The sequence below is a fragment of the Vigna unguiculata genome, chromosome 3, assembly GCF_004118075.2.
Source record: "Vigna unguiculata cultivar IT97K-499-35 chromosome 3, ASM411807v1, whole genome shotgun sequence".
Taxonomy (NCBI): domain Eukaryota; kingdom Viridiplantae; phylum Streptophyta; class Magnoliopsida; order Fabales; family Fabaceae; genus Vigna; species Vigna unguiculata.
The window spans coordinates 8848792-8992970 of record NC_040281.1 but is presented as its reverse complement, the minus strand read 5'-3'; the positions used below and the strand labels follow the sequence as shown (position 1 = coordinate 8992970).

The following is a 144179-nucleotide window of genomic DNA, read 5'->3' as shown; positions in this document are numbered from 1 at the left end:
AGGATACAACATGAACTTCTTGACTATTTTTGAGGAAAAAAAAAACTAGCAAGATAAACTCTTAAAGAGGAAATAATTCAAGATTTTAAGAGAAGAAAGAAAGAAGAGAAGTGAAGGAAAGTGTTGAATGAGTTTATGATGGGTAGAATAACCACCACTCACTAAGAAAAATTTGCAACAAATCCAAGATGCTCATCACCATGATATATGGAGAGCCACGAAAAAGGGAAAACTAATCGTTAAGCCATTCCAGATGAAGTCTAATGTGACTTGCGGAGAAAGTACACAATGATCATGCATCCAATAGAGTCGTTGCACAAAAGAATAACATCTCGCACTCACCCCTTATCTTTCTATGAGATTTATGTAATACTAATATTTATTTGAAGCACTGTTTTTATAACATAAAAGACACTCACTTTTTTTTTTCATATCAAATAGTTAACGTGTTAAGTTTTCAACTCATTTGTTTCCATCTTTTATATGCATTTGAATTTTACTATATCTAAACATTCAAAAGAAAACATACGGACAAAATAAAGTTAGAAGATTTATCAACTAACTTATGTGGTGTGTAACGTCCCATTTAATTATTGAACGAAATTAAAGGAAACGTCACGCGATAATAGTACTGCAGAGTAGTCTTGGGGTCCCTAACACAACCCCTACTAAACTAGGCACACCACGATGCCAACAAAAACAGGATAGCTGAATACGAATACAACGTAGAATGTAGCGTAGAAATACGGAAAGAAATACATGGGCCTTGGCCCTAAATAAACACAAGGAAGACTCCAGCCCGGATGGCTAAGCAGCGGAATCACCATTCGCTTGTTGACCCTGAGAACCTCGCCCAACTGCTCCCATCAACCAAGTTGATGATCATCGCAAGGAAAACGGCCACATACAACACAAGCATACAACAAAACGGGTAAGCTAGAGCCAACAACATATATCATGCAATCAAGCATATTTTCATCATCTCATCCACATAGCAACCAAACATGTTATGACTCTTCATTCAATACACTACGACTCGACTCGACTCATCCAGATACGTATAACTTGGTCGGATTCAGCGGATGCTTGCACTTGTGTGGGTACCTCTGCTCGAACCTGAGCTGCTCGATCCCTGAGCTTTGTAATACCAGTGTTATAATGAATCAAATCTCTCCCACCACAAGGTTAGCCCTTAGTGAGTTTCAGGCCTTCTGCTACTCCCACCACAAGAGTCAGTCCGCTCTAAGTGAGACTAACTGACTCCTCGGAGCGTCAGGATGCAACCTTACCTAGTTATACAGATGGGGCACCACCATGAACACCCACTAACAGGGGCCATGGAATTACGTCCCGACCACTGAAGCGCAACCCCGGAGGTCTCACCTAGAGACCCCAAGGAAATTACACGCTGACACGGACCAACATTCGTAAAATCAACAATAAAAGAATATTAAATAATATTATCAATTCCTTATCAACCCTTGAAGTTTAATCCTCATATCAATCACATCCCAAATCCATACCTCTGATCATCACCACCCCAATGAGTCTGGGGTCTCATCTCATATTAATCATGTGTTCCTTTGGTTCCAACCCATTCATTCATTTCACATGCCAATATCATACTCGACCCGTCATACTCAACTCATGCATCATGCCAAACATACCTCATGCTCCATTATATACATATCACCCATCATACAATCATACTCAACCAAAATAGATCACTCGGGAAACATAAAACATCCAATACATAGCACAGTCTCGCCCAGCACCTCGCTTAGGCTGAGGGGTCTCGCTCAGGCGAGACGTGCTCGCTCAGGCGAGCCTCCCCCTCGCCTAGGCGAGAGCGCCAAAAACTAGGGCATGGACAACACGGGATCTCGCTTAAGCGAGATCCCTCTAGCTTGGGCGAGTTGCCTGCTCGCTCAAAAATTGAGCGAGCCGCCCGGGCGACTTTTCGCGCAAAAACCTTAGGCGAGCTCCCTGTTTCATCTCGCCTAGGCGAGATGGACTCGCTTGGGCGAGATTAATAGGTCTCGCCACTGTTCTTCGCTGTACCGCCATGTTTTCCGGCCAAACAACACATGCAAGCTGTTTTCACACATCACAACAACAGATCCAACCATGAAATCAACAACCAACGCAGAAACAGTTCTAAAAAGACTCGAAACTAGAACCCTAGCTTCCCGTACCTGGAAAAGGTTAACAGAACCTCGATGCGGGACCTCGGAGCACAACAACTTGAAAGGCATACTTGCAAAACTGGCGAAAACAGCGGAGGACACGATTATTTTCGTACTTTAATCGGTGGAAAACGAATGTAAACCTCATAAGGTAAGTACAGTAGGTTAGAGTTACTTACGTGGAGCAGAAATCACAAGTCGAGCTCTTGTGATGGACTGGTTCGAGACGAAGAAACGAAACCCTAGCAGAGGGGTGGCGGCTGCTGGGTTCAAGGCAAGGGCAAAGTGTCTCTAAAATGTAGGGTACCCTAGGTTTAGGGCAGACCTAAGGGCATTTATGTTGGGCCGGCCTTAGGCCCAACTACAAGGGCGGCCCACTGACATTAGGGCTGAAACAAAAACAAATAATTGGGCCTCACATTCTCCCCAACAAGAAAATTTTCGGCCTCAAAAATAAAGACTCACCAGGTAAATAGATGTGGATGTGATTTTCTCATGTCCTCCTCTAACTCCCAAGTCGAGTCACCTGTCCTCCGATCCCAGATGACTTTGACAAGACTGACGGTCTTTCCACGACGTTCCTCAACCTTGCTATCTTCGAGAGCGATGGGTGGTACTTCCACTATGAGATCTTCCCTGATCTGTATATCTGATAAGTGCCAAAAATGAGTAATTTTCATATGAAATGAGGGCACTTATGTTCTCAATTTGTATTTATATCATGATTAATTCTCCTTAAACCTAGAATAGAATGAGCTTGCAAGTTCTTTTTGTTGAAATGAAGTCACTTGATCCCAGTTTTGGTAAATTTCAGGTACAATAGAGTAGAGAAAGGAAAGAACTTAGGAGGAGCAAAGGAGAAAGCAAGAAAGAAAAAAAATGCTGTCAAGGTCGCTCAAATTTAAGCATGCTCGCTTAAGCTAAACACATTGCCGCCATTCTCGCTCAAGCGACGCAGGAGCTCGCTTAAGCGAGCGCTCGTGCAGTGGAGACCTTCCTTTGCCGCCATTCTCGCCCAAGCGAGTTCAGATGCTGCCAATCTCGCCTAAGCGAGATCCTTTCTTCAGGTTGAAGTACTCTCGCTCGCTTAAGCGAGATGTTGGCTTCAGCACATCTCGCCCAAGCGAGAGGCTTTCTTTAGGATGAAGAATGCTGTCTCGCTCAAGCGAGACTTTGGTAGCTTGAGCGAGACTTCGTGGGTATATATTCTTCATGCATCAGAAAGTGATGGGGCAGCTGGGAATGGTGGGGAGAAAAACTGCAGAATTGCTGGAGCTGTGACCACGAGCTACAGAGTTCACATTTTCTTCTTCTTCTTCTTTAGCTCTTAGGATTTTGATAGCTACCATGAGTGGCTAATCTCTTTCCGTGGGATTGAATGTAATCTACTCGAACTTGGATGTAATCTGGTGATATTTATATATAGCATTTCTGTTTTACTCAGTATTGGTATTATTGTTCTACTCTTAATGCTTACTTCTATCTGATCAATAGATGTTTTGATTTTGATTTTTAGATCTGACTGGAAAGTATTTCTGAAAATCTGATTTGAACAATGACACTTGATATACTGTGATGCTAGGAATAGATCTCAATATATCAATTGCTTTTAACACTCGATCGTAATGCTGGATAGTTTATTGAATATGTGAGGAATCAATATTCAGGAAACTAATCTTATGAATTTTATACGCGAGGGATCGGTATAAATGATTTTTGAGTGTGCATCAATATTGGTATTTTCAGATGTTATATATTATATTCATCCAGATTACAGACAAGGGAGATAGATGAAATTCAATCCCAGTTTCTTTTACTGTATTTTTCTAAATTTTTCCGCTTTTACTGTATTAATTTTAAGCAAAAGTTAATGTCAAATCAAATTTAAAATCTTTGTATATATATGCTGATCGAGATAATTAATTATTTCAACTGAATCCGTTCCTCGTGGGTTCGACACTCTTACTTCAAATCATTATACTACAGTTGACTTTTGGTACGCTTGCCAAGAGAATCAACAAGTATTTTTGGCGCCGTTGCCGGGGAATGGTGTTCTTTTGAAATTTCTAGTTATCTCATCCAGCTTTGTGTATATTTTTCTTTATTAGATAGCTTATTAAATTTTCCCTTTGTACTAATCCTTGCTTGAGCTGTTTGATTTATGCTCTTAAGAGGTCAGGTTCCTGAAGATCGATTAGCATTTGACCCGGAGATAGAAAAGACAGCTAGAAGGAACAGAGGCAAAAACAAAAAGAAGCAAGGAAAGACAAGGGAAGAATCTTCCAGTACTTCCATCACATCTCAATCAGAAAACATGGAGAATCAGAGACCAGCTCCAGCCAGGAAGACACTTGGAGACTATGTTATGCAACAAGGGCCGAGATATTTTTCTAGCATAGCAATACCATCCACCACTAAAACTCTAGAGATGAAGCCAACTTTCCTCAGCTTGATCAGTTCTCATCAATTCACTGGAATGGATAATGAAGATCCATACACTCATCTCTCTACATTCTATGAATTGATAGGAACCATGGGCTTTCAAGCAGGAGATCTTGAGCATGTATACATGCGGTTGTTTCCTTTTTCTTTGGCAGGTAAAGCAAAGGAATGGCTTAAGTCACATCCAAATCAGAGTTTGAATAGCTGGAAGGATGTTGAGGAGAAATTTTTGAACAGATTCTTTCCACCATCTCGCTACATCAAAGCCAAAGCTGATATTTCAACGTTTAGGCAAGGACCAGATGAGGCATTCTGTGAAGCTTGGGAGCGGTTCAATTCCTTATTGAGGAAATGCCCAAATCACGGATTTGAGGATATTGCTCAGTTGAACATATTCTGTAATGGTCTGAGGCCTGACACCAAGATGATATTAGATGCAGCAGCAGGTGGAACAATGATGAGTGTAGATGCGGAGCAAGCAACAAGAATCATTGAGGCATTAGCATCCACAGATCATCAAGCTCAGCATAATAGGCAAACTGTTCAGAGGAAGGGAGTGCTTGATCTTAGTACTACAGATGCGATTTTAGCTCAGAATAAGATTCTGACTCAACAGATTGAAGCACTGACGAAGCAAATGTCTAAATTACCAGAGCAGTTGCAAGTTGTGCAATCTTCTCCTAGTCAACAACCCATGAGATGTGACTTTTGTGGAGGAGATCATCCAAATGGTCATTGTTCTTATCAGAGTAGCTCACAAGGAGAAGTTCAATATGTGAGCAACCAAGGAAGACCAGGAAATTTCTCCAACAATAACAACTTTTCACAGGGGTGGAGAAACAATCCAAATCAGAATTTTGGATGGAAGCAAGATGCTGGTCCTTCAAACAGACAACCTCCTTATCAACAACAGCAACAACATTATCCTTCGGTGCATGACAGAACATCTAAATTGGAGGATACTTTGGAAAAGTTTATGCAAGCTTCTTTGACCAATCAGAAGAATACAGAAGCTTCAATCAGAAATCTTGAGGTACAGGTTGGACAGTTGGCTAAGCAATTATCAGATCAGCAAGCAGGTCAATTTTCAGCCAACACACAGACTAATCCGAAGGAGCACTGTAATTCAATTACTACCAGAAGTGGTAAAGTTGTGGGAAGAGGGATTGGAGACAATCTGGGTGTAGAGGAGGAGGTGTTGGAGGAAAAAGAGAGAGAGAATGAAAAAAATGAGTGTGAGGGAGAGGAAGAACAAAATAAAAGAGAGTTTGTAAATAGAAGAGAAGAAAAAAATAAAAATAAGGAGAAAAAGAGGGAGAAGGGTGAGAAACAGGTACCCCAGTTGAAAAACCTTCCATACCCTCAAAACCCTTCCAAAAAGGACAAAGAGAGGCAGTTTGCAAGGTTCATGGATATTTTCAAACGACTGCAGATTAATATTCCTTTTTTGGATGCTATGGAGCAGATGCCAACTTATGCAAAATTCATGAAAGAGCTCCTAACAAAGAAAAGAAAATTTTTTGAAGAGACAGTGGAGCTGGAAGCAGGGTGTAGTGCTATAATCCAGAAATCATTACCTCAGAAATCCAAAGACCCTGGGAGCTTCACAATTCCAGTCACAATTGGAACATTGCCAGTAGATAAAGCATTGCTCGACTTGGGTGCAAGTATAAATTTGATGCCTCTGTCTATGCTACGGAGAATAGGAGATCTAGAAGTAAAGCCTACAAGGATGACATTGCAATTAGCTGACAGATCTTTGAAGTATCCATATGGAGTGGCAGAGGATGTTTTAGTTAAAGTTGATAAATTCATATTCCTAGTCGATTTTGTTGTGATGGATATTGAGGAAGACATTGAAGTCCCTCTAATACTGGGAAGACCTTTCATGAAAACAGCCAAGGTCATTATTGATGTTGATGATGGCAAACTAAAGGTCAGAGTGCAGGATGATGAAGTCAACTTTACTGTATTCGAGGCAATGCAACATACTAAAGACAAACAACAATGTTTCAAAGTGGATGTGATAGATGAAACTTTTTTATCAGCTAAAAAGCAAGTGACAAAAGCGAACCCTTTAAAAAAGGCTTTAGCTGGTGTTCATGATGATGAGGCAACAGGAGAAAAAAGAAAATTACAGCTGCCAGAATTGGAGGAAAGGAGACTCAGCGCTTATGAGTCCTCTAAGCTCTACAAGGAAAAGATGAAAGTTTATCATGACAAGAAAATTCTCAAAAGAGAATTTTATCCAGGCCAATCAGTGTTATGGTTCAATTCCAGGTTGAGATTATTCCCTGGAAAGCTAAAATCAAAGTGGTCAGGACCATTCCTTGTCAAAGACGTGAAATCCTATGGAGCCATTGAGCTAGAGGATCCTGAATCTAAAAAGAGCTGGGTTGTAAAGGGGCAAAGGTTGAAGCCCTATCTTGGTGGTGAGATTGATAGGCTCGCCACAATCATTCAACTTGATGAACCTTAAATGAAACAGGCGTCAGGCTCGTGACGTTAAACAAGCGCTTCCTGGGAGGCAACCCAGTGTTTTAAATTATGTTTTTGCACTTTAATTTCATCTTGTGTGATTAAATGTGTTTGTGTATGTAAGTATGTGTTTGTGTTTAAAGTTCTATGTTTATGTGTGAAAAGGTGAATTTTAGCATCCAATCATCTCAATAAGGCAAACCATGCAATTTTGGTTGTTTTCAAACAAAACTGGTATTTTAAGCATGGGAATGAGTTTTGGTGCCAAAATTGAGATCATCAAATGCTAAAAATTGCCTTGTTTTGGCCAAATTGTGAAATTTGAGTTTGATAGCTTGATTTTTAGTTTGTTGATGTGAAACCTCTTGGAATGATAGAGAATTGATTGAAGCATAGTTTGGTGTGTGTTTCTGAGTTATTTGAACTCAAAGGATCATGAATTGAGTGTGTGAAAGTTGAACCAAAAACTGAAAAGTGGCAAAATCAGTATGTGTCAAAACTGCACCAAAATCTCGCCCAAGCTAAACATGTCTCGCCTGGGCGAGATATGCAGAACCTGAGCTAACCAAGTTTGCTGATATACTCGCTTAAGCGAGTAGTATCTCGCCTGGGCGAGAATGCCCTGCACCAGGGGTGTTTTGGGCGAAACAGTCTCGCCTGCGCGAGACTTTTTATTTTTTCCTCTGACGCTCATCTCGCTTAAGCGAGAATGGCTCGCTTAAGCGAGAATTCGCGTTTAAGTGAGGGACAGTGGCAGATTTGTTCACTTTCTCTCTTCTCTCCAAACCCTCGCTCACCTTCTTTTCTCTTCAATTTTGAGCACGCCACAATTCAGTATTTTCTCTGCATTTTAGCTCCTAATTTTCGGCCTCTCTTTGCTAATTCCTTTTTAAGGTAAACTCTACTTCTCATTCTCTTCAATTTCACCAAGCATAATCACGTTTTTGTGTTTTTGTAAACCCTAGGTAGTATCCATGCTATAATTTGATGCGTTTTGTGTTTATACTGTGGGGTTTAGTTTGAATTGATGCTGAAATTGAAAAATGTGGGTTGCTTACGGTTGACTTGTTTCAAAATTTTTCACCATTTGAAAATGCACTCCATGTGTTTGATAAAATGCCATGTTGAAATTGTTCTTGTTTGTGATTGGTTAGTGAATTAAGCTTAATTGGTCATGTTTTTGGTGGGTTAATTCTCATACTTGCAGGTCAATGGCTAGAACGAAGACAACAGCTAAACATCCCGTTACTGAAACCAATAAAGGGAAGAGGAGAAGACGTGCAAGTAGCTCTTCTCCTGAAAGGCCAATAATCAACCGTTTTAGAGACCCGGAAAGAGAAGAACGTTATGAAAAGATAAAGAACTAGGTCTTTATCAAGGAAAGAAAGGTGGTTCTACTTCCAGATGAATATGATCCTTTCTTAAATGGCCTTATCAGGAGGAACTGGATGAAGTTGGCTGACCCGCTTCCCAAATTTGACCCAGAAATTGTCAGAGAATTCTATGCAAATGCTTATTCTGAGGACAATCCTGGTGAAAAGAGATCTAAAGTTAGGGGGAGGTGGATAAATTATGATAGAGCAGCCATCAGTGAATTTCTTGGTAACCCACTACCTTTACAACCAGGGCAACGCTGTGACTTCACAACAAGAAGGAGGAGTCATGAACCTTATGACGAAAATGCAGTGGCCCTCCTTATATGCGCTGCAAATCGATCTTATCAAGTCGGACCCAGTGGAAATCCTCTCAGAATTCTAAGAGGGGATATGAAAACCTTGGCCCAAGTCTGGACCACATTCTTACTTGCAAACATAGTGCCCATTGGTCATGTGTCAGACTTGAACGTGCCTAGATGTCATCTCCTTTATTGCATAATGAGGGAGGATCTCACTGTTGACGTCGCCACAATTATATCTGAAGAGATCCACAAATTTGTGAGATACGAAGTCAACAGTAGGAATGACAAGGCAAAAGGTGCTTTGGGTTTTCCGGCCTTGATCACAGCTCTTTGCCAGGAACAAGGGGTGGAGGTAGACCTAACTGAAAAGATAAGACCTGCAATTACCAAGAGATTCATTGAACATTTTTGTACTCACCCAGAGGACTTGGAGCAGCAAGAAGAGCCCTTCCCACGCCCGTGGTTCGGGTCACCCTCAAGAATACATGATCTCCTGCTGCAAACTCCAAAGGCCTCCTCCTGCGATCCGCATAAGCCTTCTGCCTACTCTACGAAGCCAACATCCTATCTCTCACCATTCTCACCTTCTCGGTGGTCTGTGCTAACAACTCCGGTCCAACCAACACTGCCTCTCCATCCTGATACCAACAGAGAGGAGTCCTACACCTCCTGCCATAAAGAGCCTCGTATGGCGCCATGCCAATGCTCGCATGAAAGCTGTTGTTGTAGGTGAACTCTATCAAAGGCAATACCTCGTCCCAAGCTCCCAGGTGGTCCAAAATGCAAGTCCTGAACAAATCCTCTAGTGACTGGATCGTCCTCTCAGACTGGCCATCGGTCTGAGGGTGATAAGCTGAGCTCATGGTGAGTTTGCTACCCATAGCACTCTGTAGCGTCTGCCAAAACCGGGACGTGAATCGCGGGTCCCTATCGGAAACTATGCTCGAAGGTACTCCATGCAACCTCACAATCTCTTTGACGTACAGCTGGGCCAACTTGGCCATGGACATCCTCAAGTTCATCGCCAAGAAGTGTGCACTCTTGGTCAACCGATCCACTATCACCCAGATGGTGTCATGTCCTCTAAAAGTCCGCGGAAGATGAGTCACGAAGTCCATGGAGATGCTGTTCCATTTCCACACCGGTACCTCCAACGACTGTAGAACGCCACCGGGTCTCTGATGCTCCACCTTCGCCTTCTGACATGTCAGACAGGCGGACACAAACTGAGCCACATCCTTCTTCATTCCCTGCCACCAAAAAGTTTCCTTGAGGTCCTGGTACATCTTAGTCATGCCAGGATGCAAGCTAAGACGACTCTTGTGTCCTTCCTCAAGGATCAACTTCCTCACCTCAGCATCATCAGGAATACATACTCTACCTCGAAACCTCAGTATGCCATCTTCGCTCACAGCAAAGTCTCTAGCCTCATCTGTCCCAAGTTGTTCTCTAACTCTGTTCAGACTAGCATCCAACAACTGCCTCTCTCTGATCGAGCCCAAGAAGTCACTAGATATAGTAAGGGTACTACACCTAATGGACTCGGACCCCAACTCCACCTGTAGCCTCATATCTTTGAATTTCTCTAGTAGCTCTACCTCTTTTATCATGAGATGTGCCGTATGTACCGTCTTCCTACTCAAGGCATCTGCCACTACATTTGCCTTTCCCGGATGATATAGAAGCTCGAAGTCGTAGTCCTTCAGGAATTCCATCCACCTCCTTTGCCTCATATTCAGCTCCTTCTGATCAAACAAGTACTTTAAACTTTTGTGGTTGCTGAACACCCGAAACTGAGCACCATACAGATAGTGCCTCCAGATCTTCAAGGCAAAAACTATCGCTGCCAACTCAAGGTCATGGGTGGGGTAATTACGCTCATGCACCTTAAGCTGCCTCGAAACATATGCCACAACCTTCTTTTCCTGCATCAAAACACATCCAAGTCCAAGGCGGGAGGCGTCACAGTAGACCTCAAACGGCTTTCCGACATTCGGGATCACAAGTATCGGTGCACTGGTCAGTCTCTTCTTCAGTTCCTGGAAACTCTCCTCACACTTATTCGTCCAAGTGAAAGGTTGGTCCTTCCGAGTCAGCAAAGTCAAAGGTGCCACAATCTTGGAGAATCCCTCTATGAACCTCCTGTAGTATCCTGCTAACCCCACAAAGCTCCTGATCTCTGTGGCTGATTTAGGGCTTTCCCATTTTACCACTGCCTCGACCTTCGTTGGATCCACTGCAATCCCCTGAGCAGATATCACATGCCCCAAAAACTGAACTTCGTCCAACCAGAACTCACACTTGGACAACTTGGCATACAACTGTTTTTCTCTCAAAACACCAAGCACCAACCTCAGGTGTTCTGCATGTTCCTCCTGAGTCCGGGAGTAGATAAGGATGTCGTCTATGAAGACCACGACAAACCTATCTAAGAAGGGTCTGAAGATCCTGTTCATGTAATCCATGAACACTGTTGGGGCGTTGGTCACACCAAACGGCATAACCACATACTCATAGTGGCCATACCTTGACCTGAAGGCTGTCTTCTGTACATCATCGGCCTTTACCAAAATCTGGTGGTACCCTGATCGCAGATCTATCTTCGAGAATACCGATGACCCATGTAACTGATCCATCAAGTCGTCAATCCTCGGGAGCGGGTACTTGTTCTTGATAGTCATCTTATTCAGTTGCCTGTAATCCACACACAAGCGTGAACTCCCGTCCTTCTTCTTCACCAACAACACTGGTGCTCCCCAAGGTGAAGTGCTGGGTCGGATGAACTGTTTCTCCATCAGGTCTTCTATCTGTTTCTTGAGTTCTACCAACTCTGCCGGAGCCATGCGATATGGGGCCATCGAGACCGGGCCTGTTCCTGGGACTAGATCAATAGGGAACTCCACCTCTCTACTGGGAGGCAACCCTGGTACTTCATCTGGAAACACGTCTTCGAACTCATGTACCACAGGTATGACTGATGGTCTCTCTCTCTCCCACCTCCATACGAGCGAAGATTATGAAGCACTGCGCGCCACTCTGAATCTCCCTCACCGCTCCCTGGGGAGACACTAACTCGAGATCCTCTGAATCGGGAAACAACAACCTCCTCTCCCGGCAGTCTATAAGGACGCGACTAGCCGAGAGCCAATCCATCCCTAAGATCACTTCCAAGTCTTGCAGAGGCAAGCAGATTAGATTCACCTTGTACCTGCGTCCCTCTACTTCCATTGGACACCGAGCACACAAAGACGACGTCGTGACCAATCCCGACGCCGGAGAAGACACCGCGAGCTCGCACTGTAGCTCGCGCAACGGCAGACCCAACCGTTCCACACATGCATAAGACACAAAAGAGTGTGTCGCTCCAAAATCATATAGCACACAACAAGAAGAACCAGCTATCAAGCAAGTACCCATAACCAAGTTACCTGAGCCTGATGCCTCAGCTCCTGACATGGCGTACACTCTGCTCGTCGCCTGAGGCCCGTTGCCTCTGTCTCTCCCCTGATGCTGATGGGGTGTCTGAACTGGAGGGCGTGCCGCTGCCCTAGCAAGGTTGGGACAATCTCTCCCAAAGTGGCCTTCCTTGCCACAATTGTTGCACCTGCGGTAACCCTCCCTGCGTGGACAAGCATGCCTCGGGTGGGGTCCTCCACATGAGTAACACCGAACTCTACCCTGCTGCGGAGGAAAGCTCCTAGACTCCTGAGGTTGATGGTGTGGTCTATCATATGGCCTCCTCCTCTCCTCATGTCTGGGCCTGGACCCAGCTGGTCCACCTATCCTTTGCGACGGCTGCAGCTGCTGTGGGCGCTGACCCTCCACCTCGCACTTCATCTTCTCCATCACCCTGGCCTTCTCTACCAGAGCAGCAAAGTCCTTGATGGACAAGGGTGCCACCATCAAGCGGATATCTCCCCTGAGGCCGTTCTCAAACTTACGACATCTCCACTCCTCATCAAGCGGTAGGGTATAAAAACGGCTGAGGTGTTTGAACCTCTCAGCATACTCTGTGACAGTCTTCCCTCCCTGGGTCAACTAGAGGAACTCCACCTCCTTGGCGTATCTGATACTGTCTGGAAAGTACTCGAAGAGGAATCTCTCCCTGAAAACCTCCCACGTCACTGGATCATCCCTCTCCTCCAGGATGGATCTAGTGCTGCTCCACCAATGCTCCGCCTCTCCCGTGAGCATATAGACTGAGAACGCCAATCTGTCCTCTGCAGGGCACATCTTGGCGTCGTAGATGCGCTCCATGTCCTTCAGCCATTGGTCTGCGGCGTCAGGACTAGTCTTCCCATCAAACTTTGCTGGGTGGTGCTTCAAAAAGTCCTCCAAGCTCCACTCCCTGACCGCAGGTCGTGGCTCAGGACCAAACACAGGTGTCGTCGTCCTGCTCTCCTCCATCTGGTGGAGGGCCTCCATATGCTGCCGATGGGCATCCTCAGCAGCTACCCTCGCAGCCTCCATCTGCTGCATCACTGCCTGCTGCTGCTCAAGCGACGCTGCTTGTCGCTGCATAGATGCCTCGTGCTGCTGCATCATCGCAGCACTCTACTGCGTCATAGCTGCTACCATCGCCTCTATAGCTCTGGCGATATCTGATGTGTCCCCCTGGGATGACTGAGAAGCTCGGCGAGGAGGTGCCATAATCCACTGGCACACAGAAAATCACTTGGTTAGACTCGATAAAGGCAAGAATTTAACTAAGAATACTCTGAAGACACAGAGAAAGCTAAGCGGACATCCAAGTCCACAGACCTAAGGAATGACCGCTCTGATACCATAAATGTAACGTCCAATTTAATTATTGAACGAAATTAAAGGAAACGTCACGCGATAATAGTACTGCAGAGTAGTCTTGGGGTCCCTAACACAACCCCTACTAAACTAGGCACACCACGATGCCAACAAAAACAGGATAGCTGAATACGAATACAACGTAGAATGTAGCGTAGAAATACGAAAAGAAATACATGGGCCTTGGCCCTAAATAAACACAAGGAAGACTCCAGCCCGGATGGCTAAGCAGCGGAATCACCATTCGCTTGTTGACCCTGAGAATCTCGCCCAACTGCTCCCATCAACCAAGTTGATGATCATCGCAAGGAAAACGGCCACATACAACACAAGCATACAACAAAACGGGTAAGCTAGAGCCAACAACATATATCATGCAATCAAGCATATTTTCATCATCTCATCCACATAGCAACCAAACATGTTATGACTCTTCATTCAATACACTACGACTCGACTCGACTCATCCGGATACGTATAACTTGGTCGGATTCAGCGGATGCTTGCACTTGTGTGGGTACCTCTGCTCGAACCTGAGCTGCTCGATCCTTGAGCTTTGTAATACCAGTGTTATAATGAATCAAATCTCTCCCACCACAAGGTTAGCCCTTAGTGAGTTTCAGGCCTTCTGCTACTCCCACCACAAGAGTCAGTCCGCTCTAAGTGAGACTAACTGACTCCTCGGAGCGTCAGGATGCAACCTTACCTTGAATCCTTACCTAGTTATACAGATGGGGCACCACCATGAACACCCACTAACAGGGGCCATGGAATTACGTCCCGACCACTGAAGCGCAACCCCGGAGGTCTCACCTAGAGACCCCAAGGAAATTACACGCTGACACGGACCAACATTCATAAAATCAGCAATAAAAGAATATTAAATAATATTATCAATTCCTTATCAACCCTTGAAGTTTAATCCTCATATCAATCACATCCCAAATCCATACCTCTGATCATCACCACCCCAATGAGTCTGGGGTCTCATCTCATATTAATCACGTGTTCCTTTGGTTCCAACCCATTCATTCATTTCACATGCCAATATCATACTCGACCCGTCATACTCAACTCATGCATCATGCCAAACATACCTCATGCTCCATTATATACATATCACCCATCATACAATCATACTCAACCAAAATAGATCACTCGGGAAACATCAAACATCCAATACATAGCACAGTCTCGCCCAGCACCTCGCTCAGGCTGAGGGGTCTCGCTTAGGCGAGACGTGCTCGCTCAGGCGAGCCTCCCCCTCGCCTAGGCGAGAGCGCCAAAAACTAGGGCATGGGCAACACGGGATCTCGCTTAAGCGAGATCCCTCTCGCTTGGGCGAGTTGCCTGCTCGCTCAAAAATTGAGCGAGCCGCCCGGGCGACTTTTCGCGCAAAAACCTTAGGCGAGCTCCATGTTTCATCTCGCCTAGGCGAGATGGACTCGCTTGGGCGAGATTAACAGGTCTCGCCACTGTTCTTCGCTGTACCGCCATGTTTTCCGGCCAAACAACACATGCAAGCTGTTTTCACACATCACAACAACAGATCCAACCATGAAATCAACAACCAACGCAGAAACAGTTCTAAAAAGACTCGAAACTAGAACCCTAGCTTCCCGTACCTGGAAAAGGTTAACAGAACCTCGACGCGGGACCTCGGAGCACAACAACTTGAAAGGCGTACTTGCAAAACTGGCGAAAACAGCGGAGGACACGATTATTTTCGTACTTTAATCGGTGGAAAACGAATGTAAACCTCATAAGGTAAGTACAGTAGGTTAGAGTTACTTACGTGGAGCAGAAATCACAAGTCGAGCTCTTGTGATGGACTGGTTCGAGACGAAGAAACGAAACCCTAGCAGAGGGGTGGCGGCTGCTGGGTTCAAGGCAAGGGCAAAGTGTCTCTGAAATGTAGGGTACCCTAGGTTTAGGGCAGACCTAAGGGCATTTATGTTGGGCCGGCCTTAGGCCCAACTACAAGGGCGGCCCACTGACATTAGGGCTGAAACAAAAACAAATAATTGGGCCTCACATGGTGATTGTATAAAATTTAGAATATTAAACCTATTTAATGATTTATTGTTTCTATAAAAGGAACTAATTTATTTTATGCAAGAAGTCAAGAGTTTAAAAGGTTTAAAATATGATTATTTTAGGCTTTTTTTTCTTGGGACTTAAAATAATTAATATTAAAAAAATTTAAGACTATTTTCTTGAAAGTCTAAAATAATTACTATAAAAAAATAATTTAGAGGTAACAAGGACTTTACTTACTTGAGCCCAAACCGGCCCTCGTATTACCAATAGTCTAAAAATGTAAGTACGATAACATAAAAAATAATATGTTAACATTAAATTACAAGCATATAAGAAAATTTATTACCAAAAAATTAAAAAAAAAATTGGAGTGAAAAATAAAAAGATTTTATTTGTAAACAGAGAACTAAATTAAAAATATAAAAAAATCGTGATTCATGCTATATTACAAATAAATTATAAAAAGTATTTGAATAAATTAAAAATAATATAACTATCGACAATTTAAAATATTTGTCATTATCTATATATATACTTCTTGTTAGATTATGGGTGTTATCAAAACTCGTTGCTCAAATAAATAGAATATACTTCTTGTTAGAAGCTTCTGTAATGGCTCGCTTTGAACTTCAGGTGTTTGAAGTGTTAAATATAGATTCAACCCAATAAAATAAACTAGTGTTTGATGCAAAAACAAAATAATAATTATATGTTAGGAACAAGGTAATAAAGGAAAGAATAAAGGAGAGAAAAATAGACACAGAGAATTTAACGTGGTTCGGCTACAATGTGTATGCCTACGTCCACGACTACACTAGGAAGTATTTGTATTTTTGGTGTATCTTAAAGCTTTACATAGAGTCTCTTATATAGTAAAATAGAGAACCACAACTCACTATTCTAAGCGATGTGGGACTAAATCAAGCACCATAATTCTAACAATTCTCCCACTTGGGGTTTGATTTACATTATCACCTAGTGTAGTGCCTTCATCATCAATTTTCTCGAAGGCCAGTTGAGGCAATGCAAAGCCTCAACTTAGTTGTTGTGACAGTCTTGGTCAACATATCAGTTGGATTCTCTGCACCTGGAATCTTCAACAAAATCAAATCTCCATCATTTATCAAGTTTCTGATAAAATGATACTTCAATTCAATGTGTTTGCATCTGGAGTGAAGAATTGGATTTTTAGCAAGACAAATGGAACTTTGACTGTCACTGAACAATGAAGGTTCATCTTGCCCTTTTCCTAATTCTTTTAGAAGATTCTTCAACCATATCATCTCTTTTGTTGTTTCTAAGATAGCTATATATTCAGCTTCAGTGGTTGAAAGGGAGACTCTTCCTTGAAGTTTGGACTTCCAACTGATAGCTGTGCCACCCAACGTAAAAATATAACCTGTTGTGCTCTTTCTACCATCCAAATCACCTCCCAAATCTGCATCAGAAAACCCCTGTAAAGTGAGATTACTTCTTTTAAAGGACAAATGCATCTTTGAAGTGCCCTTCAAATATCTCAATATCCACTTCACTCCTTCCCAATGCTCCTTTCCGGGATTGGATAGAAACCTGCTCACAACTCCCACTGCATGTGCTATATCAGGTCTGGTGCAAACCATAGCATACATCAAGCTCCCTACTGCAGATGCATATGGCACTTTAGACATGTGATTTTCTTCTTCCTCTGTTTGAGAAGATTGCCTTTTTGAGAACTTTAAGTGAGTTCCCAAAGGTGTATTCCTGGTTTTAGCATTTCCAACATTGAACCTGCTAAGCAATTTTTCAATATATTTTTCCTGAGATAAATTTAGAATACCTTTAGATCTATCCCTGGAAATTCTCATACCAAGAATTTGCTTGGCTGGACCAAGATCCTTCATTTCAAAATTTTCTGACAATTGTTTCTTCAACCTGTCAATTTCTGTCATATTAGCACCAGCAATCAACATGTCATCAACATACAAGGCAAGAATGATATAACTATCAATATATTTCTTCACATAACAACAATGATCTTCTTCACATCTGTGAAATCCTGAGTTTCTCATAAACTCATTAAACTTCTTATACCATTGTCACGGTGCTTGTTTCAACCCATACAAAATTTTATGAAGCTTGCATACAAGATTCTCTTTGCCTTGTACTTCAAAACCTTTTGGTTGTGCCATAAAGATTTCTTCCTTAAGATCTCCATGTAGGAATGCAGTTTTCACATCTAACTGCTCCAGATGAAGATTTTCTGCAGCTACTATACTCAAGATAACTCTGATGGTAGTCATCTTGACAACAGGAGAGAAAATTTCTGTGAAGTCAATTCCTTGTCTCTGTTGGAACCCTTTCACTACGAGTCTGGCCTTATATCGTTTGCTGCCATCTGGTTCTTCTTTTAACCGATAGACCCACCTGTTTTGCAAAACCTTCTTTCCTTCTGGAAGCTTGGTTAAAGACCATGTCTTATTCTTTTGAATAGACTTTATCTCATCTTCCATTGCTAGCTCCCACTTAATAGATTCACCTCCCTGCATAGCCTCAGCAAAATGCTCTGGCTCACCAGCATCAGTCAACAACAAGTAATGCAATGAAGGGGAGTACCTTTGTGGTGCTACAATGGTTCTGCTAGACCTTCTAGTCGGTAATTCAGGAGTTACTGACTCTACTATCTGTTCAGGTTCTGACCCAAACTCTGACTCGGGCTCTGACTCAGGCTCTACATTTGTATTCTGCCTTCTGTTGGCTACATCACTTTCTGAAATTTCTTCTAATGATACCTGCTCTGCCTTTTTATTTGCATTTGCAAATTCTGCAGTTCTGTCCTTATAGAACATGTTTTCATTAAAAGTAACATTTCTACTTCTGATAATTTTCTTGTTTTGGTCATCCCAAAACCTGTAGCCATACATGTCAGATCCATAGCCAATGAAATAGCATCGCTTTGCCTTAGGGTCCAATTTATCTCTACTATTAGAGTTCAACAAAATATATGAAGCACAACCAAAAACTTTCAGATGTGAAAGGTTTACCTCATTTCCAGACCATACTTCTTCAGGTAACTGATAGCCTAAAGGAACTGATGGTCCTCTGTTTATGAGATAGGCTGCTGTGCTTATTGCATCTGCCCAAAATACCTTGGGTAATCCTGACTGGATTCTCATACATCTTGCCCTTTCATTCAAGGTTCTGTTCATTCTTTCTGCCACACTGTTTTGTTCTGGTGTTCCTGGAACCGTCTTGATCATTCTGATCCCATTCTCTGAACAAAACTCCTTGAATTGATTACTGTCATATTCTCCACCATTATCAGACTTCAAACATTTAATCTTTAAACTTGTTTGAGTCTCAACCTCCTGTTTCCACCTTTTAAACACAGAAAACACATCAGATTTATTTTTAAGAAAATAAACCCATACCTTTCTTGTAGAGTCATCAATGAAGGTTACGTAATACTGTGAACCTCCAAGAGATTTCACTGGAGCTGGCCCCCAAACATCTGTATGCACTAGTGCAAGTCTTTCAACTTTAGACGACTTACTTGTTTTGGAGAAGCTAACCTTTTTCTGCTTTCCAAAGATACAATGTTCGCAAGGTCCAACGTCAACATGCTTCAAGTTAGGTATTTTACCTTTTGAGACCATGAGCTTCATTCATTTCTCACTCATATGCCCAAGTCTCTGATGCCACAAAGAGGAACTGTTGCCAACTTCTGCAACTGATATCATATCCTCATATGCAATCATGTAAAGAGATCCTCGCTTCTTTCCACGAGCAACAACAAGATTACCTTTCATTATTTTCCAGTGTCCATCTCCAAAGGTGGTGTAATGACCTTCATCATCCAACTGCCCTATAGATATTAAGTTTCTCTTTAAGGCAGGAATATGTCTGACATTATTCAAAGTCCACACTTCCATTAGAGGTTCTGATATTGATATCACCTCTTCCTATAATATCAAGAGATTTTCCATCTGCAAGGTAGACCTTCCCAAACTTTCCTGGAACATAGTTAGATAATAGTTCTAAAGAAGGTGTAGTATGAAATGACGCACCTGAGTCCATAATCCATGAATCAATAGAACTATCTAGACTACATAATAGTGCATCTTCAATTTCATCAGTTGCTGCATTTGTTGATTGATCACTATCTTGCCTCTTGTTGTTGTTGTTCTTCCTTGGAGCCCTACATTGATTTGTAAAGTGACCCCTTTTCTGACAATTCCAACAAGTGATATCATTCCGGAATTTTGGTTTTGATTTCTCTCTAGACTTTGATCTGCCTCGGCCTTGATTATGACCTTTCTGGCTACTTCTTCCTCTAGTTTCAGTACTCAATGTTGAACCGGAACTAGAACTGGAAGATTCCCCTGAACTTTTCCTGCGAACATCTTCGCTTAAGATCAAGCAACAACAAGATTACCTTTCATTATTTTCCAGTGTCCATCTCCAAAGGTGGTGTAATGACCTTCATCATCCAACTGCCCTATAGATATTAAGTTTCTCTTTAAGGCAGGAATATGTCTGACATTATTCAAAGTCCACACTTCCATTAGAGGTTCTGATATTGATATCACCTCTTCCTATAATATCAAGAGATTTTCCATCTGCAAGGTAGACCTTCCCAAACTTTCCTGGAACATAGTTAGATAATAGTTCTAAAGAAGGTGTAGTATGAAATGACGCACCTGAGTCCATAATCCATGAATCAATAGAACTATCTAGACTACATAATAGTGCATCTTCAATTTCATCAGTTGCTGCATTTGTTGATTGATCACTATCTTGCCTCTTGTTGTTGTTGTTCTTCCTTGGAGCCCTACATTGATTTGTAAAGTGACCCCTTTTCTGACAATTCCAACAAGTGATATCATTCCGGAATTTTGGTTTTGATTTCTCTCTAGACTTTGATCTGCCTCGGCCTTGATTATGACCTTTCTGGCTACTTCTTCCTCTAGTTTCAGTACTCAATGTTGAACCGGAACTAGAACTGGAAGATTCCCCTGAACTTTTCCTGCGAACATCTTCGCTTAAGATCAAGCAACAACAAGATTACCTTTCATTATTTTCCAGTGTCCATCTCCAAAGGTGGTGTAATGACCTTCATCATCCAACTGCCCTATAGATATTAAGTTTCTCTTTAAGGCAGGAATATGTCTGACATTATTCAAAGTCCACACTTCCATTAGAGGTTCTGATATTGATATCACCTCTTCCTATAATATCAAGAGATTTTCCATCTGCAAGGTAGACCTTCCCAAACTTTCCTGGAACATAGTTAGATAATAGTTCTAAAGAAGGTGTAGTATGAAATGACGCACCTGAGTCCATAATCCATGAATCAATAGAACTATCTAGACTACATAATAGTGCATCTTCAATTTCATCAGTTGCTGCATTTGTTGATTGATCACTATCTTGCCTCTTGTTGTTGTTGTTCTTCCTTGGAGCCCTACATTGATTTGTAAAGTGACCCCTTTTCTGACAATTCCAACAAGTGATATCATTCCGGAATTTTGGTTTTGATTTCTCTCTAGACTTTGATCTGCCTCGGCCTTGATTATGACCTTTCTGGCTACTTCTTCCTCTAGTTTCAGTACTCAATGTTGAACCGGAACTAGAACTGGAAGATTCCCCTGAACTTTTCCTGCGAACATCTTCGCTTAAGATCAAGCAACAACAAGATTACCTTTCATTATTTTCCAGTGTCCATCTCCAAAGGTGGTGTAATGACCTTCATCATCCAACTGCCCTATAGATATTAAGTTTCTCTTTAAGGCAGGAATATGTCTGACATTATTCAAAGTCCACACTTCCATTAGAGGTTCTGATATTGATATCACCTCTTCCTATAATATCAAGAGATTTTCCATCTGCAAGGTAGACCTTCCCAAACTTTCCTGGAACATAGTTAGATAATAGTTCTAAAGAAGGTGTAGTATGAAATGACGCACCTGAGTCCATAATCCATGAATCAATAGAACTATCTAGACTACATAATAGTGCATCTTCAATTTCATCAGTTGCTGCATTTGTTGATTGATCACTATCTTGCCTCTTGTTGTTGTTGTTCTTCCTTGGAGCCCTACATTGATTTGTAAAGTGACCCCTTTTCTGACAATTCCAACAAGTGATATCATTCCGGAATTTTGGTTTTGATTTCTCTCTAGACTTTGATCTGCCTCGGCCTTGATTATGACCTTTCTGGCTACTTCTTCCTCTAGTTTCAGTACTCAATGTTGAACCGGAACTAGAACTGGAAGATTCCCCTGAACTTTTCCTGCGAACATCTTCGCTTAAGATCAAGCAACAACAAGATTACCTTTCATTATTTTCCAGTGTCCATCTCCAAAGGTGGTGTAATGACCTTCATCATCCAACTGCCCTATAGATATTAAGTTTCTCTTTAAGGCAGGAATATGTCTGACATTATTCAAAGTCCACACTTCCATTAGAGGTTCTGATATTGATATCACCTCTTCCTATAATATCAAGAGATTTTCCATCTGCAAGGTAGACCTTCCCAAACTTTCCTGGAACATAGTTAGATAATAGTTCTAAAGAAGGTGTAGTATGAAATGACGCACCTGAGTCCATAATCCATGAATCAATAGAACTATCTAGACTACATAATAGTGCATCTTCAATTTCATCAGTTGCTGCATTTGTTGATTGATCACTATCTTGCCTCTTGTTGTTGTTGTTCTTCCTTGGAGCCCTACATTGATTTGTAAAGTGACCCCTTTTCTGACAATTCCAACAAGTGATATCATTCCGGAATTTTGGTTTTGATTTCTCTCTAGACTTTGATCTGCCTCGGCCTTGATTATGACCTTTCTGGCTACTTCTTCCTCTAGTTTCAGTACTCAATGTTGAACCGGAACTAGAACTGGAAGATTCCCCTGAACTTTTCCTGCGAACATCTTCGCTTAAGATCAAGCAACAACAAGATTACCTTTCATTATTTTCCAGTGTCCATCTCCAAAGGTGGTGTAATGACCTTCATCATCCAACTGCCCTATAGATATTAAGTTTCTCTTTAAGGCAGGAATATGTCTGACATTATTCAAAGTCCACACTTCCATTAGAGGTTCTGATATTGATATCACCTCTTCCTATAATATCAAGAGATTTTCCATCTGCAAGGTAGACCTTCCCAAACTTTCCTGGAACATAGTTAGATAATAGTTCTAAAGAAGGTGTAGTATGAAATGACGCACCTGAGTCCATAATCCATGAATCAATAGAACTATCTAGACTACATAATAGTGCATCTTCAATTTCATCAGTTGCTGCATTTGTTGATTGATCACTATCTTGCCTCTTGTTGTTGTTGTTCTTCCTTGGAGCCCTACATTGATTTGTAAAGTGACCCCTTTTCTGACAATTCCAACAAGTGATATCATTCCGGAATTTTGGTTTTGATTTCTCTCTAGACTTTGATCTGCCTCGGCCTTGATTACGACCTTTCTGGCTACTTCTTCCTCTAGTTTCAGTACTCAATGCTGAACCGGAACTAGAACTGGAAGATTCCCCTGAACTTTTCCTGCGAACATCTTCGCTTAAGATCAAGTCACGGATGTTATCAAGCTTCAACTTACTATTACTTGCAGAATTACTAACTGCAGTAACAGTTGCACTCCAACTTTCCGGAAGAGATGATAATAAAATTAATGCTTTCACCTCATCATCAAATGTTATCTGCACTGATGTCAACTGCGCAATAATTGTATTGAATTCACTAATATGATTAGTAATCGAGTTACCTTCACCCATTTTTAGGTTGACTAGTCTGCGAATCAAATACACTTTATTGGCTGCAGATGGCTTCTCATACATATTTGACAATGCCTTCATCAAATCTACGGTTGTGTTCTCGTTCATGATGTTGAACGCAACATTCTTGGCTAATGTCAATCGGATCACACCGAGTGTCTGCCGATCTAACAAATCCCATTCCGCCTGCTCCATGTCAGTTGGCTTCTGTCCTGTTAAGGGTAGATACAACTTCTTCTGATACAGGTAGTCCTCTATCTGCATCTTCCAGGTACTCCTTTTCTGCCCTTTTCTGTACTAGGAACCCTTATCTGGGACTCTTGCCAGGAAGACTTTCGATACTAGGACCATACTGGTACTGCACTCGTCTGAGCCGGTATTAACCATCGGCTCTGATACCACTTGTCAGGTTTTACAGAGGGGGTTTCACTGGGGAGAACAACACCAATGAGATCTGAGCCTAACCACATAAGACACTGACACCACTCTCAACCCAAAACCTTAAGGCATTGGGTTTATGGGTCTTTATTCTTATATAGTGCTCTACTTTCTCATTTCTGGTCAATGTGGGACTTAGACTCACACTTGTATTCCTAACAATCTCCCCCTCAAGGGTGAGTCCCTTCAACCACATTGGTACACCCCCCTCCAGCGGAAGCTGCCCAACCACGAGTACTCATTTTCTGCCCTTTTCTATACCGCCGTTATTCTTAACGGGACACGCTTTACCTGGAACCCTTATCTGGGACTCTTGCCAGGAAGACTTTCGATACTAGGACCATACTGGTACTGCACTCGTCTGAGCCGGTATTAACCATCGGCTCTGATACCAATTGTTAGGAACAAGGCAATAAAGGAAAGAATAAAGGAGAAAAAAATAAACACAGAGAATTTAACGTGGTTCGGCTACAATGTGTATGCCTACGTCCACGACTACACTAGGAAGTATTTGTATTTTTGGTGTATCTTAAAGCTTTACATAGAGTCTCTTATATAGTAAAATAGAGAACCACAACTCACTATTCTAAGCGATGTGGGACTAAATCAAGCACCATAATTCTAACATTATATATATAGCAGGAACAATGCACAAGAACCATTCAATTAAGGAGGAAAAAACAAAGACTTGAGTATATTTATAAGCATATTGAGAATTGCATCGGATCCTCTCATCAAATTTCATAGACTGACATTTTAATCCTTTGGTGAAAAGTAAAATAAATATGATAGAACGAAATAAATATTCAACTTTATTTATATGATATCACAGCAATGAAATTCACTTAAATTCCTCTATAGTGTTGCAGACAAGAAAATCACATTTGATTATCTAAAACTTTTAATTTGGTGATAGTGGGAAGCCAATTCCATGTCTCTGTGTGGGAAACGCCACAAAGAGCATGCTGCAAAAAATCCCTATGATCACAGGCAACACTGTTAGGATTTCCCGAGCCTGAGTTGAAGGTGATGGAAAGAAGCAATTCACCACATTTTGATCAAATAACGCAACTGCTGCAAACACCAAAATTGACATCACTGCATGCACGAAATCGATGAACATCAATCTAAACTTTGCACCCAGTTGAGGTGGAAGAGTGGTGGATCCATCAATGACCCACAACCCCTTGAAGGTGGCAACTCCATAACAAACATTCCCCTTATCATCTCTGAAGCTATCGGTAAAGCATTGCAAGAAACAAGAGACAGCACAGAGAGCCACAACTGTAGCAGTCATGATCTTGCAAACGGAGTCACAGTTGCCTTGATTTGTGACTATTGGAGACAGAAGTTGGAAAGAAAGAACAGTGCCAGTTGGTAACAGATTTGCCAAATGCGCTGTGCTTTGAAATGTTTGACTTATGGCTCTCTGAATGAGGCTTCTATCTGCATCTGGAACCTTCATGTTGTGCAGAAGTGGTAGCTTTTGTTCACCATCATGCAGCAGGTCTTCTTTAATAATAACATTAACATTAACATCCATTGTTGGCAATAGATTTTTTCAGCTTCCTAACCTACCTTCTGTGTGATGTGTTTTAATCAACTCTTTTGTTTTTGCATAGGTTTGTTAAAGTTGCATTCATGCATGTAGTTAGGCTCTGAGATATAATGAGCAAATCTTTGTGAAGCCAGAGAGAGGAAACAGTGTTGACATGACTTGCAAGAAACAGTAACCGAAAACTTGATGTATATCAGCTTTTTAACTTAATCTGTGTTGCTTGGTTTCACGAAAAGCAAGTTAGTTAGAAGAAAGGTGGTAGAAGATGTGGTTCCTGTGTTTTCTGTTTTAAGAAGACGTAATAGTTACGGATGCACAAGTTTCCGGAATATAAGAGAGAAAATGCGTGGGACTTCAATTACCAACTTCGGAAGACTGAAGTTCGGTGGCGAAAGAAATGTTTTGCTGAGACGCAAGGGTTAGAAACTGATATTTGCATATGTTAGCTTTAAGCACATGATACAACAACATGGATTATGAAGTGGAAATCTTAATCTTTGCCCAAACTATGTTTTTGGACCCTGTCTCACGCGATTGCTTAAGAAAATATTTCAAGTTTATTAATTAGTGTACATTCTAATTTTAACGGATTATATATTAATTAGTAAAATATAAAATAAGGTTTAATTATGTCTTTTATATCCATTTTCGAAGAAAAATCTCAATTTGGTCTCTCTATTTTTTTTTCTTTATTTGGTCCATTTCGTTAGTGGTACAGTAACACCGAGTACCACGTGTCAGTCCTGAATTTTTTTATTTTTTTATTTATTTTATAATTCTTTTCAAAAAATAAAAAAATTGTTACGTGTCAAGCTATCATCGTATCAGATAGAGTGGTGATGTGGCAGTGACAATGACACGTTTCACTTATATGTCAGGTGTCATTTTAATTTTTGTCTCAAATTAGTCCCAATTTTTACAAAAATTGAGCAATTTTGTTTCTTTCCAAATTAAAATCAAATTTAATTTCTATATAAATGTACACAAATATTTCTATCAAAATTGATATTTCAAGTAAATATTTTTAACAAAATTAAATTTATTTAATTAATATTTTACATTAAACTTTATTTAAAATTATTTTAAAGTTGTTAAAACAAAATAATGTTAATAGAAAAAAATTCATAAATTATATTGATATTTTATTATATCGTACTTTAATATATTTTTTTTATTTGAATTTATATTTTAAATAATTATATATTTTTGACATGTGTAAAGTTCAATAATTTGTACACAAATGTTTGAATTGGTGTAAAAATAAAAGTTATAAAAATATTAAAAATAATTTTAAGTAGTTTATGTAACAATCAAAAACATATAAATTTGGAATTTGAAAATAATTTTAAATAAAGTTGAATGTGAAACATAAATTTAAATAAACTTAGTTATGTTAAAAATATTATTTTTGAATAAAATATCAAATTTAATAAAAATATTTGTATAACATTTATATAAAAATTAATTTGTGTTTCAATTTGGAAGGGACAAAATTGCACTATTTTTACAAAAATATGAACTAAATTGAGACAAAAATTAGAATACAGGAACCAAATTGAGAGTGAGGAAATGACACTTAGCATAATACTAACACGTGGCAATATCACTACCACATCATTTTATCACTGCCACGTGACACAATGATAGTTTGACACGTGACAATTTTTTTTTATTTTTCAAAAAAAAATTAAAAAAAAAAATCAAAAATATAAAAAAAATTCAAAAACTGATATATGGCACCCCATTTAATGCGGTTACGATATCACTAACATAAATGACTAAATTGAGATCAAATTTCTCAAAACACAAACCAAATTGAGATAAAAAATAAATAGAGGGACCAAATTGAAATTTTGTTACGGAACCAAAGCATAATTACACCGATAAAATAACTAATCTAACTCAAATTACATAACTCCTCTCACAATTCCGATTGAAAAAAAAAATTCTATCCATGTAAGAAATTACTGTAATAACTACACATATAATTATGTCAAAATCATTTTTATTATCAGCAACTAATATATGTAGCTTTTGCAACTTAGTTTGGATTTATGAAAAGCCTTTGTACATCCACACTGTAGAATCTTATGGTTGGCTTTTATTTATCTAGCAATTAAATTAAATGAGAATTATTAATAAGGGGATTATTTAAACAACTAAAGCCGTGTATGTATCAATCAATATACTTTATTTGTCAAAAAATAGGTTTCTTAATTGTGAACTTTATAATTTACGTTTCAATTATATATTATAAATAAAGGCTAGGGATATGCTTACCCCAAGAGTAGATGAAATGAAATATGAGTTGCTCTTCATGGTAGTCTTTCATTTTATTTAAAATGTTGAGATTAATTAAATAATAAGCGTAGTTATGTTTTTCTAAAAAAATTAACTAATATTTTTTCTGCAAATTCTCTCTTTACTCTCCTCCTGTTTAATAGTCATTTCCATATGCAAAATAATCTTTTGAAAATTTTCACTACTCATAATTAATGAACAACATACTTAAATATTATGAAAATAATAACTTGTAAAATATTATAATACAATTACAAATATTATCAATTATATAGTAAGTTATAAAATTTATACCACATACTTAAAAAAAAATCATATAACATAATAAATAATTAAAAATTACTCTTTATTACATGCCATATATTATTACCAAAATTGTAAAATAAATGAAACAAATTACGAATTGATTTATTAAATATTTTTTATACTTCATTATTTTTATTTTGTTAAAAACATTTTTTTTAAAATTATTATTAAAACAAAATCAAAATTGGTGTTACATAAGTTTTTAAATAAATCACATAATTAATTACAAAATTTCTTAAAATAATATTAAAAAAATTCTTCCTTATGACATCCTATTTTGTATCTCAACAAATTAATAAATTAATGTAATTTTGTATCCCAACCTTAATTTGTTAACCTAATATATAAATCTTTTTATTCCATTTTCATACATATTTTCGTTTGATTATAACATTTTTCTGAAATTGAAAACTCTGGTTTCTTTTGTTATATGTTTCTTTAGTATATGAAAAATGAAAAATATGGGAACATGTAATTGCAGGACATCTTTCGTAACCTCCGGCCTACTAGGAGATAAAGACATTTTGGGCTTTTATATGGGCCTGTTTTGACGTCAACTTGGGCGACCGTTTTACTTCGTACACCCCAATATTTTATATTTTATTGTGAACACAATGATTTTTTACTTAAATATTCTATTTCTATTGTAATTTGATTTAAAATCATAGTAAGTATTTTTTATATATTTAATTTATGATATTAAATATATTATCGATTCTCTCTTTCTTAAAAATACTTCCTAAAATTAGAAAAGACGACAAAATTGTGATTCTAGATGTGAAAACATGATTGATAATGGAAGTAGCTAACGAACAAGCTGTATTTCCAAACAACTCTGTTTGAAGTGTTTAATATCAGGAAAACAGTGTACCTCAGTTTCTGTCCTTAGCAACACCAACTATCCAGGCACCACATGAATCATGATAGACATGGATAAAATTGAAATATAATTGTGAATTGAAATTTATTTTCAACAAAATAAAATAAAAAGTTGAGTAATATACATTGTAAAATTTTAGATTAAAAAAGATATTAAATCTTCTCTGTTCAACTCATATCATTAATATTAAATATACGTTAATATATTTTGTTCTGGCTGTTTCCATGGCTTCTGTTTACTCTAACTTCTTCCTATGCAAGTGTACACACACGCATGGATATACTTTAAATGTATGCACGATATCTTAGAATATTGAAAAATATATTTCAATATCAACATGTTTATATTCATTTATATTTTGCATGCATGAGTGGCCAGAACAAATATATTTTGATCAACATGTTTAGAGATCAAAATAATACATTTAAAATTTATATATTTACATTACAATAATATATCTTATAGTGATCAATTATAATATTTTATTAGTAACTATTTTAGTAATTAATAATTTATTATTTTTTAAATTGGTTAGTATAGTAACTGACAACATTTTATTATTAAAATGGGTTGGAAATGAGACATTTTTTTTTGTACTATTACTCACTATCAATAACATAATTAAAATAAATCCATAATTTAGTATAATTGTACTTATAAAATAAATCACACATATAGATGATAATCTTTTTTCCTTCATATTCATGAACTCATCAATAATTAAATCATAATTGAAATTTTTAGCTCTTTCTTTTTTCAATGTAAATAATGATCACTACAAAAAATGTCTCATTACAAAAAAATCTAAATAATGATCACTACAAAAAATGTCTTATTAACAATTTAGTGACAAAACATTTAGTCACTATAATGACCAATTTAAATACCAATTTACAAAACAAAAAATTATTAGTTACTAAAATAATCATTATTATGAATACAAAATTATAATTGGTTGGTAAATTGGTACTAATTAATTAGAGAGTAATTTAGAAATAATTCTTTTGGTTGGTAGCAAAAACATTGGTAGCTAATGTTTGTGATCAATCTCCTTTGGTAGTTAAAACTTTAGTAGCTAAATTTTAGAAACTAATTTAGAAATTAATTATAATTTTTTACTCATAACTGTGACTATTTTAGTAACCAATAATTTTTTATTTTATAAATTGATATCTAAATTTGTCACTATAGTGACTAACAACTTTTGATTACTAAAATTGATTGTTAATGAGACATTTTCTTGTAGAAGATATTGTCAACAAAAATTCATCTTCTATTTTATTCCACAATATTGTTTAATGATCTTTCTGATGTAGTTGTAGGAACAAAAAGAGTTAAAATAAAATGAATTATCATAATTTAATCAATTTTCCATATGCTACATGTAATTTAAAAATTTTCAAAAAAATAATTTTCAATTCATATTTGAAAAAAAAAATAAAAATTTTGGGAGGCCATAACACCATCGGTCTCTTTAATGACCTATCATTAAAGTTGGGATAAGAATGAAATCAATATTCACTATAAGAAAATGTTAAATTGTTGTTAGACAAGAAAATTCATCAATAAAATAATTTATCAATAAAATAATTTATCAATGGATTTTCAAATTTTAATTATCAACAAAAATATTTGTTGAGGTAATGGATTTATTAGTAAAATCTATTGCAAATTAAAATTTTTATTATCAACGAAAATATTTGTTGGTAATGAATTTAACAATAAAATAGATGTCAAAGTTCTCGGTTTGGACTTTGATCATGCTATGAAAAAAACGGTTGATAAATTTGTTGGTAATTGATTTTTTTTTTCAAATTTTTTGATAATTTAACTTTTAGAAATTTCGTTAATAAATTCATTGGTAATTAGTTTGTTTTAAATTCGTTGATAATTTATTTGTTTTTTAATTAATTGATACTTCAATTTTTTGAGAATTTGTCAATGAATTCATCTATAATTCATTTTTTTGAAAATCAATTGGTAATTTCATCGGTAATTCAATTTTTTTAAAATTTATTGATAAAAATTGTCAATAATTGTATTTTTTTAATTTTCCATAAAGAACATAATTTTTTTGTCAAACATGATGAAATATTTTTTATAAATTAACTAGAGAAGAAGAATCGAAAAAAGAAGACGGAGTAGGGGGAGAAAGGAGATGGTGGCATTGGAGGGGGCAAAGATGACAACAATAATGATGATGAATGAAGAAGAAGATGAGTATGAGGAGTTAGAGTCACCGACAATGATGGTTGATGCATCAAGAATGACAACGAGGGGAATAAAGAAGTAAAAGAAGAACAGGGAAAAGAAAAAAAAGATAGAGAAAAAAGATGAATATCTATTAATGGTCAAAATCTAAGAGAAATTGCCAATGAATATTTACCGATGAATAATTATCAACAAATTTTGGACGTTGATAATTACGAAAAAAATTTTACTTATCAATAAATTTTACCAACAAAGATTATGGTTCTATATGGTTATATGACATTAGCCTTACACATATAAGACATTTGACACCAGTTTTACACCAAAATCTTAAGGCATATATGGTTATGGTTATATTTATATGGTCATATGACATTAGTCTTATACATATAAAATATTTGACACCAATTTGACACCAAAACCTTAAGGCAATGTTGTTATGAGTCTTTATTCTTATATAGTGTTTAACTTTGTCTTTTTTATCCAACGTGAAATTTTGACTCACATTTGGACTATTCCCAAGAGATGGTGATAATGATATGAGTGTGACAACTAACTAAAATTGAGTTGATGGAGGTGGTGGTAATGTTGGAAGTAGTTTCGTGAGTGGTGGGTAAGGTAGCTCGGAGAGGGAGTAGTGGTGGCATTGGATTGTGATAGTGACTAAAATGGTAGATGTAGTTATTGCCATTTTCATCATAATAATGATCGTGACAATTTGCAAGAGGTCCAGAGTTGTTTCAGTATGACACCGATAACATGAAAACGACACTAGTAGGGACCGTTCTCTTCATTATTTTTAAAATAAATCAATCATGCTAATTCAATTTTAGAGAGAATTAATTATGATCGTTCCTTTTCAAAATTTTTTATGAAATGAAACCACATTTCCGGCAATTTCTTTCTTTTTTTTGGTTTATGAAGGAAGATATTTCAACTTTAGAAAACATAAAGAATTACTTGATTATAAAGTAATCCTATCCCAATGGAATAACGGAAAATACGAACACCAATATGTGTCTTGTCATATATAATATAACCAAGCATCCCATAAATATATATATATATAGTATTTGTAAAAAAAAAAATCACAGCAATCGCATCACTTTAATCACGTGGGGATGTAAAAAATTTTAAGTTATAAAAATGGAATCAAGAATACATTTAATTGTGTTTTATTTTCATAAAAAAAATCTTATATATGAAAACAATACATTTATCGATCAAGAAAAGAAATACGTTAAAGGTGATAGAGTAAAATATATTTCATCGAAATTCTTTTTCACTCAATATATCCTAAAAGAATAGTGATATAAAGATTCAACAAATCTACGACAAAATCAAGTACATTTTATTTACTTTTTACTGCATCATTTGAAAAACGTATTTACAGTAGTTGACTCTACTTATATGGATCTAAAGTGATATTATATGAACTGTACTTTTTTTTTCTTAAAGAATGAAATATTCTTTTTTTTTTCTTCAATATATATTTGTCTCACTTTCTTAATAAGATACATATTCTCAAATAATATACATCATTTTATAAATGTCCAACATTTGATAGATCTAATTTGATTAGTGTGACTAATTCGAAAATAATTTATAATTTGTTTTAGACTAAGCGACAACAAACACCCCTTTTTCATTTTGCGTATATAGTCTCTCCTAAACTATGATGTTACTTTGCTAGAATCAGAATCGGAGTCTCTACAAGTAAATAATCTTGTTTAATTTAAATACGACACATTTCATAAGAAATGTTACAGGCATAACAATTCCTAAGGTAGTTTATCAAATAATGTATTTTTTATTATCTCTCCGTACACATCATCTATGATATGTTATAATGATCGAAACAAATATTATATTATATAAATTGTTATGTATCCCATGTAATAACTTTTTATATATTTTGTCAAATTTTTCTGCGGAAGAATCTTTGGCGAATAACATGAAGTCCATAGTGCAGAATGTGGTCATTGGGGTTAGGTGTGTAGGGAGAATCAATGTCATGGTTTTATTTTGCAAAAACATTGATGCAGTCCATTTTATTAAATATGCAAAATATTTAAAATCAACCAAAAAGTTGGTCGCAAAGTCATGGTTTTTATATTCATCTAAAAACTTGTTCTTTTCTTTTTTTTGGAGAACACATAATATACTTATACTTATGATACGTGTTTCTTCTCTCTCCACATAGCAACATCATATATCATTAGGATGCTCCCCTGTAACGGTTAGCAACTTCAGACATTGCTTCCGAGGTAAGGTAAGAATGTTTGCTGAGTAAAATCATTGACTTTTATATTTGCTTTTGCGAAATTCACAACTCTTTTAAGAAAAACAGAAGCAAAATATGTAATGTAAGGTAATGATATATTTAATAATGAACTCTGTAAGTTGACGGAAAATAACTATGTCAGAAAGAAAGTTAAACGATTTTATAATTATTACTATCCTTAATTACTACTCAAGAATTATGTCTATAGGAGGACCCTTATGGTGAACCCTTGCTTCTAGTCAAGGACTTTGACTAAACCATATGCACCATTCCATGAACCAAAAAAGCCTTTTACTATTCACCTTGCAATCAATGTTTCAAATTTCAACTTTAAACTTGAATTATTTTAGTAGAGGTGGTGTAGGTGAAGTGATGATGGGTTGCATGAAGTGTGAAGAACTTGGCCAGTATTTTACGTTAGGGAGCACAAACAAGCATGTTGATAGAACAATAGTCCTTCAAAATCATGAAGGATAAGGCTTTTCACCACCCTAATTATTGCCACCCTCAACTTTTTGTTCAATCGGTTTCTCTCTTTGTGTTTCTTCTACCAATTACTATGTTTCTCACCTTTTCCCTCAATTTCAGGGTTGGAAGGAAAAAAAAAAAAAAAAAAGTAACCCTATTTGATTGCATATGCACGCCAATATATGGTATGCAGTATCTGTACCACATAACATGAACAGAGCTTCCATGCTTATAATCATATCACCCCTTCTATTTTCTTCACAGTACACAGTTTCATATACTGATTTATTAAATTATTATTACCATATATTTTCTTAGGATTGAAAGGGATAAAGTTTAACGAAAAAGAAATAGTTCACATGGTAATGTCTTACACTTTGACATCTAAAAATGTCCTAAACACTAAGGGCAATATGCGCCACCCAGGTTTGTGTATTGTATGAATGGTGTAGAAGACCCTATTGTTGAGTCCTAAAATCCTAGTACAATTTATGGGGAATTGTCAAATAGAAATGACTTAAAGGGAATCAATACCATTTAACACTTGTATTTCTCTGTGTTTCCAAATTCCAACACTCCTTCATTTGGCCTCGCGTTTCTTTTAAGAACAAGGATAAGTGGTTTTGCATCGGCCAATTCAACATGCCCCTACCACCCAATTCCACTTTCTCTTATTCTGCACAGCTCATGTGACTAGATGATGGACATGATAGAAAGATAGATGGTTGCAAAACGCAAGTAACAAAGAACACATGCGTAGGGTATCCATCTATCAATCACTTCTCCATCTTGTTCAAACCCTCTTATGATAAATTAATCATCTCTCTCTCTCTCTCTCTCTCTCTCCCTAATGTCCATTGGCTTTTTCATGGATCAAAATTTATCATCGTTTTCTCATTTGTACCTATGTGTTTAGGCCAATGTCTTTCATTTTTTTTTTCCATCAAAAGTTGATTTTGTAGTCTATGGTAACTGGGATCAACCAACCAGCATAGACTCTACTTTACAAATGCCAAGTAGGTGAAGCAACATTGAGTTATGGGACACTAACCCTCTCTAACCATTATTCTGAGTCACAAAGTAAAATTATTCATGTCATGAGCCACTGCTACCACTTGAGCCATTCAAATAGGCTTTATTTTTCCCTTGCCAAATTTTGTGATGATGCTCAACTATTTACACAATAATACAGTCCAATTTAACATTCTGTTGACCATATATAATTTTGAAGCAGGTAGGCCATCCAATGATGAAATAATTCATGCTCTTGGCCCATCTTTCTCGATCTTCACGATCATACATCAAAATAGCATCAAGATCATAACTCTCTTGATTTCACAATGATTGTTAAAAATGATACAGTCTTTGGTTTTTCATGAATCAGAAACAAAAATGACATAAATGTTAGCTGGCTGAGCAATTGAAACTTGTTGGTTGGTGCTTGGTGTGTGAAAGAATCATGAACTGAAAAAGAAATTAAGGTAATTAAGAGTTGGTGTGTAGTGGTGCTGGTTCTTAGAATATGCATGCTTTCCCACTAATCATGATTTATCTTTATTAAAAACATTTGTTAAAGATCATGCTTGGGATATCTACATTATTCTTATACAGCTAAGTATATCTCATTTTATGCTAAACTATTGAGATTAAAGTAATAAACATGCACCGGGATCTTCCCCAAATCTTCTTTCACTAATCATTCACAACAGTAGGAAGTAGAGGGTTTGTACCAAAAGTTGAGAAGAAAGCCACATCCACAGTGGGAAAATATTTTTCCCCAAAGTGCCTGCAAAGTACTCCTTTTCACACAGTTTAGAAAGAGAAAAGTATTGTGACACTCATGAGGAAAAGCTAGGTAGAGTTGAAGTGTAAGACGACAATAATGTATGTGGTTTGGAACAAACTCAAATGGGTTGGATCCACCATTACCTTTACCCTCCTTCTGCTACTTTCTCTATCTTAATATATATATAATTCATCACATTCTCTATCTTATTATATAGTTTTATCAGTCACACATTTCCCAGAATTTGTAAAACCTTTGTTATTGGCCCCACATATCTTTTTTCCTGGGGTCATACCCTATAATCTATAGTCTGCACCATATAGCTGCGGATACTTTTAGTGAAGCTGGGTGCTGTGTGCCCTTCAGAAGGGCCTTACACTGAATTTTGGTATAACTTGTTTTGCTGATATGAAATAGTAAGGAAGGTTCGTCTTGGAATCAGTCAAGTGTTTGGTTGATTTCTGCTAGTTGGACCACTCAAATATTTTTCATCAAATGGAAGAAAATAAAAATGAAAACTTTTTTTTTCTATTATAATTGTATAAAAAGCAGATTTTAAGTTATCATTAAAGAGGGTTTTTTGTATGTAGTTTATTGAGGGTGGACCACAAGTTACAACTACATAGATTGAGGAAAACTAGAACTCAGTGGAGAATAGTGCCGTACAAAAGGCTGATGAAAGTTTATCTAAAGTGTGAATTTGTGATTTGGGAAAGTCCCATTTACCACATTTTGGACGAACGGATGCAACATATATATATATATATATATATATATATATATATATATATATATATATATATATATATATATATATATAGTTTTTTTTTCTTTTAGGAAGATGAACATTTGGCAGCATGAGCATCTCTTTCTTATTTTTTTTATAAGCTTTAATTAAGTTTGTCGTATGTAATTTAATATTTTTTAACTTTTTCTTTGGTAAGCAATTTGGAGCCATTTTTAAAAGTTTCAAATTATGTTAGTTTTAGTATATTTTGTCTAATTCTGTAAAAAATGTCTAATAATTAAGATCATGATGTGTCGCGTAAAAAAATGTTATCATGTCGGTCAATGCCAAAATTTATAAAGACAATATAAACTAAAACAATTGACAAACTTACAAGCACAAAAAACCAATTAAATCTTAAATATAACAGTAAGTTTTGTTAAAATTTAGTATAAAAGAAAGATTTTAAATAATAAAAGTTATATCATAGTAATCGTATATCATATATATTACATTTCAATCATCACGAGGATAAAAACCATATCAATTAATTTAATTTTAATTTTGAATTTAACTTAATCAAATTCGAACCATAATAATGAAATTCAACGAAGATTAGTTTATGTATCTAATGAAGTTTTAGGACAAATTGATTTTTTTATTATTTAGCTTATGTAAACCAATTATAATTAAATTGTTGTTTGTATTATTTTATGACAGAATAATGTGTAATTTTATGGACAAATTTTGTGTCAATACAATTTTTTTAAAAGTTTTTAGATTATTTTCAATTGGATTTATATTGTTTACATCATTAAACATTTTGAAATATGAGAATAAATTCAAACTCATGGTTGAAGATCTCACAATAATTATAAATAATATACATTTATAGTATATAAGTGATAGTAAATTTTATTTTGTAAATTGATTTTGTAGGATTGAATTAAACTTAAAATTTATTTTTTTAAGATAGTATCATAACCATTTTAAAATTATATCTTGACGAAATTTATTGATCATTAAATTTGTCAAACCACTATTAAATCACTATAAATATCTAAATATTTAGTATCACATTTCACAATTAATTATGTTTTTAGTCCCTAAACTTTGATGCAATATTGAAATTCATAACTTAAATATATTTTGGTCCTAAACTGAATAATATTAATATATATATATATATATATATATATATATATATATGAGATGATAAGATAAATTTAGTATATAGTTAAATGCAGATTGGTTAAAATATACTTTGTAATACCCAAAAATTATTAATTCAAATTTTAGTTTCACAATTCTAATCCAAACATACATGAACACTTTTTATGGAAAGCTAAATGACTAAGATGTTATGTTTTGTGCTCCAAATTTCTTTTGATGTATAATTGATTTTTTAACATAAAATTTATGTTTATTTGATTTTAAAATTAATTTAAAACTAAAAATTTTCCGTTCAAAAAAAACAAATAATATTAGTTTTTGTGTCGATAAAATCGATTCGATGAAAATTGATTTTTCAACGCATGCCAAACACACGCTAAATGGGTTTATTCTATTAATAACATTTAACACACTCACATTTAAGTGTTATAAATAGGGGAACAAATACACTTCATTTTTATTTTATCTGCGAAGAAAAAAAAAGTGTTTATAAACTAAAATTAATTTATTTTTACATGATAAAATATTTTCTCAGAAAAATGTTATAGAAGACCTTAAGTAATTAATACGCGCTAATTTTATTTTATTTTTATATTTTAAGTGTCTATATAAAAGTTTAGATAATTATAGTGGTAGTATTAGTTGATTTACTCGAAACACTACACATTAGTGTGGACACTATTACTTAAAATTTACTATCCAACACGGTCCCTTCCCCTAAACATAAAGATTCAAAGACCACGCGAAAAACTTGACTCAATCAAATTTACATCATAGTTACGTGAATAAATAAGAGCAAGTACTACTCTAAAAAAATGTTGACCGTTAGATTAAACAAATTCATATTCTCTTATTTTACATAGACGTTATCCAAACTTTATTTCTAAAATATAAAAACTTAAAATTAATTTTTTTACTTAATTTTAAAAAACCATCTACTATTTGCAATTTTTTATTTTTAATCTGTACATAAATTAAATTAAATATATAAAAATTTATTTCATTATCTTATTTTCCTTCCCATTCAGCAGATAGAAGCACATCGAGGATATAAAGTATATTGAATTAAGACTACTGATTAAAAAATGATATTGGAGAAACTTGAAGTTGAAAATTGTACCGAGTTTCATAGAAGAACGTGACAGAGTGTGGAAAGTAAACACCTTTTGTGTTTCTTGAAGAGAAGCATGTTGTATAAAGTGTAAGAAGGCGTTTACTTGAGTCATAATTTTTTATTCTTTTTCTTCATACATTGCACACAAAATCATATCTTGTGTTTGGACCAAACAAAAAAAGAGGCTCAAGTTTTCACACTCAGGAAGACAAGTAGCATCAAGTAGAATACAGAGACTATGAGACAGACAAACTTTGCTGTGCATGTTAGATAGACTCAAGCTCCTCACAAATAAACATGTTTTCAGACATCACTTCTCCAAATGGTTATGTTTTCTTAAAAATATATATACATATACTAAATCTAAAATTGGTATCATCAAATGATAATAATTAACATAAAAGATCCGTCCAATCAGGAAAAGAATCTGTTCCAAAAGTTCATAAATTTTAATTTTGAGTATTTTAGAAAAAAAAATCAATTTTAAATACAGCTATAAACTCTATTATTATGTACTAATAATTTGTTTGAAACCTATATTTTGGGGCATATATGTAGGTAGGTGGTAGCTCGTGGTCAAATGCACGCTGGTGGTGAGTTGAAGTTTGTTTGATGTTTTCTGGCTAGTGACATGCCATGATTCATCTGCAAAATAGTGTTTCACCTAACCAGTCATGTTCACCAAAGTAAGATCTGTTCATGAAAAGAAAGTTCATTTTAGTCACTTTTGTGCATCTTTTACTTTTCTGATGTGATCGACCTTGGCCATGCATTATATCTTATCTTTTATGAATAAATATGTTGATGTGTTTTAAGTTTAACGGAATTTTAAAATTAGTCTATTTTAAAATTTTGAATCAATTTAGTCTACTATATTTTGAAATACATAGATTTAGTTTTTTTAATCAAATTTTGTTGAATTTATTTGACATTTCAAACGTGTTTCATAATAGTATTTGACTTAACATTAAAGCAAAAATGTGTCAAACAATATAAACAACTCAAATACAATCCTGAAATGCGTACGAAACATCAAATAAACATAATAAAATTTGATTAAAATGACTAAATTCATATATTTCGAAAAATGGATGACTAAATTGGTCCAAAGTTTCGAAATAGACTAATTCCAAAAATCACTTAAAGTTAAGGGACAAAAAACATATTTAACCTTATCTTTTATTTTGTAAAACACGTTTTTTTTATAAGATAAAATAAAAGATGTAATTAATAATGATAGACTTTAATATTGCGAGTTTTCAATAAAAAATATACTTTTAACTTCCATTACATAATTTATTATGAGTTTCTAATCTTTTTAAAGAAAGAGATTGTGATACATTAATTAATAACATACACTAAATTACGTCAAAAAATAAATGTTAATAACATACACTAAATTACGTCAAAAAATAAATAATGAGAGTAAAAAAAATGAGAATTATCGTTTCCAATGAAATTGATTTTATACAAACTCTATAATTTCTTTGATTTGAGTGTGTTCTTTGTTGGATGACGTGTAAGGTGCATACATAGTAAGGTTTTACTCTAATGAAATGGAGAAGCAATGAATAAAAATGTTTAATTAATATTACTATCACCATAATCACAATAATATTCCATGTTTATTTAATATTATGACATTAATTGTGTTTGCATCTATAGTAGCTTGTGTTGAATCTCTTGACATTATGTTTTGGTGTACTCGATAGGATAACTTTATTCAGTGTCTATGTGTGTTTTAAAATTTATAGGAGCAAAACCTATATTTGGGTGATGGTGTTGACTTAAATAAATACCTAATAAATCGGGTTGCTTTGATATTTGTAAATGAAGTCACCAACTAAAAGGTTTTAATGAGGAATCACAATTTTAATTAAAAAGAATTTAAATGACTTAAGTTATGAAGTAAGTTAATTGAGAACTTCAATTAAGGCACATAAATTTATCATTCAAATTATTTTTTCAATCCAAATTATTTGAACAACTTCACTAAAATGTATACTTAGACAGATATAAATAAACAAAATAGTGCAAATATAAGAGCAAGAGTTATCTTTCACCAAACCAAAAATGTCATTGGTAAACAAAAAATAAAATAAAATAAAATAAAAAATACTCTGGTGTCCTCTGCAGCAGCCTTATTTGGACCAACATGTTTTTAGTTGAGCTAGTAAAGTACCTTACCTCAGTGTTTAAATATTATTTATAAGTAATTACTTGATGGAATATAAATTTAACTAAACGTTAAGTTGAGATTTTTATTGAATAATGATCTATTTTCTTTATAGTATATATTGTTTTAAAAAAATGACAACCATGCAAACCATTACAAATATGCTATTATTTATGATAATTAAAGTTTATTATGAATTCAAGTAATTTGACTTCAAGAATAAAGCATTTGATCAACACATTGATGAGATACGGTCTGCAACAACAAAAAAATGTAAGCTCCTCCATATACATTTATCACATAGGGCACACTCAATTCAACACATAAAAAAAACTATTTTTTAAGTAATTGAAAAATAAATTACATTATTATGAAAAAAAATGTAAACTTATACTTCACTTGTCTTAAAATTTATTTATTTATTTATTTTAACAAAGTAAGATATTTCACTCTGAAATGAAACGTTATGTGCAAGATCACATTACAGTACTGCAGTGGGACCCCTTAAGAATGGGTAGTGTATTATTCTAGTTATGAAGCAACAACCCACTTAGGAATTATGGTGCACCTTAAATATAAGAATAATTTTGAATCTACCATATTAGAATTTAATGTTGTTTTAATTACATAAATTCTTGTAAGAAATATATTTGAAGGTAGGTGGGTTTTACTTATTGTGTTCGGTGGTGCATTAACAAAACCAAACCACCGACGAGCAATAAACAAAGACATGACTAATTGCAGTATAGTTTTATCCCATTATATTCAATGTCTTTTTCAGGGATTAATAATATCTACAATGTAACTGGGTTTAAAAACTTCTTAAATTTAAATAAAGTTATAAATATATTCTTTCAAATTAAATAAAGAGTGGTTTTAAAATGTATTAATAAAAACATATGGTGATTCTGTTATTTATTTGAGAGAAAGAAGTTGGTCGATGTTTATAAATGTAGGGTGGGGTTGTGGTTGTGCGTGAGTGAGCGACAGAGAAGAAATTAAATGGAAGTCACGGGGGAATTGATTTCTGATAAAAATTAATATTGAATTCACCTACCCCTGCAAACTCTGCATTTCAATTTTAACCATTTGGTGGAAACCATTTGCAATTCTACCAACTTGAATCATTTACATTCAAAACATTGGCAACCATGGCAGGAGCATTACTATATCACAGTCTGCAATCTGATACACATTGCTTCTTCGCTCATTGCACGCAACTTCTTTACATTTCACACATATACTGTGGATTTAGGATGTTTGGTAGCATTTTCCCATTCATTTTACTTCCATCTATCAACACATGGCCCCATCTCTTTATACTTTCACAACACTTAACAACAACATCACACGTTTTTTTTTTTTTAATATATAAATCAAAATTAATATATAGTATATATTATTAATGTACTATTATTAAGCATACTTGTACAACTAGTGGTATATTAATACACAAAAAATTATCAAAAAGGAATTATTTAGGTTAATCTATTTTCTATATATGCTAATATTAACAGTTTATATTTATGCAATATATGTGCTTTGGAGATGGCAAATGAACCGAACTTCACCAAATTATGAATTTGTTTATGTGGGTGCGAACTTATTTGATTGTAAAAGATAACTTATTTTGAATAAATACATGAGAATGAGAAATTTATATACATATCCGATTCATCTCTGTACCGTATTCCAATACTCATTGTACTTTAAATTTAAAACACTTTTAATTTATTAGAGAACTTAACATATTTAAATTAACCTATTTTTCATAACTTGTTTTTAAGAGACATATTTAATATTTTAACTTTATATAATTATTTGATATTTATTAGTTTTATTTGATACTATGATATTTATATAATTATACTTTTATTTTTGTATTTGACATCAAAGAAAAGAAGATGTATGTTAAAGTATTATTGTGCACAAGTATAATGATATATTTGTACGAACAAAATTTTCTTGATAACACTTTAGTTTAATACTAGAATATATATATATATATATATATATATATATATATATATATATATATATATATATATATATATATATATATATATATATATATATATATATATATATATAAATTACATAAAATTATTTACTAATAAATTTATGTTATATGTAATTTTCACTTTTACGTTTTACCTTAAAAAATTAATTTTATATTATTTTTATCTCTTTTCAGGTACATATTATTATTTGTTATCGACTATAAATAAGACAATTTCATAATATCAAGGGAAGTGCAAATAACACCTTACAAGTTGGTTTTGTGATGTTGAATTAGGTTTAAAATCCACTTCTAACATTGGTATGAGAGTGAAGTTAGAGCCTATTCTACTGAACTTTCTTGGACATTTTGTTCCACCCACTATCTGACCGCTGGTTTTGGGAGGTTGAATTAGACTTAAAATCTATTTCTAACAAATTTAAGAACATATGAATATCTATATTTAATTTTGTTATTGTTCTCAAATGAGGTCATATATTGATGGATGCTCTATGTTGAGTTGCTTGCCTTTTGAATAGTTACTGAATTTATTGATTTTTCATAAACAATCTCACATATCGGATTTTAGATGATGTGAATGTGTACTGAAGGTGAAATTTTAATGTGTTTTGAGTTGGATGTAAAAATGGTGCATTGAAGGTGAATTTTTAATGTGTTGGGTTGGAGAAATGAATTGTCAATGTATTTAAGACTGAACTCTAAATAAGGATAGAAATATGTACAATAATGTATGAAAAGTATAATTTAAGACCTGGTCTATTTTGTGAAGATATTAATGTTAAAGTTGTATTCTTATCTGTAAGCCTATTTAGAGTGGTAGACTCACTTAGTCTAGTATGTGTTGTTGACCTTTTTCATAGACCCTATTCCAAATAGGTTTGTTTATAAACATTTTTTTTTTCATGCTAGTGCATGCTTTTATGGAGTCTAAACCAAATCTCCAAAACCGACCTATGTTAGATAGTTTAACTAGGTTTAGTAGTCATTTTTAGTCAAAGTTAATTTTGAGCATAATGCAAATTTAATTTGATTTTGCTTGTTTTTATCTCTATTTGAAGGACGATACAATTTTGATGAGTGAAATAAAAGGTTAAAATTTTGGTTGTTTTAAGTTCGATCAAGATCCTAACATGCTTGAGATATTATGAAAAATAGATACACAAATGTAAAAGACAAAATTATACTTGCTATTAGAATTAGAAATTTTTGGAGTGATAATTATAAGTATAATAATGAAGTTTTAATTTCAACTCCATTGGTACAATATGTTGGAAATGTATAATTTTTAATTACCAACATATATTTTTGTCAATGTTAATGTTTTCGTTTTAACTTTTATCATATAGCAGTAAAATCATTAATAACTATGTTGGTAATGAATTTTTATAAGTAAAAATCTATCGGTAACTAAATGTTTTGAAAATCTATCTTGTAAATCTGTCATAAATAAATTTAAAGTATTTTTTAAAATCAACTATTAATTTTATTATTTTTAAAATCAACTATTAATTTCATTAATAAATCTAGCGATAAAATATACATCAGTTTTTTCGTTAAATTTAACTAAATGCGTGTTATATATTAAATGAAGATGAGTGAGAAGAGAGAGATAATAAGAGGAGAAGAATAAGGAGAAATGGGAAGATGAGGAGAAGGAAGGAGAGGAAAAGGTGACGTTAGCAACATCAATGACAATGGCATTGGCAGCACCGACCCAACAACGACAAACTCATCAATAGAGGTTGTGACAAAGGAGGAGGAGGGAGAAGAGTAGGAAGACAAGGAAGAGGATGAAGGGATGATGAGGAGGAGGAATAGCCAAATGTAACATCCCATTTTTTGTCTTCTTAAGATCTATAACTATCATGAATAATATAATTAAAATAACACTTTATTTCTGTTTTATTTGAACCTCAATGAAAATTACTATTTTGCAACCAACAACTTTATTGAAATTGAAAATAAAATGTAAAACACGAGCTATAAGATTGTCCACATATGTCTCGATCTTTACCATCCTCTTTGGTATTATGCATATTCCTCAATACTTGTACTATCATATGTTTCTATGATAAATTCCAATCATCACAAGTAGAAACCACGATCACATAACAAAAGGGTGAGCTAACATAAAACAAACATAACCATAGTTTTTGAAAATAACTCATATTGTGTTTAAAATCCATTGTATTCAAAGAACTATCTTTTTAAATATACTTTAAATAGTTATTTTTAAAGTTAGTTTAGAACTCATATAATGTTTAAATAATTTTGAACCGATTGGGGATTGACTATATGTCATCGACACTAAATAAATACTCTCAAACTTTACTGGTAGTAGCACGAAAGTCGCTACCACTCGGAAAACCCATGTAGACACTAGACAAGGTCTTCTCAATCATACTAGTACCTGTGTAGTAGTAAAATACCGCTCGGATCGACCTTAGATTTTATTTACCCTAAACACAAAGGTAAATGATGTTTGAGACAAGTAAAGTGGGGTTAAATTGTGAGTCAACATTTATTAATTTTGCTACAATAAAGACCCACCACTCTTCCAATAAATAGAGGAAGAAGTAATAATAATTAGGTTAGCTTTTCTCAGTGAATTAACATTGTTTGAACCTCAATTGAACTCTTTGTTGGAACACTTTTGAGAGATAATTTCCTCATCTTCAATATTGACCGAAAACCTATTGTAAAGACCGAGACCGATAACTATACAACCAGAATCGTATAGCAAGGATTAATAAAGACAATGCAGAGTAACCTTAGAAATTTCAGGGTTGTGCAAGAACAAGTTTAAATAGCGTATAATTAAAATTAATAAAAAAGTGTGAAGAGAAAATTTATTAAAATAATTAAAATAGACAATAAATAAGGAGTTTTTGTTAAAACTGCAAGTAAAAGTGTAGACTACGGACCCATGAAATGATCGTATACTGGAGTAGAGTATTGAATATGGATCATGCACAAATAAAATTGACGAACTATTACGCCTCTTACTAGCTACTTTTTCATATCGGTCTATAGTATATATAGTTGCGACTTCAAGATAATGACATTAATGTGTTTTCATTTTGGTGGAAAAGAACATCCCGTAATCAGTTATTGGAGAGTATATTTGTGAGTTGTTTACCAGAATTAAAAGTTTTTCATTGCTCTCATGCTATTTGTGAAATTCTGTGTGCTTCTTGTATTAATGGACGTGGAGAAACTATAAACTAAATAAAAACAGTGAACCTATTAATTCAACTTAAAGACACAAACATAGTTTTCAGTTTTTGGCTCTCAAAAAACTTCACCAGTAGCAATGTAGAGCATGCATCGATAGGGGAACTCAGAATCTACAAAGATTGGCCTCCAACTCATGAGCATTAACTGAACACCAAAAGGTGATACCTAGATAGCTCAATACAAGAATGATATGATTCCAAAGGGAACAAATTTTGGCTTCTAGCATCATCGTCACAAGATGTATGTTGAAACAAACAACAAACACCAATAGCGTATCTTCTTCTTATCTGTCCCAAACTACCTTCAAATGGTTGTTAGTTGTTACATACTTTTCACCACCACTTGCGTTATCATCTATAAGTCTCCTCCATTTTACTTCCTGCACCATTCTCTATTGAAATTTTAAAAATACACAGCAATAATCAAGTAACGCACACCATGTGTTTGTACTTATGTCAGTTAATCTTGGCTTAACAATTTGAGTGGAAAATAGTAGAAGCCGCCGGACAGAAAGTGTGAGTGAGTGGTGTGTGTGTCTTCTTGTAACAAGTGTGAGTAGAGTGATAAATGAAAGACAAGGCAATTACAAGTGTCTCCTCTTGTGCCAACTCAGCAAAGTAGCACTGAAACATTGCCTCTTCCTTTCACCGTTTCTCATTCAAATAAATTGAGCTCACACTTCACTCCACTCCACTCTCACACTCACCACACCACCCTGTGTCGGAGAGGGAAACCAAGAATGACACAACCACTCACCATCGTCGTTTGCGTTCTGTTATCGGTAGTGGCGTGTGTATCGTGTCTGAACCAAGAGGGGCTTTACCTGTACCAACTCAAGCTCTCTCTCGACGACCCTGACTCCACTCTCTCCTCCTGGAACCCCAGGGACGCCACCCCTTGCAACTGGTATGGTGTAACCTGCGCCGGCGATGCCTCCAACACCTCTGTAACAGAACTCGACCTTTCCGACACCAACATCGGAGGCCCATTCCCCACCAACATCCTCTGTCGTCTCCCCAACCTCCTCTCCATAAACTTCTTCAACAACTCCATCAACCAAACCCTCCCTCTCGACATCTACCTCTGCCGCTCTCTCCGCCACCTCGACCTCTCCCAGAACCTCCTCACCGGTCCCCTCCCCGCCACGCTCCCGCTCCTCCCCAACCTCCGCTACCTCGACCTCACCGGCAACAACTTCTCCGGCCCAATCCCGGACTCCTTCGGAACCTTCCAGAACCTCCAGGTGCTCTCCCTCGTCTCCAATCTTCTAGAAGGTACCATCCCCCCCTCCTTGGGCAACGTCTCCTCTTTGAAAATGCTCAACCTCTCTTACAACCCCTTCTTCCCGGGTCGGATCCCTCCGGAGCTCGGCAACCTCACCAACCTCGAGGTTCTCTGGCTCACCCAATGCAACCTTGTCGGAGTCATTCCAACCTCCCTCGGGAACCTCAACAAGCTCCAGGACCTGGACCTCGCGCTCAATGACCTCTACGGCTCCATCCCCAGTTCGCTCACTCAGTTAACCAGCCTCACGCAGATCGAGTTGTACAACAACTCGCTCTCCGGGGAGTTGCCTCGGGGAATGGGGAACCTCACCCGCTTGAGGCTCCTCGACGCCTCAATGAACCACTTAACGGGGAGGATTCCCGACGAGCTTTGTTCTTTGCCGTTGGAGAGTTTTAATTTGTACGAAAACCGTTTCGAGGGAGAGTTACCGGCCAGCATTGCGGATTCCGAGAATCTTTACGAGCTTCGTCTCTTCGGGAACCGCCTCACTGGCAGGTTACCGGCGAATCTCGGCAAGAATTCTCCGCTCCGGTGGCTGGACGTTTCGAGCAACCAGTTCTGGGGACCTATTCCGGCGACGCTCTGTGATAATGGTGTCCTTGAGGAGCTTCTGGTGATTTATAATCTTTTCTCTGGCGAGATTCCGGCGAGCTTAGGCACGTGCCAGAGCTTAACACGTGTGAGGCTCGGATTCAACCGGTTGTCCGGCGAGGTTCCCGCCGGCATCTGGGGGCTTCCGCACGTCTATCTTCTCGAGCTTGTCGACAACTCGTTTTCGGGTTCCATTGCGAGGACCATTGCGGGTGCTGGGAACTTGTCGCTGTTGATCTTGTCGAAGAATAACTTCTCGGGAACTATTCCCGATGAGGTTGGGTGGTTGGAGAATCTCGTGGAGTTTTCCGCCAGCGATAATAAGTTTACTGGCTCGCTTCCTGATAGCATTGTGAATCTTGGACAGCTTGGGATTCTCGATTTTCATAATAACAGACTCTCTGGAGAGTTGCCGAAAGGGATTCATGCGTGGAAGAAGCTCAACGATTTGAATTTGGCCAACAATGAGATTAGTGGTACGATTCCTGATGAGATTGGGGGTTTGTTCGTGTTGAACTTTCTAGATCTTTCCAGCAACCGCTTTTCCGGGAAAATCCCTCACGGGTTGCAGAACCTCAAGCTGAATCAGCTTAACTTGTCTTATAATCGTTTGACCGGTGAACTTCCTCCTCTCTTGGCTAAGGATATGTATAGGTCTAGTTTCCTTGGTAATCCTGGCTTGTGTGGAGATTTGAAGGGGTTGTGTGATGGTAGGGGTGAGGCAAAGAATGTAGGTTATGTTTGGCTGCTTCGAGCGATTTTTGTTATAGCCACTTTGGTTTTCCTTGTAGGTGTGGTTTGGTTTTACTTTAGGTATAAGAATTTCCAGGACGCCAAGAGGGCGATTGATAAGTCAAAGTGGACGTTGATGTCGTTTCATAAACTGGGTTTTAGTGAAGATGAGATTTTGAATTGTCTTGATGAGGATAATGTGATTGGAAGTGGTTCCTCGGGTAAGGTTTACAAGGTTGTGCTTAGCAGTGGGGAGGTTGTTGCTGTGAAGAAGATATGGGGAGGGGTTAGGAAGGAGGTAGAAAGCGGGGATGTTGAAAAGGGTAGGGTTCAGGACAATGCTTTTGACGCGGAGGTTGAGACTTTGGGCAAGATCAGGCACAAGAATATAGTCAAGCTGTGGTGTTGTTGCACCACCAGGGATTGCAAGCTCTTGGTTTATGAATACATGCCTAATGGAAGTCTTGGTGATTTGCTGCATAGTAGTAAAGGAGGGTTGTTGGATTGGCCAACAAGGTATAAGATAGCTGTGGATGCAGCAGAAGGCCTCTCTTATCTGCATCATGACTGTGTTCCCCCAATTGTTCACAGAGATGTGAAATCAAACAACATTTTATTGGATGGGGACTTCGGTGCGAGGGTGGCTGATTTTGGAGTAGCTAAGGCGGTTGAAACCACAGCAAAAGGAACTAAATCCATGTCCGTCATAGCTGGCTCTTGTGGCTATATTGCACCAGGTTAGTTAGCAGAATATTTTTTATTTTTTTATTTTTTTAATTGTTGATGAATTTAAGATGCATTTAGTTTAGTAGTAGTGATTACTTCTGCATTTGGGGCTTAACTCGTAGTATATGGCGTGGCGGGTCACTAGTAGTTTGATTGTTGGTCCATTACTGCTAGAACTAGAAGTGTGCGTCTTATCCTCCTTACACCCTACAAATCACGACCGTAGTTTCCTGCATGGGCAATTGTTTTTAATGTTTTTGTTGCTTAGTGACAAGTTGTTTGCTTTTTTTGCTGGCATTATAGATCTTTGTACTGATATTGTGATTAGAATATAGGTATAGGATATTACATTGAAACTATTTCTTCGGAGACAAACATGATCCTTTTCTCCTTCCTGCTGCAGAATATGCATACACGCTCAGAGTGAATGAGAAGAGCGACATATACAGCTTCGGGGTTGTCATACTGGAGTTGGTTACTGGAAGACGCCCGGTGGACCCTGAATTTGGGGAGAAAGACGTAGTTAAGTGGGTGTGCACTACCTTGGACCAGAAAGGCGTGGACCATCTAATTGACTCAAGGCTTGATTCTTGTTTCAAAGAAGAAATTTGCAAGGTCTTCAACATTGGACTTATGTGCACTAGTCCTCTTCCTATTAACCGGCCTTCAATGAGAAGAGTAGTGAAGATGTTGCAAGAAGTGGGCACAGAGAACCAAACCAAGCCTGCCAAAAAAGATGGGAAGCTATCCCCTTATTACTATGACGATGCCTCGGATCATGGAAGTATTGCTTAATGAATACTTGCTAAGTTTGGACACTATTTGATGATCCGGAAGGGGGGAGTTCGAAGCTTCTCTTTTACTATAAGCCAGCTTCCCTCCATGTTTTCAGCGCACGCTTTACAAAGTTGACTAAAGAAAAGAGAATTAGAGAATAGGATTTTTTTTTTTGTGGTGGAAAATAGAGGCTTGAGGAATTTGATGTTTCTATAAAAGTATGTCCATATCAAGAAGCTTCCCTACCAAAATTAAATTTGCGTTTGCATTACAAACTTGTATTCAGTAATCAGAAATGATATTTCCATCTTTCAAAAGTTCTTTTTTGAGTACATTTAATGGAATGACTTTTAGCTGACACTGGCATGGGCCAGGGGAGTTTTCAAATTGCAATATCAATGTGACAATGACTTCCAAATCCTGTTTTATATTTTCTATAACTTTAAATCTTTTGGTTCTAGGAGGGTGCTTTTCAACCTACGAAGAATCTGAAATGGGGAAAACAGAAACCACAATTAAGGTAAAGGACAAAACCCCATTTAATAGCTTCGAAATCCTGTAAGCACACAGTATAATTATTTCAGTTCCCTCCTGTTAGGTGAATGTATAGCCTGCTCATGCTTTTAAATGCTTATAATTTTGTAGATGTTTCAGATTAAATGTTTTGACAGTTCTCAGCTTCAGAATTTACTTCTCACAGTGCTCAAACAAATGTGCTGGGTACAGCTACAAGATCTGAGTCAATGATGTTGTTAGCCAGGCTTGTCTCTGGTCCCTCTCTTTAAATTTCTGGTTTCGTCCATTTGGGTTAACTTCTATTTTATTTGTTAATAATTAATGGTGACGGGTTATTAAATATTTTTATGCGATATTTTTGCTGCTGCATCTAGCACAGGAATTGCACAAGTTCTTATTATATCTAGTGGTATTGAAGGAAGGTAAACTAAATTATTGTAGGATTGATCTTTAACCACTCCACCTTTTTAAAATTCTCTGTAGAGTAGCAAAGCACCCAACAAATCAGATTGTTGAGTTTCTTTGGCTTTGTTTTGCTTTGTTATACGTGTCTTTAATTTCTCTGATGACTTGTTGCTACAATGCTCCATAGTTCCTGCCAAATGCATCATAATTCGCCCAGCTTTTCATGGATCTTGTTTAATGACTCCAGAAACGTGCCAATCATGCATGTAGTTTTGAAAATGCATGGGTCATTAATGTTTAGGTTGTAGGACCATGCTGTGATGAGATGGTTCAGTCGCTTACTATATGTCTGTATTATTCGCAAACGTACCTCTGCTATTTCTTTTCCACAATCTTTTACCAAAATTTACTCATCCATACCATAGAATTCAAATTTTCTATCCAATAGTTTGGTTATTGAAATAAAATGCTAACAAGTGGTTATCCTTTCACTCTCATTCTCATGAGTGGATGATATTGTGAAACTTTTATTGCATTTTTGTGAAGATCTTTTTTAAATCGACCCTTCAACCTAGCTTCCATGATATTTTTTGAATTGGATTGTGAATTTGGACTTATTACCTAGATGAATTAGTGTGATACTTAGATATATAGTTTCTCTAATAAATTTTATGTAAATTAGCTTTAATTTATGAAAAAATATCATTTTCCACATTTTTCATTTTGCAAAATTTCTTATGAGAAAACTTTCCGAACGTGTATAAATGAAAGTTTTCAACAACTTATGACGAACTAATTCTTGTGAATTCAGTTTATTCTCTTTTAAAGCCTTGGTCTCACGGAAGTTGAATCCAACGTGGATAACGATTTGAGGATCTATTTGTTTTCTGTTTTAATGTGAGACAAATGCTCTTTCTTGTCCAAATAGTGATCATTTATGTACGTACAACTTGGTGGAATTTTAATCCTAATCATACTTCACCATAATTGAGCTAAAACTTTTGGAATTCAAAATTGGAAGAAGGTTGTTGAAGTTGGGTTCGATTTTATTAAAAATAACTTTAGAGAATAATTTACTTCTATATAAAATTTAAAATAATTTACAAAATAAAATTTAAACAATTCTTTTGAAAGTTTAAAATTTTATTAAAATAATTTAATAATTTAAAATTATAGAATGTCAAATTATATTTACATGGTAAACATTTGGTCACAGCATAAGACATACAACATTAACTAGTTGGCCTGCTAAAATATACAAATAACTAGGCCCATGAAGATAAGTCATTGTGGGCTCCCATTAATTTTTCTTATACATTTTCTTTCTACACTCCCATAAGTTTTTCTGACACCCATACTTAGTGGTGTGTATTATATTCACCATGTGTTGACATTTAATGAATAGAAAGTAGGCTCAAATATATTCTAAAATTAGCGAGCTTTGGTTTTAGTCATTATAATGTAATATAGATATATTTTTTTAATTTTATAAAAATTGAAATTATCTCTTTTAATCTTTATATATTGTCTGATTTTTTTTTTCTTTTAATAAAAATTATTCATTTTAAAATAGATAGATAACATTTACTTTACGAAGCCTGAGAATTTTTCTTAAAGTATTCATATTTATATTATATTACAACAAGTCATGTAAAATATTTATTTAACTCTAGCATATAACTTTGATATATATTTTTGTTTCTAAATTTTAAAAAATAATTAGATATAATTATTTTAATTCAACAACATTATCTTTTGTAAACTTGTTAAACGGCCTTTTTAGACTTATTAAACAAGGACTCAGAGTAATATTTAAATTTGAACATGTCAGTGAATTCATATGTTAACAAAATTTAACGAAATTAAATTAAAAAAATTATGTTTATTTATTTTTAGACTTTAAGATAAAAATGTATTTAGGAAATTTTAGTTTTACGTCTAAATTTAAAACCTAAAAACATGTTTAATTCTATCTTTAACTTAAAAAATTAAAAGAAAAACGTTACAATAAATAAAATCAAAATTAACTTATTTTATATAGATTAAAATGTAGTCATATTTTTAAAAAAAAGTAATAGTGAATTGTTAATTTTATATTGGTAAGTTTTATATTATAGATCAGAATATATAATCTAGAGAGTGTTACTCTTTTGTCCTCTTAGTTAGATTTTTTTTTAAGGTGCGTTATCTTATTTGTGGAATTAGCTAGTTATTTTCCTCTCATTGATCTTAAAATTATTCTTTTTCTTATCACTAATTTGGACTTTAATAGTATTTTAAAAACAAATTAAAAAAAACTAAAAACAGTCATATATGAACCATTTATTGTAGATTCAAAAAATAATTCATATAAATACATTTGTTTATTTATGTAAATTCCAATTATATACGATAAATATTTGTAATGTAAAATGGATACGTAGTTGTTACTTAAAACTTAAAAAAAGGTGATTATTATCTTATCCACTCCATTTCCCACAAGCACTCAGATAATTTTTAATACATTATAAGATTGATTGGATTATTTGAATAATCAAACTCTTAATTTAGTTAATTCAATTTTAATTGAATTTTTATGATTACAGAATTATTGTAATATTGTGTGTTGGACATTAGTAGGAATGTAAAATGTGTTTTTTTTATTAACCGTTAAAATGTTATTATCTTGGCCATCACTAAGATATTACGAGTTCAATCTTAACTGAAGTGTTGTTTTTAAATTGATATAGGTTCTTTTATATTAAAATAAATCATAATTATCTTTTATCCATATAAGTAATTTATTTTGTACATATAGGTTAATATTATTTTTCAATTCAAATTTGTTTTATTCTTTTTATCAATAATGTGTACAATCAAATATAGATAAGGTCAATTCATAATATAAATAGTAATATTTATGTGAATGCAAAATCTTACATTACAAGACAGTTTTTAGGGTTGAGTTAAACTTAAATTTTACTTCTTAACATTATATCAAAGTCATGAGTTAAAATCTATTTTTGCGAAATTTAATATTTGTTGGGTCTATTGTTCCATCTGCTATCAGGTTGTTATCAGATCAGTCTATTCCCATGCACAAAATATATGTCTTGGTGTGAGGGGTGTGTGTTGAAAGTCTCAAATTAACTAGAGATAAGATTAATTTATAATATATATTATTGAATGTAAAATCTCAAATTAGAAGACTTAAGTTAGGCTTAAATTTCATTTATTAAAAAATAAAATTAGTGTCAATTGAAATTTATATTTATAAAGGTATTTTCTTTATTTAGTCAATATTTTTTATTGCCTTTAATAAAATCATGTTTTTACTAATTTAAATTATTGTTTTTTAATCTATACATATAATGGACATTTCTCTTTTTCGTGTTCACATTTATTTTCCAATTTTACTCTTCAAATAATTTTTTTCAAAATTAAAATAATCATTTTATAAATAATACTTTTTTTAACTGATCATTTGTTTAAATTTAATCTTTTTTTTAATTTGATATGTTTTTAAATTTATCTAATTTTATATTAAAAATCATCTATAATATAAATAAAAACTAGTTACAGTACAATTATAAGAATTATATATAGTTAATTTTATAATTATAATAATAACAATAATAATACTTTTATTATTTTTTATTATCATAAAATACATATGCATAACGCATGTACTTTCAGTTGATGATAATAAGAATTATTTTTGTATATTATTAAAATTATTTCTCTATCGGTCTGTATTAAGTTAATTTCTGAACTAATGTCACTTAATTTTTTTTTTTCAACGAATTTGATAGAGACATTTTTAGTTGATTTTTCCACACTCGATATTTTCAGTGGGAGGGAGTGTGTTAAAGACGTAACTTTACCATCTTCTAGCTTGACTTATTGATCCATATCCTTAACTAAACACTTATATCTTTTACTACCTTATCAATCATTTTTGTACATGTATTTTAACACTTACATTTTTACTTTTATTTATTTTTCTAATTTTAATATAATATTTCATTATGAAAACGATTGTCAAATTAATATAGATAAATAAAGGTGGTGCCAAAGAATATTTCAAACTATCATTTGGATTTGTATCTCTTTATTGAACTCAGAGGTGGCAAAATAGCAAAGCAGAGATTAACGTAAAGAGAGTAACTACATTGTATAGCTTGACAGACATAGAACTTATTATTCAACGTAAAACAAATAGCGTTTTTATACAGAGAGAGAGTAACTGTTATATTAGAAATAACAGAAAACTGAAAAAACTGAATATGGTTTTGGTTTTACACCTTACAACATTCCCCCTCAAACCAAACTAGATGCATCTACAACACCAATACTCTCTCTTAGAAACTTGAACCTTGCGTGCTTCAACGCTTTCGTCAGGATGTCTGCAAATTGCACTTCTGATTTACAATGTTCCACTACCAGTTTTTCATTTGACACTTGCTCTCTGATAAAATGAAACCTTGTTTCGATGTGTTTGCTCTTCCATGGGCAGTGGGGCGCTTTGCCAAGTTTATGGCTGATTGATTGTCAACCAATAATCTCAGTTTGCACCTTTGATGTATTCCCAGTTCTTTCAACAGAGAACACAGCCAGATTGCTTGGCAAGCAGCTTCAGATGCTGCTATGTATTCAGCTTCACATGATGAGAGTGCCACTACTGGTTCCTTGGTAGAACTCCATGAGATAGGGGTCTTTCCCAAGAAAAACACGTATCCAGCAGTGCTTCTCCGGTCAGTTCTGTCCCCACACCAGTCTGCATCTGAATATCCCACCAGCTCTTTATCTCCTCTGGACAGAAGCACCCCAAACTCCTCAGTCCCGTGCAAATACCTCATGATGCGTTTCACAGCCAGCAAGTGTGATATTTTAGGGTCTTGCATGTATCTACTAACAACCCCAACGCTGAAACTTAAATATGGGCGAGTGTTACATAGATACCTTAGGCTTCCTACAATGCTTCTGTATACAGCAGGATTTACCCCTTCCTCATCAGGGTTGTGTTCCAGTTTCATACCCGTTTCAGCAGGTGTGATGGCTGAATTACTTTGCTCCATACTGAATTTCTTCAACAAATCACGAGCGTACTTTGTTTGGTGCATGATTACCCCAGATTTTGTTTGTGTGAACTCAATGCCGAGAAAGTAACTCAGCTTTCCGAGATCATTCATCTCAAACTCCTTCATCAGCTCTGCTTTGCATGACTCGATACACTCCTCACTGCTGCTGGTAATTAAGAGATCATCTACATACAAGCAGATGATGATCCTACTGTCATCTGTATTCTTCACGTACACTCCATGTTCTGATATGCATTTCATGAATCCAATTCCATCAAAGAATTTGTCAATCCTTTTGTTCCAAGCTCTCGGAGCTTGTTTTAACCCGTATAAAGCTTTATTAAGCTTGTATACTTTGTGCTTATCAGTCTCCTGCACAAAACCAATGGGCTGCTGCACATATACTTCTCCCTCTAGGGGACCGTTCAGAAATGCAGATTTTACTTCTAGTTGGTGCATGCTCCAGTTTTCGTTAGTTGCCAAAGCCACTACTAACCTCACTGTTTCAATTCTCGTTACTGGTGCATAAACTTCTCCATAGTCTATACCAGCCTTTTGCAAGAAACCTTTCGCCACGAGCCTGGCCTTGTGCCTCACGATTTCACCACTAGCATTCACCTTGACTTTGTAGATCCATTTGAGAGAAATTGGCTTTTTGTTCAGAGGCAACTCTACCAACTCCCAGGTGTTGTTTCTTTTAATGGAGTCAATCTCCTCCTCCATTGCACGCCACCAGTGACCATCCCGTGCTGCCTCCTCAAACGTGATTGGCTCTGATTCAGCAATTAGTGTAGAATGCACTAAACTCCCGTCAGAGGTCACAACAGCATCGTGGGTGATATCATAATCTCAAAGATAGGATGGTGGCTTTGATCTTCGTCCTGACTTCCTCACGGCCAAATCAGTGATGGTGTTTTTATCTGCAGATTCCTCTTCTGCTAAAATGATTTTTGGAGCGTTGGTGTCTTCCGTGCTTGCCACTGTCCAGTTCCAACTAGATGACTCATCCACATACACATCTCTGCTAGTGGACACGTGCTTTGAATTGGGGTCATATAATTTGTAGCCACCTGTCTCATGGTAGCCAATCAGCACTTGGGGTGTGCTTCTGTCATCCAACTTTTTTCTTAACGGATTAGGTACATGTTTATAGCAAAGAGACCCCGAATATCCTGAGGTGTGAAATGTCAGGTTTGACACCTGTCCAGGCTTCCTCAGGTGTCATCATCTCCAGTCTTCTTGTTGGTGAACGATTTAGCACATATGTTGTTGTGCTTGCTGCTTCTCCCCACAGGAACCTTGGAATATTCTTGGTTTTCAACATACATCTAACCATATTAAGCAAGGTCCTGTTTCTTCTTTCTGCAGCTCCATTATGTTGAGGAGTGTATGGAGGAGTGAACTCATGGACAATCCCTTCCTTCTCACAGAATTCCCTAAATTCTGTTGCTGTATATTCCCCTCCACCATCAGACCTTAGAATCTTGATGCTCTCCCCACTCTTTCGTTCCACCATATTTTTGAATCTTTTAAACACCGTCAACACTTCACTCTTCCTTTTGATTAGATAGATCCACATTTTTCGAGTAAGATCATCTATGAATGTGAGAAAATACCTGTTCCCACTAGTCGTTTCTTCTTGCATAGGACCACAGACATCTGAGTAAACAACTCCTAGTTTCTCAGTGGCTCTCGTAGGGACGTATTCTTTGAACTTTGGCCTAGTCTGTTTGCACTGTATGCATTCTTTACACACTTCTTCTGGAATCTTGATCGGTGGAAGCCCATTAACCATTTCTTTCGCACTTAGAGTTGATAGGTGTTGGAAATTCAGATGCCCAAACCTGTTGTGCCATATCCACTCATCTTTGTTTACTGCTGTAGCTAGACATTGGTGTCTTCGCGTATTCATTGCAATACGAAATGTTCTGTTCTCCGAGAGATCTGCATGAATAACTAGCTTCTTTGATTGATCATAAACATTTAGACCATTCTCCTTCATTTCCATCATGAACCCTTTCTGCAACAATTGTCCAAGACTGAGGAGGTTTGTTTTTAAACCTGGTACATACAGAACACCATCAATCACCACTTCTCTGTCCTCTGAATCCTGTAGTACCACTCGACCAATGCCTTCTGAATTCAGGCTGCTATCATCAACAAATCTGATCTTCCCCTGCGAAGAATCATCAAGTTTGATAAACCAATCACGTCTACCTGTCATATGAGTGGAGCACCCCGAGTCTACGTTACTGGTTTTGGCCATAAGCAACACCACATCAGAATCAGAAGAGGCTGCGTCTTGGGCCAAATTAGCTTGGTTCTTTGGTCTGTTCTTGGAACCTTCACCATACCAACATTCACGAGCAAAATGCCCGAGCTTGTGGCAGTTATAGCACTTTAATTTTTTCTTCCACTCCTTATCATCCTTTCCTTGTCTTTTCTGATCTTTGCCAGTCTTGGATTCATCTTCAGATTTCTCTTCTTGTTTCTTGCGGTGCTTTCCTTCTTTCTTGAAGCTTTTTGACTTTGTCTTGTAAGTTGTTCTGACCTGTAACGCCTGTTCTTGGCAGTGTTTACGATCATCCATCCTAAACTCATGTGCTTCGAGAGAGTGTTGGAGTTCTTCTATCTTCAGTGTCGCAAGATTCTTTGTTTCTTCTATAGTAATCACTAAATGGTCAAATTTAGGAGGAAGTGACCTTAATACCTTGTGTATCACGTGTTGTTCTGACACTTTGTCACCACAACATTTCATCGCATTCACCAGTTCTTGAATTTTGTTCAAGTATTGAGCTACTGTCTCGCTGTCCTCCATCATCAGAAATTCAAACCTCCTTTTTAACGCTTGCAGCTTCACTGTTTTGTGCTTATCATCACCATATGTCTTGATCAATATTTCCCAAGCCTCTTTTGCTGTTTCAGCTTGTGAAATCTTGTTAAAGATTTGTGAATCTACACATTGGTACAACAAGAACCTTGCTTTGCCGTCCAACTTCTGCTGCAGCCTATAGTTCTTCTTGTCTTCGTCTGTCGCTTTGCTGCTAAGTTCTTTGTTTCAATTATTTCTGCCACATCTTGGAACTGAAACACAACCTTCATCTTTATTCTCCAATCATCAAACATCTTACCATCAAAGATTGGTAAGCCTCCTTGTATGATGCTTCCACTTCCGGCCATCTTGATTCTGAAAACTCCTCAGACTTGTGTACACTTCTTGACACCTTTCACTTTTGAAAAAAAAAATGTGCTACGTTCCCGGCCGCGCACCACTCCTCTACGATGCTTCTCTTTATACAAACGAACAACTACACAGGCGAACCTATGCTCTTGATACCATATTGAACTCAGAGGTGGCAAAGTAGCAAACCAGAGATTAACGTAAAAAGAGTAACTACAGTGTATAGCTTGACAGACATAGAACTTATTATTCAACGTAAAACAGATAGCGTTTTTATACAGAGAAAGAGTAACTGTTATATTAGAAATAACAGAAAACTGAAAAAACTGAATATGGTTTTGGTTTTACACCTTACAACACTCTTGACCTCCAACCTATCCATCACCCCTATGGTCATTGCTTCTGTGCCCTTTGAAAAAATGAATTTTTGTGCCATTCTATGTGGATCAAACGAAAACATGTCGTATGTAATAATTTTGAATTTTGTGACACAATTTTAATTGACAGTCAAAACTACAACTAAACAATTACAAATACATTGTGTGACTTGTCATTCAACCTAGCATTTGCCACCTAGTCTTCGTTGGTGGCGGCTTCATCCTTCACACCTTACCACCTCTCCATCCCCGTCCGCAACGTCCATTGGTCAAGTCAAATATGGGTGTGTACCTGTTTGCATGTTTCGTCACCGCCTTTTCTTATGCCTACGACGACTGTCCCTAATACAATGATGTCAGTGGCTTTGGTCTGCCTCCTTGACACAAGTGGAGGCCGACCTGAGAAATAGTGTCTACGTCCCCTACAACATGAGCCTCATTTCTTGTTTCAAAGTATTTTAGACCTATTAGAGGCAATCTTGTCATTAGAGAGTTCATTTGATAAAAGACTATCTCAAGATTCCATACAAGAAGAACTTAAAGATGAACCTTTACAATTTAAACGATCTATGACAAACACAATGAGCAAGAGATTGGAAGATCAAATATATTCAAGGCTCCTAATGCTACAAACAATTGGAAATTCAAAGGATATGAAGATCATGACTTGGAGCATATTTGAAGGATAATTCTTAGGAAAATTTGTTTATGTTTTTGGACTTTGAGTTTTCTTTTAGAAATTAGTTATGTTTATATGTTTTTGGACTTTGGGCTTTCTTTTATAAATTAGTGTATGTTTTTGGACTCGAACCTTCTTGTAAAGTTCTCAAGTTTTTTAATGGACACTTTTAGTCATATATTAAATTTTATTTCATTAAAGATAAGATTCTCTTTGTTCTTAACTTAGTCCTCAGGTTTTTATTAAGGATTAACATCTTTGTGGCGAATCTTCACTTAACTTATCAATCTGTTAGATTATGACGTCTTTTATCTTTATCTTATTCCGTGTTCTTTTCTGATTTATTTTCATTGTACCTTTGAAAGATTAAAATTAAGAAACGATCATACTCTTTTTTGAATAAAATCATATTATCATCGAATTGGTCGGTTTCGATTGTGCATTGTTGGGGTGCTCGAGGATGTGCTCAAGGTGGTAGGAGGAGCTTTCGGTGACAAGTGTGGGTGGTGACACTTTGTCTCTTCGTCTTCCTATCACTAAATACAATCGGATGGTAAGCTGAACGAGTGCCACATTATTTTAAATTATTGCAACAAGAGATTTTTATCGGATATATGTGGAAGCACTTCAAAACTCCGTTTTAAAGGAACATCAAAACCTCGCCCTTCACCTAAATAATATAGAAATCCCAAAACTTTCAATCGGGTGGTAAAATTACAATTTAATTTCCTAAAAGTCTTGTAGGAATCACGTAGTTTTTCTATATAAAATATAGGTTAACTATGTCTTGAGATTAATTAAAATTGACTCAAAAAATACTTACAAACACCTTACTCGCTAACTTAATCTTCACGAGAACAAAATTGAAACCGAAATCTGAAATATAAGTCTTATCCCAACGAAGTAGACACAAAAACCCTTTCAGTAATTAAAAGCAGGGTGGCTCAGCAGCCAACAATGAACTTCCACAACCAAATCCAAAACCTCTCAACTTTCTCACCAATCCACCCCCTTTTTTCAAACAAATCCACTATTTTCGCTTTGACACCTTCTATTCAACGCTTTCATCTCTCACCAACTTCTAATCACATATATTAATTATTCCCATTTTCCACACTTCTCCTTGACATGCCATCCAATCTCTCCCTTTATTCCACCTTCTTCCTTTACCTCTCTTCCCTTTGTGGCTACTCAATAACCCAACATCGCAAGCAAAAGAAACTAATCTTTTCTGCAACCCCAAAGTTAATAAAACAAGATCTCAAACAATGAACCACGGGTACATTGTTTATGATTTGGTTATGGTCACTCTATCCATGTCCCTCATAATTCTCGGTGCTGTCCTCTTTCTTGCATGCAAGAAGAAGAAACCAGATGAGTGTGAAGAACCCGTTGCCGTGAAGCACTGTGCTCGAGTGTACTCATTGATGGACATTGACGCTGTCACCGATAGCTTCAACCCTGGGAGAGTAGTAGGAAAGGGTCCTCTAGGAACCGTGTATGCTGGGGTGCAGGAGAATGGAGAGCTTGTGGCTGTGAAAAGGATCCATCCCGTGCTTGTGCTGAGCAACGCAGGGCTAGGATTCTCATCAGCGTTGAAATGGCTCTCTTCAGTTCAACATCCCAACATAGTTCCTATAATCGGATTCTCAGAAGCACCGGGCGAAAGAGTTATAGTGATGGAGTTTGGGCGCATGATGAGCTTGGAGTTCTGTTTGCACCAAAACGGTAATGGGGCATCGCTTTTGGATTGGAACAAGAGGATTAGAATTGCAGCAGGAGCAGCGAGAGGGCTTCAGTATCTGCATGAAGTGGCAACACCAAACATCGTACATGGGCGAGTCAAGTCTTCTAATGTTTTAATTGATGTCAACTTTTGTCCGAGGATTTGTGATTATGGTCTCAACTTTTTGGAAAAGAGAGAGGTGGTAGGTTATGTGGATGATGAGTATTGCGATGAAAGAGGGGGTGGTGTAAGCAAGGAAAGTGATGTTTATGGTTTAGGAGTTGTATTGCTTGAGCTATTAAGTGGTAGAGGATGCAAAGAAAGAGTGATAGTAGAGTGGGGTTTGGGTTTGATAAAGGAATTGAGTTTTGGTGAAGTTTTGGATCCTAGGTTGGTAATTCCTTGTGACATGAAGAATGTAGTTAGATTAGCGAAAGTTGCTTCAGCTTGTGTTGGGAATTCAAGGAAGTGCAGACCTTCCATAGGACAAGTGGCTACTATTTTGAACAGCTTAGAGATGGAAGTGTGCGTGTGATCGAGTCTCGGAGGAGCTACTTGACGATGAAGTCTGATACTGAATTCATTGATACCTTAAATTTTGGAGAATGGCGAAGGAGACACGTTACCCAAATGGGAAATAAAGTTGGTATGCGTTTCTCATCTGTAAAATACTTGTTTATAATAGCTTTACACTGACTTGAGATGCTAGTGTTTTGCCTGTAAGTGAGGGACTTTGTACCCAAGCTATTACGACAGGTTCAGAAATTTCAAAATCAAAACGTTAATTGAAATAGAAGTTGCACGGTGGTTTCGTCATTTGTGACAATTTATGGTCTACTTTTGGTGCCAATTTTAAGTCGGATAACATATTTTCACTACTAAACAACTTATTTTATAACTTAAGATATTTTTTAAGTGTTTTTTGAATTTAGAAAAATAAAAAAAGAAAAAAAGAAAATCACTTTAAAAATGTCACTTCAAATTATAAAAAAAAAAGTTGTCAAAATTTAATTGTTAAAAAATTATTTTTCTTCTGAGTCTAGTGAATTTTCTCTGTAAACCTCTATTGCAGTTTTAAAATGTATCTATAAAGATTAATGTTTTAAAATATTTTAAAATATATTAAAAATACTTTTATAGTAACATTAATGTATTAATGTATTGTTAATATTCAGAGTTGATAACACTAAAAAATACAGTAGGGAATTTGATAGATTCTTTTGTTTTAGCACTGAAATTCATTCCAAATTACTTGATATAAAAATTTTATTTTTAAGTCAATTTGAAAATACATATTGATGCATAATTTACAACATATTTTTTATTCAAAAATATATTTCAAAAATTTAAATAATATAATTTAAAATTGTTTTTAGATTTGAGAATTAAAAATATATTTTTAGATTTGATAATAGATTATGAATCGTATAATTTGAAATATATTTTTTGTTTATAAATTTTAAATATGTTTTTAAATTCTAGATGACACAATCCAAATAAATTTTTAAAATATGCATGTAATCGTCAATGTTTGTAATCCATGAGTAATTTAGATTTTTCTCGCACACATTTTGGTAGAGGAAGAAAGTATGTAGGTGCTAAAATAAATTGCCTCAAAATTAGGCCCAATATCTATAAATATCCAGTAAAATTATCAAAGATTTACAAGCCCATTCAAACTCAACTAAGGCAATTCTTTCGGCACCTTCACACTTTATCCCTGGACTTTGAGGAAAAGGTTCAAATCGTTAAAAATATTAAAATAAAAAATTTCATTAACAATCGAGTAACTAAAAGTGGTTAGTCATGAACAATTTAAACACCAATTTATAAAATAAAAAATTATTAATTATTAAAATAATTATTATTATGAATAAAATATTATAATTAGTTATTAATTAATTAGAGACTGATTTAAAAATTAATATCTTTGATAACAAAACATTAATAACTAATATTTAATGATCAATTTTTTTGGTAACTAAATTTTAGTAACTAAATTAGAAACTAATAATATTTTTTTATTTATAAAAGTGAGTATATTAGTAATCAATAATTTTTTATCTTTTTATCTTGTAATTGGTATCTAAATTGGTTATTATAGTAACTAACAATTTTGGTTACAAAATTAATATAAGTTTTCCAATTCAAAAGTATATTGGAAATATTGTAATATGAAAATCTAAAATGCATTTGGGAATCTAAAAATATACATTCCGAATTATATGTAATTTATAAATATATCTCAAATTCTATAAATATAAAATACGTTTTCAAATTTCACAATTTGAAAATATGAATAATAGACGATTCAAACCTTTTAAATTTTTCCATGGAGATGCTTGAGGGCGGAGTAAGAAATTGCCCTGAACTAAATATAAGGTATATTTGAAGTAACACTGTGAGTATACGCATATAGTTTTCATATCTGTGGTCTAACTCAAATGATTCATGATTAACTTTTTTACTACAAATGAGTTAGTGTAGTAGCTATGGTGTATTGTAATCTTCATTTAAAGAAAATATTTAATTAAAATTTAGACAACGTAAAAAGATATTTCAAATATTTTTAAGCTTTATTATTTCTTTTATTTATAATTTTTTAAAATATTTTTCACTGTATCAATTTTGTTTCTTTAACGTTTGTAAAATTAATATATATTTTAAAATTTTTATTTATGTATAATTATGTAATAATATATAATTATTTCACTTTTATTAAATTATTATTTGGTTCTCTTATTTAAAATTTAAATTATTATAATTTACTTTTTAAATATTATAATATGAAATATTTGATAATATATTATTTTTTATATTATTTTTAAAATTAATTGATTAATATTAAAACGTTAAGAAAATGAATATGGATTCAAGAATGGATATACTCTACCGAAAAGGATGAAGATAAAACAAAATTTTATACCTATTAATTATGTGAATGAGACCTAATTCTTAGTTTAGAAATAAAAATGAAATTATAGAAACCGTCCCGTCCTTGCTTAGTTAGGTTATATTTAATATTTTATATTAATTTGTACATAATAAATATTTCTACGGATTCCAAATATTTATTTTAAAATTATATATTCTTTAAAAAACGGTCCGTCCAATAAAAATAAAACAAAGTCCAAAATCAAATTTTAGATTGAGTTGAGTTGGTGAATAATCCACGAAGTTAGAAGAAAAACCATTTAATCCACGGGTCAGCATAAAAATCCATGTTAAAAATTTACTAAAAAAATTTATATTCGCACCACACAATTGTTGGAATTTTCAGAGAAAATATAAGAGATATATATAATATATTATAAGAAGGAATATGTTGATGTATTTATTGATATATCTTGTAATGTAGAATAAAATATAACAAATATAAAATATAAAATATCTTATTCGTAATTTAAAATAATAACTAATTTATAAAACTAAAATATATTTCTAAAACAGAAATATTTTTTAAAATTTAATTTAAATAAAAATATTAAATAATATTTTCAATACAGTCTAAACTTTTACCTAATTATATAATTATACAATTAGAACAAAATATAACTAATATAAAATATAAAATATTTAAAATATTTTACTCGTAATTTAAAATAATAACTAATTTATAAAATTAAAATATATTTTTAAAACTGAAATAATTTTTAAAATTTAATTTAAATAGAAAAATATTAAATAATATTTTCAATATAGTCTAAAATTTTACTTAATTGTATAATTATACAATAGGGAAGAATGAACTACTATAGGTAACCACATTTTGTAGCAAAACAATTACTACAAAACTCACAAATACCTCACAATAATAACAATAATAATACAGTTATAAAGAGTAGTTGTTGCAGATTAAACCCCTTTCTATGTTTACGAGTTTTGCAGTTCGACTCGTTTAAATCATATTTTGTTTAATTTAAATTTATCCTAAGTTTCTAACCGTTAACGGAATAAGTAAATAATTTTTTTTAATAAAGAAAAGTGGCTGACATGTTGATTGATCTATTTAACGTTTTAATTGAAAATAACTAAAAGAAACTTGTTTAAAAGGATAAAATATGTGAAAGTAAATATTTTAAAATTGGATAAATGACTGAACCGTAGTTAATAGTATTTTTGAAGCAAAAGTGTTAAAAGTCTTGCATTCACACTGAATAATTGCGTCTTTGTTGTCATTTTACGAACGTGGTCCAATTGATATTTTCTCTCAGAAAATGACACTCAATGAAAGCGAATTTCCTACAGTAAAATTAACATTCCCTTAATTAGTAAGGGTACTAGCAACTATAGAACAAAAATCATTGGGAATTTCATGATAATACATAACAAAAAAAAATGTTCACAATACTTTGGAAACCCTTCCTTACACCACATATAAAACCCTACATAATGGTCAACATCTTTTCTTTTGGATTATTCATCGCTTTTGAGATGGCATGCATGGACGAATTGAGCTTACAAATTATCTTTTAAGTTTTCTTTTTTCAATCAGAAAGTAAATAAAAGTGAAGACAAATGTTATGTCATGTTGAAAAGTAGAAATCTCAATAATAAACTCATGGTATCATTCCAAAATAATGAATAAACAAATATTGGTGAGTTTGAGATAGGGTGACAAATTTTATGTGGAATATGTAAGAACAATTATGAAAGGAAATATTATTGGAATAAAGACAAACCAGAATGCTGTAATTGGAAGATGGTTTGAAAATGTTGAAAAATATTGTCACTTTTAAATCATCAATATAATCATATTTATTGAACATAATATGATGAAGAGTACTTGCTATTTGCTAATTAGAAGATAATTCAAGGACATAAAAACTTATAATAATTGATAATAGCTGATAAAAAAAATGATAATTGATAATTGTTGTAGCAATCATATGAATTACTTTATATATATATATATATATATATATATATATATATATATATATATATATATATATATATATATATATGTATGTATAAACATTTGTTGATTCTAAATTTGACTCAAAATTCAAACTAAGCGATGAGTATATTAGAGTAAAAGACAACTGAAACATTAGAGTTAAAAGAAATAAGGGAGTAAAAGACAATGATGAATAACTTTTGAGCATAGTTATTTTATTCAATTTTGAAAATCTAGAGTGCAGGATTGTTTTAATTAGAAAATCTAGAGTGCAGAATTGTTTTATTAAGAAAAAGAATTGTTATAGAGAGAATGATAAATAACAAAAGTATTTCACTTTCTATTAATAATGAAGGAAAACTTCATTTGTTCAATAAAGAAAAAAATTAATATAGTACTTTCTATCATAAAAAACTTGAACACTTAAATTATTATAATTTTATGAAACTTTCTCAAAAGAATAGGTATTTAAGTTACTAAAAAGATTAAGAAAAATATGAAGTATAAGAATATTCTATTTTAGGAAACCATCTCAATTTTTAAATTAAAGGAATTCAATTCCACCTATAATCTAGATACTTACACTCACACTTAAAGATTTAAACAATAACCAATAACAAGAAATTATTAACCAACAATTGAATTACCACATACTTCAACATATATGGTTATGGATAAATTACACTAAATGAGGTGATTTTTTTATTTTAATTTAATAAAAAAAGACTACAAATATTAAATAAATTATCATTCTAATTAGTTTTGTTACTGTACTTATAAACGATTTCAGTTTTAAAATGATGATTTTTTTTGGTCAGCCAAATTTTAACATTTATTAAAACAATTTTATTAATAGATGTTTAACTTTTATATGTTACATATATAAAAAATATAATTTACTTAGAGAAAACTTAAAATAATAAATTAGTATTTCATTAAAAACTCAGAAAAGAATCAATTTAGATCTTTTAAAGGCTAAAACTGCCGTCGGCATTATTTTCTTTTCTCACTACTAGCTACTTTAAAATGGTGGTCCTGACAATATCTAAAATAAGAATATCAGTAATACAATTTATATACTCTCTTTTTTTATTACGAAATACACTAAATTATTAAGAATTACATAATTTTCCCGATCATCTAACATATTTTTAACCTGTATTAAATAATAGCCACAATTACAATTCATCCCAAATAAATGGTATAATAACTTAAACAATACTGTTCTGTAATGATCCTTTTTCTAATTTTAACTAGAAGAGGTTCGCTTAAAAAGGATTCATATAATTAAGGAATCCCCTTTTTTTGATGATCATTCTTTTGTTAATGCATGAACTTTAAACACAACCTTTTGTTTAACCATACAATTCATGCTTTACTCTTTAATCTTTCATGCATTGAGATAATTAACTCCCTAAAATTTCATAAAAGCGTATTTATTTAAAGTAACATAGATAATGAAAATTAACGTCAATCATATACAAATTTCAACACGTAAAAACAGTGCATAATATACTTCAAAATATAACGTTTATGTATTTATGCAAATTATTGTGAGAGTTCATTCATATATGTATTTTAGAAAATGGAAACGTGTAGCTTAGGGCAAATCGCGTGTATACGTGGTGTTTGTTTCTACGTTCGTATCCATGCCATGGCGCATATCACGTTTCGGTATGTTTTTTTTTTTTTCTTCTCCTTTTTCTCACTACCTCTTTCTCTAAACAAACAACCCTTATCTACAGTAACTGAAAGGCAACTGAACATTTTTCACACCTCAAAGTCGTCATGCCCTCATATCTGAAAAAAAAAACATTATCAAAAAGCCCTAAAACCCTAAATCCAAACGTTAAAGTTTTCATAAAACAACAAATACGTGTAGAGCTGAAGCTTAATGCCCAAGTTTCGTGTTGCGTAGCTTCTTTGAGAAGCTGAAAAAGACGTGTCGGGTTATATAGAAAAATATCAACTTGCAAATTCTCAATAAATAGTTATATATGTTATACTAATATGTCTTCGTACTTAGATACTCAAAACCATTAGTCCCATCATTCCACGTCACATAAATTTCAAAGTTAATTGACAAAAACGCCGCAACAAGGTGTGGCATCATGAAAATGTTCAACAACTTAAGCTGCAAGCGTTAATTTTATAAATAAATAATATGCTTAGCAGATTCTGATATTCATTCACCCATGTCAGATCAACAAAATCACGTAGAAAAAACACGAAGGTTCATACTAAATGAGAAGTTTGAATAATACTAATTATAATACCCTATGCGTTGGAGTGTGAATGAGAAAATAGAGAAAGAGAGAGTTCGTTACTAAAGAAAGTGTACGTGGAGAAAGGGGATAAAAGGGTATATACACTGTATATACAGCATTTTTGTTGGTTGGTGCAAAGATGTATATTATATACATTAATCATAAACCGTATTGTTTATGTTACATTCTTTGTCGGTTCGTATGTATATGTCTGTGAATTTTTACAAAGCTTTAAGGACACTCTAATTTGACACTGCAGCTGAACTCCTAACACGCACACATGCTCTTGCTAAAAAGGTGAAACGTCTAAGAAGAATCAGGTTGCCCCATCTCCACTCTTACCCACCACCGTTTTCTACCTTTTTTTTTTTTTCTTTCTTTCTTTCTTTCTCCTATTTAGTGTTCTCATTGTTCACACAAATATTATACTTCATTTTCTTTCCTTAACCAATGTAATTAATCCTTCATGTATAACAATAACAACTTTTTAACTCACTAAGAGTTAAAGCTCATAATTTCGTCCTTGATCCAACCGTATATACGGGGCAAGCAAACTTGGCGTCCAAGCATCCTTTTCTATATGTAGAACCCACTTTTGAGTCCCACCTTTCTTTTATCGGTTATACCCTTTGCTCTCTCTCTCTCTCTCTCTGAAGAAGTTGGTACAGTGCAAACAGTTTGGAAAACCAAACCTAGCTGAATTATACATAGAGAAAAATACATGTAGGAGAAGCAAAAGTGGGATACCAATAGAATCGATTTTCTCCCTACCAAAAACAAGAGGTGAATCGGGAAAAACTTGTCTGGAAAGAGACAAGGGTATATGAGCTTTATCTTTTCCTTTTTGTGTTTACTTTTTCTTTCTTGGTTATATTATTAGGGAGCTGATTTGTAAGGAGGTGTGAAGGAAATCAAGGATCTGTTTTTGGATATATGGGCATATAGAAGAAAGAGATGACATGGTGCAATGACTCAGACGAGGAGAGGGGAATTCAACTGCTTGCGCCCACTATTACTCCTGCAACTAACAACAACACAAAACAAACCGAAAATCGCACCATAACTTGCCCCTCATGTGGCCATAACATCGAATTCCAAGATCAGGTACTCAAGAAGAGGTTTTCATTTTATCTTTCACCACCATATGTTATGTTATAATAAAAGCTTTTGGTGAACAAAACCTGGCTTTGTTTATGCTACAAACTTTAATTTATTGTTAATTTTAATGTCTTTGGGCTGCATATGAATGAATAGACCGGAATCAATGACTTGCCGGGGTTACCGGCTGGTGTGAAATTTGATCCGAATGACCAAGAGATATTAGAGCACTTGGAAGCAAAGGTACTTTCTGATGTTCCCAAGCTCCATCCCCTCATTGATGAGTTCATACCAACGCTCGAAGGGGAGAACGGGATCTGTTATACGCATCCAGAAAAGCTTCCAGGTGTTTGATATTTTTATTTTGCTTTCAACCTTTTTTTTATTAATTTTGCCGTGTGTTTGATGCTTCTAGTTATAAGCTTACATTTATTTTTTTCCTCTATCATATCTATAGCAATTTCCCTAATTTTTTTCGTCTCATCATCTCTATCTTCTCTTCACCATAATCTACCATAAAATAGGGTAAAGGTTTACAATTTTTCGGATGGTATGTAACAAAAGTTGTGGTTACGGTTACGATCGAATTCATTTGTGATTCCTCGTAACCAGTAATTACGGTTAAAGTAACTCCAAAAACCTTGATATACGCTACGGTTTCAAACCACGGTTTAGAGGTTTGATGCATATTTAGTGTTATCTTATCATTCATGAAACAAGGTTCTAGTGATGAAAATCAGTTTGCTAGAAAAAGAAAAGAAAGTTAGCTTAGTGGAGAAAGCATGCCAATTCGTTTATACTTTCTACAAATGAAATAATTATGTAAAAATGTGCTATTGTTTTTGAAATTCTATGCTTGTCATGGAAGATATTCTAAAAGTAATATACATGGGAGGCTATTTTTGTGAAAATTATGGGCGAAAATGAACAGATACCCTTGAATAAGATGTTTTACCAGTCGACTAAAAAACTATTTCTGGCTTTGTTTTTCTTGAATTTATAACGTAGCGATACAAATTTTCACTCTTTAGGAATATATGTGTCAGTTAGTCTTTTTTTCTTCGAAGAAATCAAGAACAAATGGGAGGAAAAATAATTTATTTGTGTTGTCAATGACTACCAAACTCAATGGTGGCATCTCATCTTACATTACCCAAGTGTCATAAGTGAATGTATATATTCTTTTCCTAATATTCAATACTTTTAGAAAGAAAAAAAAATGCTGGCAATTGATACGCTCATTGATGTTTCTTTCCAACGTATTCTTTATTTATTGGGTGAGTTTCTATTAGGCTTACCAGATAAATAAATAGATTTGGAACTGAAATCAGTTGTCACCTCTAATAGAAAAAGACACTTGATTAAATGCAACTAACAACACCCTTTAATTTCTTATTGTTAATCTTTAATGCTATATAGTGTACTTTTTTAATTAGGGGATAGAAGGGACAAGAAAGGGAAACAATTTAATTTTGATAAATAACTTGATGATGCTAACAAAGACAAGAAGGAAAAAGAAAAAAGAAAAAAAAAAAAAAAGAACAAACCCAAGTCGTGGAGAAGCAATTTAGCTTTTCATATCTTCACCAAAAAGCCATATTATATGTACTCAATCTAAAGATTGCAAATCCCCATGCATTATATGGTCATGCACGTGGAAGAACGATTTTGGGATTGGTACAACCACCTTTTCTTACACTCACAACGAGTCTATTACTCTCTCTATTATGTTTTCCTTAATAACGTTCTTTCCCTATTGATGTGTTGTTGTTTTATGTTGTTTTGCATTCCTGGTTTTAATCTGTTTATGTTGTCGCTATGCATAAATCTCGTACGTACAAATATACAAGATAAATGAAACATATACATCCCATGAAGAGTTGCAGGTGTAAGCAAAGATGGACAGATCCGACACTTCTTTCATAGGCCATCGAAAGCATACACGACCGGAACAAGGAAGAGAAGAAAGGTTCACACCGACGAAGAGGGAAGCGAGACAAGGTGGCACAAAACAGGAAAAACCAGACCAGTTTTTGTTGGTGGTGCAGTGAAGGGTTTCAAGAAAATACTGGTGCTGTACACCAACTACGGGAGGCAAAAGAAGCCGGAGAAGACGAACTGGGTGATGCATCAGTACCATCTTGGGAGCAATGAAGAAGAGAAAGATGGGGAATTAGTGGTTTCAAAGGTGTTCTACCAAACACAACCTCGACAATGTGGTACTTCCATCATAAAACAGGATCTGTACGATGAAGAAAGATTGACTAACCAAAGTGTTGTTGATGATGATAATAATAACATAGTAGGTAGAAGTGGAACTCTTATGGACTACTACAACAACCCTTCTTTCATAAATTATGAGCATGTTGGTGGTCGCAATAACAGGGAAACTTCACCTCAACTTATCCCAAATTTGGTCATGCAAGCTGATACCTCTTCTTTCATTCGCTTAGCGATGGATGCCACCAAAGCCAGGCTCAACACAAAATAGCTTGCTAGATAATAATATAATTCATATGTTCATGGTTTTTTATTATATATAATGTATTTATTCTATATATATATATATATTTGGAGAAGGATAAACCAATTGACCCTTGTTGAAGTTGAGAGGCCAAAACGGTATCTTCCGTTAACTGTTGTTTTACTGTAAGATTAATGTGTACAGGTAATAAACTTGTAAAATGTCAAACTATTACTGTTTTATAATGCTTTTACTTGGAAACCTTTTTCTCCTTTTCTATTTCTATTTATCATTGTCCTTCCAATAACTACTTAGGTTGATGGAGTCTCATTTATTAACCACTTTTATCCTTTAGGAATTACAATTTCAAAGTTTTTTGTCGGACTATGTATTCGGATAATTTTTCGGATTAAACAATTTAAAAGTGAAATTTTGTATTCATGATTATCCAACGTAAAATTCAAATTTTCACTTGTGGATTTCCTAATATTGAAATATGCTTTCTGATATCGAAAATAAATTACGCATTACATATAATTCATAAGTTTAAGTTAAACAAAATATGGTACATCTTCTACTTTGGAACACATGATTTTTTTTTTTTTCAAAACACCCTATTCTAGTTTTCTTTTGTAAGTACATTTCAGACTCTGCGATCTAGATATATTTTTAAATTCAGAAATACCTTACGAAATGTATATTTCATAATGCTTCTTTTAAATACATTAGAGATTATGTAATTTCGAATGTATTTTTAGATCTAGAAATATCTTCTAAAATGTAACTTTTTTAAGAGACTTAATTATATTTTAAATCTTTGATAAATTTGGAAACTTTCCACGAGACCTACATATGGAAAATAAATCGTCTCATGAGTATTGTCCGAACATGTCTCCGTTTTCACAGAAAATCGTCACATTGACTGTGTATGGGTATGGAAAATATTCGACTTTTTCAATTAGGTATGAGGATGCAGATGAATGTACATATTTGTTTTGTCCCTGTTCTGATATGCACTATAATACTTGTCCATGCCATATCTCCGTCCTTGATTAAATTATTAAAATATGGATATACATATTCGCCCCATTCCTGTTCTCATATTCATCATATTCCTCGTCTGTTTAAATTATTAAAATATTCATTATCTATTAAGTAACCTTATATATATATATATATATATATATATATATATATATATATATATATATATATATATATATATATATACACATTCTATTTTTTATTTCTTTTTTTTATTTGGTTTTTAATGAAATTCATTCTTATCTCCAATATATTTTTCGTCTTATCTCAACTTTTATGCAATTATATTCAAATGATGTATGTCAATTAAATATTTTTTGTTTCACATAGAATATTTTTACTTTTTTTATATTTTTATTTATTGTATCTTTTTTTTTACGTAATAATGTTTAACAGTATTAAGTGTTCCATAGTATAAATCTTTCCTTTATGAGATAATATAAAAAAATTATCTACTTTATTCTATTATTATTATTTGTTTTTTTATTTGAAGAACTATTTTATATGGCTAAAACTATTTTCGTTGTATATCAATGATTGACTATAAGTTGATATTTAAAAAGTTTTCTTAAATATATAAGGTTATTTTAATCTTATCATACCCTTAATTATAGATTTATTTTCTTTTAAGACATACATTTGATAATTTCTTTAATATTTTTATTTGTTATTTATTTTTATGATGTAAAATATTATTTTGATATTTTTTATATAATAATTTTTATTTTCTAACTCATTATCACATGTGTACTTTTATCACTATAATTTTATTTTTAAATTTTATCAACTAAGTTTCATTAATGTTTGCAAATTTAATAAATATTTTGGATATTATGAAATTTATTTGGTTTCTAATTTGAAATGTATATAGTTATAATAAAATTTATTTAGCAATAATTAATATTGAAGAAACAACACTCATTTTAATATTGAATATTTAATAATATTATGTTTCATTTATCATAATTTATACTATTTTATAAAAATTAATTAATTGATAATGAAACAGTAAGAAATCGGATACGATTATATACCCGTTATATGATAGGGACTGAGATGAGATAAACACTTGATACCGGTTAGATTTAGATATAGGATGATGATGAAAATTTTCTCTTAAAATGAGCATAAGATAGTCAAATTCGTCTTTGTTACACCAATTGCCATTCTAATAAAATCCAAATAAAAATGTATGATAACCACTACTTACATTTAAATTTTACAATTGAATACCGTAAATAATCACTTTTTCTTGTTAAATAAGAGATTTGCAATTAATTTTAACAACAAAATTTCAAATTGAGATCTGAACGCATAAAATTTTACAAATCGATAATTTTATAAATGGATAATCTTATAATCTTATAATTTTTATAATTTTATAATCTTTATAATCTTATAATTCTATAATCTTAATCTTATAATTTTTATAATCTTGTAATCTTATAAATAATTTCATAATTTCATAATATTATAATCTTATAATCTTTATAATTTTATAATCTTACAATCTTACGATCTATTAAGAAGAGAGGCATCCCGTTTATTTTGAAATGACTACAACTTTTTCTTTTGAAAGAAGGCTTTTATCTTATTTTCTTTTATGGAAAAAATATACTTATACTTTTTAAGAATCTTTCTCTGAACGTGAACGCGAACGCAATCGTCAAAGGTTAATAATAGTTTAGGACAAATCTCTTGCACAATAAAACATTACATTGTTACTAAAAATAAATAAAAACAATAATATATTCACAATCGTAGGTAATATTAACATCTCGGAACAAAATAGAAACGACAAAATATACACAGTTTTTTTTTTTTTTCTATACAAATGAATAACTAGGAGAAAATATGTTAAGATTCTAAATAGAAGATTATTAAAGATATTATAAATTTATATACATATTAAGTGAATATTCAAATTTCAATATATTAGATATAACTGATTAGAGATACAATATATATAGTTAATATTCAAATTTAGTTAGATAGAAGATAAAAGATTAAATAGATATTCAATATAAAAATAACATTGAAAAATTTGTTATAAAAATAGATTTTTAAGAGACATTTGCATCTTTCTTCTTCTCTCTCCATCCGTCATTCTTTCATACATTTGTGACTCTTTTTTTCTCGTGAGATCAGATCATTCTCTTCCTAATGAGTTTGTCTTGTGACACTTTCTTTGAGATATGTTCTAGATTACCTGCAAAAGTTATATACAGATTCATGTCTACATGCATGTTATTTTCAAAGTTTCCCAAAGAAACTTATTTTGCACTCAAACAAGCTCAACATGCACGCGTAAGGAATGACACTTGTTTTTTCATTCAACCAGAAATATCCATTGATGCAACTCGATGGTGCAATCTTCCAGTTGAATTTCACCCTTTGTCTGGAGAAGAATCATCATCAGGAGTGCCTAGAAATGTTCTAGCATTTTTTTCCAAGAGCGTCAAGATTTTATGTTCAACCAATGGCTTGGTTCTTTGTTCCGTGGCCACTCAGAATGAAGTAAGTCTTTTTATCATCAACCCAGTAACACAATCTTGCTCACCTATTCCAACTCATGAGCACCTTCAAGATAACCATTTTTATGATGATAAGATCGGTTGCATGTGTGACTTTGATGGTAATTTTATGATATATCACTTTATTGATAATTTAGTTGAGTGGTCATCATATTTTGATTGCAATGTGTATAAGGAAGGAGTGTGGAAAGAAAAAGAACAATTTTCCAGTGGTAGTAGAAATTTAAGATTTGACATGCCTGTGCATCACAAAGGAGTTGTTCACTTCATATCAGATTGTTCTACTTACTTAACAAGAAATAACCCTTATTTTAGACCATACATCATGTCATATAATTTTGAAAATGGTAAATCAAGAATGTTAAGGGTGCCCAAAGAAGCAAGAAGGGGTTCTCATGACAAAAGTTGTGAGATGAGAATTTTTAAATGGGGAAAAGTCACTGATTTTGAACAATCCATTTGTTTAGTGAGATTAAGAAAGGGAGTATTTACGGTATGGGTTTTGACAAAGTATAAATTAAGTTTGTGGAGAAAGATTTTGAAGATAAGAGTGAAGGCAATGGGATTGTTGGAGAATGATTGTTCTCAAATAGCAATAAAAAGTTTTATTGTATTAAATGGAGAACGGTTGGTGTTTGCTACTCAGAAGAAGGTTTACGTATATGGTTTGAGTGATAACAAAATTCATAAATTTTGGAATCATGAATGTGACTTCAATTATCTACGCTTCACTCCTTACACGGACACCTTGCGCAAGTGTGACATTGGAACAAAAAATTTATCTCCACCTATACCTGTGTAATAGTTTTAAGTTTTTTTTTTTTTTTGTCATTAATAATTTCACTTTGATAATCCGTGTACTTTTTTGTAATTTTAATTCAAATTATATTGTTATAATTAGTGCTATGGAGTTCAACTTTGTATAACTTCTATTGTTTTACTTTTGATTGTTATTAGTTCACATTGATGTGATTCAACTTTTTTTTTCTTCTAAATGTCATGTTTTTGTTTATGATAACTTATGAATGTATTTGATCTATATTTTATTTCAAACCTAATCTATAAAAGTTATTGAAAAAGATATTCAAAGTTTACGTTCTTCTTTAAATAAAATATTATCTTTTGTTTTGAATATATCTTTTTTTTCGTTTGAGGTTTCAATTTCAAATAAAAAATATATGTCCATAGAAAATAAAATTTAAACAATTATTTAATTGATAATTTTTTTCTCATCAATAAATTTAATTACAAAAGAATAAAAATAAAAATAAAAATAACTAACTACTAACAAATTGAAATCACAATTAAATCTGCTCATGTAGTTATTGTCTGAACTCGTCTCTTGAAATTTCATTGTGTATGAATATGGAGAATACCTGACTTTTTTAGCTGGGTATGGAGATATACATATCCACCCTAACATTTTATACACACACACACACACATATATATATATATATATATATATATATATATATATATATATATATTCTATTATTTATTTATTCTAATTGTTTGACTTGTCATGAAATTCATTCACATCTCGATGATATTTTTCGTCTTATCATAGCATTTATGCAATTATGTTCAATTCGAATATTTCTACTTTTTAAAAATATTTTTATTTATTTTATATCTTATTTTCACATAAGAATTTTTAACGTTACCAATTTAAGTGTTCAATAGTATAAACATTTTATTTACTAGGTAACATAAAAAAAATCTATTTCTTTATTCTATTATTATTAATTTTTGTTTCATTTGAAGAACTTTTTTGTTTCACCAAAGAATTTTTGTTATCTTTCAACCCTCGACTAGGTTGTTATTTAAAATGTTTTATTAGATCTCTAAGGTATTTTTAATTTTATCATACCATTAATTATACATTTGTGTTTTTTTTGTGCGATTTCATTCAATGGTCTTTAAAATTGTTTCTAAGGCATACATTTGTTTATTTGTTTATTATTTTTATTTGTTATTTATTTTTATCATGTAAAATATTATTTTTATATTTTTATATAATTATTTTCATTTTTATTTTCTAACTTCTTATCATACATGTAATTTTATCACTATAATTATATAAATAAATTGTATTGACTACAATATAATAATTTAATGTAATTGTCATTAATCTTTTTATCACAATCCAACATATATCGAAGTTCAAAAGATGAAAGATTTATGTTAAAATTCTATTATTATTAATTTAATCTTTATTTTTTTTGTGATTTCAATTAAATAATGTATTATAACTTTGATAACGAAACTTGTCACCATCAGACTAACAAATATATTTTAGTTTTAATTATTATAATTCTTGTAAACTTTATATTAATACTATTGTTTATACCGTGCGTAAACATAGGTCTTTTTTTGTTTTTTTTTTAATTTAATAATATAATTATTATAATATTTAATTAGATAGGTTTGAAATATATATAATTAATTGTTATAGATATATATAATAAATAGATGCAATTTTGAAAAGTTTAATAAACTAAAGAAATAATTAAATAATTTTATATATTAAAATAATTTTTATCTAAATTTTATAATGTTTAGATAAATGAATATTTGTTGTGACTTTAATATAATTTTTATTATATTTAAATAAGTAATTTTATTGTATAATCATGTGGAAATATTGTAATTATGTACAATCACAGTATATTATGGCTAAAGGGTGCATTTGTTTAAGTATTGTATGTCTAAATTCACATTTTAAAAGGGAAAAATCATGTATTGGTTAAGAGGGACTCATGCTCCCCCATAACAAGAGACCCCACCCACACAAATTTTGAATTCTTTTAATTTATGTGTGACTAAAAGTTTTGGAGTTTTTTAAATTATGTATTTTTATTTTTATTTTAAATTATGTTTAGTATATGAGAAATCATGAGAATTAAATTAAATATTTTTTATTTTTTTTACAAAATATAGTATTTGTTAATTAATAATAAAATCAAAAATTAAATATAATTTAGGATAAAAAAATTTAAGATATATTTTATTTTCTATTTCATAATTTTTTGAGTTTCAATTATTGTTCTCGTCATTCACTCTTATCTATTTCCTTTTATTTCTAAAGAGAAAAAAAATCATTATTTATACTCTCATTTCTCATTTCTTCTCTTTCATTCTTGAAAAAAAAGTACATGTCTTTTGTCTCATTTAATAGTGAAATATTAATTTAATAATTAACATTATTTGTTATATCATGAGCCTTTTGTATATTCATTTTTTATGAATATAGAAGAAAAAAGTATTGTACTATATATTTTTTCATAACCAATTTTTAATTGTGGTTTGATTAGAATATTTTTTTTTCTTTTAGTGTTTATGTCTCAATTTTTTATTAGACCAGATAAATTATTTTTTAGAGTTAACTAAAGGTATATTTATGAAGAATAAAAAAATATATTCATATTTTAAAAATGATAAAAGAAAACCTATGCGTGTGAAGATGAAAACAAAACAATTATACAATAATACTAATGACCTAATTATACAATTATAGAAGCTCTTTGTTCTTTCTTAAAAGTTTTGTTAACAAATATATTTAAATTCACATTCTTCTTCAAATAAAAATATTTTGTTTTGAATATATCTTTTTTTCCTGTTTAAGTTTCTAATTCTATTGCATTGTATCATGCTGCATTAGGAGTGACAAAATAAGCCAACTCAGTCCGTTTTAGCTCAGTCCACTAGCCAACCGAAAACAAGTCGGGTCAGACTGGCTCTCCATATGAAAACAAGCTAAATCTTAGAACTGACCTGTAGTAAGGTGAGCTGACAAACTTGATCTTACAAAATATTATGAATAAGGACCTTATTAAAAGAAGTATTGTGTAATCACATGTCTTGTTCCACATAGAAATATCTGCAAATGTTTTACCCCTTGCTTGTTCAATGCAACCTTCTTCTAGTACTAAGTTAAAGTTACAACATCTGATTCACCATGAGCTTTCACCATAGCTAAGGAATTGCAAGGTTACACATATTATCTTCAATTTGGTTTTGAAAGGATAACATTCATGAATGTTATCTAAATTAATTGTGTTAACGTGTTACTTTAGGATAAATAAAGTTTTAAGTGTGGGAGAGTGATAACATTGATTTTTACGTGTTTTAGTGAATACGAACTCTCTCTAACTTTTATCTTGTTTAATCCTCAAATTTAATGTGTTTTTGTATTATTTTGTATTCTAGTTATTTTATATTTATTTTACCTCTATTTTGTGCAGTGGTTATCACCACTTTTATTGTTGCTTTTATCATTTTTTTAACATTATAAATTTTATCTTATTGTTATATTTATTTTATTATTATCATTCCCATGATTAACATTATTACTACTCAACAATATTTATTATCATCTCATTATTGTGTTAAATACCACAATAATTATTCTTTGGTAAGTTCTCTACTGTCCATACCCTTTGAAGAAAATTGTCTTGTTATTCATCTCATTATTTTCCTTAAAAAATATCTACCAATTATTTTATATTCACAACTATGAATAATTTTATTTTAAATAAAAATATTTAAAAATATAAATTCAAATAAACATTTTATCCTAAAGTATAATCTAACTCAAATTTCATCGTAATAGATAAATCAATATTTTTAAAAAATAAATTCAAATATATTGCACCCTAAAATATCAATTTAAATAAATTAATATATTTAATAAGAAATTCGATTTCATAAATTCAAATAAAAAATATACGTCCATAAAATTAAAATTTAAACAATTCTTTAATAGATAATTTTTTTCTCGTCAATAACTTTAATTACAAAAGGAAAACGGTAAAAAAAAAACTAACAACTAACAAATATATTTTTAGGATTAATTATTATAATTCTTGTAAATTTTATATTAACATGCAAATAGTTAAAAATATTATTTTATATTATTTTAAATTTTACCTGCAAATATTTCCACGTGAAATTTTTCTTTTAATGTTTACTAAGATGTTAATAGTATCTTATCCCATCGTATTCATTTTCTATAAATACAAACTATAAACTTCTTTTCACTAAAAATTTAAACATTGAATTATCTCCTCTTATAATTAGGGATGATAATAGATTGAGTCAAATATAAATAATGTATATTCGTTATCCAATCCAAAAAATAAAAATAAAAAAAATCATCCATTATTTACCATTTATTTGTCGAATACCCATTTAAAAAGCATTTGTAAAATTTCTTAAAATTTGATGATATTCACGTACACGTGAATATTTAAAAAAGAAAATTTTAAGTTTTTAAACAAAATTATAAAAAAAATAAATTAAATTAAATTAAATTAAATTTTAATTTTAATTTTAATTAAATTTAGTCTAATAAAATATAAATTTAATTTAATTTAATAAAATATAAATTATTTATTTTTGTAACGAATACATGTGAATACGAGAAGTATATTAAAATTTACACTATTCTTTGTCTATAGATAATAAATACTGCGAGTACTATTTATCAACATCAAATTTTATCATATGGATAATCTTAATTATGATATGTATTTACCGGTAACAAATTGGCATCATCCCTAGTTACTCAATGTTTATGATAACAAAATTGTTTTAACAATTCAAAGCTTAAGCGTGTGTTTGCTTTTATTTGATTTACTGTGCAACGAGACGAAATGACATGTGAAGTACTAGAGCAGATTTGCAAGTAGGTAAGATAATTTCATCCTCGCATCAAATGAAGATGGGAGAGTATATACTGTATATACGATATGAAATGACTATTATACCTCTTAAAAATTGATTGATTTCTCACTCATTCAACCCATTCTGTTTCATCAGAATTGGTTTCCCATCCAACCCCGTGCTTAAGAACATGCTAAAAGGGTTGTGTGAAAGGTTCAACACATAATATTATTTATTTTCTTTAGCTTAAATCTTATCTGTAATTTTTAAAAAATAACGGTAAAAGATAATAATAATATAAATAAAAAATTCAATTTCACTATTTATATTTAAATTTATATCATCTTTATTTTCAAGAGTAAAATAATAATTATATAATTTTATTCATTAAAACATTTTTTAATCTATCATACTCATCACATCATACACAAATTCTCCTAAATTTTCATCTCAAATCCACTTAAATCATACTATCTTTTTTTAATGCAAACAACACCACAATCTCTTTTTCATCCTTTTAAATTCATTCATCCACCCTCTCAAATTTTCTCCCCAATCCAAACACCCCCTAAAAATAAAATGGAAGTCATTTAGTGGTTTTCCTTACTAATTTAAAATCAAAACTTTTATTTTTGTTGATTTGTATTCTTTTGAAATTGAAAAGCTGTAGTTCAATTTGTAATTTGACACTTTAAAACTGATATAAACTAAAATTAATTATTTAAAAAACTATTATATTACCTATTATTTCAACTACATACTACAAATTGTATGTAAAAAAAAGATATCTAATTTGACTAACCTAATTCATGTTTTAGTTACACTATGTTAATATATGAATGAGGTGGGGAAAGAAGTGTCGTGATAATGTTACATTATTGAAGAGCGCTAAAATGAAGTAAAATAAATATAAGAGAAACTCATTTCAAAAATCATGTTTTAAATTTAATACAATACTGTACAAGCGTGTTTTGACAATAGAAAAAGGAAAAAAATTATAAATGTTTTAACAAACTATTTAATATTAAATATTATATATAATATTATAGAGAACAAACATTAATTATATTGAAATAGAATTTTTTTTTATCACATGATAGTCATTAAAAAGTTTTATATATATATATATATATATATGGACACATTAACAAAATAATATAATAAAAGTATAAAACCGATATAAAACAGAACAGAAAATTAATTTAGTTTTTCTTTTTTACTTTCTTTTTAATATCCAAACTATATATGACCATGTTTAGTTAGTATATATTTTTAATCATAAATAAAACCAAATCATATACACAGTTATATAAGGAGAAGAGAGGCCGTTTACTTCTGAAAAGACTACAACATTTCCTTTTCTTACTTTTCTTTAATGGAAAAAAAAAAATACACTTACACTTTTTAAGAATCTTTCTCTGAACATGATTTAACTTTAAAAAATTGCGTCAATAACTACCAATATGTGAACGCAATCGTCACAACAACGGTTGATAATAGCTTAGAACAAATCTTCTTACACAACTAATTATATTGTTACTAAAAAAATTAAAAGCAATAATATTTACACAATCGTTGGTAATATTAACAACACGGAACAAAATGGCAACGGTAAAATATACAATTTTTTCTGTACAAATGCATAACTGAGAGAAAACATACGAAGTTGTTTGCTCAATGCTTTGATTTTCTACATCAAAATTTCCCTCCCTCTTCTCTTCCATGTTTTCTTCGTTCTAGACGTCGAAAGTTGAGGAAGGAGAAGGGCATGGTAAGGGACTCTGAACCTAAAACTGTAAAGAGCCTCAAAGAAATGTATACATATTTGAAATGTGAATGAAGACATGTATGTAAGTGCTTATCTTATTTCCTCCCCAAAGCCAGAAAACTTGGTGATTCCAATTTATGGAGGCATGCCAATCTAGATCTGCATTGTAGTGGTAGAAACTATATTTCCATAATACAGACATAACTAAACTTAAACCTATTTCATTCTAGCACGATGCAGAATCCGGCCACAGTCCCATGCTTTACCTTTCTCTTTTTCGATAGCAGACAATAAAATCTGTAAAAAATTGGCTGCGTCTTCCTTACTTGATAGTTCCAAGTTTGTCTGAGGAAATGGAAGATGAGTGGCATATTGGTTCCAACGTACGGATCTTCCCTTGGGAGAATGCTGATTTTGCCTTAATAAGGACTCTGGTCTGCTACCAACTATGTGTACAACCCCTTCACTACTGTCCGCATGTATTATATTCTCCAATCCAATCTCCCATTCAATTATCCATTCCAAATCAACTGGGATGCCACAAAATTCAGGCTTCCCTAAGTTTATCAAACTTGGACTGAAAACAATCAGTACAAATCTTTCTGTTAAGACAACAAATTTACCACCTTCTTTAAGGCCTTTGCAAGCCACTAATTTCTCATCCTTAAACTTCAAACCGTCATCACCTTCCACAAGGACGGATGTTCCAACAGCTTCTTCCCACGAATAAGGTTTTAATGGAAATTCACGGCACAGTGGCCTGCGAAGCCGAACCCTATAGTGTTGAGGTCTTAATTGACTGGGTTTACTACGGTTTCTAATACTGAGAGCAGTTTTTCCCGTTACTTCAAGTATACTAGCAGCAGGTTTAGCCACAAGTCCTGTAATTCCTAATGCAACTCCTTCAACAGAGAAAGAAGAAAAAGAAAGCACGGTCAGTAGCCAAGCAAAGAGAATATTCCATCTCAAGCAACAATTGCCCCCGGCAATTCTTAATGTTGCTTGAAAGGATTAAGGAACTTGTAAACAACTCATTCAAATTGATTCACCAGAGAGAACACCAGGAAGACCATGCCTCTCAGCTCCTGTTACAGGAAACTGGAGAAGACCAGTGAGTCCCTATCAACAACATAGATGAGCAGAAACAACTTCAATAAAAAGATCATATAAAAAATTTCAGATAAATAGCATTAACAGCAATAACAACAAGAAGATGGAGAGCGGGAATAGATATAATAGTGGAAATGCAGAATACCAAAATTGCACAGGCAGCAGAAGACGCTACGAGTAATAAGTGTCACATATATATACATATATATACACCGTAATCAACACTTGGGTTTAGTTATGTTCTTGTAGTTGGGAAAATCAATCCCAAATTCCAAATATTAATTCAAGTGAGTAGAACTTTAATAGGTGAATTCCAGGAGGTAGTGGAGTATATCTTGAAGAACATCACTACAACTATGAGAGGTTAGGTGGACAGATTTTTGGGAAAGATTAAACATGGAATTATTGACATACCTCTAAGACTTCATTAATTACACCTTTACTGTCAGAAGCTACAGTTGTCTGGTGTTTTTCCATCCTTGAACCTGCTCGGTCATCATACGTAATTGCAACAATACCCTACACAAAATAGGCTACCAATGATTACAAGAAAGTAAATAAATAAATCTTACAAGTCAAACATTGATTAATTCAAACCAAGAAACACCTTGCGTGCAGCTTTACTGAATTGAGAAGCTGCATCACTAATAGCATACACTGTGTTGCTTAAAAGACTAGTGGTGCCTTGAGCCATGCCCATGATAAGTCCAGTGGGGCTCTGTAAATGGATCAAATAGTGCTAAAATAGTTTGTTATGCAAGGATATCATAAATAAAAAGGGGCAGCATATAAGACATTTACCCTCACAATGCTCTTTGCAGGCACAGACAAGAAATCTCTAATGCCAAGGCCCATGCTCCGTGCAAAGCCCAGGGGATTACCAATGACACCAGCCGAACCAAACAACTTCAAATTTACCAAATAATGGAACATCGTGTTATACAGATATGAAACTGGATTGCTTAATGCACATTAAGCCATGGTAGTAAGTAATAATTTAACAAAGATTAGTTCATTATGTTTCCTTGAACCTTACAATTCAATTATAAGGAAATTAATCATTCCAATCGGAGCAGACTAAAATATTTTCAACAAAAAAGTTTCGATCCTAATTCAAATATATGAGATACATTAATAGAAAGAATGAACATGTTACAAAATTCTACAGATAATTGACATGATTTTGATGATTTTGGAAATTCATGCATAATTAGCATTTCTAACCTGAATAGTGAAGATACATGATTCTGAAATATAAATCATTTTTATACCTTATAAGTCTCATGAAGTAGTTGGCGGTTGTAATGCCTAATCAAAATCTCCTGAATGGATTCCAAACTAGCCATATGATGTGAAATGATTAAATCCTTTAAATAAATATGTGCTCCCTCCACATCAGCAAGAGCCATAAGACCTCTCTGTAATTATTAAAAATAAGCTGTTAAAAACAAACCACTTTATAAGTAGAACATCCTCCCTCATGCCCAGGACTAAATATTTGGTACAAGAAGTTCCTAGAACTACATTTCTTGGTGGCCAGGGGAAGCACTGCCCAAATATAATAAGAACTAATTTGGTCATATATTCCTAACTGATGTGAGTCATCTTAAAGAGCTCAACTTTCATTGATACTCTAGCAGTGCAAAATTACTTCCAAAAGAAAAATGGAATTCTACTTACATGGATGAGAAATTCCTTGGGTGACAGGATCCTATTTCGAAGCATCCATGGGGCACTGGAAAAACTGCATTTGTATAATTTGTGTCATTGCTTCAGAAATAGTACACGTAGAAACTGAATACTGCAGTTGGAAAAAACCTAAAATGAGCAACTGACCTTAAAGTCAACTTGATTGGTGCTACTTCAAGCATTTCAATATAAATTTTCTTCTGAGTTCTGGCCAACAGATAGATTTCCTGCCATGGGGCTCCAATTGGAACAATGGAAGGAGAAGATGCAATCCTTTTATGTTTTCCACTGAACATTGGAGCAATTTTTGGAGGACATTGGTCGGCACTTAATCTGAAATTATCACTAGTTTGAACAAATAAGGATGAATTCTCTAGAGATGCCCCATCATAGTGATCTGAAGATGGCATGATTCCGTATTGCAGCACTGAACAGACATTTGTGAAAAATTCAAACAAGCTCAATATGACTTCTTGTTCAATCTCAAGACGGAAATCTTCAATCCTGCAAGAATTAAGCATAATATGTAAGAATTGACTTTAAAGTACATAATCAACAAAAAATCAAAGCAGTAACAGTAAACTGTAAAGATGCAAGAAAGTTAGAAAATAAAAACCTCAATTTTACGTATTCATATGAAATAAATGAAATGTCTTTTTTCCTCCACTTTGATATTTCTAGGCATAATACAGGAACAGAAGAGCTGCTCATTTGACTTAAATTTTCGATTCTTGTTCTTGTACCATCCTCCCTAGATTTAAAATTATCAACTTGGCCAGATCTGTATCCACCATCGAAGGATAGCAATACTGGATATGGAGTAAAGCGCAATTGGTTGTCAATTTGTAAGGATGATATTAGCAAGGAAAGACATTGCCTATCCAAACTTTGCAGTAGATTCATTTGAACATCCCTAATACAGACAAAAAGCAATTCCTACAGAAATAAAAGTATGATTAGCAGAGATAGTGGAATAAAAGAGATCCTGAAAATAAAGTTCAGTTCAGTTACCTGTGGGTATGAATCAATCAATGAAATCCCAATATATGGAACAAAAATTGATATTTTCTCCTTGTATTCTGAAGCCCTTACCACATTCTGATCATACAACCTTTTCTCTGTAGCATGAGCAGCACTTGACTTCTTCACGTCATTAAAGATATGGTAATTTGAATCAAGAACACTAAGGACCTGAAAATATATGTATATATAACCATGAGGTCAGTAAATGTACTTTTTCAGGTCAGATATAAGATGAAATCTAACAACATTCTTGCACCTTTGTTGCTCCCTCTGCATGTACTGATAAATAGAAAGTCCTCTCGGGCTTCTGAAATCAATATTTGCATAAGCTAAGATAAGAAAATTGAAATTGTAGAACCTAGACTTGAGTCCTAGAATACATGTAAAATCAACAGACTTCAATTGTGTATTCATTCATGTCAATAAAATAGCTCAGATCAGATTGTTAAAACAACTGCCAAAACCTCTTATAATAATTGAAAATAGATGTTCTTAGAAACAATTCCCTTTGTTGTTTTTTTGTTGATAAAAGATTTTAATAGGCGAAAAATACTAAAAAACTGGAATTTTAGCATAGGTAATGCACCTATTTTAATAGAAATTAAAAAAATGGGTTATAATTACAGGTATCCTAATCGCCTAGTTACCATAATTATGTAAATGCTAAAATTGCATAATTACCACAATTAAAATGTCTAACAATATAAAAAATTCTAAATGTAGAACTTTACACTATGTAAATCACAAGGAATGATTGCATTAAATATTAAGAGCTGATAAGCACAAAGAGAATAAAAAAGGTAATACCCTAATTATTACTGAACCAAATAGCACAACCAGAAATTTGGAAATACCCTAACTTTGAATGATATCTCATGATATCATGATGATATATTAAAAAGTTTCTTTATTGTTGTAAATTGTGTATTTAATAACACAAATCTTTTATTTTATAATCATTCAAAGTATAATATAGCGAAATCTAATACTGGCTAATAATGGAGACCATCCCAATTTATTAGTTGAACGTATTTCCCTATTTACGATATAATCACATCATTTACATACATCACAAAATAGTTGAACATGACCTCAGAAATAGTCTCCACATTTCCAAATAATAATTTATTACCCCATTTAAATGGGATTACAAGTTTGTGCAGTATAAAGGTTTAGTGCTTGGTGAATTGTCTACACACCATGTAGTTTACTTCTCAGTTGCTTCTATGCCTAAAGCCCTATACTTTCAATATTAATGAGCAGATAACATGTTATAGTTTACCTCAGAGGTTGATGGTAAGCAGACAGGCATATATTCTTTAACATCATCAAGGTCGTATGATCCCAAAACTCGCTCTCCAGGTACCTTCAATTTTGGCTATCACTTAAGATAAAGTAAATTGAAGTTTCCATTGTGCAAAAGGATTAAAGTTTTACCTCCACAATTAGTCGACGAGGGTAGCAGGGTTCATCCCATGTGTACAGGTAAGAAGTATAGGAGTGAATGACTGTGTCAAACATTTCACACCTCTGCTGGTATATTCGCAATCTCTATAAAGTACCAAAATAACAAATAGATTTCAATTGACAACAGATTAAGAATTTTGTTCGGTGCATGTCTTTAGGAAGTACCCATATACAACCAATACATTCATACAGTTTTTTCCATTAATGCAATAGAAAGCGGCATTGACTTTTGAATTTGAATGTAAATTTAAAGAAAAAAAAATTGCATAGATTCTTAACAGAACCAAATTAGATGAAGCTGTATAGAGAGACCAATGGTAAACAATATTCCTAAAGCGATGATTGCTAACAGAACCAAATGGCTCGTATGATATATGTACCTCACCTCAGCTGGTAGTATAACACTCTGTCGTTGTGTTAAGACAGATGCGTTCAGATGAAAATCTAGAGAAGTCTCAACAAACACATCAACATGCATATAAAAAAGAGGAAACACTCTCATTAGAGATAGGAAAAATGCCCGTGCACGCAGGTATCCAAGATAAAATCCATGGCGAATCTGCGTGTACCAGGTACTTTAATATCGGTTTATAAACGGATCGGGTGCAACGTATCATACTACCTGTATCCATGAGTATCGTTACCCGCAAAAAGAAAAATTTAATTTATATTTTATTAATTAAAATTTAATTTATATTTTATTAATTAAAATTTAATTTATATTTTATTAATTAAAATTTAATTTATATATAATTTTATATTTTTTTGTAATTTATTTAGATTTTATTTTAAAAATTTATAAAATATCTTTTTTTAAATATCCACAAGTAGCTGCAAGTTTTCTAAAACTCACAAGTATTTTTCATACGGAGATCCGACAGGTAATGGGTGGACATTTTTGTTGGAGGTCGAGTAGCGGATAGACATTATCCATACCCGACCCGTTGTCGTCCCTAACCTTGATCTTATTATAAAAACAGTAATCCTTTAGTAATCATATAAAATAGTTCAACTATTTTGGAGTCACAACTAGAGCAGTAATGCAACTTAAAAACTAGTGACAGACCTCTTTAGAGAAATTATCAATTCTGTATGGCATATACCCAGTGTCATCATCTGACAAAAGAATCAAGTTGGTCCCAGAGTTTCCCTTGATGTTTCCAACTATTTTTTCATCTCCCATGGATATGTCAGCATTCTGCACTTCAACCCGTATCATGTTTGATGTTCCAGAAACAAAGTTCCTCATTTTCAGTTGTGTATCACCCAGATGATCTGGTAAAAAGCTTCCAGACCACTGCCATCCAGATTCATTATAACAAATTGAAACAAGCAGCTCCCTGTGTCATATGTTAGAATACAAATAGTTTGAACAGATTGAAGAACGAGATAAAGAAAAGACAAAATACAAAGTGCAAACAGTGTGCCTGTTTTAAAATGGTTTATGCCTAACTAAACCTACAAAACTGGCTTATTAAATTTGCCTCACTTATATACCGTATTTTGGCACTCTTGGACTTGATGAATGATCCTTTTAATGAATCTATGATAGGCTATGATATCACTTTATGAAGTGGTTTAAACCTAACTTAATCCTACAAAATCAGTTTATAAGGTGACAATTGCTCTCACTTATATAACATATTATGAAATTATCTTTAGTCAGTGTGAGACTTTATTTTTTCTCAAAACCATCTCTTACATCCAGCCCTATTTGGTTGCTATGTGTTTAACAGACTGAAAGCAACCTTCTTTGCTACTGGAAACAAACAACTACACTTTGTTCAGAATAAAGGAACAATACAAACTATCCAAGATACATACCTGGTTGTATCTGTCCAGTGAAGATGATCATGTTTTCCTATTCCTAAATAAAACGTAACATCAGTGCCTTTCTGCTTGTAAGATATTTCCTTGCTACATGCGTTGCTGATTACATATCTGCACATTTAGATAACAACGATTACATGAAAAGACACTAATATAAACAAATATGAATATTGTCCAGAAATCTGTCGTCCTAAAGGTATTCACAAGGCAACAGAATGGTTTTCAACTACAACACACATCCCAGAATGAACATCATTTTTGAACTAAAGGGGAAATAATGCCGGTCAATACAAATTTTCTATACTACTCCCAAATTATCAAGAGTAAGATCAGACTCCCGAGCACTTCACCAGAGAGGCTTTACTGGCATTTCTAGGAACAAACAACATTAAAAGCTTACACCTTCAATGGTAGGTTGACCAACGGATTTCATCAATAACAATATCTATGAAGACCAATATGTACCTAGGCTGGAAAGTGATTGCATTTGTCCTCCCAGCATATTGTTCAGCAACTGAGTTAGATGACATAGCTAGAATGAATGCAGAATTTGAAGTCAACTGAGGAATAAGGATAGTGCTTGAACCACTTGGTGGCAGCAGAGAAAATGGATTTGACCACAAGGAATATGGCATCCGTTGTCTAACATCCTCAGGAAAACATCTACTGACTTTAACAAAAGCATCATTTACAGAGGAATCAGGGCTTGGAGAATAAATGCAGGGCTGAACCTTTTCATGCTCATGATTACCAGAACCTGAATCCTTCCAAGTGGACTGGATCCTTGAGCTCAGGGTACTCTTCAATCTTCCCGAAGAAGGATTTCCCAATATAGAATGAACTTTACTTTGATGCCTTCCAAAATTCTCATGGTAATTGCCGATAGAATTTGCACTACCATCCTCTCTGCAAGAAACGGTATGATTCTTCATATAACTCCTTGGATTATGTGGTACTTCCACAGGTAATTCACGGTTGGATGTAAGCAAGGAAAGACCATCCTTTTTATAAGATAACATTACATTTTCACCCATGTCAAAATAAGAAGGTATGACAAATCCCCTTTCATTCGTTTCACCAGTGGGTTCCATCACACACAGGGGAAAACCCATACAGTTATATAAAATAAAGGGAACAGAAAAGATGAGTTCCCTACTACCAGAATATGCATCCATTACTTTCTCTACAGTAATATATACTGGACCTACAAGAGCAAGACAAAACATTTAGAGGTGAACGAACAACACTAACACAAGACAAAAATTAACATATAAATCAATTACCACTAGAATTATTTGGTTCAAATTTAAGGGTTTCAGAAGATGAAAACTTTGTTTCACTGAACTTTGCCACTGTGCAGAAAGTTTCTAAACGAGGAAATTTAAAATTAGAACATTTAAACCCATCAATGCAGATCTCCAGTCCTAGGTCATGTGAGGGATCAATATGGTATACAGAAGTTCCCACCTAAAACAAGAAAATATGTGAAGTCTTTAGACTGTTGCACCACTTAAATGAAGATGCTATACAAAGACAAAAACAAATTAAATGAACAAATAAAATAAAAACAACAATCACAAACCTCTGAAACTCTCACAGTATAGTCTACGCCACCACTCTCACTGATCAACAAAATTTCCTTAGGAAGGTAATTGTTAATTATTAGTGGAGCACTTAAGATCAGGTGATGAATGTAGTGCTTCTTTACATCATCCGCAGGGACCTTATTTTTCAGCAATCCAGATGAAGTCAAGCTCATATTCTTAAAAGATAGACAGCACCGAAATGGTAGACTACTTGGATGAGATGGATAGCACATGAAAGATTTAAAATTTCCAACTTTGCTGTTAACTGAAAGAAGATTGGAGAGATTATGAGCTTCACTCCACAAGTAAGATTTCCCCATTGGCCGCCACCTTACACAGCCAGCTTCAGCCAAATGAAGAGGAAGAGGAAACTGTTGCCCAGGTTGTATTGGACCTAATAGCTGAATTAATGAAATGATACATCACAAAAAAATATCATATAAAAATAACAATACATTAACAGCAGAAGTTGTTAAATAGTTGGAGAAAATTGTGTACCGTAGGCGATACACCAAAGGGAATATCAAACCGCAGCTCAAGAGGTGTTGAGGTTGCATTTAGAAGAACAACCTGTATAACAAAAATCTAATTAATAAGGATGGTAAAATGGACGAGTCCTTGTAAACAGAAAATCTAGATGTCCTTGTCAACAGAAAATCTAGACTCTAGAGAAAACTTTAACCAATTAGTACATACAGTGGAGTATATTCGTATTAATTTGCTATGGCGCACCACTGAAACATCAAATACAACCGGAACAACCAACGTAGGGGCTGTATTCAGACTACCATCCTCAGCAGCTTCATTATAAGACTTGGAGAAATTAACCTCAAAGCATGTTAGTCCCACTAAATCCATTGAAATTGGATCAGATGACCTTGAAGTTCCTTCGAGCTGTACAATAAGATAATGATGAGTAAATCCATTTGTCCTTTGCTCACTTAAACTATCAGAAGAATGAGAAGGCCTGAAACGAGAAAGTTTCTTTTCTGTATTTTCATCCATGTATATCGGAATTGAAGAACCTGGTTGCACATATTTCGCATGATTCTCATTAGAACCATGAAACTCATCAGGATTGACAAGCCCACGATATACACGGTAAGAAAGAGGCACAGAAGTCAGGTTTTGCAAAACATAAGGAGCGCCACATGTTCTAGCAGACATATATTCTGCACATGATGAATGCAAAAGTTTGTTGCCTTTGTGATCATCCAATCTCATTAGACCTGGACCATCGAAGAAAATCTCTGTAGCACGTGAAAGACACTGCAAAATGAAATACTCAAGGTTAACAATCACTATTATTGACAAATACTATACATTAAAAACAATCAGACAAAACAGTAATTCAAGATTACCAAGATTGCTATCCTAATTCTTTAGGCAAGACCAAAATATCCATGCAAGCCAAAAGTTTAAATGAAAGATGAAAAACAAAATTCCCCATCTCAACATACAATATCATGTCAGTACTTACAAAAGTAGAATGTAAGGACCATCCTTTCAAGTCAAATTTGTTCACCATTCACTGGAAACAAATTAGCTGGAGAAAACAAGAACAGAAAACACAAGCCAACAGAACTGGAATCTTCACTATAAATTTAATGTCACGGAAATATATTAAAATTTGAGGACAGAATTACATATTATAACTCTAGGGAGAATGTATGGACTGATACTTCAAATTAATTTTCCAGTCACAAAAATAATAATTACATTGTAAACCTATCAAAATCTATGAAGCACTGATATTGACATGGACACTGGACAAGACACAAACACTTCAACACGTCTAGTCTCCAAAATGTAAGACACAGGGACACAAGTCTATATATTAGATCATTATGTATTTACATACTCAAATCATCTATAAACAAGATTAGTCAAATAAAATAATCTAAACACATTGTCACCTAATACAAAAATGAATCTAATCTATCTATCTAATATCCAAAATAGGAAAAGTAAATGAGAATATAAGATTTCTTCCTTATTTCTATAATCATAATAGAAACTTATATAATAAGTTTAAATGTTTATGGGTTTTTTAGAAAATAATTGTATTTGTGGTTAATAACATTATGTTGGAGTTAGGTAAAAATCATGTCAGAAACAAAAAAAAATGTCTTGCAAATTGGGCACGTCATTGATACATGTTGTACGAGTGTCGTAAGCGTATCAGTATCCGATAAGTCGAACACCAGGACACGCTATTTATGAGGCATGTCCAAGGTTCACTTTTATTCAAAATGATCAGTCACCAAAAGCAAAGAACCTGAACTAGTTATTTCCAAACTAGCCCATAAACTGAACGGAAAGAAATGATCTACAAGGATGTAAAATAACAGGTTTCTAGAAAAACTCATAAAAACGAACAACAAAATTTTATATACCTCAACTAAGGATTCTGTGATATTAATGTTCAGCTGAGTTGTAGATTTGAGAACGATATTTGTCGAAACAGACCTGTTCGGCAGAACAGTCATTTCTTGTTCCCTGACTAATGTCAGCAGAAACTGCCAAGGCTCGATAAAAGGTTCCCATGACACCTTAAGATTAGCAGAGCACAACAACAACCAAATTGTTAATGCAAAATAATTAAAACAATAACAATGGTATCTATCGAGACAGAACTTTTATTAAATACACCTTTTCTATGTTATTGTAGTTTACTTGAAGGTAACCATTGAAAGAACATTCCATCTGCTTTCCACTTGCAACTATATGAAACCAGATGTTTCTGACAAGAACTTCAAGTTCAGGCCCATTATGGCTCCACTACAGGGAACACAAAACACTTAAATAAGAGTGTTTTGGACCCAAAATCAACTGTATTTGGATCCATGGTTCAATTTCGATAAGTATCAGTCAGCAACAGTTTAAAAACTAAGAGTTTGATTAGTATAGGAACTAAAGTTTTAGTCTGATAAACCAATATGAGAATCAAACGATTAGTAATTAATGAATCAAATGTCAGTAAAATGAAATGCATTGTACAGGCTGATATCAACATACCCTTCCATCTGTTATGAGAATAGAAACCTTCCTCATGCGGAATTCGAAAGTAATGCTGCTGATAGTTGAATTTTGAGAAGATCCTGATTCCAGAACATCAAATTTTACAGCACCCCATGAATGAATTGCAGGATGTGAAATCCATATATTGGCATTATCACATATGATCTCCACATTGAGTTTGATGGCGTTAGGATGATTCTTACAAAATACAGCAACCACATCAACCTGAATTACATCAAGAAGCGGCCAAGATGTATGCTTTCCATTCTCAACTATAATTATTAAACTACTTATTTTGTCCATTTTGGACTTCAGTTGGATACCTACGCTTCTTACGGTTATTTCAAAACCATTCATGTTGAAAGAAACAGTAAGAAGTTTTGCATCCTTTGCTTCAAATATATCAAAAGAGACACTCGAAGGTTTCACATTGAGACCTTCAGCATGCTGTAATTCCACACAAGCTTCTTCGCCAACCCAAACAGGGATGTGAAATGCAATACACACATTTTCTGACTTCATTATTAAGACATCATTCTTGACCTCTTCCGAGGTAAAAGGTATTGAGGTGCTTTCAGAAGCATTCACGGACAAACTATTTGCTTGGCCTGGACCTTTTTCCAAATTTGCATGAAACTTATTAAGGAATTTAGCAACCTCGGTCCACTCAGACAAATGAAGCCAAATATCAACAGAAGAAAGACAAAGGCCAATTTCACTTTTCCCATCAATAGATTGGGAAAAAGAGATACCAAGAACTGACAGGGAAAAGGAGGTTGGGTTGCATTTTGCTAAAACAGAATCATGTGCAGAGTAAAACACAAAGGTAGTGAAAATCAAATCTAAAAATGCTAAGGAATCATTCAATATGCATGCAGAACAAATGAACCCCAAATCACCCTTGGCTATTAAGTCCATAAAATCTTCTTTTCTGTGATAGAAGCTTATAAATAAAGATTGTGTGCAACATTTAACTTCTGTTGATATGGTCGAGGCCATCGGGATTGGAGAAATAGTTTGTGTTGCCTCCATGCTTCTCTTTGAATTAAGGAACTGAAGAACATCTGACTTAAAATATTTGGATTGATCATCAACTGAGGAAAACTCCTCAACAACATCACATATGGCCGTACATCCATCAAAAAAGTGGCAATCTGTTATTGAAGAAAACTTCTCAATTACAATTTCATGATCTAAAAATATAGTGAAGCACATAAATAAAAAAGGAAGGTGGGTGGGTGGGGGGATGACCAAATTAAGTAGAAGAAAATACCTTCTGCAACAATATGACAACTGCCGATGCTTGTCATGAAACATATTGATGAAGTGCTTTTGCAATCAGAGTTGTTTTCATATGGAATTCTAACCCAAACATCTGCATTTATGGGTGCAATTAAAGGACTAGTTAAAAATTCTGTAATTCGTTCAGTTTTGGCTAAGCCAAGCAAATCATTCTTGCAAAGAAGGAATGACACAAACAAGTCTCGCCCAAACACATTTAAGCAATCATTTCTTTTGGCAAGCTTATGAATAGGAACTGAACATTCAGGAGGGATGTTTCTTAATACATCATCAGCACCAGAATTCTCAATGAAACTACAATAAAGTTGTGGCATTTCAATCTTTATAAATTGATGGTCATTGCTTTCCACTGGAAGAATTATATTAGAGTCCAAGATTTCAAGTTTATACGTAATTTTCTTTTCATTTTCAACAGCTATATCCCTGTGCTCTCCAGAGGAATAGTGATTACAAGCACCATCCCAATCAGATAATGAGAAGTAACCCATCATAATGGAGAGATATTCAGAAGGTAACATGCAGTAGACATGCTGAATGCCAATGCTTATTTCCAAATCAGCAGTTGAAGACATATTCTGTCCTTTCCTGAACCGTATATTTAAAATAGGAGACAAATTTGGTGAAGAGGGACCCCAAAGATAATCTTGAAAATTTCGTGGGCCCCAAGATGATGTAAGAATTAATCCTTCAGAAGAAGAAGATATATCCATACTGTCTTCACAAAATAATAGACAAGACTTAGATGTAGGCACCATGATTGTCCCAATAATACATGATGAGTCATGAAAATGTGCTCTTATTCCACATAGGTGTAATTCAGTATGGAAAATATCAAAGTTGCTCACAATCCCAGATTTGGATTTTGAGGGAGAAACTTGAAAAAATTCGGACCCTATCCTCATGTTTATGTTGGAGTTTTTTATTTTCCTGTCCCTCTCGATAAAATAATTTCTCCAGTCACCAATGGCATGTATAAGTGTGCTCTCTAGATTACCAAGAGAACCAGAATTGTGAATTGTTACAAAAGGAAAGGAATCCATAGGAATGCAAGCAGAATCAGTGGAACCAAAATCAAAATAATTTGAGAAGCCAAACTTATGTAACCCAACACCTGAGAAAATTTTTGAGAAGTCAACAGTATTACTGGCAGAGGATTTCTCAGAACTGCTGGTATAAGCAGACAACCTATCAAAGAATCCAATGAGCAGTCCAGTAATATGAGGATAGCAGTGGATATCAGTATTACTTATGTACATAAAAGTCCTATGACAAACCACATCAGTTCTGGAAGATTCATAATGCATGATAAAACATGAATCAGCAACCAAAGCCATATCAGAATCTTGATTGAATTCAATATTTGATCCAGGAACACAGTCTTCTCCAATTGTAGAACCAGGAGATGATATATTCCCAGATAAAAGCACAAGGCTTTCCTCTTTCATTTTGTTAGCATGGATAACTAAAGATTTCGTACTGACGAAAATCTCTTCAAATTCTGTAGAAACATACCTGCAAGCAGTAAAGCAAACTGTGAAGATCAGTATTTTGAAAACATCTATAATTTGCATCGTTGGGGCTGTAATGGTTAAGAGAAGTTTTCATACACACTCAAATATCATAAATATACTCAAAAGTCATATTTTGAAAACATATATAAAGCAAACTGTGAAGATCACTATTTTGAAAACATCTATAATTTGCATTGTTGGGGCTGTAATGGTTAAGTGAAATTTTCATATGCACTCAAATATCATAAATATATATAAAGCAATCTAAATCCAGAACACAGAACAAAGCCATGATATCCATACAATCTTACAACAGATTTCATCCACCGGGCATTGCAACCCTCATTTGGAATCCTTTGCATGCTCTCTTCATTCCGTTTTGGCACAAAAAAATGTATTAAAATTTAAATTGATGCACAAACAATAAGGACAAATATTCTGATGAACATTCTTATTACTAGTTCATTTAAAATGTTTGAAGCCATAACTAGCCAATATTTTTTCTTATAGAGTATATTATATTCCCTCTCTTCAGAGATACTTAAATTACACTGTTCTCTTAGTGATGCCTAGCATGTGATCTTTAATTAAAAAATTACACTGCTCTCCCTCCAAAACACAACTTTCAAGCAATATCATTTCTGTTCACTACAACTCTCAGCATCCATCATTCCATTTGAACTTTTACTATCAACAACGGGATTTTAGAGGAGAATTATTGTGTCAAGTTACAAGGCCATGGTCTATTTATAAGCCATAAAGTCACCAATAGGGTGTTGACATAAAAAATCACAAAAAATAGAAGAAAAAATTAATCCTTGAAGAGCCCGTTCATTACTCATCCCCACAATTATGGGGTTCATTTACATTAAAATGAACTAAAGTGCAAGACAATTCATCTCTCAAGGGAGCGGAGAGCAGAGTATAACTTTCAAAACATTTATGAGTTCAATTTACTATAACCAATTCTCAAAGGGGAAATTTTTGGGTTATTTTTGGGTTATTTTTGTTAATGAGTTCATTGGAAATCTTGTATCAACTAGAGATTAGGCTATTTACGGTATATAAGTGACAGTAAACCTCACCTTAAAAGTTAGTTCTATGGAGTTTGGTCAGGCATAAACAATCTTAAGAATAGGGTTACACTAAGCTGTACATTACAATGCATGTACCTGACCAATCTATCAATGCAGCAATTTTTATAAAACCTAACCAGGTTTACTTGAAAACCTTTTAAATAAGCCTACAAACCTAGTTCTAAATAGACAAATGAATCTAAAATTATGCACATGTCATTAAGCATGAATTCTTTAAACACAAACAGATATATTATTTCTGTTTATTTAAATATACCAGCCTATAAGTCCTAGTATGTTTAACTAAATAGGGATTTAAGAATAACCTTGGCCCAAATATAGCAAACAAGGTCTTAAATCATTTAATCTTATGAGTATGCTTGAAAAAAAAAAAATATACATATATATATATATATATATATATATATAATACTACTAATGAAAATCAATTGATTCAACTATTTTAATTGGTTTTGATGAATTAAGTATTTTTATCCAACATATAGGAACAGAAGCTATTACTAATAAAAGACACACCTATTGGTTGAAAAATTATTCCCATTAAATATAGTAAACAACGTCTTAAATCATTTAATCTTATGAGTATGCTTGAAAAATATATATAATACTACTAATGAAAATCAACTGATTCAACTATTTTAATTGGTTTTAATGAATTAAGTATTTTTTTTCCAACATATAGGAACAGAGAAAAAGTATAGAAATGTGATAAGAACTCTTGAATATTGATACCCTTCTAAACTATTCCTGGATTTTAGTGCAATGAAAATCCAGTTTAAAATTACATTCAATTTGCGTTTAGAAAAAGAAGGATTTACCTCTGCAAAAGTTATGTTGAAGCAAGTTATTTCTTTCATAATGGCCCCAAAATGAATCATAACATTTATTATCAAGTTACAACTCCTAGGATCTTTTCAAACTTATTCCTCAACCACATAATGGAGAGATACCTATAAAATCTAGTTCCAAAACTCAACTAAATAACATTCACAAGTGTCAAGAAAGTTCTAGGCAGTCTCCATGAAAGACAGCCGAATGCATATGTTGAACGTACCGTAAGACCATCTTTTGTAAGGAAACCATGAGCTCAGAGTGGCTATCTCCATATTCAAAGTCAACTTCCAGATCAACCAGATCAACTTTTGAAACAATAGATATGCCAAAAGTAGAATATGCTGGCACAACTGAAACAGTATTGGGAGGATGCGAGGAGTTTAAGACTCCAAATTCACCCATTAAATGCAATGTGCCAATATGGTTCATCAATTCCATTAAAGAACCATATATTGAGGGAGAGAAGTGTGCTTTAAGAGATTCAATAGATACATAAACCTGAAATTAAGAATTACAAGGAATCAAGAGATTAGGAGAGAGGAAGACAAAGAAAGAACAAAAAATTACTGCATGGGAGACATGTTTGTATTAAGTGCAAGTTCAAGTTGTTTTACTTCATAACTGAAAAAGTAATCACCTCTAATTGCTTCAAAATGGTCTCGTGTGGGATTCTGCAAAATGCCAGGAAGATCGAAACACTAAATTTGTCAAGAATAGAAATTCCTTTTGACCCATCAGAATTTATCATGGTGATCTGAAGTATTTAGAACCAATTCAATAGTTACCACACTAAAAAATAATGAATAACAACAAATATAAATGCACAAGAACTACCTGTGAACTGAGAGCCTTACCATAAAATTATCCAATGTAACATCCAAAAACTGATATAGATCTTGAAGTTGGATGCCCATACAAATCCCAGATGTAGACAATGAATTTAAAAAGTTTTTCACAGAATATGGTTGCTCCTCAACTTTTGAAGAAAAAGACTCAACACCATTTGTGGACTTAAAACATATAGATTTTGACTTCATTACCTGTGCTAAAACATCAACAATAAGCAAAAAAAAAAAGAAAAAAATAACTATGAAACAAAGTGTAATTCAATAATTTACTAAGGATAAAACTGTCAGAATACCTTGATTTATGTTGTAGTAAATATTTCTTTGTACAGTTTTAATTGCATAAATAGGAGATTTAATTACAGTTTTCTGATACTCGGAAATCTGAAGCAACCATAGATTGGCTGACAGAAAATTATAAAGCTGGAGACGTTAACAAAACCTGCAGACTCAGGTAATTACTCCTTAGAATTTGCAGGTAATATTTATTATCCTGTGCAATAAATGCCTTAAATTCTTCTAAAGAAGGTGTATGGGTAGTTGATTTTGGAGCCACAGACCACATAACTCAATAGACCCTGTCCTAGTAACCAAAAAATTGCACTTGCAGACAGGACTTTCATTACAGTTGTTGAAAAATGAGATATTATGATAAACCAGAATCTAATTTTATTTCATTGTGATACTTGTGAATTAGCAGAGCACAAGCGTGTTGATTTTCCCCTTAGTAAGAATAGAACAACTATTCCTTTTGTATTAATATACACAGTCATGTTTGGGAACCCACCAATATTCCTACTCCATCTAGGGCTTGTTGGTTTGTTATTGATGATTGCATTCAAGTTTCATGGCTGTTTCTCGTGAAACAAAAAAGTGTAGTGAGCCAAGTTTTTACTCACAGTGCGAGAAAAGACTGCATAAATTTTTATTTCACAGTTAAACTAATTAGTCCACTGATCTCGTCAAGCAATATTGGACACAAAACATATTTAGTTTGGTAATATAGAGAAGTTACCAAGTTGCTATACTCTGATGCTGTGTTTCTCCAAGGAAAATTGACAGAAACATCAACAATAGTAACATCCCACACAAGTTTTTTATGGTTTACAGAAATATATCTGCAGATTGAAAGAAACCCAAAAGTTGCCATCATTGTTTGACAGATGATTCCACATAAAAAAAGGATTCTGAAAAATGTGACACCACAGCTTACTCTGCTTTGGATAAGAGTCGAGTATTGTCATTTTCAATTCCATTCAGTGACAGCAACACCTGCAGTTTGACAGAAACAAGAGATCTATGACAACATACAAACAAAAATATATCGTCCTCAACTGGAACTACAATGTGTAGACTGGGAGTCAAAAGAGAAACAAATCTCTATTAGATCCCCTGAAATATTTCAGTTAATCAGTTTGATTGTGTGATTGATTTGTTTCCCTATATAGTCAGTAATAATACATTTTTTAGTATGAATACTCTATTACTGTTTTTATTTAGCTAATTTTTAGAAAATTCATTATTGTAATATTTTCTTCTCTCTTTAGAATTTGGTTTCCTACTTTCACCTAATCTAATTATCCTCTACAGAAAGGAAAAAACCCCATGCAGATTAATCATCAAAAATTATTAAGTGAATTTTAAGCTTAACTGGACCCCACAAAACTAGTTTGTAAGGTGAAGTTTGCACACACTAATGTAAATTGGTCATATCTCTAATCGATATAGGACTTCCAAAACACCTCCTCACGCCGAGCCATATATATCTTAAGCATGGACACAACATTGATCGGTGGTCTGATAGCAAGTGAAACAATAGATCCAACAAACAACAAACTTCATTAATCAGCCGCCATCACCGTCGGAGCATCCGTTTTCACCGCGACATGGCTGCTTTTCAACAATAGTTTCTTTATCAACTAGATGTTAAAAATGCGTTCCTCAATGGAGATTTGCAAGCAGAGATTTATATGGAATAGCCTCCTGAATTTATTACTCAGGGGAAGTTTATTGGGTTGGTATGTTGTCTTCACAAATCCTTATATGGCCTAAAACAGTCTCCTAGGGCCTGGTTTTGAAAAATTTAGCAACCTTGTTCAAAAATTTCAAACAACTCAATTTGAGGCAGGTCATTCTGTCTTTTATCGTCACTCAAGTGTTGGATGTGTCTACTTGATAGTATATGTTGAAACATAGTTCTTACAAGCAATGACAACCATGGCATCTCCAAATGAAACAACATCTTTTTAATCATTCTCAGACCAATGATATTGGAAAACTCATATATATCTTGGTATTGTTATTTCTCAAAGGAAGTATGCATTTTATATTTTGGAGGAACCTGGATTGATGAATTCAAAATTTGATACATTCTTAGATCCTAATACTAAACTTCTACCAAATCAGGGGGAGCCAATGTCAGATCCCGAACAGGATAAAAGATTAGTTGGGAAATTGAATTATACATGTGCCTTGTAAATGAACTTCCCTTGGACAATACATAAATTGGCCAACCAAAATTACAATGAATGCAATATCCAGCCTTGTGAATTTCAAGATGGGTTCCCTAAATGCTTGGGTACTTATCAATTGACATTGAAACTAGTTCATAGTACCTTGGTTCGGAGTACCTACAGAGGGTTCGGAGTAGAGCAAGGTTGAAGTGTCATCATATGTGAAGTCTCGTTGAACAAAAGTCACCAAGAGATCAGCTCTAAGGAGCAATGCTAACATAGGAACTTGGATATTATGGGGTTGCTAAGTCCCCTGTTAAGTACCATGGAATGTTTGGTTCTCCCTCCTTAATAGCTAGCTTTTGAGAGTGGGTTCCCCATATGTTTGGGTGCCTATCAATCATTATTACGTCTAGAAAAGTCCTTTCTGAGAGAGCCATCACCAACCCTTTTACTTTAAATGATCAACTAGTAAATGTTGTCTGAGCCCCTCAAGGAACCTGAATTCAGTATACTTGTCCAAAGCCCTACACATTTTTCTTATATGCTCCATGCCTCCAGCTTGAGAATGGTGTTGGATGTAAAAGGTGGTTGGACAAATTTATCCATAAACACTTCTAGTAGTGAAAAGTAATAAAAAAATCTCCACAAGCTAAATTTAGCTTATGCACAAATTGAAAATAATTTGAAACATTATATGAGAACTTCTACAATCTAGCTTATACATAAGCTAATTTTAGCAGATGGAGAAGTTCACTCTCATTTTTCCTTTTTAAATATGCTAATGAAGAAACTTACCCAAACCCTTATGAAGCAGCCCCATAACTAATTTTCTAGTCGATTGACCCCAATAGTCTTATCTTGTAAAAGCATGTTAGCAAGTTGTAAACATTTCTTAGTGTAAAATATCCAGATTGCTTAGTGTTCTTTGTTCAAGCAAATCAGACAGTTTCTACTTTAAAATTCTAAAAACCTTTCTCATTAACAACTAAACACGCAGAAGTCAGTTGCCACTTAATTGATGAAAATAGTCAGCAAGGACTAGTACACAATGGACGGTAGCAAAGAATGATCTCACTTCAAAAAGACACTTAGTGAGGGTAGGGTTTAATAGCATGCTAACATATACAAAATTAATAATGAGGACAACAATAATGAAAGCAGGATATTGGTAAAATAGTTAATACCCTTTCATTATGAAATTTGAATGACGTAAAGACGTCATAAAACTCCAACAAATTTGATAAAATGTTTGCATCAACTGTCACTTCAAGTTGTTTGAGTATTCCCTGTTAAAACGAATTGGAAAGGAAAATATGATATAACAAGACATTTCAGTTTTGAATATGCTTACCTACACGAGCATACCAACAGTGTTGCATACCTTCACTAACATGTCCATATCTGTATGGGATGAAAATTTTACTCGAATGCTGCAACAACTATCCAAATTGTCCAGTAAATGGTTTTCAACAACAGGCTGCAAGTCAAAGTATATAACAATAAGAAATATAAATTGAAATGGTATACGTAGAATAACTATCAGGCTAAAGTTCCAATAATTCTGTTGTATCTTTTCTACATTGTGGTGGATGAAATGAAATAATGTTAGAAATCCAGTGAAGTAAAATTTGGAACAAAACTTCGTGGATTAAAGGGAAAAGTGTCATGGCAAGGTTTATATCAAACTGGAGAAAAAATTATCCAATGCCCATAAAAGTAACACTTCTCTCTGGCAATGAATGTTGAGCAGTAAAAAAGCCAACAGCCAAAAATATCTGGTAAAGAAATAGGAAGCTTATGAGGTTGGGTGGGTATAGAAAAAAAATGAGAAATATTAAGAACCAATGTATCCAGAAGGAAGTTGGAATAGCACCTATTAAGGAAAGATGGCAAACAAAATTCCCCAATTGATTTACATGTTTACTCAATGCAGAAGAAATTATAAGAATGATACCCCTCCAATATGCACAACGACTTTCTTGTTGCTTAGATCAACCATTTTCCCAGAATTGAATTTGGATATAACAATTCCACGATCTTTGTAGATCTTAGACTTGACAATTCCACCTTCAACAATTATTTCTGCAATTCCTATACCATGCCGCCTTAGAAAATGAAAGAAAGATTGGGAAAATAAACATAATTAGTTGACTACTTAAGAGTACGAGTACATGGCTACATGTTCAATTTCATATCACACATAATCAAATCAAAGAGACGGAGTTTAGTATATGAAAAACTGAGTAGCATTCTAAAGTTGAGATTATATTCTAATTTTTTAGTAAAAAATCACAGCTGAATTGATAACAGTCAAGGAGAAAGTGAGGGAAAGTGGGTTTGGAGAGTTAAAAACACAAAATAAAACACAGATTTCACTGTTTTAAAATTAGAATATAATGAATTCCTAATAGGTTCCTCTAAATGTAGTAAATGATCTCACTCATACTCCGGACTGTGTTTCAACTACAAGGCTAACAGCTGGAAAAGAAACATTACACTAAACAACATAAACAATATGACGCTTGCTACAGAACTGAATAAAGCATTAATTACTCTAACATGAATCACATGAAAAATAGAAATTATTCCCAAGGATTTAGATGAAAAAAGTATCTCAAAATGCTTGAGAACAAAGGGATAGAGCGCCATACTTGCTACACAACGTAGCAGAAATCTGATCAATCTCAAACGTCATCGAAAAAATGTATAATTCATGCTTTTCAGCAGAATCAAAACTGGACGATACTAGAGGATGAAATTCAGTTGCTTCAGACATATCCTGCAAAAATACAGAAAACAACTGATAACGATCATACTAAAATATAAAATATGGGTTTCTTGGTTTACATTTTGGTGATGTCCAACAGAAAATTACACAATGTAGTATGTGATTCTGATGTCTACAATTCATTTGGATATAGATATGTTCTGAACTAACAGAATAGCAAAGAAAAACAATTCTCTCGCCAACAAATATAGCCATCTTCTCATTGTTAAGAATTATGATTGATCATTTGAGTTATTAATTTTAATCAGTTAGTTGTCACAGCATTAATAGCATAAGGGGGATGACCAAGCACTTCAATACTCTACCCAATAGTACTAAGTCCGTATCATATTTCTGAAGCATTTATTTCTACCAGTTTTCTGCTAAACAACAGTACACAGCAAGCGCATTGATGCATGCAAGTACCTTAACATCATATGACACAACTCCAGAAAATTGACTAGAATCATCAGTTCCTCCAGCACCAAGCATACCACGAGAAAGCCAATTTAACCATCCCCGAGATTTAACTGTATGTTCATCATTGCAAGACTTCTCTACAGGAATATCAGTGTTAATCTTGCCACTGTTAGGAGTAGAACATCTTGAAAGAAATTCCTGTAAACATAAAAAGGAGAAGATTTGAAAAAAAATCACACATCACAAAATGTCTTCATTATTTACGAGATAAGAATCTTACAAGATTAATTATAGGCAACCACTTGCAACAAAAGTTATGGTTAGGAATAGCTGACAGCAATAAAAGCTAACACATATAACAATAATTAATTATTCACCCTAGTAATATACACTCTAACAAAACTTCCCCCCTCCCCATCTCAAACTCAAGGAGAAGATCTTTCAGAATAAAATCGAGTTTGCCTTTAAGAAAAGCAAAAGGAGTTGAAGATAAAGACTTCATCAGCACATCTGCCCATTGTCAAGAACACGAATATGATAGATGAAGAGCTGTTTGGCCATAATATTTTCCAGCACAAAGAAAATACCAATCTGCATGAGTTCAGTGCGACTATGAAGCACTGGACTGTGAACAATAGACATAGAACTTTGATTATCACAAAGAATGGGATCAGTAAATGAAACTTGAAATTCAGTGAATGAAATAGAAAGCCACCTTAATTAAGTAGAAGTTTGGGCCAAACTTCTGTACTCAACCTCTGTGCTACAAAAATAAGTGACTCACTGCTTGCGAAACCACCAAGATATTAAATTGGGACCAAGAAAGTTAGTTGCTCCTGAAGTACAATGTCTACTATCAATATCATATGCCCAATCAGCGTCAGAAAAATGCTTTCAGGGTTGGCAAGAGATGCTTTCTGAAAATGTAGTCCAAGGAGCAAAGTACCTTTAAGATACTGTAGAATGTGTATAACCACAACCCAGTGAGAATCCAGTGGCTTGGCCATAAATTGACAAACTTTGATCACAGCAAAGCTGGATTACAATCTAGTAGTAGTGGCATATTGCAAAATACTAGCCACTGAACCAAAACTTTGATAACTTACATTTGCAAACCATAGGGGAACAAATGGGATGAGCTTTAGTAATACGTGTTTTGTGAAACAAGTCTGAAATATATTTGCTGAGTTATAAGAATAAACTTATCAAGCAAATATTTAATTTCAAGGACAAGAAAATAGTCTAGATGAGGATGAACCATAAGAGAAAAAGTTGCATGAAGTTTTGTTGTGTTTTGTTGAGTTAGTGGACTAGAGCTGCCTGTTATTATATCATCAACATATACCACAAAATATACAACCTGAGATTGTTTTCTATAGCACAAAGCAAAAAGACACATTTACTGCTTACAAAGACATACTAACAAAGTGTAAATTGCAATCTGCCACACCATTGTTATGGTGCTTCTTTTAACCCAAGAGATTTGTCCCCCACTTCAAATCCAAGAGATTGTGCCATATAAATTATTTCTTCAAGGATACCATTCAAAAAGGAATTGTTGACATCAAGCTGAACCAATTTCCACAGCAAGACAAAGAACAACTCTGATTGTAATATGCTTTACCACCAGAGAGAAGGTTCCATGAAAATCAAAGAGATGTACTTTATGAAACCCCCTAACATCAAGCTAATTTATATTTATCAATAGAGTCATCTGCATTTTCCTCAACTCTATAAACCCACTTACAGCCAACAATTTGTCTATGAGGAGGTAGAGATACTAAGTCCCATGTATTTTGCTGCACAAGCACGTAGAATTCCAGCTGCTTAAGTGCGTTGCATTCCAGCTCCATCGCAATCAACCAATTATCATCCGCATGTGCTTACTTAAAATTTTTATGTACAAAATGAGAGAAACAATGAGGGATGAATTCCGGCATGTAGAATAACAGATTTAGGTCTAGTTTCCATAAGATGAGTGTTAACTATTGTAGTTGTATTAGGAACAGAAACAGACTAGAAGATGAGTTAGAGGTGATACCAAGGTTATCAGACTCGAGAGTCTACATAGACTCGAGAGTCTACATAGACTTGTGAGAGTTTCGTAGACTCGTGAGAGTTTCGTAAACTCGACTCGCAAACCTAACTCGTAGACTTGTAAGAGTCTACTTCATCTGAAAAATTGTATATAGTAACTTAGTTCAACACACATGTCATTGTTATATAAGTTCAAATAACACCAAATACATAAGTTAATACAAATCACAACATAAATAACTTCAACTTTCTAGCTCCAATCCTCTAATTATATAATCTCCAACATCATTATCTCTTTCATCATCATCTTCTCCATTACCATCATGCTCTTCCTCAGATGACAAGTGTACATCATAAACATTGACATCAAATACTATATTATCAAGATCAAATGCCTCTAAAATAGGATTAACCGAACCATTTCTCGAGTATTGTGAATCAATCTCAGTCAATTAAAAATGACATAATTAATTTTTTCAAAAAACCAAAAATACAAAAATTAAATTAAAAATTAAAAGAAAAAAGACAAATATATATATATATATATATATATATATGTATGTATATAAGTAACAACTTAAATTAATTTAAAGGAATATATGTATGTAATGTGTGCATAACAGTAACTTAAAATGTAATCTCGAAGCGAAGCACGAAGCACTCAAATAGAAAAAGCTAGAGAAGGTGAGTCAGTGAGAAAGTGAGAAACTGAACCAGCTCAAAGGGAGAAGTGCGACAGCCACTGCATCTACAACGTCAGAGGAGTGCGACGCGACGACGACACAACGGCGATGCGACAGCGACACGACGGCAATGCGATTGCGATGCACTTTCAAGTTTCAATCTTCTTTTGTTCTTCGATTAGGGTTTATGGTTTGAGCTTCGATTTCTCAATTGGTTCACATTTTTTATTTGGGGCTTTTGATTGGGTTTAAAATCTGAATCTGAAGACAAATTTTTAGGTCGTTTCATCCCCTTCTACGAGCTCGGTGACTCGGTCTGAAACTCGTGAGTTTGTACGAGTCAACCGACCCTACTCCGAGTCCCCTTCGAGTCTGAAAGAAAACGAGTTTATTAACAAGTTAACTCATAAACGGTGAGTAAACTCGCAGACTCGTACGGGTTTACGAGTCAACCCGCGAGTTCAATAACCTTGAGTGATACATAGCGTATTAAAAGACTCAAATGTAACAGAAGTTATTGGTGAAGGAGCTTGAGAATTTTGAGGTGGTGTAAGAGTGAGACCTGTGCAGAAATACAAATTAAGATCTATGATAGAATTCAGTGCATTAGGAAAAGAATCTACATAAGGAAAGTCGTGTTCCTTAAACAGAACATCTTTGGACATATATATATATATATATATATATATATATATATATATATATATATATATATATATATATATATATACTCTATAACTTGATGAAAGACACTTAACCCTTCTGTAATAGAGAATACCCCAAGAACAAACATTCCTCAGATTTCAAAGTTGAATAAAATATGAAAGTCAAAGAAGGAAAATAACACCAATAAACAAACGCTGTTCTCATTAAATGACTTGGAGCATACTCACCTCCATCTCAGATTCTGCAGCAGATCGATAATTCAATATATCATCTAAATCTGATTCTTTTTCCATTTGCTCCAAATCTCGAAGAATGTCATCATCAACTAGCTAATAAACATAAATATAGTCATCATTAACAGGACACACTACAAAATTAATATTCTAAACCATGGGTTGAAAATAGAAAATGGAAAATGTAATGAAAACAGTATGTGGCTAAACTACATGGCAGACTGAATTAACAGAGAAAAAACTATAAGGCAAATACCAAACTTATCCTAATTACCAAAATTACATCATTCCATTAGTATTTGCAATTAATCGAAGTCCTTTTTATCAAGGTTGTTTATCTGTAATTAATTAAAGGGCCACACAATCCCTTCATTAAAACATATCCTAACAAGTCATTTAAATAAACAAGGTTTAATCAGCCATTCGGTCTTTATAGCTGTGCCAATTTTTCATTTTAGAAACTATACCTAAACACTCAGTTGTAGTCCCTACACAAACAATTCTTTTCTGTTTTAGTATAGGAATGTGGAAAATGTATTTTGCTACCTATTAATAAGTTTAGACATGCCAACTGCCAGGTGACAGCCGAGTACAACTGTTTTAAGTTATTTGTAAAACAAAGAAACTGGTTGCTGTAAAGATGGAAAGAACCTAGCTAAATAAAATATCTACGCTAATTGAAAGAAAATTAAAAATAAATGTCACGATTTCCAACATGTTGAGATAGAGAGAACAAAGAAGCCCATCAATGCAAGGAATAAAAAATACGAAGTCTTTGATACAGGGCATAAATTGGTTGCACGTGCCAAAAAAAATGAGTTCTTGCAGACCATGGGGATAAGAGAGTAGAATTAGGATTTGAGAGTAACTCAGCTCAGCAAAAATGGCTTGTTTGGAAAGAGTTGTTCCTCACATATATATTCTTTTCAGATTCTATCTCTAGACAAATGAAATGCTTTTTCCCCAATACACCCGCAATGTCCAAGCCTATTTGGCTTTTGCCAGAGTAATAGGTAGGTGGCCCTTTTAATGGATCTAGGATGGGCTTAGTACCACCTTCAAATCCATAGAACCAACTTATGAGGTGAGGACTTCCTTCCATATTTAAGCACTTTTCGGTCTGTCTCTAAAGATTTCAAATGTGAGCCAGTCTAGACAAGGTTCATTAGCCAGACGTGTTGTCAGCCAGAAATTTTGACAAATGACAGTTCATTGTGGCAAAAAACAATCACAGATGAAGACCAGAAAGTGTCTCAAGCTGCTGAAATGACTGCATAGCATCGTGAACTGCATACCACTAAAAAAGTTACTTTGCATCAAGCTCTAATACCATCTAAAAGGAAACCGTAACACAAGATAAGAAAAAAAGTGCTTTTCCATATCCATGTGTCATGATGCTGAATTATTCAGATAAGAAAAAAAGTGTGTTTCCCTGAATCATGATTTACACAACGTTGTGAATTAAGACACTGCTTACATATTATCAAACCACATTCAAAGACTAAATGTATTCCACGCAAATTAAATGTATGGAAAAATGTATTTTGACACTGACTTTTTTTATCTACATTCATTTGACAACAAACCTTTATAACAAAATATTATAGTAAAATAAATATAAACTTAAATAAAATAATAATTTATGAATTTAGTATAAAAGAAAAATGGTATCAAACCATCATCATCCTAAATGTATTTCATGCAATTAAATGCCTCTCTACATAACTATAAGGTTTAAATATAGTTTTAGTGGTTGAAAGAATAAATGAACAATTTAGTCTCTGAAGTTGGTGGGTACTATCACACTAGTCCCTCAACCCAAAAAAAAATCCCCAAAACTATAACATGCAAATCACAGCAGTCCAACACGTGACTTGAGTAATAATATTACCATATTTTTGGGACCTAAATGACAATAGCTGACTAAATTTTGGGACTTCGAATAAATGAATTAATTCCAGAAACTTTCTTCACAATCTAACGACCAAAGTGACAGTGGGTTACAGTTTCAGAGATTAAAATGGTCATTTACTTGTAAATAAAAATATGACAATTCTTTGTCAGTAACACTGAAAATTCATTTAGACCATCAAGAAACCCATGATTTTAATTCTTCACTAGACACTAAAAACATGCTTTTTATATTTGTTAAGGACAATAGATTGAAAAAAAAAGTATTTATATATATATATATACACACACACACACACACACACATAACAAATAAAACCAAAACAAATTATATTTCAGGATAGAAAAAAAAATATTTTGGTTATATTATATACATATATTTTGGTTCCTATCAATATGTTTTCAAAGAAAGAAGGAAAAGAAGCAACCTGTTCTTGTTGGAGAAAATCCAACTTAATCTTGTACAAGTTCATATATTTCCGTCGAAAACTTCTGCATCCAGGAAACTTAAAGAATTACTAAGACAAGGTATATGAATGTGAGGGAGAAACTGCATAACAACACACGTCATAAGGAAATCAGGTATACTACATTTCTCCTTCTATTTGTGCCTTATAAGTAGGAAAAGGAAGACAAAAATTTAAAGATACCAACTTGAGGGGCAGTGTTAGAATCCCCTGCTTTATGCTGCATTTAATATTTCCGTGTATAATTTAAAAATTACATATCTAGGAAATTTAATTACATTTCATAATTAGGATAATTAATAGGCTGACAACATATTATATATTTATAGTACAAGATCTTTGATTTTCAATTGTAGGGACAGATTATATCCATAATAAATTAGGATTTTAGGTTAGTATATCTGTGTGATAAATTTAAGAGCAATTGCTCCTCTATGAAAAATATCATAAACAGTTTTTCTGAAAACGATGATTACCATAATCTTGTCTTTTGTGCCATAGCTTGATATTAGAGGCCAAGGTATCATAATTAGTCATCTAACAAGGCAATACAGAGTATGACATTGACATGGTAAAGATAGCAAATTCAAATTCCGTTCAAGTAAAGCCTAAAGTTATCATAGTCAAGTGGCGGTGAGAGAAAACTAGAGCTGGAGAGAGAGAGAGAGAGAGAGAGAGAGAGAGAGAGAGAATGCCCGCAAAAGGTATGAGAAACATAAAATTGACATCAGAAATCAAACACAACTTTTATTGAGAACGAATTATATTGCATGAACTTACAATCGATCACCAAAGTATCTCCATGATGTTTTCTTCAATTTCCTACGAACATCAGAAAGAACTGATTGCTGTGCATAGTGCCACCAAAATATTTGCCAGCCTTCACATTTTCTTGGTAAAAGACAATGCCAGGGGCGAAAGCGTCCATACCTGTATAACATAAAGATTAAAAATTTAAAAAACCTAAAGCTATACTTTTTACATAAGAGACAACTTCACTGGAAAAGCAAGAACTGAACCAAAGGCAAAATACAATCAGAATAATAGCTATTAAGCTGATCACAAAAAGGCGATTATCCCCAGTTTATGGAAGGGAAAAGAACAAATTAATTACATTTGGATAATCAAAGATTTGAAGGAGCTATGGAGTAATTAATGCAAGTACCAAGTATTTACACAATCCTTCTGTTATCAAATGTAACAACTGAAATTCTGAAACCAGTTTAGCTCTATCAAGGAATTACAAATCCTGAGTCACTGAAAAAGTACTCAGTTTTGTTCCTTCTAATACACTATTCCGCATAAGAACTGGAAGTCTGAAACCAGTTTTAGCTTCAACTCAGATATAATGTAATAATGAATAGTGCATCGTTAGTGCTGAAGTTAGATCTAGCTTTTGTGCAGAACACGAGAATTACACAATTTGTGTAACCACAAGTCTTCCTAGATAAACCCTTTTGCAATATACAATAGATGAAAAGCATAAATCAATTAATATACTCGGAATTCATAAAAGAGTATTGTACTGTTGATATAATATTACAATAACCAAGCAGTTGATAAGTGGAAATATTTTTCACATCCACTGATCTGCTTCCAACAACTGCAATAACAGAAATTGACAGGCTGGCAATTTACTTTAATATTAGATTCGCAAAATTATCTGATCAGCTGAAGAGTTTCTACAATTTTTTTCCAAAATTAAAATTGTTATAAAAAAACTCAGTGAACAGTAAATAATTGCACTGTTTTAACCTTGCCTCGTGTTTAGCTTCATATATATCGATGTTATTTTGTTTCTAAAAAAAATAAAGATTACTGCACCATGTGAAAGTATGTCCAGAAAGTACTTCTTTAACAGTACAAAAACAACTATTACAAGCTGTTGTAACATGTGCAGCACGACCTTAATGTGTTTATTTCCTCTTTCCTTTCTTTAGATTTAGTTATTCCTTACCAGAATTGATTAGTCGATATTTTCTTATTTGTTGCAATCAGACTCAATTATGACGTCCATAGTTCTAGCATAAGTTTTTATGACCAAGGCTGTATAAATTGTTGCACACTCGGAAAATATAAAGTGTATTTAATTGTTTTTTCCTCAATTTCAACTCAAGCTATGGCAAGGAACTTACTTTTCTCTTAGTCTACAAGTGCAAATATAATCCCACACAAGACACATGTGCTGTAACTGAACCTCGTCTAAGGATATAACCTGATAAATGGAGACAATATTAGAACTACATATAACCAATGCAGGTAGAACAGAAAAAGATAAATACCAACAGATTAGTTAAATTGACAAAGTCCACAAAATGAGTACCAACCAAACCACTCAATTCGGCAGTGACAGAATACTGAGGAGTATTGCCATCAAGCTTTTCCAATCTGTTGTCCTGGAAAACAAAATAAAAGGCAAAGCATAAGTAGGAAGAAAGAAAAGCTTCCCATGGTCTTAATATTAATTACACAAAAACTGACCAGAAGGTTATGCATAAAAATAATAAGTGGAATGCAATACACATCCACTACACAATTAATGGAAATATGCAGTAAATACAAAAGAAGGTTGGAGTATTGCAAAAAATTGCAATAAATGAAGTTAGTGGTTGTCAAAATGGTGGCTAAGATCATCAAATTGCAAAACCTTACGAGCATGGAGGGCTGTCCATGCTCGATCAGAGTAAAAACACTGATCTTGCTTGTTGAAACATAGAATCAGCAAGTTTTTCTTTACAATTCCAATTTGTGTAACATGGTTTTGTGTTTGGTTTTCGACCATTCAGGTTACAAAAGTAAACTAAACTTCTAGCTCCGTTACACATAAAGTCCCCTAATATCTGTTTCCTCACACATCAAATCTATCCCACACCCTACCTTCTTGATCTCTCCACTGTCTGCCTTCTGTTGTTGCAATAAAATTTCGACCAACCGCATTCTGATCTCCCACCTGGTGTTCTGACTACACTACAATCTTCATGCTGTTGATCTGGTTTCTATATCTCAGCACAATCTATATTCTTCTTTAACTTCTCATGCCAAAAAATCTCCTCAAGTTTAGATGCTTGGGTTACATTGGGACCATTTTACCATGCTTTAGTATTTATAATTGTGTTATCATGTGCGTTGTATGTGATCCTTTTATAATGAATTTTAAATTTTAGTTAAATGTTATCATTTAGATGTTATTTTTTAACCCCACCGTTTTTCATGCACATGTATAACTTTGCATTTTCAGTAGGATCATACAATCCATGTGTTAGGATTATGTGATTTACAATATTTCACCCCCATCTTGGTCCCCACATAGGACCTCAGTATAAACAACATTGATTACAGTTACTATGAATAGGAAATTTTTCTGATCGAAAAGTACACGGGGATGAAACCTTGACAAGTTACAAAAGAAAACAGCTAGAACTTAAGATATTGAAACATGTAACAGGGCATGCAACTACTTTTCATTGCTAACAAAGAAGCACCATTAAAGAGACCACAAGCAGGACACCATACACATTGTCTCTCTCTCTCTTGTAATAGAAATAGATAAAGCTACTGTTCATTCTCTAATAGAGTTAAAATCATAAATAAAACAACAATTAGTAAGATGCAAAGTTAAAGTGGAATTATGGAGAAAGAGGGTTCTACTAAAGATGTCCATACCGAAAGAATTAAGGTTGCATCACATGGTGCCAATATAGAATAGTAATGTTTTCCTTCCAATCTAATATTGCTTGCTGAGTACGAGTCACCCATAGTGTTCATAGTTACCAAGTCCATGGAGCCATGAAACAATCTGGAATAAAATTCAAGCCCCTTGACTTCAACAATTTTATGTTCTTGGCCATTTCTCATCCTTCCATTTACTGACCTGAAATATAGGAAGAAAAAACAAGTCACCTCTAAGTCAACTAACTTGCATTAATTGGAATTTGCTCGCCTGAGATAAAACTTGAAACAGAACGACAACATTTCAAACACAATACCATTAACCATACCAACAGAATGTTACATTTCAATTTGAACAGCAAAGGAGGAGGTCAGAGATATGATTTGATTATGTTAGAATTATGATTTGATTTCATTAAAGAGGGAGGTACGATAGGATTTGATAGGGAAATATCTTACCAAATAATTCTCATTTTAGATATTGATTCCATTCTTTATCATTGTATATCTAAATACTCGTGTGTACAAAATACATGGAATTCTTTATATCCCTTCTCAGTTTTTCGGTTCTCAACTTGGTACTAGAGAAGTACCATCCCCTACATTTGTTTTTTACTGGTGCTGATACACACCTTGATCGAAAAAACAGAAAAATTCCCAAAATGCATAGGTAGAACCCTTTTCTACTGAATATACCACAATTACTATTGTTCAACAAGTGTTTACAAAGGAACTAAACTTCCTTTACAATCCTTGCAAACCCTGCATTCCCAAGGAAAGTATTAATGACATTTATAACAAGTCTGTCTCCCTATGCATAGGCTCCAACTTGAATGGGAGTGTTAGAGATCTCATTTGATTGTGTTATTAGATATGATTTGATTACATTAAATAGAAAGATATGGTATGATTTGAAGAAATCCAAGCAGGTTTTGCTCAACAGCAGATGTCATGCCCTCCCACTTGAGGGGGTGTGGGAGGTGGGGGTGTCAGATATTATTTGGCATTATTTACCTTATTGGCTCTAACAACGAAAAGGGCCTACATGGTTCTCTCACGGGCTCTTGTGATAATGACATTTGTAATAAGCTTGTATTATATGATACATGTGCTCCAGCGTGAAAGGACATATTAAAGATATGATTTGATTTTATTAAACAAGATACGGTAGATAGGGAAATAACTTACCAAATATTTCCTATTATAAGATATTGATTTTTTTTCTTATTGTATCTCTTTTCCATTATAAATAACAATACTAATGTATACAAAACACAGAATTCTTTATAATCCATCTTGATTTCTCTCTTCCGAACATGGTACCAGTGCAGTATCATGTTCGATGACTTGTTTTGTCACCATTCCTTTTAACAGAGGTAAAATAATGAACATTTAGAGAAAAAGAAAAAAAAAAGATCGGGGATGTAAGATAAAAAAAATGTAATAAACACAAGACGTAATAAGATATAAGATAAGCACCCACAGAATAGGCGACAAATACTCCACAGCCCCAAAATAGATCCAGAAAAAAGTCTCTACAAATCTTCAACAAGAAAAAAAGAAAAAAGGTCTAATTATAAAAGTAAAACGAAAATAAGAGAGCATTACCCAATAAGATGTTGCTTCATGGTCAAGCTAGTAAACTTTAAACCAAACATAACATGCCCCTGAAAAACATTAAAATTAAACAACTGTTAGCCAAAGTTAGTTGTTAATAAGCAAATACTTAAAATATGTGGATTTAAAAGCAACATGCAAGACCTGAGTAATTTGAAAGGGAATATGTGCAACATAAACATACCATATCATTCTGCATATCTGTGTATAATACGTGAAAATTCCTTATGTCTACTTGAATGCTGTCAAGGATCTGAAAGAAAAGCAATAAGGCATAAAACATTAATTGCACCAAGTACGAGTGTCCTATTAGGTAGAGAAAGACACTCGATAAGAAGAGATATAAAGTTACACAAATAGGAGGATAAAATATCTCCCACAAGTAGTCTACTAAAACAGAAAACCACAAAGCAGAACTCAATAGCATCTAACATGGCACAATGGCACAAATCTTTATATAAATTTGAAATTGTAATCTTTCTTCTTGCTTCGTTTTTTTAAATTATTTGGCACCAAGGTCCAGCAAACGAAACTTAAAAAATGGAATCAACCATGCATACAACAAAAATTAAAAAAGAAATGACAGTAGTCTTATCCTATACAGCAATAAGAATATTATTAATACCAGAAGATAAACTTAGAAACCGTTCCTAAGCCAGTTTGTAGCAACAAGTATGCTTTAAAAGAGGTAGAATTTGAAAAGTTGAAAAGTTGACCGTCCAAAAATTTGAAAAGTTGCAGTCCTGTGATTGTGACAAGCACTTGTTCTTACCAGATCAAGAAATTTTCAGTTAAGTTTGAGAGAGATCAGTATGGTGAAAGTGTGAGGGTGGTAGGAGGAAGTAACAGTGGATGTGTTAGAGTTGTGGGCAGAAGAAGAATTTTCAGAGGCCATGGGATTCAGCTCTGTATACCATGTAAGATAGAGAGGATTGGGAGAGAGAGAGACAGAAAGAAAGAAAACTGTATTTGACTGTTGTCAATTACAAAAGAATACCAAACTAAACCTATGCATAGGAACGTAAATATATATAGGAAAGAAAGGGTAACTGATAAAAATAGAATCAGTTACTCTTTGTTACTGTTGTGTTATCAACGAGCATAACCAAACTAGTTCCTAGTTTGACTGGTTGACCCAGCGGTTCAAAAAATGCTCTATCCACACTTTAAGAAAATTGAATTAGGGGTACATTACAAACGAAAATCATTCCTGGGCATGTACCAAATAGCACAACCTTACAGGAGCTTGGTCCTTGACACCTAGGACCAACAAGACTAGATTGCTATGAACAGAGTAGCCTAGGCAGAAACAACAATAATACCTAGCAAAAAAAGAAATATCCTACCTTTGTAGTGACATGAGAAATGAAAGATTGCCCAGCTTGACTACCTGCAGAAAAAAACTATTAATATAAAAACCAAATACACAAATACTTCACCCAAATATTAGGTTGACCAGCACAAGGATTAGCACAAGAAAACAGGTCAAAAGTTGAAATTTAATATTGTGAAAGATTATTAAATTCTCAAATGTTTATTAGAAAGAAGAGAGGAAAATAAAAAACAATTGGAGGATACTGTATCCTACTATCCTCTGTAGCAAAGCATGCAACATAAGAAAACATTTGCTCCCAAATCATTGTTTAATAGGGATTGAAAACCAAACAAACACATTAGCCAATAAATAATAAAGATCTCATCTCGTCTTTAAAGCATATAGATTGGTTATAGGAAACCTTCAATTGAAGGTGTGAAACACGAAAGGAATAAAAAAACAAAAAATTTATATAAGAAATATTATTTCTCCATAATCTTCCAAATATACACAAAAAGCAAAGGAAAATTACTTCCTTTCTTACAGTGCATACCATAAAAAAAAAAAAAAAAAAAACTACAATTTCTCTCCCCTTCAAGCAACAAAACTACTGAATATAAAGGTTTTCCACCAGGAAGACCTCTGCCCCCAACCAGAACATCTGTCCCACTAACTGCAACAGCTATCCCACTAATTGCAATCTCTGTACCCAACCGAAACAGCTGTCCCACAGCTACCAAAAAACTCAAAACTACATTAATTTCTACTTTTCCTTCGACAATACATTCTGCACTCCCTCTCCTTATTCTCCTTTTTATAAATTGATCACTACCCATTCCTCCCTGCCGTTAAGGAGAGAAGGGGGGCCTGCTAAGTTTAGGGCTAAGCAAATGCATGAATTGAATTATTCTGAAATTGAATTTTAAAGGTGATTCAACATAACTGAACTAAATAGTATAATGGTAACAACATCATGGTTTGAGTGAATTGAATCAAATTAAATTATTCTAAATTTTTTTAGAATTGCTTGAACTATCTGAATTTTTTGAATTGTTACCAATGGCCAGCTTATTTTAGAATATGTTTTCCAATCTCATAAGTCACAGTCCAATTTAGTTCAAACAGTTCTATTTAAAAACAATTTAGTCGTAAAAAATTAAACTAGCATAACAATTTTGTTTAGTTGTTCTAAACAATTCAGTTTTTTAATACAATTTAATTCAAAATCCATTTAGTTCAGCTCAAATATTTTCGAAAGACCAAGATGAGTTTTGTATAAATGAAGAAATAGAAATTCATTCATTAACATGAAAATCTAAGCTTAATAAAAGTCCTTTAAATATTCATTGCTAAGATATGTTGGAATTGAGAAGGAAACTTACCATGGCAAAATGGAAAACGATGTCAATGTTAATTGTTATTTATTAAGTAAAGAATAAAAATGGAGTGTACGTGGCTTTTGTCAGTAAGATTTGAGAATGGTAGATCTCCATGACCTTGGCCCAAGAAGCAGAAATGCTCACAGGATATGAACACGAGTCATGTCACAAAGCAGTAGCCTTATTGTTGCCCCAAGGCTCAATTTAACTTATGTTAAGTAATGAATATGAAAATATATTTTTTTCACAACAGATAAAAAATAAGGCTTCAATATGCCAAGGCAGTGTAGCCACAGGCAGAGGGAGAAGGAGCTTATCAAGAAGTTAGACCTTAAGAATTGATATCGTACAGAAGAAAATTTCAGTCTTTACTTCTTTAGAAAAAGTTGCAAACCCTTCTAGCGGCCTTCCATTGAACTTATTAATAAATTCTCTATCTCTCAAATAAAGGTCTGATGCAATCTGAACCCTTATTTGGAGCTTGACAAATAATTTCCCTTCTTACATAGAAAATAAATAAAATATATTTGAATAAAAACACTTCAAATCAAAGTTAAATGGCTTACCACACACTCGTCTGGATAATTTTCCCAACTCTGCTGCTGCTAGCTTAGCCTTTTTTCCAGCAAATTCTCTTTTATCAACAGCATCAGCACCCCACTATTACAACAGCATAGAATAGCTAATAAACTCAAAAATAAATAAAATACATAAGAAAAATGTTTGGCTACAAATGATACAACTAAGAATCTAAAATTTGTTTACTATGTTTTTTCATTAATGGTTATGATTCATTGGTTATAGGTTGCTCTTGAAAAAAGAAGCTTGGACACAGAACGCTGGAATTAAGAAGTACCTCTTGATCACCTCGCTGTGATGCAGAAATAAAGACATCCTCTAAAATTATTATAATGGGGTCCCAAGGCTTTTTCCATGGAATTTTTATGCTTAACTTTCCAACTCGACCTAGCCAAATTTTCAAGCAACGTTAGGAAAGAAAAAATAGTTCCAACGAGAATTTCCAATCCACTTATTTCAATCAACCACTTTATCAAAAAAAATCAAAAACAGAACAGCATAATTATAAATAGAAGACAAAGAGTGTAGAATAGAAAATCAGGTCCAGATTTTTTATGGAAATGAGCTGCATTTGTTAACTATATGTTTGTAGGAGGATCAATTTGCTATACCTTGTTTTAGTGCAAAGGGAAGCTGGAGATAATCAAATGCATCAAGTATCAGCTCCACATTCTCCAGTAGTACTTCCTCTATGCAATAATAAATGTCAACTCAAAAATCAGTTCTCCAAAATTCTTAATTTAAAGTGCAAGCATTTACGATTAAAATGATTAGTAAATAGCAACAGAATAACCAAATGGAAGCACATTATGCATTTAGTCAAACTTAGTTATCAAATTGTGAATCCCCGTGCTAGGTTTTTAAATTATGTATCATAATCTGTACAGAATCATAAGACAAATGACAACGAAAACCAACTAAGTATATTGTTTAGATGATACAGTGTTCGATGTAATAATTTTAAACTATATATAGATGGAAAATACTTAACCATAAGTCTCAAAACAAAATTATTAATTGAACCTGAGTTGTTATATCCTCTATTTTGAAAGAATGGAAATGAAGCAATGAACATCTAAATAAAGTGCATCAATTGAATGAATGATGAGTGGCAAATGAAGTACTGGAAAGTAGACTAATTAAAATTTAATTTTGCTCCTTCAATTCCTTTTCATTTAACAATTTAAGTTTATATGACTCTTCAATTTCTTTCATGAGAATTGGTGAAAGAAAAGTAAAAACGAAAAGGTGATGAATTGTTGATCTGTATCAAGGATGCAAAATTACACTAATTTATTCATGCACCGTAAGATTAAAAGTCATTTGAGATTAATCATATAATACAAATTGATAGCTTGTTGAATCAAATTAACTCATACAGTTTGAAAGGTGCTAATATAAGTCAAAGTACACATTGGAAAGAATTAAACAAATATTACAAAAATATCACCCAATTACACCCAGCACACATGGTTAATAACATAGCGACATGGTTAATTTTGATTGGCAAGTGGTTAACTATTATTAGACATTTTAATAACCTCGGCAAAAACTATTAAGTTAACAACTTTATGGTAAAGTTAACCACCATTAGACATTTCAATAACCTATGTCACTATTAACCCCATATAGGTATTTGATACAACTACATTCATTCACCCTTAACTACTTGTGAAACAAAGTTAACCATATTTACATATGTAGTCAACCACATGTGATGTTCAATAACTTCTAAACACTATTAACCACTAGATAAAATTAACCATATTTAGGCATGAAATTAATCACTGGTGATGTCAATGACCTCACGACATTATTAACCACTTAAGAAACAAATTCAACCACCTTTAAATATTTCAATAACCTCATGACTATTAACCATATATTGACAAATGTTTCAATCGTGTTTGTTTACTTTTAACTAATTATAAAACAAAATTTAGTTGCATTTATGAACATAATCAACCAAATTTTGAGGTGGATGCCATGTGTAAAATTTCCAAATGTAAGTTGATCTTTCTCCTTACATCCTTTAGCAACTGAGACACTGGCAGGATGCAATAGGGCTGGCTAACTATGATTCACAGACTAACAGAATCAACAAGTAAACCTCCATTTTGGCCTTTCAAAGATACAAGTGCTATCAGTTTGTGAACAGCTCAGCATGTCATAAAGACTCGTCAGTACCAATTTTTGGAATCAAATAGGTCCTTCAACAACCTCAGCTTTTCAAAAGAGCCGTTTGACCTCAAAGTTATACACTGAGGCACTATTTTGTTCAAAATATTAATAGAGGACCAAATAAACATTATTGGAAGTCCAAACTGACTTTCCACTCAATTCAACTTCACAAGATTGAGGGGCAGCAGCAATGGCCTCAACGTAAACACTAGGGTAATTCTAACACTCGTTAACATACTCCAAAAAGATTAGCATAAAAACAATAGGAAATATAATTACTGAAGAAGCACAACTAGTAAATCACGTACCGAGCCTAATCTTCAGTTGTTCTTTCTGTATATCTTTGAAATATCGTCCCAGGTAACCCAGAAGCAACTGATGAACCAGTCCTTCAAACATTGCTGGAGAATTATCTTGGCAGATGCAACATTAATATCTTAGTTTGAATTCACTCAAATCAAATACTAATCAAATATGGTGTTATAGATTTTCTCTTTTCTAGTTTGATATCGTTGTAGTGATTTGAGCGTGTGGGTGAAGTTGTCAATTTGGCCCAGTCCACATGACTTGGCCCGGGCCGACATGGGTTAGGCCCAAAAAAGTCCACGGGACCAAAAAGTCCCCAATAAAAAATCCCACATGGCCAAAAAATCCACAAAAGTTCTGCCGGCCAGGGCCAGCCCATGAGCTTTTTTTATTAAACATGAAAAAGTAATACTTTTTTTTAAATTGGACAGATGAAAATGTCTGAATTTAGAAATAATCATTTAATTTCAAGGTCAAACAGAAAGTCATGAATTTCCAATTCTGTAAAACCCATTACATTCTTTCTTTTGCTGTTTAAATACTGTTTTCTAGCATTAACCTCTTGTTCTTGTTCGATTGATGCTACAGTCTCTGGATTAGTGCTTCTTTTGGACTTGTCATCTGTGTCATCAGAGAACAAGGTGGTACTGTTTGCATTGGCATCCCTTGAATCTGATGCTACCAGTTCAAACTCATCATTCAAGATGTTGTTCTTTACAAGTCCAAGCTGCCAGAATAAAATATCCATTTCAATTTCTAGTTGAGAAGATCTAAGTTGAACATTGAAAATTGAGTAAAAAAATGTCCTATGCAACAGGGATACGCAAATGCACATAAACAATAAGGAAGCAAGCAAGAGAAAGGGGAGAGGCTACACCAACATTCCATATTCTATTATGATTATTCCATGAAAAGTTGTGCTCGTTCATGACTACTAAATCAATGTTTTCCACATTTATTCACATATGATGAAGACATATGACATATTTTCACCAGAAATTCAACTAATAATCAAGTTAGATGCAGTGATCACAAATTCATACTCTCTGAACACTTTGGTTCAATTTCAACTTACCTTAAAATGCTGATCACAAATTCATACCCTCCAAGCTTTCCAAAAAACCGTAGGAAATACTAAAACATATACTTTGCACATTTACATATACTATAACATTATGTAAATATTTGAATCTTAAATACTAATGCTTTTAGGAACCACAAGAATGAGTCCAAACTTATGGTAGAACCACGAGAACAGAAAAAAATGGAAACATGAAAACAAAAAAAACTGCTGAGGAAAGTGCAGTTGCAACTGACCTTGAAAAATGAAGGTCTGATATGTGGCTTTTTGTTTTCAACAGCAGAATGTAAACAGTTTTGCAGTCTGAAAAAGCAATTCATATTGCAATGAAGATCATCATTCAACAAACATAAATGTCTTCCTTCATTGGTGAATAAATAAATTTTGAGAGGTAAATAACCTGAGTCGAGGGAGCCATGGAAAATTTTATCTCTGACCAGCTGCAAAGATAAAATGGTCGATCATATCAGTTTGTATATCTATCTATCCATCTATCTATACAATGCATCAGTCTGTAATTAACTTTTGGGTATGACCGTGGAAGAAGATCAAGGATTTGACACGTTGAGGTAACACGATTGGCAGAAACAGAAGCTATGATGACAACATACGAAGCAAAAACTAGAATTGACAGAAACAGAAGCTGACAGAATACGAAGCATAAACTATGAATTAGAACTATCATATGAAAATGTCATTACTAGCTATCAACCGATATCAATTTTATGATTTAATAGAAAAATCATATACGTACCTAGAATGGGAGGGGTTTGCCGGAAGAGAAGCAGAATTGTATGGAGTGTTGCACCGCGTTACGAGGGTCGTGTCGCTGCCTTCGAGGGATGGAGGAGGCACCGCTGGCTGGCTAGGGAGTTGAAGAGGCGCTGCTGGCTGGCTAGGGAGTTACGGGGGCGTTGCTGGCTGTCTGGAGAGTGAGGAAGGCGTCGCGGCCTTCGCTGGAAGCCTAACTCCTAGGGTTGCGCCACCGCGTTCGCTGGTACCCTAACTCCTACGGTTGCGCCTCCGCTGGATGTGTGGCGCCGCTGACCAAGGAAACACCGTGTTGCTGCTGCCTCGATTTTCACCGCGTTCGCATTTCGTTTTTCAGGGAAGAGAGGGAGTTTCGTGAAGAAGGGAGCTTTTGCGTTCCGTGAAGAAGGGACTATACAAATTAATGAACAAAATTACTTTTTTACCTCACCACCACTTCACTCACTGCATCACAATTTCAATTTCTTTAATTTTATAAACGGGTCAGCTTGCCCCGCCTTTAAGTCCGCGCGGGTAAAATTAATTTTTGTAGGATTTTTATGGTTGTAGTGACATGTCATTGGCGCTGAAACTCGGCGTTGCTGGAGGCGGGTAAGGAAATGGTAAAATGTTTCATCTGCACATTCTAAGTGATTGGATTCAAGTGAAACAGTTTCAAAAGTTCTTTTATTCCATAAATAATTTTTCTTTTTTATCTGATTTGTATTGAAAGTAGCATTTCCATCCATTTTTTAAAAATATAATAAAATTATATTTAAATTTAATTTATCGAAATTTATATAAAAGTTAATATAAATATTCTATAAATGGTATTTTTTAACTTTTTTATAAAATATATGATTTTTAAATCTATATAGTATTATATTAGGTGATAATGATATTATAGTTTCTCCAAAATTATTTATTCAAATTTATTATATTAATTAAAATATTGATGTGATCAAAAGTAAAATATCTGCTCACTATTTAAGAATATTTTTTTCATTTTTTTAAGAAAATTTTAATATATTTATCTTACAGATTTATTTTTAATTTATATATATATATATATATATATTAAAAATGATGTTGTCTGAAACTTATCTTTACAAAATAAAATAATGAACTATAAGAATTACATCATTTCTCCAAAATTAGTTTTGTTCACTAGTTTTAAAAAATTAAAGTTAATGACTTAAATATTTATTTAAGTAATTAAAATATGTTAATTACATGAGTTATTTTAACTTTTCAAACAAAATAATATATGGTAAATTAAATTTAAATTTTCTTATTTATTTTATAAAACTTTGATATTTGTGTGTAAGTAGTATATTCCGTTTTATAAACTAAAATGAAATTTTACTTCTAAATTAATTGCTCGTTGTATTAATTAAATAGAAAATCCAACTTTTATATTATATAAATGTTTTATTTTATATAACTTCATAAAAAATATAATTTTAATTATATAATAAGATTTTATGATAGAATCATAAATTGGGTTTTTTTTTAATTATATATTACATAGAGAAATGTGTGTCTTATATTGTAAAGAAAATGATAAAAAGAATTATACCAAAATCATAGGAAACAAGCTATGATGCACTGATACTTCAACTTGGATCATTATCTCTGTTATATATGTATCCATATATGATATTTTATGATACTCTATTGATATTTATCAAATGAAGTATATAATTTATAAAGTCGTGGTCCATTAAAATTAAATATTTGAATAATGACCAATTTTAATAACAACATATAATTTAAGTACCAATTTAGAAACTAAAAATTATTGGCAACTAAAATAATTCAAAAAAATCATAATTGGTCTATAAATTGATAATTAAAATAGTTTTTATTATGGATTAATTTCTAAATTGGTCACTAACATTAACTACCAAAATTTTGACTACCAAAATAATTGGTTTCTCAATTGGTCAACAATATTACCTATCAAGATTTTGGTTACCAAAATAGTTCGTCTCTAAGTTGGTTACTTATTATGAAATTGATCTCTAACATAATTTTGGTTACTAAAATTAATCATTATTTAAGAGTTTTTTTTTTAATGGTACTTTTATGATGACAATAATTTATGTATTTTATGTTGACAACTTTAGTACCTATAGTTTTAATTTTGATTCACATAATAATAATAAATATTTGTTATGTTTTTAACAATGATTGTACACATTTCGATATTCATATATTACGTACCGTATTATATTATTTTTAAAATAAACATATCAACATATCGAATACGTGTCATATCCGATACACGTATCGTAATCGTATATCAAAGTAAACAAGTATTTTAAACATAATAATTTATTTCAAATATGAATTTCTTTATATACTAAATGACAATTTTATACATTTGAAAAAAATAATTTTGATATATATTTTTATTTTATATAGAATTAAAAATTAAATGTTCTTTTAATCCTTAAATTTTTAAGTAAAATTAAAATTCATAAATTATGAGACAATAAAGCTGAAACGTGTTAAATAGTGTAAAAAAATTGAAAACGGAAAGTCATGTTTTTATATATTTTTATTTTATATAAAATAAAAAGACTAATATATTTATAGTTCCTGAATTTTTGAACAAAAATAGAATTAGTCTCTTTATAAAACTTATTATTGATAACAAAATTGAAATGAACATTAAATACAAGATTAAGATCACATCTATAAATATAAATGTCAAAATAATTACTTTATTTAATTAATACTTTTTTATCAAAAGTTTTTTTAATAAAATTTTGTGATTAAATCAAACATCTATCATGAAATGTCACAAAGTCTTTTACTATTTTTTTAAACAACATGTGCACTGTGAAAAAACAGCATTTTCCTATTTTAAAAATGTTACGTAGAATTTATTATCTATTATAAAACTAAGAATCAAAATTATTAGAAATTTTACATAATTAACCATATGTAAAAATCATAAGTGTCTATTTGGCTTTATGTCATTTCACATTTGTTTAATTAATTATTATATTCATATATATTTTTTATTTTGTGCTTTTCTTAAAGCGTTTAATTAGACATGATATGTCGGTCTATTACGTCTAACCCGTTAAATTAACATGTCAAAAGTAGACTAATTCTTCATGGTTATTAACTTTTTCTATTTTTTAAATTAAACTAATTAAAAAATTAATTTTTTAAATTATATTTTATATAAATATAAATATATAATATTATTATATTTTAAAATTATATTATAATTATTAATTATAATAAAATAATTTAACATATAAATATAATAATTATTTTAATTTATTAAATTAAAGATATTAATGGATAATTAAAAGCTTAAAAAAATTTATATAATTTAATATGTTCTAAATATTTATTAATATATATATATATATAAACAAGTTTTATAAATAAAATTTAAAAAACATTAAAAAATAAAATAAAAAATAGTGGATCAGTCCGCTCGTCCATCACAGAATGAGTTGCAGTTTTTTTATCCGTTTTTCACTCATGACACCTAGACAAATCCATCTTTTACATGTCAAAAACAAGTTAAATTGATTCGTTTTGCCATTTTTACTTCCCATCATTGAACCAACTTCAACCAAATGAAATGAGAGAAGAAACTGTTGACTGGGTTGTATAGGACACAATAGCAAACTTAATGAAATGATACATCACAAAAAACTATCATATAAAAATATTAATTATTTTATTATTTTAAAAAACAAATTAGTACTGTGATATTATTATTCTTATTAATAGTATTATTATTAATATAATTTATTCTTATTATTAGTATCGGTAGTAATAATTTACTTAACATAAAAATCATCAATATTAAGATAATAATATTCATTTTTAATTAATTTATTATAAAAAAATTGATTATTTAATATTTCTATAAATTATCAATTTAATTATTTAAGTATTATGTATATAAATAAATTATTTATCTAAATATAATAATAATTATAATTTTCTCTATCTAAATTTGAAAACAAAAACCCAATCCGAGACTAGATAATTTGAAATAATGTTCAAGTTTGCGTGGGCGGGAGAAGAGTGTAGTTAGTGTCTTGTTTGCGCAGATTCAGTGAATCACTCAGTCCCTTTGGAATGGAAGAAGAAGAAGCTCCGATTCTGCGACTGGAAATTCTGCAAGGCCCTGGCGAAGGCAAAACCCTAGACTTCAAACCCGGATCCGCCGTCCGAATTGGTCGGGTCGTGAAGGGCAACACCCTCCCCATTAAGGACCCCGGTATCTCCTCCAAACATCTCTCCATTCTCAACGAATCCGGCGAATGGATCCTCCGCGACCTAGACTCCTCAAACGGCACCGTTTTGGACACTTCACATATTCCCCCGAACACCCCCTTCGCTCTCCACCACGACTCCACCATCAAGATCGGAGAATTCACCTCCATCCACGTCATCTTTCTCCCTTCCCAACAACAACAACAGCAACACGCTCTTCCCCCCAGACGGAACCCCACGCGCCGCGGTCGAACCGATCCGGCTCCAGCTCTGGTTCCGGCTCTTTCTCAGCCGGTTAAGCCACGCGGCCGCCGAAGAGGTTTGGGAGTAAAGGATGGGGATAAGAGTCAGGTTCAGAGCGTTGATGTAAACGAGGCGAGTGTAGTGGACGTGGAATCTGAGTGCGTGAATCCTCCCGCGAGGGTTACGCGGAAGTCGAAAAGAGGAGGGAGCGAGGCTAAAGGATCGAGTGTTGATAATTTGATTCTTGCGGAGAAGGTGGAGGAAAAGAAGGATACGCGGGATCCAAGTTTGGTTGTGGTTTCTGATTCCGGTGATGATAATTTCGATAATCCGGTGGTGGAGGAACCGAAGAAGGCGCGCGGGACACGGAATTCGAAGAACACGCGTGGAGTGACTGCGAAAGTTGAGAATGTTGAGAAGAAGACAAAGATGGGTGTTGTTGGAAAGAGGGAATTGGATAAAGAAGGTGAAGATGGGAATGGTGGGAAAGAGGCTTGTGACGGGAAAGAAAAGGGGAATTCGAATGAAGATGATAGGAATTGGCCTGATTTGAATAAGATGACACTTGGTGAGTGGTTGGATTTCTTGGAAGTTCACCTGCCCAAACAGATAAGAGATGAAACAGAAGAGATGTTTGATTCAATGACTCAAACAGCTGAGGGACTCCGCGAGTACATCGCAAAGATGCAACAGAATGCCAAGGATAAAATGACACTGGAGAGATAGGCCAAAATTTTAGTTCCTTGTCGACTTTACTATTTCATTTAACTTTTGTTTGTAAGTATGCTCACATAGGGCATGGTTTTCATGAATTTAGTTCCTATTTCATTGACGGTTTTGTGTCACAGAGACATATCTATCACGTTGCAAGCTGCTTAATGGAATTTTGTATTATTCTTAGATATGGTTTAAGGACTACTGTTGCATGATGATCTAACTTGTTTAGGGTTTTAGTTAGAGAGCAGCTTTTCCTCTTTTTGGTACTCCTTTGTTTTTCTGGTTCAGATCTTATTTTAAATTTATTTTGCTTTCTTGAGTGTCAACTAAGATCCTCTGATTTCCGCTATATACTTCCCTTTTTAAATCTATATGATATTGAGCATTTGAATTGTGTTATATCATGTGCTATTTTAAGATTTTATGAAGTATCTTAAACCCTTTTCGTTGTTAGAGCCAATAAGGTAAATAATGCCAAATAATATCTGACACCCCCACCTCCCACACCCCCTCAAGTGGGAGGGCATGACATCTGCTGTTGAGCAAAACCTGCTTGGATTTCTTCAAATCATACCATATCTTTCTATTTAATGTAATCAAATCATATCTAATAACAATCATATGAGATCCCTAACACTCCCATTCATGTTGGAGCCTATGCATCAGGAGACAGACTTGTTATAAATGTCATTAATCCTTTCCTTGGGGATGCAGGGTTTGCGAGGATTGTAGAGGGAGTTTAGTTCCTTTGTAAACAATTGTTGAACAATAGTAATTGAGGTATATTCAGTAGAAAAGGGTTCTACCTATGCATTTTGGGAATTTTTCTGTTTTTTCGATCAAGGTGTGTATCAGCACCAGTAAAAAAACAAATGTAGGGGATGGTAGTTCTCAAGTACCAAGTTGAGAAGGGATATAAAGAATTCCATGTGTTTTGTACACACGAGTATTTAGATATACAATGATAAAGAATGGAATCAATATCTAAAATGAGAATTATTTGGTAAGATATTTCCCTGTCAAATCCTATCGTACCTCCCTCTTTAATGAAATCAAATCATAATTCTAACATAATCAAATCATATCTCTGACCTCCTCCTTTGATGTTCAAATTGAATTGTAACATTCTGTTGGTATGGTTAATGGTATTGTGTTTGAAATGTTGTAGTCCTATTTCAAGTTTTATCTCAAGTGAGCAAATTCCAATTTATGCAAGTTATTTGACTTAGAGGTGACTTGTTTTTTCTTCCTATATTTCAGGTCAGTAAATGGAAGGATGAGAGTGGGCCAAGAAAATAAAATTGTAGAAGTCAAGGGGCTTGAATTTTATTCCAGATTGTTTCATGGCTCCATGGACTTGGTAACTATGAACACTATGGGTAACTCGTACTCAGCAAGCAATATTAGATTGGAAGGAAAACATTACTATTCTATATTGGCACCATGTGATGCAACCTTAATTCTTTCGGTATGGACATCTTTAGTAGAACCCTCTTTCTCCATAATTCCACGTTAACTTTGCATCTTACTAATTCTTGTGATATTTATGATTTTAACTCTATTAGAGAATGAACTGTAGCTTTATCTATTTCTATTACAAGAGAGAGAGACAGACAATGTGTATGATGTCCTGCTTGTGGTCTCTTTAATGGTGCTTCTTTGTTAGCAATGCAAATTAATTGGCATGCCCTGTTACATGGTTCAATATCTTAAGTTCTAGCTGTTTTCTTTTGTAACTTGTCAAGGTTTCATCCCCATGTACTTTTCGAGCAGAAAAATTTCCTATTCATAGTAACTGTAATCAATGTTGTTTATACTGAGGTCCTATGTGAGGACCAAGATGGGGGTGAAATATTGTAAATCACATAATCCTAACACATGGATTGTATGATCCTACTGAAGATGCAAAGTTATAATACATGTGCATGAAAAATGGTGCGGTTAAAAAATAACATTTAAATCATAACATTCAACTAAAATTTAAAATTCATTATAAAAGGATCTCATACAACGCACAACATGATTTCATGATAACACAATTATAAATACTAAAGCATGGTAAAATGGTCCCAATGTAACCCAAGCATCTAAACTTGAGGAGATTTTTTGCCATGACAAGTTAAAGCAGAATATAGATTGAGCTGAGATATAGAAACCAGATCAACAACATGAAGATTGTAGTGTAGTTAGAACACCAGGTGGGAGATCAGAATGCGGTTGGTCGAAATTTTATTGCAACAACAGAAGGCAGACAGTGGAGAGATCAACAAGGTAGGGTGTGGGATAGATTTGATGTGTGAGGAAACAGATATTAGGGGACTTTATGTGTAACGGAGCTAGAAGTTTAGTTTACTTTTGCAACCTGAATGGTCGAAAACCAAACACAAAACCATGTTACACAAATTGGAATTGTAAAGCAAAACTTGCTGATTCTATGTTTCAACAAGCAAGATCGGTGATTTCACTCTGATCGAGCATGGACAGCCCTCCATGCTCGTAAGGTTGTGCAATTTTATGATCTTAGCCACCATTTTGACAACCACTAACTTCATTTATTGCAATTTTTGCAATACTCCAACCTTCTTTTGTATTTACTGCATATTTCCATTAATTGTGCAGTGGGTGTGTATTGCATTCCACTTATTATTTTTATGCATAACCTTCTGGTCAGTATTTGTGTAATTAATATTAAGACCATGAGAAGCTTTTCTTTCTTCCTACTTATGCTTTGCTTTTTATTTTGTTTTCCAGGACAACAGATTGGAAAAGCTTGATGGCAATACTCCTCAGTATTCTGTCACTGCCGAATTGAGTGGTTTGGTTGGTACTCATTTTGTGGACTTTGTCAATTTAACTAATCTGTTGGTATTTATCTTTTTCTGTTCTACCTGCATTGCTTATATGTAGTTCTAATATTGTCCCCATTTATCAGATATCCTTAGACGAGGTTCAGTTACAGCACATGTGTCTTGTGTGCGATTATATTTGCACTTGTAGATTAAGAGAAAAGTAAGTTCCTTGCCAGAGCTTGAGTTGAAAATGAGAAGAAAACAATTAAATACACTTCATATTTTCCGAGTGTGCAACAATTTATACAGCCTTGGTCATAAAAACTTATGCTAGAACTATGGACGTCATAATTGAGTCTGATTACAACAAATAAGAAAATATCGACTAATCAATTCTGGTAAGGAATAACTAAATCTTCAGAAAGGAAAGAGGAAATAAACACATTAAGGTCATGCTGCACATGTTACAACAGCTTGAAATAGTTGTTTTTGTACTGTTAAAGAAGTACTTTCTGGACATACTTTCACATGGTGCATTAATCTTTATTTTTTTTCAGAAACAAAATAACATTGATATATATGAAGCAAAACACGAGGCAAGGTTAAAACAGTGACAATTATTTACTGTTCACTGAATTTTTTTATAACAATTTTAAATTTGGAAAAAAATTGTAGAAACTCTTCAGCTGATCAGATAGTTTTGCGAATCTAACATTAAAGTAAATTTCCAGCCTGTCAATTTTTGTTATTGCAGTAGTTGGAAGCAGATCAGTGGATGTGAAAAATATTTCCAGTTATCGACTGCTTGGTTATTCTAATATTATATCAACAGTACAATACTCTTTTATGAATTCCGAGTATATTCATTGATTTATGCTTTTCATCTATTGTATATTGCAAAAAGGTTTATCTAGGAAGACTTGTGGTTACACAAATTGTGTAATTCTCGTGTTCTGCACAAAACCTAGATCTAACTTCAGCACTAACTATGCACTATTCATTATAACATTAGTTATCTGAGTTGAAGCTAAAACTGGTTTCAGACTTCCAGTTCTTATGCGGAATAGTGTATCAGAAGGAACAAAACTGAGTACTTTTTCAGTGACTCAGGATTTGTAATTCCTTGATAGAGGTAAGCTGGTTTCAGAAATTCAGTTGTTACATTTGATACTTGCATTAATTACTCCATAGCTCCTTCAAATCTTTGATTATCCAAATGTAATTAATTTGTTCTTTTCCCTTCCATAAACTGGGGATAATCAACTTTCTGGGATCAGCTTAATAGCTATTATTCTAATTGTATGTTGCCTTTGGTTCAGTTCTTGCTTTTCCAATGAAGTTGTCTCTTATGTAAAAAGTATAGCTTTAGGTTTTTTAAATTTTTAATCTTTATATTGTACAGGTATGGACGCTTTCGCCCCTGGCATTGTCTTTTACCAAGAAAATGTGAAGGCTGGCAAATATTTTGGTGGCACTATGCACAGCAATCAGTTCTTTCTTATGTTCGTAGGAAATTGAAGAAAACATCATGGAGATACTTTGGTGATCGATTGTAAGTTCATGCAATATAATTCGTTCTCAATAAAAGTTGTGTTTGATTTCTGATGTCCATTTCTGTTTCTCCTACCTTTTGCGGGCTCTCTCTCTCTCTCTCTCTCTCTGTTTCTCCAGCTCTAGTTTTCTCTCACCTCCACTTGACTATGATAACTTTAGGCATTACTTGATCTGAATTTGCTCTCTTTACCATGTCAATGTCATACTCTGTATTGCCTTGTTAGATGACTAATTATGATACCTTGGCCTCTAATATCAAGCTATGCCACAAGGGACAAGATTATGGTAATTATCGTTTTCAGAAAAACTGTTTATGATATTATTCATAGAGGAGCAATTGCTCTTAAATATAATACATAGATATACTAACCTAAAATCCTAATTTATAATGGATATAATCTATCCCTACAATTCAAAATCAAAGATCTTGGATTATAAATATATAATATGCTGTCAGCCTATTAATTGTCCTAATTATGAAATGTAATTAAATTTCCTAGATATGTAATTAAAATTATACACGGAAATATTAAATGCAGCATAAATCAAGGGATTCTAACACTGCCCCTCAAGTTGGTATCTTTAAATTTATGTCTTCCTTTTCCTACTTATAAGGCACAAATAGAAGGAGAAATGTAGTATACCTGATTTCCTTATGACGTGTGTTGTTATGCAGTTTCTCCCTCACATTCATATACCTTGTCTAGGTAATTCTTTAAGTTTCCTGGATGCAGATGTTTTCGACGGAAATATATGAACTTGTACAAGATTAAGTTGGATTTTCTCCAACAAGAACAGGTTGCTTCTTTTCCTTCTTTCTTTGAAAACATATTGATGGGAACCAAAATATATGTTTATAATGTAACCAAAATATATTTTTTGGTATCCTGAAATAGAATTTGTTTTGGTTTTATTTGTTATGTGTATATATACGTTTTTTTTTTTTCAATCTATTGTCCTTAACAATTATGAAAAGCATGTTTTTAGTGTCTGGTGAAGAATTAAAATCATGGGTTTCTTAATGGTCTAAATGAATTTTCAGGGTTACTGACAAAGAATTGTCATATTTTTATTTACAAGTAAATGACCATTGTAATCTCTGAAACTGTAATATTCAAAGTCCCAAAATTTAATCAGTTATTCTCATTTAGGTCCCAAAAATATGGTAATATTATTACTCAAGTCACGTGTTGGACTGGTGTGATTTACATGTTATAGTTTTGGGGATTTTGAGGATTTTTTTTGGGTTGAGGGACTAGTGTGATAGTATCCACCAACTTCAGAGACAAAATTGTTCATTTATTTTTTCGACCACTAAAACTATATTTAAGCCTTATAGTTGTAGAGAGGCATTGACCACCGGCTCGGGCGTATGGACTAGACGGGTCAGCCCATACCAACGATCCTAACGGATCAAAGAGAATATAAGTGATAAATTTTTTATATTATTTATTAAATAAAATATTGATGGGATTGAACATTTAAAAAAATAACACATTATTTGAATATAACCAAACAAATATTATGATAAAAGGGAACTATGTTATGTTAGATATATGAATATTAAGTTCTTAAGAAATTTAAACGAAACGTGATAAATATTTGGACATGTGTGACAGGAATGGAGAGTACGTAGATATTTATCTGTGATCTTGTACCTAAATAAAAAAATTGAATATTATCGATACTTATGTCTAATTAAGACGGAATTTGTTTTTATCAAAATGGGAATGTGTTGAGACAATATATATGAAGATAGTTTTATTTATCATCTTCAATTTTATGTGTCTAGAACTATTTTAATAGAATATTTTTCTAAATTATTCTAGGAATATTTTTTAGAAACTTTTCTAAAATATTTATATTCACAAATGTTCTAAACTAAGAAAGAGTGTATATATTATTTTCTAGTTTGGCATAAGCTTTTATCAAGTTCCTCTTCTATCTCTTTAGCTTTAGCTTTTACTTCTTATATATGTTTTCTTTAAAGTTTTCATTGTAGAGGTCACTCATTGTAAGCATGGATCAAAATTGCAGTAGAGTACAAATAAGCGAGGTTATGAACGCTGAAACTAAAATAAGTTTTATTAGTAAGTTTTATTATAAGCTATATTTATCTCTTTGATTAGTTTTGGTATTGATATTTATTATTTAATTTTGTCCTTTTTTTTAAAAGGTACTATATTTAACATAGTCTAAAGGACAACAGTATTTTGATTACTAAATTTTGATAACTTTTTCTTACAACTTTATGTTTCTATTTTTTCATTCTTAATATTTCAAAACTACTTAGAAAATGACGCATCAAGTTGTAAGAGAAAGTTATCAAAATTTAATAGTCAAAATATCGTTGTCCTTTAGACTATGGTAAATATAGTACCTTTTACAAAAAAAAAGGACAAAATTAAATAAAAAGTAAATATCAATACTACAAATAATCAAAGAGATAAATATAGCTTATAATAAAACTTACTAATAAAACTTATTTTAGTTTCAATGTTCATAACCTCACTTATTTATACTCTTTTGCAATTTTGGTCCATGCTTACAATAAGTCATCTCTACAATGAAAACTTTAAAGGAAAGACGTATAGGAGGTAAAGGCTAAAGCTAACGAGATAGAAGAGGAACTTGATAAAAGCTTATGTCAAACTAGAAAAGAATAAATATTTTTTGTAGAAGGATATAAAACTCTTTCTTAGCCTAGGCCGAAGGACGAGATGGGCCAGCTCGGGCCTATGGTTGTGGAGGGTTGAAGGCTAAGACGAGTCGACTCGAGTTAAAGATTGAGATGAGTCGGTCTAGTTCGAATTTGGTCGGTTCGAGTTAAAGGTTGAGACGAATCAGTTCAGTCAAATTTTGCTCGGGGCCAAAATTTGGTTGAGTCTGCGTCGTCTGAAATTGACACAAGTTGGTCGTGATCAATATTCAACAAAGTCAGTCTATTCCAAAATTTAGTCAAATTCAACTAAGCTTGCGTGTGTCAAAATTTTTTCCAAATTCGATCGAGTTGGCCAGTTCAGGCAAAATGTCATCTCAGACCGACGATTAGTGCTAAAATTCGAGAAAGACCAACTTAGACCTCTGCCTATGCTAAAAGTCAATCCTGACCGATTTTGGTGAAATTTGAGACAGATCAACCTAAATAAAAAATTTACTAATATATTTTTATGTTTGAAAAATAAAACTGATGAACTGACTGTGATATATAATACTTTTGTGAGCTTTTTACCTTATAAACTCTTTTAATGTAGGTTTTGTAATCATGTGAATTTTTTCGATTCCAATCCACATGGATGAGAATGAAAGCCTATGGCCGGACTAAATTGACATTCTGATTTTTATTATGAATGAATGATACATTCCTCTACGAGTTATTAGCGTCATCCATCATTCAACTTAACACCCAACTGAATGAATCATATATTTATTGAATGAAACCAATTCAATAGTACTCATACTTTAATGTCACCGTCATATTAGTATTAACATTACAACACCAACACCAATCTTGTGATTAATGCAACCCATCACCACCGCACTCTTCATTAAATTCCATGTTAAAGGATCCAGACCGAAATAAAAATTGAATTTTATGTTTCTATTAAAAAAATATTGTATTTTTCACTTTTCTTTATTCATATTAAAAAAATGAAATATATTATAATAGTGAGTAGCAGTCTAGTGGTAAACACAACAATAAATTTGAGGTAACATGATAACGGTTTTACAACAGCACTCTTATGGTAATGGTCTCATTGTTACAATATAATGGTCCCAAGCTAAAGTCAAGGGTTAAACAAAACAAACATAACATCAATTTTGTCTTAGAAACTCTTATTGTTTAAGCAACCAAGTGATGATAACACAATTTTTTTAAGCAATTCTAATATTCATTCTCTCTCTTATAGTTATGATTGTTCAGATATCAAGTAAATGTTTAAGCAAGAAATATATGTTACATCAATTATCTCTCTTATAGAGTTAATATCACAAGCGACATAGTCTTACTCATATGATAATCTCTAGTTGTTTATATATGTAGTATTCAAAATGTTTATTACAAGTGTGTTTGTATATGATTTAGATGAATATAAACACATACAAAATTGATGTATGTGATGAAATGGGATATGATGAATAAACATGCACGATTTCGTATGTTATGTGGACACCCAATATTGTTTTATGGTCATAATACCAAGTACATAAGCTCATTAAGAAAAAAAAAATCCTAACTTTACTGATATAACATAACTTAGAATATTAGGTATTGAGAAACTATATGAAGTTCTTGCATCACACTAGTCATCATGATAGAACAATATCAGATTACAATAACCAATTAAAAACTACTAAAATAACAAGGGCAACCTTACTAGTACATCATCACGTGTCAGAGAGTTTGGAAGAATTTATGAGGCATATACCTCTTAAGTTCAATGAAAAATTTGGTTTTGAGTAATCTAATAAGTTAATCGAAGATATTGACAAAATAAAATAAATGAAAATAAATCTTCCCTAGATAAACTTCTTTATACAAGAGTTTTAAGAAGAAAAAAAATCTAATAGATTATTTTTTTAATAACATTTAATATGTTAAAAATGTATAATTCCTCCAACTATAACAAGAAAATCACACATTATAATATGTTACAAAGTTTAACCAATTTTATACTTAAATGATTTATGAAGCTTAAAAAATGTAAAAAGGGTTTATGATGATATAAGACAATAGTTTAGATAAGTTATTTCAATATCTATTCGAAAACTCTTACTTAGAGGCATGACGTGTTCTGATGAACCGATTTACTGTAGCTAAAGAATGTGAGAAAAGAAGTCTCACATCGATAAGAACTTACTTTGGGACTTACTTTTAATGTTATAAAAGGAGTTTAGTGTTTCCTTAGGAAATTATCCCAAAGTCTCTCCATTTCTATTTTTTTGTTGCTTTATTGGCTTGAGAGAAGAATTAAGAGAGAATATTAGTTTCTCCTCTAAGAGAGAATATTAGTTTCTCCTCTAAGTGAGAGAATATTAGTTTCTCCTCTAAGAGAGAATGTTAGTTTCTCCTTTAAGGTTCTCCTTGTATTAGTTTTTCCTATTTCCAAGAGAGGGGTTGTCATTGTTTTCTCCTTGGGATTAGAGAGAATGGTATGTAATTTTTCCTTTCATTGAATAAATTATATTCATTGCCTATTATCTATTTTTGTTCCTTTATTTTCATCTTTTATTTTAGTTGTGAGTACTTGTGTTAGTACTCAGATACCCAACAGTGGTATCAGAGCTGTTGGTTCGTGTGATTATATTTTGTTGTTATTGTCATTAGAATAGTGCTGTGATAGTGGATAAAGTGTGGTAGTGTGAAAGTGCATGTCTAGGAAAGTTCTGGTTAGGAAAGACTTGGTACTTAAGCGTGTCCATTAATGACCCACCTCTCTTTCCTGGGAATTACCTGGTGCACTGGTTCTCGGTCTGCCTCCATTGTTCCAGTAGATAGTACTATTCATAGTGAGAAGTGCATAAGTCGGTTTTAAAGCCATGACAACAAGATACGAGATAGAGAGATTCAATGGGAAAAATTTCTCATTGTGGAAACTGAAGATGAAGGCAATTTTGAGAAAGGACAATTGTCTAGAAGCAATTGAAGAAAAACCTGACGGCATTACAGATAAAAAGTGGAAGGAAATAGATAACAATGCTATAGCAAATTTGCACTTAGCATTGGCAGATGCAGTTTTATCCAGCATTGCGGAGAAGACTACAGCGAAGAAGATTTAGGATACTCTCACAAGCCTGTACGAGGTTAAGTCACTTCACACAAGAATATTCTTGAAGAGAAAACTCTATACTTTTCGAATGAGTGAGTCCACATCGGTGACAGACCACATCAACAATCTAAATACATTGTTTGCCCAACTTTCAGTGACATATTTCAACATAATTGAAAATGAACGTGCAGAGCTTCTCCTACAGAGTTTACCTGATTCGTATGATCAGCTTGTCATCAACATTACAAATTACAACGTTATTGACCTCCTACGCTTTGAGGATGTTGCCGGAGCTGTTCTTGAAGAAGAATCCGGGCGAAAGAACAAAGAGGATATGGTGGAAAGTGCAAGGCAAACAGAAGCTTTGGTGATGACGAGAGGTAGATCAACAGAACGTGGATCTAGTGGGAGTCAGTCTCATGATAGATATCAAAGTAAGAAGCATCTCAAATGCTACCATTGTGGCAAAAGAGGGCATGTGAAGAAAGACTGTTGGCATTTGAAGAATGGAGGAAAGAACTCTGAGGCATCAACCTCATAAGGTTGTATGGCAAATACCTCGGAGGACGAAGATATTCTGTGAAAAAGAGGAGAGATCTGGTAAGTCGTGAAAGCTCAGAAGATCATGGCAGATGTGTATGTGCTTTTGGGAGATACGTTACAGGATGCTAATGCAATGATTGCATCAACGAGTCGAGAAGAAGCGATATTGATGTGACATCATAAACTTGGGTATAAGTCAGAGCGAAGTTTGCAAATCCAAGTAGAACGTAATCTTTTACTCAGGCTCAAGAAGGTTGATTTACACGAGCACTGTGTGGTAAGCCAACAAACATAGTCATAGATCAAAGATTACTAGTTTGACTACCAGGAAAAAGGAAAACACTAGAAGACTTGGTTTATTCTGATGTAAGGGAATCACCAGACTTATCACTAGGACAATCAAAGTTTACTCTAGGAGATTGTGGGTGTACTACATCAAGAGGAAGTCAAATGTGTTGTTACCAGTTCAAGAAATCCAAAGCACGAGTAGAGCTTGAAACTGAGAAAATTAAGTGCTTGGGCTATGCTAACAATGTGAAGGGGTACCACCTGTGGGTCCCACTACCCACAAGGTTATTGTTAAGCAAAAATGAAATGATGCTCCAACCAGAAGGCGTTAAAGAACAAGAAAACTTGGTTTGCATGGTTGAACAAATCTCAGTACGGTTTAAAGAGGGTGCTCAAGTGTTCGTACAAGAGATTTGATTCCTTCATAAGCCTCGGTTACAACATACTGGGTGTTTAGACCATTGATGTTGTATGTGGATGACATGTTGGGGGTAGATCCCCCACAAAGTTCAAATCCATGAATTGAAGGCACAATTGGCTAGGAAGTATGAAAAGGACTTGGAACCAGCAAACAAGGATTTTAGGGATGCAAATTCACCAAGACAAAAAAGATAGGAAGATTTGGCTTTCTCAAAAGAAATACTTACTGATAATCTTGCGGTGCTTCAACATGCAAGATTGCAAGCCAATTTCTACCCCACTTTTTATCAATTGTTCCTCACGTATGAGTCCTAGCAGTGAAGCGGAGAGGATGAAGAAGTCTCGAGTACCGAGTGCATCGGTGGTGGACAGTCTTATGAATGCTAGGATGTGTACAAGACCAGACATTGCACAAGCAGTGGGAGTGGTTAGTAGGTTCATGACGGGTTTGGTGGAGAGCAGTGAGGTATTGACAAGAGGTCCTTAAAAGGAACCTCGGGTGTTGCATTGCGTTTTGGAGGATCAAAATTATGTGTCAATGAAGTCTACGTGGATTCGATTCTACTGAAGTCTACCAGAAGAACAAGCAACATGAAGGCAGAGAATAAAGCATGGTGTGAAGATTTGATTAATCTCATCAAAATCTTCAAGTGGGAGATTGTGAGAAAAGAAGTCCCACATCGATGGGAACTTACTTTGGGGCTTACTTTTAATGTTATAAAAGGAGTCCAGTGTTTCCTTAGGAAATTATCCCAAAGTCTCTCCATTTCTATTTCTTTTTGCTTTATTGGCTTGAGAGAAGAATTAAGAGAGAATATTAGTTTCTCCTCTAAGAGAGAATATTAGTTTCTCGTCTAAGAGAAAATATTAGTTTCTCCTCTAACAGAGAATGTTAGTTTCTCCTTTAAGGTTCTCCTTGTATTAGTTTTTCCTATTTCCAAGAGAGGGGTTGTCATTGTTTCTCCTTGGGAGTAGAGAGAATGGTATGTAATTTTTCCTTTCATTGAATAAATTATATTCATTACCTATTATCTATTTTTGTTCCTTTATTTTCATCTTTTATTTTAGTTGTGAGTACTTGTGTTAGTACTCTGATACCCAACAGAGAGGGGGAGATTGTTAGAAATCCAAGTGTGAGTCTAAGTCCCACATTGACCAGAATTGAGAAAGTAGAGCACCATATAAGGATCAAGACCCATAAACCCATCGCCTTAAGATTTTGGGTTGAGAGTGGTGTCAATGCCTTATGTGGTTGGGCTAAGATCTCATTGGTGTTTGTTCTCCCCAATGAAACTCCCTCCTTTAAAAACCTAACAAGTGGTATCAGAGCCGATGGTTAAAAACCGGCTCAGACGAGTACAGTATGGTCCTAGTATCGAAAGTCTTCCTGACAGTGAGTTAGGTAAAACGTGTCCCTTTAAAAAATACGGCGGTACAGAAAAGGGCAGAAAAGGAGTACTAGTGGTTGGGAATGGTTCCGCTGGAGGGGGAGTGTACCAATGTGGTTGAAGGAACTCACCCTTGAGGGGAAGATTGTTAGAAATCCAAGTGTGAGTCTAAGTCCCTCATTGACCAGAATTGAGAAAGTAGAGCACCATATAAGGATCAAGACCCATAAACCCATCGCCTTAAAGTTTTGGGTTGAGAGTAATGTCAATGCCTTATGTGGTTGGGCTCAGATCTCATTGATGTTTGTTCTCCCCAATGAAACCCCCTCCTTTAAAAACCTAACAAAGAATGGGAAACAATGAATTAGCAGAGAAAAGGTTGTTCGTTATCAATGAAAGAAAGCGACTGATAAGCGATGATTTGCGAGGTTATAGTATATTGTTGATCTTGCTATTTCGAAGAGATTTGCGAAATAATTATGTTAATTTACCACTCTATCCCTTTGCTTCTATG

The 144179-nt window shown here is 33.3% G+C and overlaps 6 protein-coding genes and 1 non-coding gene across 18 annotated transcripts; 4 read left to right on the top strand and 3 right to left on the bottom strand.

The window, feature by feature from the left end:
• Positions 1-4890: 4890 nt before the first annotated feature.
• LOC114180036 lies at positions 4891-4997 on the bottom strand. Its single transcript, XR_003603612.1, has one exon. It is a non-coding gene; the product is annotated as a small nucleolar RNA R71 (small nucleolar RNA).
• A 19615-nt stretch (positions 4998-24612) lies between these two features.
• LOC114179470 (protein DMP4-like) lies at positions 24613-25547 on the bottom strand. Its single transcript, XM_028065820.1, has one exon. The coding sequence runs from the start codon at positions 25367-25369 to the stop codon at positions 24728-24730; it is 642 nt and encodes a 213-aa protein (XP_027921621.1). The 5' UTR covers positions 25370-25547; the 3' UTR covers positions 24613-24727.
• Positions 25548-46153: 20606 nt separating this feature from the next.
• On the top strand, positions 46154-50501 carry LOC114178137 (receptor-like protein kinase HSL1). Its single transcript, XM_028063867.1, has 2 exons — positions 46154-49414; positions 49807-50501. The coding sequence occupies exons 1-2, from the start codon at positions 46807-46809 to the stop codon at positions 50196-50198; spliced, it is 3000 nt and encodes a 999-aa protein (XP_027919668.1). The 5' UTR covers positions 46154-46806; the 3' UTR covers positions 50199-50501.
• Positions 50502-61374: 10873 nt separating this feature from the next.
• LOC114179658 (serine/threonine-protein kinase-like protein ACR4) lies at positions 61375-62926 on the top strand. Its single transcript, XM_028066071.1, has one exon. The coding sequence runs from the start codon at positions 61667-61669 to the stop codon at positions 62657-62659; it is 993 nt and encodes a 330-aa protein (XP_027921872.1). The 5' UTR covers positions 61375-61666; the 3' UTR covers positions 62660-62926.
• A 6856-nt stretch (positions 62927-69782) lies between these two features.
• LOC114176422 (NAC domain-containing protein 73-like) lies at positions 69783-72928 on the top strand. 2 transcript variants are annotated; one of them, XM_028061465.1, is made up of 4 exons: positions 69783-70110; positions 70199-70395; positions 70546-70735; positions 72276-72928. In XM_028061465.1, exons 2-4 carry the CDS (start codon positions 70246-70248, stop codon positions 72878-72880), a joined length of 945 nt encoding a protein of 314 aa, XP_027917266.1. In that variant the 5' UTR covers positions 69783-70110; positions 70199-70245; the 3' UTR covers positions 72881-72928. The 2 variants fall into 2 exon arrangements, with proteins under 2 accessions (XP_027917266.1, XP_027917265.1); XM_028061464.1 differs by having other exon boundaries at positions 69784-70074; positions 70172-70395.
• A 10648-nt stretch (positions 72929-83576) lies between these two features.
• LOC114177994 lies at positions 83577-126108 on the bottom strand. Of its 6 annotated transcripts, none has more exons than XM_028063642.1 (51): positions 125703-126108; positions 125349-125388; positions 125185-125251; positions 124427-124594; positions 123870-123974; positions 121992-122069; positions 121658-121767; positions 121368-121461; positions 119454-119497; positions 118292-118360; positions 118099-118157; positions 116485-116692; positions 115149-115217; positions 114957-115036; positions 113602-113751; positions 112783-112846; positions 110438-110539; positions 106831-107022; positions 106289-106416; positions 105592-105742; positions 105019-105114; positions 104822-104923; positions 102395-102453; positions 102197-102299; positions 101191-101376; positions 100974-101090; positions 100557-100834; positions 96866-98406; positions 95590-96746; positions 95224-95352; positions 94968-95123; positions 93268-93840; positions 93070-93141; positions 92568-92972; positions 92269-92452; positions 91451-92189; positions 90980-91096; positions 90222-90495; positions 89126-89239; positions 88971-89054; positions 87945-87995; positions 87677-87856; positions 87282-87601; positions 86813-87169; positions 86657-86720; positions 86248-86394; positions 85778-85882; positions 85584-85694; positions 85391-85495; positions 84916-84985; positions 83577-84768 (listed from the first exon to the last, which is right to left on the bottom strand). In XM_028063642.1, the coding sequence occupies exons 5-51, from the start codon at positions 123958-123960 to the stop codon at positions 84083-84085; spliced, it is 10371 nt and encodes a 3456-aa protein (XP_027919443.1). In that variant the 5' UTR covers positions 123961-123974; positions 124427-124594; positions 125185-125251; positions 125349-125388; positions 125703-126108; the 3' UTR covers positions 83577-84082. The 6 variants fall into 6 exon arrangements, with proteins under 6 accessions (XP_027919443.1, XP_027919441.1, XP_027919444.1 ...); XM_028063640.1 differs by having other exon boundaries at positions 84083-84768; positions 123870-123962; XM_028063643.1 differs by lacking the exon at positions 101191-101376 and having other exon boundaries at positions 84083-84768.
• A 3631-nt stretch (positions 126109-129739) lies between these two features.
• On the top strand, positions 129740-136169 carry LOC114175122 (FHA domain-containing protein At4g14490-like). 6 transcript variants are annotated; one of them, XM_028059885.1, is made up of 5 exons: positions 129740-130972; positions 132173-132380; positions 133664-133732; positions 133845-134833; positions 135104-136168. In XM_028059885.1, the coding sequence occupies exon 1, from the start codon at positions 129815-129817 to the stop codon at positions 130919-130921; it is 1107 nt and encodes a 368-aa protein (XP_027915686.1). In that variant the 5' UTR covers positions 129740-129814; the 3' UTR covers positions 130922-130972; positions 132173-132380; positions 133664-133732; positions 133845-134833; positions 135104-136168. The 6 variants fall into 6 exon arrangements, with proteins under 6 accessions (XP_027915686.1, XP_027915687.1, XP_027915688.1 ...); XM_028059886.1 differs by having other exon boundaries at positions 133664-133921; positions 134745-134833; positions 135104-136163; XM_028059887.1 differs by having other exon boundaries at positions 134745-134833; positions 135104-136162.
• The last annotated feature ends 8010 nt before the right edge of the window (positions 136170-144179 follow it).

Bases quoted from the DNA above. Each gene is read 5' to 3' on its own strand.
- LOC114176422 (XM_028061465.1), top strand. From the start codon at position 70,246: ATGACATGGTGCAATGACTCAGACGAGGAGAGGGGAATTCAACTGCTT. The intron at 70,396-70,545 runs GTACTCAAGAAG...ATGAATGAATAG, and splicing joins ACATCGAATTCCAAGATCAG to ACCGGAATCAATGACTTGCC. The intron at 70,736-72,275 runs GTGTTTGATATT...GAAGAGTTGCAG, and splicing joins GCATCCAGAAAAGCTTCCAG to GTGTAAGCAAAGATGGACAG.
- LOC114177994 (XM_028063642.1), bottom strand. From the start codon at position 123,960: ATGTTTGAAGGACTGGTTCATCAGTTGCTTCTGGGTTACCTGGGACGA. The intron at 101,377-102,196 runs GTAACTTCTCTA...GTTTTAGCACAG, and splicing joins CATCAGAGTATAGCAACTTG to GTAATGAAGTCAAAATCTAT. The intron at 85,695-85,777 runs GTAAATGTCTTA...ATCCATTTACAG, and splicing joins CTGCAAAGAGCATTGTGAGG to AGCCCCACTGGACTTATCAT.
- LOC114175122 (XM_028059884.1), top strand. From the start codon at position 129,815: ATGGAAGAAGAAGAAGCTCCGATTCTGCGACTGGAAATTCTGCAAGGC.
- LOC114178137 (XM_028063867.1), top strand. From the start codon at position 46,807: ATGACACAACCACTCACCATCGTCGTTTGCGTTCTGTTATCGGTAGTG. The intron at 49,415-49,806 runs GTTAGTTAGCAG...TTCCTGCTGCAG, and splicing joins TTGTGGCTATATTGCACCAG to AATATGCATACACGCTCAGA.
- LOC114179658 (XM_028066071.1), top strand. From the start codon at position 61,667: ATGAACCACGGGTACATTGTTTATGATTTGGTTATGGTCACTCTATCC.
- LOC114179470 (XM_028065820.1), bottom strand. From the start codon at position 25,369: ATGGATGTTAATGTTAATGTTATTATTAAAGAAGACCTGCTGCATGAT.